The 144,179-nt window shown below is 35.2% G+C and overlaps 1 pseudogene across 1 annotated transcript; it reads left to right on the top strand.

Annotated features, from left to right (window-relative positions):
• Positions 1-68,105: 68,105 nt before the first annotated feature.
• Positions 68,106-111,101, top strand: LOC149536255 (disease resistance protein RPV1-like; annotated as a pseudogene). The gene is made up of 8 exons (XR_016358088.1): positions 68,106-68,834; positions 70,430-73,347; positions 73,463-73,510; positions 108,625-108,860; positions 108,949-109,215; positions 109,471-109,908; positions 110,051-110,155; positions 110,595-111,101. The product of XR_016358088.1 is annotated as a disease resistance protein RPV1-like (transcript).
• The last annotated feature ends 33,078 nt before the right edge of the window (positions 111,102-144,179 follow it).

Here is a 144,179-nt window from a genome sequence, read left to right as displayed (position 1 = left end):
ATGTAATGATGATGGAGGCAAGATTCCTCAAGTTTCATGCGACATGTGACATGTTAACTGGATATTGTAACTTCCTACATGACATGCATGTAGATGATTACTATGCTCTTGGTTGTGCTCCTAATATCAAAGTTGCATTTCAGAATTACCTCAATAATGTATAGTCTATACCATTTATACCTATGAATATAGTAAATATGATATTGTACAATAGTATACTTGATAGAGTGTTTGTCATTTTTTTACTTTTGTGATGAAGTGGCCACCTAGACATATTGTTGGCCAAGCATAGGTTTCTTATATGAGCCTTATTTTGTAGAAAACTCTGAACTATGATCAAGTGCATAGCTTTTCTTTTTTTTGGAAGAATTGACCACCTATAGCTATGTTCGGTTAGACAAGAGTACTGAAATGAAGCATATTTTGTAAACAACTTCGACCTTCGTTACTTACATGTATACCAAATTGTTGTACTTGTTGTATATTGTTTAATATAGTGGTGTCTAAATCATATATTCTATGTATTACACTTTGTGCATGCAAAAGCAATAAATCGAAATACCCAAAATTGGTATGCTTTGTGATATAGCTATTTGAAATGTAAATTCACAATCTACAATATCTAAAAATAAGCTCAATCATATCAAATAAATATCAAAATAAATCTTCATCAAAGGTGATACGAATTTTAATTTCACTGCAAAATATGTTTACCACAAATTGTACCAGTTTTGTGGCTTGAGAATTTCACTATTATAAGGAAACTATGGTTTAAAACTCAGATATCTTTTTGAATTTTTTTTTTTATGTTTTATATTTTAAGTTTTCTATTATAGATCTATATGTACTTCGAAAAAAGTTTTTTGTTATCCTATAATAAGGATAAGCATGCTTCTATTAATTCATGGAAAAGGTCTTAAAATTAAAAGCATAGTTTTAAATTATGTAATCTACATCACCTATATTCACATATCCACAGCTATAGAGCCACACTCCACTGAGAATTAAGAAAACTAAGATGATATACTGATATTGCCAACCCTACCATGCAAGATCTGAATTACTTTTCAAGTATCTTGAAGTCATTATAATAAACATTAAACGATATGAATAGGATAACAAAACACTACTCTTTTTGCCATTTATGTCACTGTGTATGCCTATAAACTGCTAATTTAAAAGAACATTAGTCTTCCAATCTAGCCACTTCCTACTTTTGTTCCTCAATGTTGGAGTTGCACTTTGAAACCAAATATTCCATCCCATTACCAAATCCATGGAAGTATTTGAAAGTACTAAGAAATTCAATAGTAGTTTTAACTATTATGCACTAGACAAGCCAGAAGATCCTTATGAACCAGATTGTCAAGATAATTATTGGATTCTTCATTCTGAGACGACACTATATGCCCATTATCCTCAAAAACCATGTGATCATCCACAAGAGAATTTGTGCATTGATGAACATTTGGAATGATTCCATGATATTCATATTTAACATGTTCACGTATTTTACCCTCTTCATACATACCTCTTCCATTTGACACTACTTCTAATTCCATTATATATTTGTTGGTATTCACACTTATATGAATGATGTGGAATAAAATATCTTACCCCAATTTCCTTAATATGTTAAGCATGTGATAAAATAAATTCACCACAGCCAAGAATATATCAATGCACCATATTGCAGAGAAGTTTGATTAACCCAAACAGACCCAATAATGGACTTAAGAATTATTATTATTATTATTATATTTTTTTATTTATTCATATTATCAAACAAACTTTTAGAATTCTATATTTATTTTCATTTTTTCAAGTTAGTATACTTTCATTATAGTGAACTTTAAATTGATCTTTTATTTACATATTTTTAATTATATATTTATATTTGGTAAGTCCAATAGTCTTATAGGGGGCTGACTAACCAATTCTAAAAGGCATTAAGAGATCGACAACACAATTAGAAGAAAGGGATTAACAATGTCAAAAATAAATAACTAGCAACCCATTAGCAACACAATTAGTAACCCACATCAAGAGTGGGAAGTCTTGTTCATAGTTGGGGAGGAGAATAAGAGGTAGCATGATTTACAAGGTCAACCATAATATAATCACATTGTTCTTTTCATGATTTAAGCCATCAACACCCTTTATTTTCGTGATATTATTTTTGTCAAAACTAATAAATAATTTTTATAATTTGGAGTCAATTGAATGGAAAGCCATATGTAAAAAAATTCAAGAAATATATATATTTTATTAATTAAATTAAACTCACATTTACAAGGTCAACCATAATATAATCACATTGTTCTTTTCCTGATTTAAGCCATCAACACCCTTTATTTTTGTGATATTACTTTTATCAAAACCAATAAACATTTTTTATAATTTGGGAACAATTGAATGGAAAGCCATATGTAAAAAATTAGTGCTACATAGAATATATATATATATATATATATATATATATATATATATATATATATATATATATATATATATATATATATATATATATATATATATATATATATATATATATATATATATATATATATATATATATATATATATATATATATAATTAGCCGATAGGCTTTCTTACTGAGGTTGCTTCCAACCTAAAATTGTCTCACATTGGAAATATGGAGCCGGTTAATGGTTTGAGACAGTATTAAATGGTTTCCCTTCTTCTACGATGGCAACCCACTCAACACTCAACAACTGAAATTTGACTCACATTGGAGTAAATGGAATCAGATTGCTAGAAAATGGTTAATCAAAATCATTGTCATGGGAAATAAATTCAACTCTGCTATAGAATCATTATAGAATCACATTGGTCATTCCCATGAATTAAGCCATCAATACTATTAATTTTCATGAAATGAATTTTATCATAACCCTCTTTTGGTTCCACATTGTCTTCCATTCTATAAATATCATTATTCACATTATCTTGATCTTGAGCTCTCTCTATGGGTATTGTTATTCAACAAAAGTATCTCTCTCTAATAGTAGACATTATACCTTTCAATTTATCATATGCCTTGGGTAATTAATCTTACATGTTTTTTTGCATGCTCAGGTGCATTCCAAATAAAATAATTATTGTTGAATCCTCAACAAACCAAAAGACTCATAATTAGGTATTTATCACACAATATTGTTGTTTTTAGGTTGTGTGGATTTATAGTATCATTGCTCCATGAAGAAGAATTTTTACATTCGTAATGAGATATACATAGGTATATCTAGTGTGCATTTGTGAACACAATAATGAATATAATATCAACTATAATAATTATTTTGTGTGAAACAAAGTAATATCATAAATGTATATTTGATTCATGTGATGTCTCATTTATAGATCTAATTTTCCTCCTACAACTAAAAATGGTTCCCTTGACTAAATCTACAATTACAATGATTAATGATGGGAACCTACAATTACAACCACACCTCCAAGTTGAAGACATTTTTGAGTTGGGGTTGAATTGTAAGGCAACACCTTGATATAGAATGGACCTCTCTAATGGAGTATCCAAACAAAAAGCAACAATTCTAAAGAAATATAATGATTATGTGGGCTTGAAAGAAATCATAAAGGGGTTTGTAGTGTTACTCAAAGGGTATAGTTACCCTACTATTTACAAGTCTAAGTAAGCTCTTTTATGAATTTATCCAATATAGTATATTTCTAAAAACATAAACACATTTGAATCAACTTTTTTTTGATATGTTACAATATATAATACTTTGACTCAATATGATCTTTTGTAGGTGGATTGTTGTATTTGAACTAGACATCACTTGCTTACATCATGTCATTATCGGTGAACCTATCTATGTATGCAAGGAACAATGCCCAGAATTACATGCAACAAACTTGGGTTCTCCATCAACATGTGTGCTTAATGTAAGAATTTTCCATAGCAAAAAATCACCCAAGATCAAGGAACTCAAGCACAAGCACAACAATAGACCAACAAGGTATGATCAAAATAACAATATCCAAAATTGATGTATTGTCATTGTATGTGTGTACATGCTTTTGAGATATTCATTCTCATATTGATCATACTCTTTTGGTCTACTATTGTGCTTGTGCTTAAGTTCCTTGATCTTGGGTGATCTTGCCCTAAGGAAAATTCTTTCATGGTATCAGAGCTAAGGGAATTTCTCTTCACATAGTCATTCGAGACCATTTTCTTGCTTCACCTCTTGGAGGACCTCAACCTAGATCTAAAGTATCATAGTCATTGAGAGTGTCTAGAGCCAAAGTGAAACTCGCCATTGCATCCAGAACATTGATTTGGTGAAATTTGACTATAAATTTGCCTACCCTAGGCTATAGTCAAAATTGTGGCAAAATGTTTTTTTGTAAACCGATCATTTCAGATCTGTATGTTTAATTTTTAGATCTGCATTTTTTTCCATCTACATCTCTACAAATTTTTTTGAATCTACATTATTTTCCATGAACATTTTGGCCATCAGGCTAGTAGGAGAGATTTTTTGCAAGTGAAGCTTGAAGCTTATTGTTGCAAATCAGATATTTGCATCACATTCAAAAGGTCAAAAACAACCCAAATCAGATTTTGTTTCATCCAAATTAGATATCTGAGGCCAAATCTAGAGTCATCTAATTTTTGGAGGCACGATAGCAGTGATTCGGGAAAAATAATTACAGCGGTGATTTTCAAACAGCGATATCTCCCTCATACAGACTCCTTTTTTCGAGCAATTTTTTTTGTTTTGGGGTAGAATTTTGTGATCTACACGGTGGTGTGGGTTGTTTTAGGTCTTTTTTCTTGAATTTTTTTGCAATTTGCAAATCCCAATTTTTTCCACTTCAAATGCTTAGTACAGGCTCATATGGACTCCAAATCAGGTTCTATATTTTTTTTTTTGAAAGTGCATAATTTTTTGTTTACTTTCCAAATCTACAATTAGATTATAGGCTTCTGTGGGCAGAAATACTACTTTTAGAAATAGGCCCTTGTTGGTGTAAATAAGTATTTATTATTTACAATTTACTTAAGTTTACTTAGGTTAATACATTAATTTATTATTTATTAGTTAGTCACCTAGGAGTATGTTTACTCTTGTGATTTGTCATGTTGACAACACAGAAGTTAGCACTCTAATTATACACATGGTGTCTACAACATCTCTACACGTGAGACACCTTGTCATACTTATCCTCTCATTGATGCATTTATATTCATGCACAATGGAGGATGTGTACTTAGTTGTCATGCTTATCTCCTAGTTCTTTCTAGAATGTATGTACACATGCTTTGAGATAATTGATTCTCATATTGATCATACTCTTTTGGTCTATTGTTGTGCTTATGCTTGAGTTCCTTGATCTTGGGTGAATTTTTCCCTAAGGCAAATTCTTACATGGTATTAGAGCTTGGGGAGATTCTCTTCACATAGTTGTTTGAGACCATTCTTGCTTTAGCACCTTGACCTAGATCCAAAGAATTTACAGATATTAAGAATGTCTAGAGCCAAAGTGGACTCCGCCATTGCATCTAGAACAACAATTCAGTGAAAATCAACTATAAATTCTCTTATATTGGGCCAAAGTCAATTTTGAGGCAAAAAAATTTTGCAAATCGGCACTCAAAGGCCCTATTCACAATTTGGGTATGGTCATTTATTAGATCTACTAATTTATGTTTTAGATCTAAATTTTATTCTTCTCTACAATTATTTTTGAATTTGATTATTTTTCAAAAAAAATAGGCCAATTGGCCCTACAAAGAAAAAAAATTGCAAGAACCGGGCAGTGACACCCCAACCCCTACAGGGAATATTTGCAGAATATTCCTTTAATATTTAGTAGTTTTAAAGTCTTCGACCGCACAGTCAGATTCCATCAGTGAGCATTATCAATATTTTTGGTCAAGCCACACTAGAGTCTGACCACACAGTAGAGATTGATGAATAGCCCAAAGCCATCACCAACCAGCAAGCACAACTTAACCGGTGGCTTTACTTCATTGTTATCACTTGGCAGGCTTTATTTTTAACCTTGCAACATTTCTCTATGGGTTACATGTGGGATATTTGACATATCCCACCCGTTGTAATATATTTTCCCAATAGCATTATAACCATCTCGACTTCGTTCATCTATTCTCTAGCAACACATATTCTAGAAGAATATTTTGTCCACCACTGCTCCTTCTTCCAACTGTCGATTTTTTCTAACCACTGATACTAACTTAGATCCATTGACCAACTCCTCACCACATGGGACCAACATGTCAACTGCAAACCTTGACACATAGGCATCTGACTCATTGCCTAGTCAGCAAGCAATGACCCCAACATGTAAGAGCCCAGTCATGCTGCATGGCCCAATGATCAAGCTCCACGTCACTTGACACATGTCTATATATGTCATTATCCTTACACACGTCAACAAATTTATATTGTATGACCCTGCCATGTTAGCAAGGAGTGTTTTTTTTCACTTACGTCAACTTTTTATGACATTAAAATTGATGATCATTTGACTATCATTTTTAGGCACTTTTGAACTATTGCAATGGTCATTTGATTGCCAAATTTAACCTCATAGTTTTTTGCCTAGACCCACTTCAAATTCATTTTTGATTTGACAGTCTGACTTTAGGAGGCCATATCTCAATCATCCGAGCTCCAAATTAGGTGCAATTTTTTTTTTTTTGGGTAGAATTTCCTAAACTTTTTAGTGGTGCACTTTTTTTTTGGTTTTGGTGCATAGATTTTTTAGAAATTGCATCTTTTCGCAACTATACTTGTCTAATCCTACATTTTGCAACTTCAATTTCTTTGTGCGGGCTCATTCTAGACTCAAAATTAGGTTCCATTTTTTTTAAAGCGTGTTATTTTTAATCTACTTTCTAGATCTGTATTCAAACTATAGGGGTTGTGTGGACAAAATATCACTTTCAGACTTAGGGCCTTCTCTGCATTGTATTGCTTTGATTACTTTTCAAAATCATTGTACATCCAAGCTATAGTGCTTAATATCATATTTGAGTCTCAAAAGGTAGTTGTAACAAGAAAAATTAGAAGTCCACATAAAGCACCGAATCATATATTAGGGGGGTTGATTGAGTATTTTTGCATTTTGGGGGTACATTTATTGATCTCATGGAGTTTTGTTTCACATGTCGGCATGGAGTTAGACCCTCGTTGACAAAAGGGAACTATCACAAATGGAGTTCTTTAATTATTGATCATCTAAGAAGTGAGCATAAGGAAGTATTTCCTTATTTATGTTCCATCGAATTGATCCCTGACACTCAAGAATAGCCACATGTTAACAGACTTTTGGATATGATTATATTTAGTATTGATTATGTTGGTTGTCTTGTCATTAAAAGCATCATTCACCCTTATGATATGTGGATGGCTCTTCGAAAAGAATATGGAGATCCCATAGTTCCTTCCTTTTCATAAGACATTATATCTTTGGTCACTTCAACTTTGGTTCCTCCAACTCCATATGAGATCACACCTCCTAATTCTCCTATTGCTACTATTGATCCAATACCAGCCTCATATGCATATGATTTAGTGTAGTAGGAAACATTATGTATTCATACTCTAGCTTCATGGGATGACCACCTTCCAGATATTGCAAGTCTATTCGTGGAGTCTCACATTGAAGATGTGGGAGACATCATCAATCACATCCATCTTCTCTTTTTTGAGGAGACTACTTCATGCATTGTGGAAATTGATCATGACACCAACAATAGTGCTTCAACTAATTTAGATATGTGAGGTCCTATTGAAAGATACAGGGAGAGGTCACATCATCAACAAATTCAACATGCACATATTGCCACAATGATGGGTCTAGCACAACAAGGTACTTCCAGCTCTAGCATTAGTGGATGACTTTTTATAGATATTTTAGGTTTGTTTGTGGGGTCACACATAGAATATGTGGGATACATCATTAATGATATACAACTTCTCTTTGATGAATTAGATCCTTCTTCAATTGTCACGAGGGATCACTTTGACCCTCCTGTCCATTCTCTACATGATTAATCTCCACACGTTGATATCATTGTGGATCCTTATGTAAAATAGTTGTAAGAGGTATATTTATTATTTGAGGAGACAATTTATTCTTTGGGACATGTTCTACATACATCCTTGGTAGATTTGCACTCATTCTTTTCAGCAGTATTGGAAGGGGTGACCATCAGCATTGACACAGGGATAGTTGAACAGGTTTCAAAGACACCATTTATCATTAGGATTCATTTTACACATACAGAAAGCATCTCACTTGTACCTCTACCATTGTTTCTTCCAAAGGGGAGATACATTATTCAACAACATTGGATCAGCTTCTACATTGGAGTAGCTATCACTAATCGGCACTCTACATTTTTCGAGGGGGGGAGGGGGACTACCTTGTCTCTTTTCCTCTTATTTCTTTTGGGGGGGACTTTTTCCCCTTATGGGGTTTTGTCCTTCTCATATTTCTCTTTTGTATATACTTGATGTATGTCATAATGGGGGGGTCTTGATTACTCAATTCATCCATGCATCTTGTTTTTTTATCTCTCTTTTTGGGGGAGGGTTTTTCCCATGATGTTTTCCTTCTTTCTTTTTTTTATGAGAGATTATATTTCATTATGTACATGAGTACCTAACATGGCCTAGTAGTCGAGACCCATTATGCATTTCATCCTAGCTTTTGTAAGCTTAAGTGCATTCCCCTAAGTTGCACTTAAAGGGGGGTGTTGGTGTAAATAAGTATTTACTATTTACACTTTACTTAAGTTTACTTAGGTTAATGCATTATTTTATTATTTATTAGTTAGTCACCTAGGAGTATGTGTATTCTTGTGAGTTGTCATGTTGACAACACAGGAGTTAGCACTTTATTTGAGCACATGGTATCCACAAAATCTCTACATATGAGACACCTTGTCATACTTATCCTCTCATTGATGCACTTATATTCATGCACAATAGAGGATGTGTGCTTAGTTGTCATGCTTATTTCCTAGTTCTTTCCAGAACCATTCTAGATGCATCTTAGAGGCCCTTATATACAAGTACTCCTAGTGTGTATGTACACATGCTTTGAGATAATTAATTCTCATATTGAGCATACTCTTTTGATCTATTGTTGTTCTTGTGCTTAAGTTCCTTGATCTTGGGTGAATTTTTCCCTAAGGAAAATTCTTACAGCCCTAAATTAGCAAGTGTTCCATTGTAAACGCACTACCTATAAAGTGTCAAATCATACATTATGGGGGGTTGATTGATTTTTTGCATTTTGGGAGGTTCATTAATTGATCTCATGGAATCTTGTCACACATGTCAGTTTGGTATTAGCCCGAAGTTGACAACATAGAACTATCACAAATGGAGTGATTTGATGCTTGATCATCTAAGGGAACATCAGGAATTCCTTCCTTATCTCTATTTGAAGATGTTACCATCAAATCCTAATTGGACATATATTACTAATCTTCTTTACTTTTTGTATAACAGTATGAGTAAGGAATGCCTTGCTCCTCTTAGAATGGCAACTTTTTCTCATGATTTTTGGATGGCTCTTTGGGAAGCATATGGAGATCCATGAGTTCCTCCATTTCTCAAGGACATTCTACAACCAGTCACTCTAGTTGTGGTACCTATACCTCTAGCTAAGATCACACCTCCTGATGCTCATGTTGCTAATATTGATCTAGTTCTAGCCATAGATGCTTTTGATTTAGTGTAGCAGGATTTACCATGTCTTCTTGCTTCAGCTTCATGGGATGACTTCCTTCTAGACATTGCAAGGTTTTTTGTGGAATCTCACATTGAAGATGTAGGAGACATCATCGATGACATTTTCCTTCTCTTTTTTGAGGCAACTACTTCATCCATTGCTATAGTGATAGGTTCATATACTTCAGCATAGTAGGGCACACCTTGTCTTCCAATTCCAGCATTAGCAGATGACTTCTTGATAGACATTGAAGGTTTGTTTGTGGAGTCCCATATAGTAGATTTGGAAGACATCATTAATGATATACATCTTCTCTTCAATGAAGAAGATCCTTCTTCAGTTGTCGTGAGGGCTTGCTCTGACTCTCTTATTCATTCTCTACATGATTGGCCTTCACATGTTGATATGATTGTGGATCCTTATGTATAGAAGTTGAAGGAAGTGTCTTTATCATTTGAGGAGACATATGGTTCTTTGGGATAGGTTCTACATCCATCCTTGCTAGATCTACACTCGTTCTTTTTAGTAGTATTGGAAGGGGCAACCATCAACATTGAAATAGGGATAGTTGAGCAAGTTTCAAATACACCATTCATCATCGAGATTCTTTCTACACAAAGGGGAAGCATCTCACCTATACCTATACCATTGTTTCTTCCCAAAGGGAGGAACATTATTCAGCATTCATGGATCAGCTTCTACATTGGAGCAGCTATCATTGATCGACACTCTACATTTAGAGGGTGGGGGGACTACCTTGTCTCTCTTCTTCTTCTCTTTTATGGGGGGGACTTTTTCCTCTAATGGGGTTTTTTCCTTCTCATACTTCTCTTTTGTATACACTAGATGCATGTCGTAATGGGGGGTCTTGATTACTCCATTCATCCATGCATCTTTTTTTTTCATCTCTCTTTTTGGAGGAGGTTTTTTCCCATAAGTTTTTCCCTCTTTCTCCACTTTATGAGAGATTGCATTGCATTTTGTACATGGGTACCTAACATGGCCTAGTAGCTGGGACCCATTATGCATTTCATCCTAGTTTATGTGAGCTTAAGTGCATTTCCCTAAGTTGCACTTAAGGGGGGGTGTTGGTGTAGATAAGTATTTACTATTTACACTTTACTTAAGTTTACTTAGGTTAATGCATTATTTATTTATTTATTTATTAGTCACCTAGGAGTATGCCTACTCTTGTGAGTTGTCATGTTGACAACAGAAGAGTTCATACCTTTTTTATACACATGGTGTCTACAACATAGGAGTTAGCACTCTAATTAAGCACATGGTGTCTACAACATCTCTACATGAGATACACCTTGTCATACTTATTCTCTCATCTATAATGAAGGATAAGATGTGTGCTTAGTTGTCATGCTTATCTTATCTCCTAGTTATTTCTAGAACCATTCTAGATGCATCTTAGAGGCCTTTATATAAAGGCACTCCTAGTGTGTATGTACATGCTTTTGAGATATTCATTTTCATATTGATCATACTCTATTGGTCTACTATTGTGCTTGTGCTTGAGTTCCTTGATCTTGGGTGATTTTTCCCTAAGTAAAATTCTTACACTTAAAATAAATGATGTCTTACAACTACCTTCTGAAAGAATGGTGCTTGGGATATCATCATCTTTGAAGAATAAGGAAATCAACCCTACTATTACTCCAATTAGAAACTTGAATCCATATCAAACAAGGTGGCTTATAAGGGGGCGTGTTACAATGAAAAAGGAAATTCACCACTTCAAGACCCAACATGGAGATGGAAAATTCTTCTCTTTTGACATTATAGATTGTGAGAAAACTAAAGTACCTATCACATGCTTCAACAAAATTGTAGATCTTCATTACATGAATATCCAAGTAGGATTTATACATACAATAGAGGGTGGTACTATGAAGACAATGAATAAGCTCTACAACGAACTTAATAGCTAGCTTGAAATATGTTTGCAAGACAACTCTAGGGTTTCACTCTTAGATGATGACCTGTCAATTCCAAAACATCAATTTTCCTTCATCCCCCTTGATGAAATTATCCACATGGCCAATAATTTCCTGGTTGATGTTATTGGAATAGTTATTTGTGTGGATCCATGTACCATAATAAGGAGGTTTAATGAGACAAAATTTCTTAGAAGAAGCGTCTAATTAATAGATTTGTCTTCATCTACCATAAATGTAACTTTATGGGGACCAACCACTCAAAAAGAGGGTTCACAACTTCGAGAAATGTACCATTTACACTAGGTTGTTGTTCTTGCAATTAAAACTAGAAAAGCCACTGAATACAATGGAAAGGTCATAAGAACTTTGGGTAGTACTCAACTCTTCATCAATCCAGACATAGAGGAGGCAAAAAAAACTGAGGATATGGTTTGATCATAATGGGAAGGATATTTTATCATCATCAACACACATTTTAGATGTGCCCCTACAAATTCTAATTTAAAAAATTGTGGAAATTGAGGAACAAACAATGAATGGCTCCCAAACTTTTCATTACATTGTAAAGGCAACAATTTAATTCATAAAAATGAATTCAGTTTACTATCCATCTTGTCCCCTTCACTTGAATGGTAAACAATGTAAGAAAAAGGTTGTTAAAAATGTTGATGAAATGTGGACTTGTGCAAAGTGCAAAGTGACATTTGTAGATTGTGTTTATAGGTACATACTTCAAATGAAGCTAGCGGATCATACAGGCACACTCAAGGTAGTTTATTTTGATGAACCTGCCACCTACCTTTTGAGTATGTCAACACAAGATTTATATATGCTCCAATTCAATCAAGAAGAAAAGATTGATGTTGATATAGTAATAAAACAAGGTTGTTTCAAATAGTATCTCTTTAGTACCTCAGTTCTATATGACTCAAGTGTTGGTCAAGGTCATTTGAAGTCAATAGTCACGAAAGTTGACGCTCTCAATCTTGAAGAAGAAAATGCTTCCTTGATCAGTAAAATCAATGATATGAAAGACAAGGGTGCTTAAATATCCTCTAATGCTTCTACTCTAATGGCACAAGTACGTAATTGTACTACCAACATTGATGCTACAATATGTTTGGTAAATTTAAATGTTTATGATTGTATTTATTACTACCAACTTTGATGCTACATAATAACATATGAAAATACCATGTATTTGGAGAATTTAATTATTTATAATTGTATTTATTACTACCAACATTGATGCTACATACTAACATATGAAAATACCATCTATTTGGAGAATTTAATTGTTTATACTTGTATTTAGTTAAGTTCTATCTTCAGAGAATGAAACTATTGATTATTGATTTTTAATTTTTATGATTGTTTTACTTCAATCAAAATATGATCTTATTTAATTGTTTATAATTTTATTTGTTACTAGAAACATTATTGCTACATGCTAACATATGAAAATACCATTTATTTGGAAAAATTAATTGCTTATAATTGTATTTAGTAAAGTTATATCTTTAGAGAATAAAACTATTGGTTGTTGATTTTTAATTTTTATGATTGCATTTACTTCAATCCAAATATGATTTTTACCAACAACATAATTGTTTATGACATTCTCTTTTGAATTAAAATATTGGTTCTTGAATCCAGAATTGATGTTTCTACTACCTTGCATTGAATTTTCAACTAGGTTATTACTTGTTTTGTTTCACATTGATATTATTGGCATCTTATTTCACAATTTATTACAAATATACTATTGACCATGAAGTATGATTATCTCTTTGCAAATAATGAGCTCCTCCCCTCAAACTTGTGAGACAAAGCTCTAAAAAATTAAAAACAAACAAAAGCAACATCAAAAAAGGGATCGTGATTATTATGCTTAGCACAAAGAAGAAATCAGTATTCATCATCATATGCAACATGAACAAAAAAATGTGGCATAGATATTGGGACACCCCAAATGAATACAAACTTTGTAGTAGTCTCTAAGAAGTTTCATACTAGGATAGATGCATTGGAAAACATTGGAACATGCAAAGTATACAATGAATGTTACCCTGGCATGCACACCTCTTCAATAGATTGTGTCCTAGTGTTCACTAGATGTGTTCATGAGAAAGGGAGAAAATGATTTGCAACATCTAATAATATGGACCCAAGAAAACAACCAAATGCGTTAAAAAATCTAACCCAAGTTGAAGAAATTCTCATAACATGAGTAAATCCAATAGTTCAAGGAACACGTGCTCGTGGTGGAAAATATAAATATTATGGTCATACAATTAGCTTTCCTCAAGACACTAAATCAATAGAAAAGTACCTCCCATATAGGATTTTAGAATTAGACATTTTAATAGTTTGAGGACTCCACACACCCATGGAACTTACTATGATTGCTATGCAAGTAGGGGTTGTGTTTGGGTTCTATTACAATATAAGATAAAATATGACCCATACTATAAGGATGTTCTAATAAACGATGAAGGTCTACAACAACTCCCAGATAGAATTATAGATATTTCAAGCATGCTTCATACTATTGATGTAGACAATGAACATGATCTCTCAACTAAATTTTAAGGTCCATGTGGTGAGGATGAAAATGAAAATGACATATCATACTCATTATCATTTATGGATAACTTACCAAATAGATAACATGAAATAGATATCATCAAAGAAATGATGCAAATTTCAAATGCCAAGGACACTATTATTCATTGGCCTGAGCTTGATCCTTCTCCATTAAATGAATACAACACTGAAGGACTTTTGGATATGGCTTTTCCCACACTTTTCCCAAGTGATATTGCATTACCAATGTAACCTCACTATTGAGAAGTCAAGATGCATGAATTTGTATTGCACTTAATGAGATACCATGATAGTGTATTCGGGAGCCATCCAAGGTTTTGCTATTTTGTATTAAATCTAATGATGTGGCATCGAACTCAAGGACTCTCTTCTATTTTTGTCAAGAAAAATCTAGAGGACTCCATCCCAACCACCATTGAAAACCCTCACCCGCACATACAAAAAATACTTGACACTCAATTGGCTGAAGAATTGATGCACTTTGGATCTTCCTTGAGGGGAACTCGTGTGTATTAGAATAAACATTGTGGTGAACTTTCCAATATGATCAACTAGTTAGGAACCCCTACTCTTTTATTCACCTTTAGTGTTGCAAATACTAAGTGGCCTGAATTACAACAACTATTTCCAAATGGCCTTTCATCAGTCCTACGAACAAATAAAGAATGCACAAATAACATTATCAATAACCCACACACCACTTCTTTATTCTTGCATGGAAGGTTCACAATATTTCGTGAAGAAGTATTAGAAAAATGCTTTCATGTGTCAGATTACTAGTATAGATATGAATGGCAACATTGAGGATCAAGACATATACATGGGTTCATTTAGATTTCAGGTTCACCCAACATGGATGGACTCGATTGGCATAATCAGGAGGAGGTAGAACAAGTGAGGATGTTCTTTGACAAATATGTCAAAGCATGGAATCCCTACACACAATCTTGTAGAAATAACACCCAACATCGATCTTTGTAAGAAGATCCTTATTTTTTGGATACAACTACTATCCTCTCTAGAGATATGTGTGTAGACTATGAGGAATTAATCAACCACATCTAATGATACACACACTATAGTGAAGCAACATGCTTATGCAAATAAGGTAGTATTATAAAGTGTCACTACAAAGCCCCATGGTTAGAAAGTGTTAGTTCATCTTTGGCTTGTGATGAGTTTGGGAAAAAACTGATATGCCAATACAGAATGATGACAAGATGAACATACACAACCCAACTATGATTTCAATATGGAGATCCAATATGGATTGCCAACCAATTGTATCAAAGATTCTTGTACTCAAATAAATAGCAAAATATGCATCAAAGGTAGAAAGGAAATTAGAGAGTTGTATTAATATGCTAACATGCATATGCAAACAAGTGGCTGGTGAAGACCATGCACTATAAGCATATCATAGATTTATGTCTAAGATTATTGCAGATCATGATATTGGTGCACAAGAGACATGTCATAGGCTACAAAAGTTACCACTTGTGATTAGTAGTTGCTCTTTTATAACATTAAATGTTGGACATAAACTTTTCCATTCGATTAACAAAAATCCAGGTGATAATACATTACTAGTGAATTATTTACACTCCTACATACAATGGTCCACCAAGTTGGAACTAATGTCATTAATGTGATAATTCTCATTTTTTACTGCTCGCAAAGGGTGCAAATGGAAAGTTAGAAAATAAAAGGCAATTGCCAATGTTTTCCCTCGTTTCTATAGTATTTCTGATGAGGAGTCTGAACAATTCGAGACATTTTGTTGGAGAGTGAGCTACTCTTGTACAAGCATTATTGTAGCATCTCTATAGATATTGTTCTCACTAAAGATGACATTGTTTTTTTCTATTGAAATTATAGAATCAACTAGTATAACAGAGATCGATCACCATATTTTACATCAGCATAAGCAGTATCTATGTATGATTTTACTCAGCATGTACAACATCTATGTATATTTTTTCATGACTATACATAAACTTTTTATACAGGCCTATACATAATTTTCAAAAATTTACAACAAAACTGGGAACAAAAAATCATAAAAAGAGCTTCTTTCAAAAATATTTTGTTTTTCAATGCTAGCTCCATCCATCTTCATCTCCTTGTTCTACATCTTCCCTGTGAGGGTTAGTATTCCAATGACCTTCAGTAGCCAAATCAGATGGATCTTCACTAGAAGTCTATGTTGTGTTTCCCTTCCATTCTATTATTTGTGGTTCCATTTTGTTATCTTCTTCAACATTAATTTTGTTCTAATCAATAGGTTCATTATATCTTGGGGCTTTAATTTAAGTCCCCTCAACTTCATTTATATTCTGAATGTCTTTGGAAAAAAGGATGGTTACACCTTCTTTCAACAAGCTATGGAATCTCTCCTTTGGAATTTGAATGGTGACTGAAACCTGAGACATAATAACAAATTGTGTGAGTTTATAATAAAAATCAGCAAGGACCCTTTTTTTCCTTGGAAAATCTCCTCATTTCTCTGCCTCCAAATAAACCAAAGAACTTCAGAAGAAAGAACAATCCAAAATTCATTGAGTTTGCAATCAAATTTGTCCACATAACCAGCCAAGATAAATAAGACCCATACAGACTCAAACCATTGACTCCAAATATAGTGGACCAAACTTTAATAGCCCATGGGCATTTTAAAAAAAAATGTTCATAAGATTCAACACAATTACAGACATCACATACAATGGTGACCTTAGAACTCTGAGACACATAATGACCAATTGCATGCTTTTTCAATAGAAAAATCCACTTAAAACAAACCTTTTTGGGCTCCACATGAGAATGCCATAATAGTTCAAAAATCAAATGCCACTTATTTTTAGACCAATTCAAACCCCAGACTCGGTTAACTTCATTAAAAAAATTAGCTCTATCATTCATCATATTATAAATTTGCTTGCAAGAAAAATTCATTATAGGAGTGCCATCCTTCCATTTAATGTATTTAGTATTATGACAAGAAGAGATACATTTACCAGGGAACCAATTACCCATAGCCTTAGCCAATAGAGTGTATGTTTTCTTCTGAGAAGTTGGAAGATCAAATTTGTCACTTAATTCAGCCCAAGAGTACCTCTTGTTATCAACAATAATATCTTCAATGTATGGTATTCCTTTTTTATTCCAACTTTTTGCTAAACAACATTGCGTGAGGGCCAATGGTTTATCATTTAGATAAACTCCCCACCATAAGGATCTGTCAATAACAACAACAAAAAGGATTCCTCCCTACAACACTTCTAAAATATAGTAGTAGTTTAATATCCTTCCAGGCTTTCCACAAAGTAGAGAAAACCCTAGAGCCAAAAACTTTAATGTCAAAGTCTCCTAACAATATGTCCAGAAAAGGAATATTAGCCCAATTTTTGCCCTTCTTAATGACTGATCTCACCACATTATTCCTGATGAGAACTTTCCATGGTTCATTTCCTTCTATAGCTTTTATTATCCATTTGGAGATAAGTGCCCTGCCCTATTTTTCCAAATCCTTAATTCGTAAACAACCCTATTTCCTTGGGGTAAAACACCACTCCCACTTGACATTATGCCTTTTCCTATTACCCAGTCCATCAGACCATAGAAAATCCCTCATCATCTTCTCCAATTTATTTGTTTGAGCACTAGAAAACAACCATGTAGAGGCATAATAAATTGCATGAGAAGATAGAACTTTCGGTACTAACTGAAGTCTACCAGCAAGAGAAAGCATGTGAGATTGTCATTTGATGTGTTTCCTTTCTACCTTTTTAAAAATCCAGTTCCACATTTCACTCAAATAGGGGTCAAGGGAAAATGGAATTCCCAAGTATCTAACAATAGTGCTTGGACTACACCATTGCCATCCTTTCCCCTCAAGCCAAGTGGGAGGGGTGTTGTCCCAACCAAGGATAATAAATTTAAGTGGAGCAATCTTGGCACCAAATGCTCTGCAGAACAACTCAATTCTAAATAAAAATCTATCAAAAATGTCCTCTTCCATGTTTACAAATAGTGTTGTATCATCAGCAAACTGGTCAACTAAGAGTTCATCATTGTTAGGCAAAGAAATACCTTTAATTGGGGGGCCAAACATAGTAGATTTAATAATATAGTTCATAGCATCCATAGCAATAACATACAAAGTAGGGGCCAAAGGGAATCCCTACCTAATAGATCTCCCCAATGGAATCAATTCAGATATTTCACCATTAATCTCTATACAAGTATTAGAATCCTTGAACAAGATATTGACCCACTGACTGAAATAATCAAGAAATCCAAATTTTTTAAGCATAGCTATAACAAAGTGCCACTCAATCCTGTCATATTGATTCTCAAAGTCTAACAGAATCTTTCTTAATTTTGGTTATCAGCTTTAGCCTAGTGCATTGCTTCCCAATTGGTAACAAAATTCTCTAGTATGAACCTGTCTTTGATAAATCCAGTCTAAGTTACCGAAATGATACTATCCAAGAATTTTGCAATTTTATTGACCAACAATTTAGCAATGATCTTATAAGATATGTTTAAAAGGGCAATTGGTCTCCAATTTTCAACTTGCAATTTGTCCCCATCTTTAGGTAAAAGTTTGATTAGTCCTTGATTAATCTTATCTCCAAGAGACCCATTATCAGCAACAAATTGATAGACCTCAAACAATTCACTAGAAATCCTATCCTTATTTACTTTATAAAATTTAGCTGGCAATCCATTAATACCAGGGGATTTTCCATTAGCCAAAGATGAAATAGCTTCTTCAATTTCTTGAATAGAAATTTCCTTTCCTAACATGTTACTTTGTTCTTTATTAATCTTGGAAGGTATAATACTAATGCATTGATCCATACATATTTGATTTCCTTCATCATGTTCTAAAGAGAATAAGTTTTTATAGAACTCATAAAAAGTGAGCATTATATCATTATTGCAAGTACTAATCCCCTTATCAGTTTGAATTTCAGTAATTGCTTCTCTACATTGTTTAGCCCTAATGATATTAAAGAAATATTTAGACCCCCTATCACCATCGTTCATCCAATTTTCTTTAGCCCTGATTTTCTGTCGCTGGATCTTGTATTGTTGGAGAACTCTTAATTTATTTTTGGTATCACATAATATTCTTTCTAGAATTTCATCATTACCCTTATTCTGCAACTTAATTTTAGTTTCTAGCAATTGAGAGTTAAGTCTTTTCTCTTCTTTATTTCTATCCTTAGCCTCTTTTGTACCAATAGTTTGGAGTAATTTCTTCCAAGCCTTAACAAGCTACTCCCACTTCTCAATGGGTGAACAACTACTACTTCTGAATTTAGATATGCAGTAGCCATTTGAAGGGCATCTAGATTATACTGATTATCTAGAAATGAGACATTAATCTTGAATAAGGTTTTCTTACATTGATGCTCATCTTATTGTCCCTCCTTATTAATATTAATCATTCCACAAATAGGAGAGTGGTCAAAAATACTAATAGGAATAACATTGATGGGGTATTGTCCAACCTTCTATATGGTACTCATTTCATGCTTGTTGATGTAAATTCTATCAAGTCTATAGTAAATTATGGCCTTATTTGCTTGATTATTACACCATGTATGCCATATCCCTTCATGACCACCTTTGAGACCCATCATTGGATCAGTTATGCCAAATGTTCTCTTAAAACTATTCCAAAAAAATATCTCATTATTTTTCCATTCAAATTTCCCACCACCAACTTTATCCGTTGGACACTCTATCATGTTAAAATCACCTACAAAAATCCATTTCACCTTGGGTAGATTATTTGCAAGCCATTCCCACAATTTAGACCTCTCCCTATAATCATTGGGAGCATAAATATTACAGATGCCAATTTCACCCTGATCACACGTAATGATGACCCAAAGTGCCCTATTATAGGGAGAGACGCCATTGATACTAATAATCTTCTCCAAATTGGGATTGATCAAGGTGGCTATGCCTCCCTTACCTCTGTCATGGTTTGAGCAAAAACATTTAGCATTCCCCCAAATGAACTTCAGTGTGTTAAATGCTTGATAACCATTAGCTTTTATTCCTTGTAAACAAACAATATCTTTCCCTTTAATATTGTTACACCATCTTCTAGAAATGTATTTCCTATCTGACATTTCTAACCCCCTAATATTCCAACTATGAATTTTCAACTTCATGGTTAACATCAAAAAGGGGGATTATTCTTATACAATCTGGAGAAACAATCTGGCATATCATTTCCCTTATCTTTATTTTTCTTTTCTTTATTCTTTAGGCTATTGCTTTTGTCATAGGTTTCCCTCTTCTTCCTTTTTAACTACAATGAACCCTTCACCACTACAAACATCTTCCTCCATATTCCTACCTTTTGGGGATATTTCACTACTCTATGGAAGAAGGTTATTCACTAGGGGAGGGCTACTATGTTTCAGAGGTGATGTAGGGAGGATATTATCATTACCATTTTGTGCCACAACTCTAATTTTTTCCAATGCTATCTGTTGAACATTTTTTTCCCACTATTATCATCATTTTTGGACCTTGGAACCAGTATATACAGAGAATTCTTATTATTATTATTCTAGTTCAGAGTGGAAGTAGAGGTAGGTCTCACCTCATACTCCCCTTTGAATAGGGGATTATTCAATGTTACAAACCCATCAACATGAGTGTCTATAGTACCAAAAGATGAAGATGAACCATCATTAGCCTTATTATTATCATTTTTAGGCTGACTCTTTTCATTACTGGAAGGATGAAATTCCTTAGAAATGTTTTTAAGCAATGGGCATTCCTTCTTACTATGACCATTGGATTTACAATGAAAATGAGAACCAATGTCACCTAACTTATTGATCTTCCAAATTAAAGGTTCATGTTCAAAATTAATCGAAATATTCTTGGGAAATGCAATGCCAGGGTTTGGGGCAAGGAGAACTATAGCATTAAGGTGAGGCAGAGTAATGTTGGTATGTTCAACCTATAGGACTGAACCTAGAGGCTTAAGAATTTGAGATGGGAAAGGCTAGAATTCTGAGTGGACACCCAAAATCTCCACCCAAAAAGGAGAGACTCGTTAGGATACATCTTCAATTTTACCTTTCAGAGACTAGGGAAAAGCCAAACATTGTCTTTCCTAAGTTCCAAAAACTTTTTTTAAAAACTTTTTCTTGCATAGCATGATTCTTGAAAAATATTACAAATAGTCCTTTTTGAATCATTCTACTAAAATTAAAAACAACATCAAGCTTCTTGCCCCAAACATTATTAATCCAGTCATCCAAATATTTACGAGTGGGAAGAAATTTGATATCCATGCAAACAAAGAAAAGGGTAATACTCTTCAACCTAGATTGCTCTCCTTTAATCACATTAACCATATCAACATTTGGAGTTAAGGAAAGAGTATTTTTAGGTAGAAGGGGAGCCTTACCTATTCCTCTCAAGATGTTAATGGGACTACCTGGACTAGTGGTGAAGGCTCGTCTATCTCCATTGGCATTGCTTCCTCTACGGCCATGATCCCCTTCACCAAAGGAGCATTCAAAGGCAGCCAAAGCAAGACATTTAATACCATTACCCTCGGCCACCACGTCTCTAAAAGAAGGCTTGTTGACTCCCACATTCGAAAACTCATTACTGCTATCATCACATCGCATTGCATCTCCTAGATTCACACAATAATCATTAATTTCATCATTTCCTTTACCGACAGAGTCTTCATCCATGAAGAAAAAACCTCACCCACAAGCTGAAAAGGAGAAAGCCTAAGCGACAAAAAACAAGAATAGAGACAACCACGAGAGCCCAAAAAGAAAACAAGAAACCCTACACACACTAACAAACAACAAAAGACACAGACCTCACAAAAAAAAAGGGGGGAAGAGATCATGCAGACAAGACTTCACATAGGGAGCACTTGCATGAAGGACATGAATCAACTTCAAAGGGTGTCCACTTGCAAAGCGCTCCCCTCTCTAGACCAACTAAGTTGGAACTAATGCCATTAATTAGCACTACTACAGTATTATCATTTTTGGCTACTCGCAAAGGGTGCAAATGAAAAGTTAGAAAACAAAATGCAATTGTCAATGTTTTTCCTCATTTCTATAGTATCTCAGATGAGGAGTCTGAACAATTTGAGACATTTTGTTGGAGTGAGCTACTCTTGTACAAGCATTATCATAGCATCTCTATAGATATTGGTCTCACTAAAGATGACATTGTTTCAAATTGGAAACAAATGAAATTAAATAACTACCATGTCTGGCATGTAGACTACCTAATAGCTATAGAGGTTGACCATGAACAAGAATTTGATGATACAATTGAGGTGGATCCAAGAAATACAAGTGAAATGAATGAATGGGATTTTCTATCACATATGGGAGTTGTTAGTGGTGAGAATGTGAACAGCCTTGAAATGCTAGGTCAACGTGACTTTGATAAAATAAACAATTGGGATGAATGTTCTATACCTTCCCATTTGCACAACACTTCAGAGCATTTCATATGTATGAACACGACATCCTAGAGAGACAACCACTCCATATTACAAAAACATGCTCCACTATATCCGTTATCTCCCAAACAAAACAAGCACTTGTCACTATTAAAGAGCATTACAATGAAATTTTCTCGAACCAACCCCTTTACATGATCATACTATAATCACCTAAAAATGGTTACCTAGACCATAAACCCCCTTCTAGCAATTTTTGCTAATGTTACCAAGTGTTTGATAACAACCTTTCAAAAAAGGTAAAATCAATTTATTGGATTTTAACCTATAGTTTGACCATCATATTCTAAACACATATTTGATTAAAGGAATTTTTTCCCTTTTAATTCAAATATAATTCTCAAAAATTCATCCACACATTTCTTATTTCATAAATAAAAGAAATACATTTTTTTCTACAAATGAGCCTTCTATTTTGACTAAATCATTTTGTCTACACATGAAGGTGTCATTTTCCATGTGTAGAGCCTCTTAATTTGACAAAATATTTTATCTACACATGAAGGTGTAATTTTCCATGTGTAGAGCCTTCTATTTTGACAAAAAATTTGTCTACACATGAAGGTGTAATTTTACATGTGTTGAGAGCCTCCCATTTTGACAAAACAAAATCATTTTCTACAAAAATGCATAATTTTTTATGAGTGGAGCCTTTTATTTTGACTAAGGACATTTTAATGTTAAAAATTAGGCAAGAATTATTCTCCACCCTTGATCAGGAATTTCTTGTTTTTTGATCTCAACCATCCAATTTTTCTTTAAAAAGAGGGCTCTCTCCTCATATGAAAACACACACTCTTGAATATTGTTATGTTGCTGCTCTATAATTTGAATTCTTAACAGCTTGTGGAGAATTTATATTCCTTGTCTCATTCTATCATCCATAAGAATTTTAGCATAGATCCATATAGTTTAGCTTCCATTTTGCAATAATTTAGATCACATAGTAATTAGTTGGATTTTTAATACTCTCATATTTTTTAATATAGTTGCATCTTTCATATTCATACTAATTTATTTTACATTATCCATTGCATCATTGAGGAGCTCCTTGTGGACATTTGCATACTTACATCTTGTCTTTGGAATCTCTCATTACATGGTTTAAAAGCAAGGGTTGCATTTCTAAAGCTCAACTGAGAGCCTATTTCATATTATTTTATGTATCTTTGCACTCCATGTATAGGGAGCTCTAAGTCGACATCTAAGCATTCCAATCTCATGGAATATCTTCGATAGAAGGGTTTAGAGTGTGACACACACTCTAAATTAGCTATGCATTTTTGTCTCCTCATTTTGATGAGCTAGTACTAGTGAGCTTCACATATGAGAAGATTATGTTGGATAAATAAAAATGTTGAACTAATCAAAGGGTTTAGGACTAATCGTGGCTCTCTTCTCATATGAAAACACACACTCTTGAATATTGTTATGTTGTTGGTCTATCATTTGAATTCTCAATGGCTTGTGGAGAATTTATATTCCTTGTCTCATTCTATCATCCATAAGAATTTTAGCATAGATCCATATAGTTTAACTTCTATTTTGCAATAATTTAGATCACATAGTAATTAGTTGGATTTGTAATACTCTCATATTGTTTAATATAATTGCATCTTTCATATTCATACTAATTTAGTTTACATTTTGCATTGCATCCTTGAGGAGCTTCTTGTGGACATTTGCATACTTGCATCTTGTCTTTGGAATCTCTCATTACATAGCTTACTAGCAAGGGTTTCATTTCTAAACCTCAACTGAGAGCCTATTTCATATTATTTTATGAATCCTTGCACTACATTTATAGGGAGCTCTAAGCCATCATCTAAGCATTCCAATCTCATGGGATACCTTGGATAGAAAGGTTTAGAGTGTGACACAAATATAGTGTACATTTTTTGCACTCACCGTGGGGTAGAAACTAAGTTTCTAGCTCCATTTTTTCTTGTTTAAATGTTAGTTGCAATCTCATTTATGATTTTTATAGCAACTCATTTTATCTAATCAATTGGTTTTTCACTTGATTCTCATTTTGTTATTAAGGCTAACTCTCATGCAAGTTGGTTGAGGATCAAAATAATAGAAATTTGAAAGATTTACTTATATCTTCCAAACCATTTGTGATACGAGTATGAATTTTTTTTAGAGTATTATGATAGTCTAGAGAGACTACAATCCAAGATTGAGACTTAATCACATTGATTTGCATGATTTGTAACGATTTCTTTGTTTTTCACAAAAATGCAATTTCAGGTGCAAATTAGTGAATTTTTCAGCAAACTCTACATTTTTTGATAGCTCTACAAATTATAGAGGAGGTTGTTTCTTTGAATTTTAAATTTCTATGTCATATCAATGCTCAAATAGTCGATTTACTAAAAATGGTCTATTTTGACAAAGTGGGTCCCACATGAGAAAATGAGCAGATACAACTAAAATTCTTACATTTTTAGAAACCTCTCTCATTTTTAGTATGGGTGTCTTATTTTTATTTTTATTTTTGAATCCAAAATCATAAGAAATAAATCAAATCTTGTTGACTAGTCAAAAACAAAGAGTGAAAAAAAATCATTTTGTGATTAGCTTGCAATTCCTTGCACACACTTGGTGAAAAGGGATAACTTGAATGTTTGAGGAAACTAACCACTTTGTGTTTCCAATATTATTTGGTAACTATGCCCTAACCCATGTTGTTTTGTAGGGATTTTCTCATTACTTGCTCGTTAAGCGCAAAGCAAATCAACAAAAAAAGGAACGCATGCCAAAGGAAAACTCTTAAACGAATTCACTAAATATTTCTTGTAGAATGCATGTCAAAGATGAAAATAATATTTAAAAAAGGTGAAGACTCTTAAAAATGCACCTAGTGTTTGCTAGCTTCGAACAAGGTAAGCCTAAACTTTTGTTCTTTGCTTAAATTGTGGCATTCATTTTCGAAATCTAGCCTAAGTTAGGAGGGTTAATTCACTTTCATGTGTGACACTCTACTAGTTGCTTATATTTCCTAGTCACATTAAACCTATGATTGAGGTTCTTTGGTGATAGGAGAGTAGGCTCTTCACCCTTGTGGTGAATCATAAATCTTGACCCACCTTTGAATTTTCAAAAGCAAGGGGATAATTGAATCTTTTTGATGTGTTTGAGAGAAACGATCAAGATAGGAGAGTATGCTCTTCACCCTTTAGGTGAATGAAAAATCTTAACCCTTGAAATTGGATCCAATCTATTATAGTTAAAATTCTTTAGCAGGCCTGCTTTTGGGCAACCAAGAGGAATGACCCAAGTGGGGACAAGTGAACCCAGCTATTCCAACCCACTATAAACTCAAGGCTATTAAGGACACAAAACCTTGGTAGACATAGCACTTGTCTGACCTAGTGTGATCGCTTGTGGGATTTCAACCATGAGGAGATCACTAGGGAGGAATGCTTAAGGTACTCTTGTGGTCGCGAGATCAGTTACTCATTGTAAGGTGAGGGGCCCTATATCAGGAACAAGAGGAGTGCTATGAACAAAAATCCTTTCTAAACACCCTAGGCTAGTAGCTACTCTATTTATCCACTCAACTTCTTGGTGCAAGGTTGATCCTAGTGGGTTGCCCAGATCTCTCCAAGATTTTACACTCACCATTTGTGTCCCTTTAGGGCACTTAGTATGGGCCAAGTTATTGAGTAATGAGCTATGGCTTTTAGGTAGATCTTCTTGGCATGTTTTTTTGATTGTGAATGACTCATGTAAACGTTCTTGAACATCAAACACAATGATAGCATTCATAGGCTTTCATTGTTTTCAAATATCACAACTGGGTGTTGGCAAGGTTGCTTTGTTCCTTCTTCAACTAATTGAGACATGTAATTACCCCTACTATTTTCAAACCAAATGCTTGTTGATTACTGCTTGATGTTACTTTACGTCTGGACACAAAAAAAAAAACAACCTGTTCAAAAAGTACCATTCACAATATCTTTCGACAATATCTAAAACTATTGCATGGCTACTAAGTGTAAGCCCTTCCATTGAGAAAAGTGTCATCTGCAACATTTTGTTGATAAATTGTCATCTTGATTCCTTACTATACTTGGTCTTGATTCTGTGAGAGGCTATCTTAGGGTATATCCTCTCACTCTAGTTCATAATCAGTGTTTTTTTAAGCCAATCTAAGCTAAAAGTACTTCCTTGATGCATAGATTACACACTTAAGTTGAAAAATTGTTCACTTGTTTTTCCACTTGTCTTCTTGGCTACATGACTATCTTGCTACTCCTTTGGCTTAAGTCCTTGGTGTCGTAACTTTTTTGGACATCATTCTCACTGCTATGCTTAATTTTTGCATTAAACAAACATTTTTCTCTTCTTGGTGTGGACTCTAGTGATCTTGTGTTTTCCTATTAGTTAAGCATTGTGCTTTTTACATGCTAGCTACAAATAGGTTCCAAATTAACAAAGGAAACCACCCTTCCTTTAGCTTTACAAAGTTACCCTTTCCTATTAGATGCTCGCGCAAACAAAACTTTGATTCTCAACCTATTTTTGATGTAGAGGAGGATAACCACTCTATGAACCAATTTGGCAGAACTCTAGACACTCCTCTCACTACTATTAGGTCAGAAAATAGTGTCTCTCACAATGAGTAGGGAGGAAAGGAATCAATGACTCAAAAAAATTTGCAAACAATGAAAGGTTACAACGATGAGAGAGAGAGAGAGAGACTTATATGGATGAACAAGCTTCTCTCTTTGCCACGAGATTTAATGCCAACATTTTTGGAGGGCTGAGTACTAGTGAGCCTTGAAATAATGACAATATAAATCCTTTTGGTAATCATGGGGATGATGGGGCAATTCTCCCCCTATAACTCCACAGTCATGTCATGGTGTTTTTGTATCACATCCTAAATCATCTCAACATGGGCATGAATCCCATAAGTCCCACCATGAGAGTGATATAGACATGGAGATAACCGATGAAGATCTCATAAAGTTTCAACAAGATGATTTCTTTCAAAAATTGATGCTCAAGTATTGGAACCAAATGGTGATCAATACTTCATGCATCTTGCTTCCAAAGGGGTCAAGCTACCACCTAACTTCAATGTGAAAAATCTAGTTCAAAAGAGGTAGCCCACTCCCCTCGAAATGGCTATGCAAAGAATACAAGACCTGGAAATACAAATGTCCAAATTAAAGAAAGAATAGGGGAAACCAAAGACCTCTTCAACTATAGAGTCTATATGTGCATTGCCATTTGAGATCCTCACGACCATATAAGACAATTCTATGCACTGAGTATGGACTTTATATATGATGATACATATCTCATGCGATTATTTCTAAGAAGCTTAAATGGTCAAGCCATGGAGTGGTTCACCAAGATCATGCCTCCTCTTAAATCTTTTGATGGGCTAGTGAAATGATTTATCCAACATTATTCCTATAATATCTCACATCCTATCACTATGCTAGACTTGTGCAACATGAAACAAAAGGTGGGAGAACCCTTTGTTACTTATTTACAAAGGTGGAGAAAGCTATATTCAAGTTACCCACAACAACTGCCTGAGAATGAGAAGATTGATATCTTTGTGTCTAGTCTCATTCCAAAATTGCATTATGACTTGAGAAAATAAATCTACCTTACTTTTAATGATATGGTTGAAAGTGTTTTTCATATATAAGATTTCATCATTAAGAAGGGGTAGATTACTATTACCAAAGATAAATCTAATGGTAATTGGAAAGATAGGAATAAACCTTGGAATAAGAACAAGTATGTAGTAAATAATGGTGTTCTGGATGTTTCACAGACAAAAGAACCCATTTTTCAACTTGGTTAGTGCTCTAATGGCAACAAAGGAACAAGGGGTATCTACAAAAAAGGCTTCTAACAAGGCCAAGCTTATAAAAAAACCCAAGCATGTCTTGACTCCTCTTGGAGATTCATATGAAATCATCTTTAAAACCTTACTTGCACATGGGATCATCTCATTACCGAACAACTCTAGACCATATGATCCCACTGTCAAACCTCTTTGGTGGAGAGATGACCATTATTGTAACTATCATAGAAACAAAGGCCATACGACTAATAATTTTTTTAAACTAAAAGACATTATTAAAGATCCCATTGAGGATGAGAAGGTTGGTGTGGATGGGCTCATTAAAAACTCAGATCATAAGGCTTTCAAGGAACCTTTACCTAAATATACTCAAGGAGAAAGTTCAAACACCAACACGAATGCAAGAAAAAAGAATCATGATGCTAAAATCAACTATACATATGCTAATACTGACAATCTCATTGCTATGATTGAACCTGTTTATGAAAATGTCAATATGATGAGGCCTAGATATGATGACTATGAGACTAGTGATGAAAGACCAAAACTTATCTTAAGAGGTGTTAGTTCTATTAAAATACAAGATTCTACTAGACGTAAACCTTTGATCATACTTAGAGGGGCTACTCCTTCATCTCATGGTGATAAACTAAATGTTGTTACTAGAAGCCATCCAAAAGTTGTCTTTAGAGGAGCAAATGTTTCTAAGCAACCAAGTACTAAACCAACTAGTTCATCAACTACCTCTAACTTGACTTATGACCTTTTCAATCAATTGCAGAAGACGCCCACACAAATTTCCATTTTTGAGTTGTTAGAGCTATCACCTCTCCATAAGGACATTGTAGAAAAGGCTTTACATACCACTAGTATCCCCAACAACATTGATGCAGATAAGTTCCAGACCATGGTCAACCATATCTCCACTCCACACTACCTTTCCTTTTTAGAGAAAGATGATAAGACTCTAAGCCACCCACATAACCTAGCATTGCACATTGAAGTTCAAATTTACCATACTCAAGTCAGGTGTGTATTGATTGATAATGGTGTAGGGTTAAACATATGCACTTTTAATGTTGTTAAACAATTGGGCATGTCAAAGTTTTCTATTGACCATAGGTGAAAGATCACTATAAAATCCTATGATGAGGTTGAAAGACCTTCCAAGGGTCCAATTGTGCTACCAATCAGAGTTGGTCTAGTAGAGAAGGATGTTGTTTTCCAAGTCCTAGATATACCCCTTGCATATAATTTGTTATTGGGATGACCATGGATTCATAACATGCAAGCAGTACCTTCTATGTATCATCAGTGCATCAAGTTCCATTTTAATGGTACTAAAGTAGTTGTCCTCGATGACAACTCAATGTCCATCAACACATTGTCTAATACTGAAATGCTAGTTCCACATAATCGCTCTTCTCATTAGCCAATATCATCTTTTACAGGGTGTGAACAAAAATGGAAATGATGAGTCTTGGTATGGGTGAATACACTTTAGACTCTATTGCTACTCTACCTGTTTCCGCTCGATCTTATGAAAAGCCATCTACAAAAAAGAAACCTTCAGTGTCTACCATGACTCTTTTTGGCACTTTTGTGTAGTCCTTAGTTCCCCTAGAAGCAAAAAAAGAAGAACAAGCTATTAAAGATTGGATATATAAGGGAGAGGAAGATGAGGAAGATATTAAGGTCACCACCCCTATTTCTCCTAAACAATATGGAAAAGGATATAAAATGCTTGTAGAAATGGGCTTTCAAGGTCATGGGTCCTTAACTAGTAACAAAAAAGCTCTAGCTGACCCTTTAAGCCATACTCAAGGTCGTAATGCTCGAGATACTACTAGCCTAGGATTTGGGCTAGAGGATAATATGCTAATGTTTACTCAAAATGCACCCATATCTAGTGAATTAGAGGATGATGATTCTTTCTTTGTTGTTGCCACTTCATAAGATGAAGACTTTATACCTATAACTTCTCTTCTTTGGGGGGAAGAAACATTCACTACCAATAATGATGATGAGGCTTCCACCTCTAGATAGCTAGGACAAGATGAAGCTAAGCCTAAATATTTAAATAGAGGATAGATTAGACAAAATATTGCCCATCTAATCACTAGAGATCAAAGTATAGACTCTCAAGAGTATGAATGAGAAAGTTTATCAAAGGCCTCTTGTGAACTTGAGGTTGATGTCATTCACACATATGCAATCCAATCAAATGTGGTAGACAAGTCTAGTGTAGATTTCGATGAGTTTGGCTTGCAAAATGCTTTAGTGGGCCACGTCGGTCCTTCTAGGACTATTCCTAATCTAGATATCTTTGAAACATTCACCATAGGCTCAAATTTTCTTGTCACCAGAGATAACTCTTTTTGCATTAATAACCTTGAAGCTTCTAACTCACTCTCATTGATTCATTTCAATCTCATAGACTCGTCCATTCAATATCAAAAGCTAGAGACACAATCTTTTCAAAATGACTATGAGATCTCCTATTACCTAAATTCCATTGAACCCATCACGTCTTCCACCAGTGAACCTACGATTCATATGATAGAATCAGATATCAAATACCTTAGTCATAAGATCAAAAGAAATAATAAATGGTCAGATGGTGAAAACCACATTGTGGCAGTATCTAAGCCTAAAAAGAGTAAAAATAAAGATGTATCTAATGGTGAAAACCTCTTTGAGGTACCTATAGATGAGGTACTTGGTAGTCTCCCTAGCTATTTTCAAAGAGATCATTAGTTCTTATTGAACCAACATAGCCTGTCAACCTTGGTACTAAGGAAGCTCCTAAAATCATATTTCTAACTTAGTCTTTGTCACAAGAGGAAAAGGAATAGTTTACTAAATTCTTTAAAGAGAAGAGGATCAATTTTGCCTGGACATATGCTGACATGCCTGGGTTAGACACTAATCTTATTATGCACCATCTCTCCATAGCTCCTAATGTCAAGCCTGTCAAACAAAAGTTGACATTGCACTATTGGTCAAGGCTGAGTTAGAAAAACTCTTGAGTGTAGGGTTTATCAGAGTTATAGACTATGCAGATTGGATATCATTGGACCCATCACTAAACATGAAAAATCTATTAAGGTTTGTACTGATTTTAGAGATCTCAACAAAGATTTTCCTAAGGATGACTTTCCACTTCCAAACATAGACATGATAGTGGATATGATTGTGGGGTATGAAATGTATTTACTAATGGATGGATTCTCTGGTTACAACCAAATTAAAATTGCCCCTAAAGACCAAGAGAAAATAGCTTTTACATGTGCATGGGGTACCTTCTATTGGAATGTCATGCCTTTTGGACTAAAAAATGATAGTGCAACATACCAAAGGGCAATGACTAATATTTTTCATGACATGATGCACTGTAACATGGAAGATTATGTAGATGATACCTTGGAAAAATCAAAACAAAGAGAAACCCACTTAGATGATTTGAGTTTGATATTGGATCGCATGGAACAATTTCAACTTAGATTAAATCCTCTGAAGTGTGCCTTTGGTGTCACATCAGGTAAGCTCCTAGGTAAATTGGCTAATAAAGCTCAGCCTTTTAACAAAAATTTGCACAAAGGTTCTACTCATATCTAAAATGATGAGTGTCAACAAAGTCTAGATCAAATCAAAAGATATTTGGCAAAGCCTCTAGTTTTGATGCCACCTATCCTAGGAAAACCTTTGATCTTGTATATCTTAGCTACAGCTTCTTCTCCAAGAGTGCTATTAGCCCAAAGTGATGAGATTGGTAAAGAATGGGCTATATATTATATCATTTAAACTTTGGTTTCTTATAAAATGAACTATACTAGCATCGAGAAAGCTTGTCTTGTAGTGGTCTTTGCTTCTGAAAAGCTTAAACATTACATGTTGGCACATATAGTTCACCTAGTTGCTAAAATTGATCCTTTAAAATAATTGTTGAGAAAATTTGTGCTTACTGGTCATCTAGCTAAATGGATGATGATTCTTTCAGAATTTGACATTCAGTATATCGAACATAAAGCCAGCAAAGGAGAAGCCATAGCTGACCAATTAGCTGATTTTCCACTAGAGGATACAACACCCATACAAGCTGAATTTCTAGATGCCTCAATTATGTACATCACTAAGAGAACTTGGAAAATGTTCTTTGATGGGTCTCATACAAAAAATGGAGATAGAGTAGATATCTTGTTTGTTTCCCCTCATGGATATACAATCCCCAAATCTTACAAACTCTTGTTCCCTTGTACAAACAACATGGCAGAATATGAAGCTTTAACAAATGGGATCAAGATGGCTCTTGAATGGAGAATAACTAAATTGCATATCTGTGGAGATTCTCAACTTTTTATTAACCAAGTGAATAGTGACTATCAAATGAAAGATGACAAGTTGATACCTTACAACAAGTTAATAGATGCTCTAAGGAACTACTTCACTTTTGTGACATTTCAACAAATTCCTAGAGCAAAAAATAAAGCTGTTGATGTTATGGCCACTCTAGCATCTATTCTCCAACTACAAGAACATGAATCTCGATTTGAGTTCCTAGTGGAAGAACTACATCATCATGCCTATGACTCCTCTGATAATCAAGTGATCTACACTATTATAGGTCATGATTCCTCCCATTATGCCAACATCTTCTCTTACCTATGTGATCAAATTGTTCCTAAGAATCTCATGCACAACCAAAAATGTCAACTCCTCTACAATGCTTCACATTACACTTTGGTCTCTGGTGACTTGTATAGGAAAAGTCTAGACGAAACATTTCTTAGGTGTTTAGAACTAGAAGATTCCAAAAAGGCACTCGCTGAAGTCCATGACAAAATTTGTGGGGCACATTCTAATGGCCTTGCACTTGCTCAAAAACTGCTTAGAATGGGTTATTACTAGCCAACAATGCAAGTTGATGCTATTCGTTATGCCAAGTCTTGTCAAAAATGTCAACTCCATGGTAACTTAAATCATGCTCCTGGATGTGAGTTGATTCCTTCTATGACATATTGGCCATTTCAATAATGGACCTTTCACTTGGTAGGCAAAATTCACCCAAGTTCGTCCAGTGGTCACAAGTTCATCATTATAGCAACTGAGTATTTCACTAAATGGGTCGAAGCTCTGCCATTATCTACTACTACAGGAAAACATGTTTCCCTATTCATACTAAATCACATCATTTTTTCATGCCCAAAATTTATGAGATAAAACACAACCAATTTTTTTTTATAACTTAAACAGATAAATTATTAATCTAATCATGTTCACTTAATAATTGAATTATGTATATGTCTTAGAAATTTCAAATTAGTTAGAGAATTTTCCAATATCCCCCTTTAAAAGTGTTTGTTGTCAATTTACCACTCTCCCAAGTGAATCCTTTCAAAACTTTTCATACTTGTTAACAATTACATTTGACTTCCTTCTACTTGATACATCTACTGACTACTTTGCTAACTAAATTTTCTTACCAATCTGCTACTTAGCTAAATCCTACCATTCTAAGTTGATTCCTTATTTTCATTGAATCTATATCTTCTTAAACATTAAATGTCTAATAATTGACTATATCCTACTAACTACTAAACACATTCATCTCCCTTTACTGATTCGCAAGTGCTAATTTTTTTAAAACCACACCTTAATTTTGACAATCTACATGAGGGATGAGGGGGAATCTAACATTGACATAAGCAATTTTCCAAATTGTTATGGTTACTATTTAATATATATAGTACATGTAACCTACTCCACCTCGATGCTATATTAAGTGAAATATAAAATGGCTACTAGGAAGTTATACATCGCTCAAGATAAATATATTCAAGGTGACTTCACCTATATGCTTGAGTATATGTGCCAAGACAATATAATTATCTTGCCAGTTTATCCCCCATATTAGTATATTTGTATAATGGTATCCTCTTAATGAACTACTTAGATATCCTTTCTATTTCTGGTATTGTTTGTTTAATTTTATTATTAATCTTACATGTACACATCTCTTTACTAGTATCTATATATAAGTTAGATTAGATCACTAAAATCTCCTTAAAATCAATTGTGTAGACAAAATAACATTTTACTTTAAAATTATTAAGATAAGCTTAGTAATCCTAATTATTAAAAATACTTTCCTACTTACTTAACAATGGCTGCATATTAACTTAATATACATTTCTAAACCAATATATTTACTCTCTATTAATTCACAATAATTTCTAAGAAGGACATGATTACATACTACTTTTATAGTATTATCACTAGCTAACCCTTGAAGATTATCCCAATCTTATTCACAAAACTAAATGGTGCTAAGACTAAACTTCATTAATTAATACCTACTCAAAACTTAAGCTCTAAAGACTAAGACAGCTGAGTTCTCCTCTTAAAAATATTTTTAAATAGAGAAGTGCTTTTCCTACCTTACTTTCCCATAGCTGACATCTGAATTAGCTTAAGGCTTTGATTTGAATTTTTCCTCACTTCCTTATTCTTCCTAGGTCCACGTGACTACCTAGGACACATAGTTGTAATCATATTTTTTTTGGTGGTTGGATGATGTAGGATAAACTTTATCCCTTAATTTCAAATCAGCACCCTGCTTGGATTTTCCCACTAAACTATGCTTGGTGCCTAGTTTCCACATGAGAGGGTGGGGATACATGATGGGGAGGCTCCCAAGTTGGTCGACCTTAGGGAGTCCCCTCCTTATTATGTTAGAACATAGGAACCCGATTCAATGTTGAGTCCAAGATAAGGGCACTTGGGATTGAGTCTGACAATATTGTCAGAATTGTTCCCTTCCCCAATCTCTTACCACATGTGCCAAGTATTCCAAAGCGAGGGAATAGCACTTGAGAGAGTTAGGGTTTATTTTATTTTATTTTCTTGTATTAATATAAAGATTAATGTATTAGTGAGTGGGTACATCCTAGTTTAAAACAGAACTCAGATGCCTAGGTTTTATTTAATCATTAACTTATGTTTTTGTTGTTTTATAAATGGGACGACCTAGGGTCACGGGATTTACATGGTCTTTTCTTACAAAGTTTTAGGAATAGATTTATTTATTTTTATTTTTCTATTGTCTAAGATATGATTCTAGGGAATATCTCCTTGATTATTTTATTGCTATGTATTTGGTAGGGCCTTTTATCTTCCTTCCCATACATTTTCCAGAGAAAATGTGCATGTTTAGGTCTAGCTTAGTGTAGAAGTTTCCCCATTTTCTTTATCTCCTAGATCAACTACTTTGCTAAGTGTATGGGTTGGGTGATAGGTTGACATTATTCCTATGTGCATTCTACTTAGAGTCATTTTAGAAATAAAATTCAAATTTATGAGTTACATTTAAGGTATATTTGAACTGAATATATTTTGGTAGTACTTATCTTTGATTTGTTCCTTGATTCAATCAACAGATTACAACACATATATACAGTTCTTAAATATCGGAATGGATGACTATTCTTGAAATGAAACCTTTCCATGACTCCATCAATGATTCAAACTCTCTCTTACCACTACTTCTAGATATATAATCTAAAATTTATAAACAACATCACATATGATAATGTCTCTAAATTTCTTTATTCATTAATGGATCCTTCCTTCACAAAAATGTACATAAGGTGACCAAATCACTTGTACAATACAATACACAATGGCAAGTTGTACACATTGGAAAGTTGAAGGTTTCACCTTTACAACGTAATATTTTACAACATGGAGGAAGAATTCCATTCTTGCAAATGCATTATTATTCCAACACAGCCCTTCCTTGCAATAATATGAAAATATGAAGAGAGAGATAATGTACAAAGACAAGTTTCCTTTCCCAAGCACATCTACAAGATGACCATTCCAAGATTGTTTCCATTGCTCCCATGAGCTCAAAATCTGCAAATAATCACAAAGAAATAACAAGGACCATAGGTGCTTTCCACCCAACCATAGGCCTCAAAGAGACCACCCCTGCACTAGGGGAACAAGGCTCAAACCGGGATTCACATACACACTTGAAAGAAACATATGCACCACATATCAAAACTTCAACAAATCCCATCCCAAGGATATTTCACAAAGGTTCACCATTGAGACCTTGAACATAGGGTGAAGGTGTGCTCACAAGGAGGTTTACCATTTCATATCATATCTACCATAAAATCATGCCCTTTTGGGGCTAAATCAACAAAATATAATGCCCTTTCGAGGCTTCATAATATCATGCCCTCTCGGGGGCTTCATAAACATCTTCCACCACACACTACCAACACAACATCCTCCACTACCCAAAATCAACAGCCCATACTTCATTTACTTCCTCTCTCACCATTTTTCCCTTATCACCCCCAAGACAGAATATGAATATGACAATGGCATACAATGGAGCCCATACTCCAAGGTCCTCAACTATGCAAGCCCAACTATTGTCTGTTCACCCTGGAATTCTCTTCCCTTCCCACAAGGGTGAGTGAAGTCCTCACACCCATGTTCACATTCACATTCCATTCCAACAAGGACAAAACCAAGAAGGTGAACCAAGAAATTTACAAGAACACCACACATTCTCACATTGTCACAACACAAAATCAATGCCCATAATGCAACAAGAACACCACACTTTCACACAATGCCCAAAATCTATATCACAAGATTTACAATGCAAATGCATACTCCATTAATGAACTCTCACACTTGCAGATTTGTTTAACCATGCTAAAAGCAAGAAATGAGAAAGAAAACAAGTTTTGAGACACCAACCTTGGTCCAAGCTATGGTAAGGATAGTTTTAGTAGAGCTCCCTTTATCTCCCTCCAAAACCTAACAATCTCTAAAATTAGAGAGTGGGTAGACACCCCACTAGTTTGGCCAAGACCCTCTAATAAGGCCTTCCCACTAACTATTTTTACCAAAAACACTAAACCACCTCCTCTTACAAACTTGTCTCCCCTAACTTTTTCTATTTTTGGCTTAGTGGAAAACATGAGAGAAGATAGATATGACAACTCCAAATTCGAATTGATGGAAGAATGCATGGGTAAAAGGGCCCTCTAGGCTATCTAGGCACTCACATGATCAAAATTAGGCCCCTAACTTGCTATACCATCATATGGGTAACTTATTCTCTCATAAAAGACACTTTGGGACCACCTAATGACCCCTAAAAACCCTACCCAAGTCCAAATTCGAATTTCCTTTGATTGAGACTCCTCATAGCATTTTTCTATGTGAGGTTAACTTGGCTTCTTCATCGAAGTTAGGTTTAGGTTAGGTTACTTCTTGAAAAACCCTGAATGACATAGCATCTCCACATTGATAACACAAGTGTCAAGTGACACACAAAAAATATCACATTACATTATAAATGACTTTTTTTACAATAATACATGAACTAGGCTACTACACACACATACAATAAAACACATTACAATGAGGTTTGAATCTTTTCCACTGATTCAACCTTGGCTATGTCATGTTTGTAGTAGTTTGAGCCTTAATTCCCCTTTAAACCCATGGTCGAATTCCTGCACACTAAATTTGAGTGTCAATAGTCCAAGAAAATCATATAAGCATATGTAAGATAAGTCATTATCTCATTCAATATTAGGCTTGCACATATTTCATCATCTCAAATTAACTTTCCCTTCTTAATCATTTCAAACATAACCTTCAAAATATTAAAATATCAAAACTTACATATCACATTCGATATTTGAGTTCCATACTTCATTCTTTTTATTAAATTACTTTTTCTAATAATTTCCATGTAAAATGCTCAAAATACTATAACATCAAACTTTACTTATCAACATATTCTGAATATCTTCATAGCCTATTTTTATCATTGTGACAAGATGTTGAATCCACAACTATTGAATCCCTAGGTATGTGGGTTAGGTCTCATTGCAAAAATTATCTTTTAACTCTAATTTCCACTTTAAACATTACATTCTTACATTACAAGCATTTCTACCATTCAATTTCTATTAAAGCAATGTCAGTAGCTTAAAACATGAACAGAATCATTAAATGCATCAATTAGGTCATAATATGCAGAAGTAATTGCGGGTCATCAAAATACAGTTATTAAAATGACATACCCTATAGTCTCAAAAGTGTATCAAAACATAGGATTAAAATCACCATAATGCAATTATCTCATTGGTACTATGATGGATCAGGTGAGGCCTCACACATTTGTTGATATGGTATTCCTTCCTTTATTGTCACTAATAATGGAGGACAATTCAAAAATAAGGACCTAAGATAGCTATGCAAGAAGTTTTGAATCAAAAAAAATTGGTCTTCTATTTATTACCTTCAAGGGAATGGCCAAGCAGAGGTCTCCAATAAAACATTGCTGAAAATCTTGCATCGCACAGTTCATAAGTCTGGGAGAGATTGGCATCTACAAATAAATCCAGTACTTAGGGCCTATAGAACTACCATCTGTACTCTTACAGGGGCCATACCTTTTTCTTTAGTCCATGGCTTTGAGGCCATTCTCCCATTAGAAGTAGAGATCCCCTCCTTGTGAGTCTCTTTACATGGGTTGATAACTGATGAAGACCATAGAGCTATGCAAATTCAGGAATTAGAGACTCTTGATGAGCGTTGTAAGGTAGCGTTTGATCACATGAGATTTTATCAGAAGCACATGTCTACTCAGTATAACAAGAAGGTTCATCCATGTGAATTTCAAGTTGGTGACCTCGTGTTTAGAGAAAATCCAAAAAATCAACAGCATAGAGAGCAGAAAGGAAAGTTTGAACCTAATTGGTCAGGCCCATACATTATTACAGTAGCATTTGGGTCTGGGGCTTATCAACTATCCACTCTCGAAGGTGAAGAACTAGTAGAACCTATCAATGTTCTCTACATAAAGAAGTTTTATGCTTAAAGGTTGCTCAACTATCTTGTACATATCTATGATCTTGAAAAAATCCTAAAAATTGCAAAAGGTCTTTTTTTTTTTTTTAAAGTGAGAACGCCACCTCTGATTTAAAAAGGGGTGAGAGACAACACTTTTGGACTTCCCTAAACAACACAAGGCCTTAAATGCTAAAAAGGGTTGCAGTTGAATGGTTGATTTTTCATCTTTGAGACAAATTTTGGTTCTTTGTGGCTTGTCATTGCAATTAATAGAAGATAGGAATAAGAGAAAAGGGTAGCATTTACAGTTGAATTATTTGGAGGTATTTGGTAGAAAATTATTTGTTTATCTGGGGTTGAGAAGCTTATAGCCTAGACTAGAGTAGTCTATCAGGCTGGTATTCAGTCTAGAATTAATTTCATAGATACCCGATTGACAAACATTTTGGGTTTTAAGTTCTACTCTGCCAATCAGTGGTTGCTCGGCATTAGAAATGGATGGAAGTAGGGGTAGCTGCAGAGAAGGAAGGTTGTGGCTTGGAGGAAACATGGAGTCTGATTATGTATGGAGATACCATAGACATGAATTACAGGAAAACCAATGCACATCTTCGATATCCACTTTGGCCAATGATCTCCAATATTTTAGCCCTCAGTCAACCCACTTGGCATCATAAACTCCCTTCATTGCCTCTTTAGGCACCTCACATGGTCCTGGTTACCCCCATATTCCACCAAATCTGGCTCACATCCTTCATTTCACCCCCATAGACCCAAAAATCATCCAAAATTACTAAAAAAATTCAAAAATTGTCCAAAAATATCCAAAAAAATTCAAAAATTATCCAAAAATATCAAAAAAATCAAAATTTGCCAAAAAAATTCAAAAAAAATTAAAATTTTCCAAATAATATCAAAAAATTTCAAAAACTACCTAAAAATATCAAAAAAATTTAAAAATTGTCAAAAAATATTTTTTAAAAATTAAAAATTGCCAAAAAAAATTAAAAATATTCAAAAACTGCCTGAAAATATCAAAAAAATTCAAAAACTGTCTAAAAATATAAAAAAATTCAAAATTTGTCTAAAAATATCAAAAAAATTCAAAAAATCATATAAAAATATTTTAAAATTCCACAAATAGCCCAATACATTCAAAAGGGGGTCATAATTGCCAAACATGGCTGTAAAAGCTCGAAATATTAACAACACCCCAAAATTCCTTTCAATTCTTGCCTCACTTCAGCCCAATTAGGCTATACAACAAGATATCAGATATTTGAATCCCACATGCCTCGCTGAAATTAAGAAGCAGCGTAGTAATGTGCTAAAATATTTTTCCAGACTTTGGAAAATTTGGCACAACTCGGATAGTGCAAGAGGTGCCCCCATTTCCTTCCTCTTGTCAAGAACAACAATTCCCAATAGATCATTACTCTTATTTAAGTTGCAGTGGCCATGATTAGTCCCCCCCCTCTTCAACAAATATATCAATGCTATCTTGAAAGCCCAGATATCCATTGGACTCTTTCATTCTCTTACAACTGGGGGCACAGAATAAGTAGGCATAAGCGTAAGAGCTTAGCTCCTCCTCTAGCACTTTTTTCAAGGACCAAGTGCCTTTTTTGGACCCCTTTAGTACCTTTTTAGACCCAAAGTGCCTTTTTAGGTCCCTCTAGTGCCTTTTTAGGCCCAAAGGGCATTTTTTGGACCCCTTTAGCACCTTTTTAGGCCCCTCTAGCACCTTTTCCAAGGCCCAAGTGTCCTTTTTGGACCCCTTTAGCGCCTTTTTAGGCCCAAAGTGCTTTTTTTTGGACCCCTCTAGTGCCTTTTTAGGCCCAAGCGCCTTTTTCAAGGCTCATCAAGTGCCTTTTTAGGCCCAAGCGCCTTTTTCAAGGCCCATCAAGTGCCTTTTTAGGCCCAAGCTCCTTTTTCAAGGCCCATCAAGTGCCTTTCTAGGCCCAAATGCCTTTTTCAAGGCCCATCACATGCCTTTTTAGGCCCAAGTGCCTTTTTCAAGGCCCATCAAGTGCCATTTTAGCCTAATCACCTTTTTCAAGGCCCATCAAGTGCTTTTGTTGACCCAAGTGCCTTTTTCAAGGCCCCCACAACACTCTTTTGGGTCAAAGTGCCTTTTTCAAGGCCCTATTTCATCTTTCTTGAGGCTCCAATGTCATTTTTGGGTCAAATCATCTTTTTCAAGACCTTATTTTGCCTTTTTCAAGGCCCCAAGTGTCATTTTTGGATCAAAGCACCTTTTTCAAGGCCTTATTTCATCTTTCTTGAGGCTCAAGCATCCTTTTTGGGTCAAAGTGTCTGTTTCAAGACCCTATTTTTCCTTTTTCAGGGCCCTAGGCATCCTTTTTGGATCAAAGCATCTTTTTCAAGACCTTATTTTGCCTTTTTCAAGGCCCTAAGTGACCCTTTCAGGCCCCCAAAACATCTTTTTTGGGTCAAAATACCTTTTCAAGGCCTATTTTGTCTTTCTTAAGGCCCAGGTGTCATTTTGGGCCCCCAAAACACCTTTTTATAGACCTTGAGAATGTTTGTCTCAACGCACACTTATAGAGACATCCCAATTTTGGCCTTGTAATCATTTGAAAGGGCTATTAGTACACACAGAATTATGCTTTACACACTATAGCTCTCCAAATGTTATGCACATTTGTAGACATTCAGTTTCCCGCATACTGATAAAGGTTTTCCTTACTCTATGGATTGTATTATTACCACTTTTATAGAAATTACCTTTTCCCATATTCTTCAAAAGTTCCAAAAACATTCACATATTCTTCAAAAAATTCCAAAAACATTCATATATTCTTCAAAAAATTCCAAAAACATTCACATATTCTTCAAAAATTCCAAAAACATTCACATATTCTTTAAAAATTCCAAAAAATCCATATATTCATTCAAAAAATTACAAAACATTTAAAACATTTTTCAATAAAATCACAAGAACATCCACCTATGACATGAGATCACCACAATTCACTTGAACCAATACTTCCTACCACACGATACACAAAGTCACACCATCAACAAAATGCTTGTTAGTGTCCTCCTCATGGAGGTGGGGAATTTGGGTTTCCAATTGGGGGTATTCTTGTTTGTGTAGTCCCAGATGATAAAGCTCCAGGCGTTAGGCTTGCACCTTCCCAGATTGTATCAATCAAAATCGAGATATGGCTGCGTCTCAACAAAGTATTCATCTGACTAATAGACATCCTATCTAAGAAAGATATTCCTCTCCTGTGCTCTAGAGGGACTGCCTAATGGTACAATCTCATGTAATATGCTGCCTCTCATGCCAGATTCTTTGACTTCTCCCTCACTTCATTCATATCTGCTTGCAATTTTCCTACCCTAGGTACTGGTGTTGCCTGTTGAGCAATGTCTCATTCTACCTTATATGTATTCGTAGTCATCTTCCACAATTCCCTCTCATGCTTTACTTCATGCATCTGGTTCATGAAGTGGGTGATCCTTGCATTGGCAGCATTTAATTGATCTTGTGATCAGTAATGCTATGGCATTAGTCTTTGCCATCACTTCTCTAAATGCTTCCACCTAAGCTTGTAACAACACTACCTCATTACGAATTCGTTCCACCACTGCCCACTCTATTGCTAGAGATGTCTCTATAATTTTTGCTCGTGCTCATTTTGTTGACAGCGCTACTTCCACTCGCTTTGCTTCCTCTCATGCTCCATCTTCTCGAGTTCTTTCAATCAAACCTTGGAAGAACTTAGCATCTTTCTCTGCATTATCAGTCTGCTTTGTCTCCGCTGCCAATGCTTTCTTTAGCTCCACTTTGATCACCTTGGTTGCATCATGAACTGGTGGCAAAACCATGCTAGGTTGTGCTTCCCTAAATGGATGAAATGAAGACTTGAGAACACCACTTGTGTTCTCCTCAGGGATGTTGATTATACCCCCTAGGATGCTTTTTTCTTGCCTCCACGGCGATGCAACAGGCTTTAGCACTAGTCCTTTCTCCATATCTTGGGAAGGCTCCTCCATCGATAGTTGCTCCTCTACTTGGCTATCTATGAAACTAATATGCACATCCCCAATCTCACTAAGTCTCTCCGAGCTTGGTGATCTTGTTTCCTCTGCTAGTTTCTCTTGCTCCATGAGCTATGTCGCACTCTCTGCTAATAATTAAAGCAAGGTAGGGTCCTCTACATTGTCCTTCGTTGGACCCTGGACTGGTAGCTCCACTTGACTTGCTCTAGTCACTTCTGGGTCAGATCTACAAACCCTTTGATGTGACAATGCTCCTCTTGGTTCTAACTACTTGCACTTTTCTCTTTTCTATCCCCTTCACCCCATTTCATCCACCAAGCTATCACTCCCCTCCATCCCCCCTTTCCAGTATCTACCATCTCTAGTTCTTGTTGTACTTTATCTTGAGCACTAGCCATGACTATAATAATTCACACACTTTTTTTTACTTCACTCCAATTTCTCAAGATTACTGATAATCTTGTAGACTTGTGAATTACTTCAATCAATGTAGTTGCTTATTTATAGAAAAACTTCAACATACATTGTTGTCTCTACATGTCATTTCATTTGTCTTGTTGTTGCAACATGTCAAAGTAATAATGGGAGTAGGTGAAGTTGTTTGTTGATTTGTCAATATTAACTTGGGTAGTCATGGACAGGTGTCTCACACGTCTTTTGTTATTACACTTTTTACTTGATTTGTTCATTGAATACCAAACTTTTCATGATATGACATGATTTTTTGATTTCCACTATCCTTTAATGGTCCAAACTGACTCCCACTTTTGCTTTATTCAATAGGATAAGAACAAACTACATGTTGTTAAAAACTATCACACATTATTATTCGATAAACAAAGAATATGTGATGTTTTCTTTTATTTAGTCCCATGTCTCTTGTTACTAGATGATGTTCAAAACTAGAGGAGGAAGGACTGTGGGACATGATCTTTTTTTGTTTTTCGCTTGATGGTGTCTACTATAAGAGCCTCTATCTCATGTTGGATGGTTGTGTATACCTCGACTCATTTTATATGGATGCTTTAGTGAGGTTGGTTCTTCTCCTTGTCTATTTGAGTGAGTTTTTATGCTATAGTACATATTGATACTCATCCTCTTAGTGAACGTATGGGTCACTGCAAGTATCATTCGCAAACTTCTTTCTTAGGTTATGAATGTAAGGGTCATTATAGACAGAAAACTTCCTCATTACTTAGCATGAGAAGGATCTCTCGCATGTCTGGTGTGCTTGTCTGCAAGAAACATTCTGGTCATCCTAGGTTTTATGCTTTCATGCTTATGTTCCCTTGCTAAATTAAAAGGGATAGGTGTTTTGGTCGTTCTAGCTTCTTGTGCCTTAATGCTTACACCTCATTCTGACATCCGGATAAGGTCATATTCATATCTTCATAACTCATGCTAGTGATGATTGTATGATCTTATAAATGCCTGATGATGAAATTAGAGTCTAAATGTTTTGTGTTGTTTGCTAGTAAACCACCTTGCATATTAGTTTGCATGGTCTTGCATTCCTACATATGGGGAGAGCTCTCTCTTTATCTTTTTTTTAGATATCTCAGCTAGCTACTTTCATCTCATCTTTTGCTTTCTTCTTGATCATGTCTTTTCACCCTCTTGATCTTTCACTTCACCTCTTCTATAATTTTTTCATCAAAAGGGTTAATCCTATCATCACATCTATCTGCCCTTTTGTATCTCTTATTATTTTTTACCCTAGCTAATTTGGACATCCTAGATACATTGTCTAGATCAAAATCAAAATTTGAGTTTATCTTTCGGGTCAAAATCACATTTTCACATTCTACCTTCTTCTCTGCAGTTAGCTGATTTTTGGAGGACTAGTCTTTGAATCTCCTCTAGGGCATCTTGATTCCTCCATGTCTTCACCATTACCATGCTTCATGTCTACTTCACTTCACAACTTTCACCTCTACATTATTCTTTTTGATTGATTTGACCTCATTTTCATATTTTATCATTCATGGTCAATTCTTATCAAATTAGGGGCATTCCATCACTTCTTTATGATCACCCTTTGGTTCTAATCACCTATTTGTCATTATGGACTTTGCTATATCTTGATTTGCTCATATCTTGCTAGTTTTTGCACTTCCTCTCTATCATTTAAATTTTGATCCCAAGGGGGCAAACATAATCTATCATTGCTATGCTTGACAACATTTTCTCTTTTAGGGGCATATGCTTGACTATCTCCATTTTCTCTTGATCTATCTACTAGTATTCTAGATTATCGCTATTAGTTTGATCACTCAATACTTGCTACATCCATTTCTATTATAGTCTCTTTATTCTTTGACTGCATGTGCTTTCATATCGATCACCACATTAGTTAGAGAATGGCTTCATTCTCTGAAGTTAGAACTATCTATCTATTTGCTATCATGGCTTCTTCATTTGATGTGTTCCCATATCGATCACATATTAGGTGAATAATTTTAAGTTTTTTCTATTCTTTGACCACATGTGTTCCCACATCAATCACACATTAGTCAAAGAGGGGCAAATGTAATCACCTAAAAATGGTTACCTAGACCATAAACCCCCTTCTAACATTTCTTGCTAATGTTACCAAGTGTTTGATCACAAACTCTCAAAAATAAGGTAAAATCAATTTATTGGATTTTAACCTATAGTTTGACCATCATATTCTAAACACATATTTGATTTAAAAAAAATTCTCCCTTTTAATTCAAATATAATTCTCAAAAATTTATCCACACATTTCTTATTTCATAAATAAAAGAAATGCATTTTTGTCTACAAATGAGCCTTCTATTTTGACTAAATCATTGTGTCTACACATGAAGGTGTCATTTTCCATGTGTAGAACCTCTTATTTTGACAAAATATTTTATCTACACATGAAGGTGTAATTTTCCATGTGTTGAGAGCCTCCCATTTTGACAAAACAAAATCATTTTCCACAAAAATGCATAATTTATTATAAGTGGAGCCTTTTATCTTGACTAAGGACATTTTAATGTCAAAAATTAGGTAAGGATTATCCTCCACCCTTGATCAGACATTTCTTGTCTTTTGATCTCAACCATCCAATTTTCTTTAAAAAGAGGGCTCTCTCCTCATATGAAAACACACACTCTTGAATATTGTTATGTTGCTGGTCTATCATTTGAATTCTCAATAGCTTGTGGAGAATTTCTATTCTTTGTCTCATTCTATCATCCATAAGAATTTTAGCATAGATCCATATAGTTTAGCTTCCATTTTGCAATAATTAGATCACATAGTAATTAGTTGGATTTGTAATACTCTCATATTGTTTAATATAATTGCATCTTTCATATTCATACTAATTTAGTTTACATTTTGCATTGCATCCTTGAGGAGCTCCTTGTGGACATTTTCATACTTGCATCTTGTCTTTGGAATCTCCCATTACATGGTTTACTAGTAGGGGTTGCATTTCTAAAGCTCAACTACGAGCCTATTTCATATTATTTTATGATCCTTGCACTGCATGTATAGGGAGCTCTAAGCTGGCATCTAAGCATTCCAATCTCATGGAATACCTTGGATAGAAATGTTTAGAGTGTGACACAAATATAGTGTACACATACAAGGAACAAGGGGCATAGGGAAATCATACTTCATACATTGCATCAGACATGCACTTGGGTTTTGGCATCTCAAAATAATAATCCACTCCTTATAGTTGCTCCTACAAGAATTGTGTCATTCAACTTACATGCCTCAATGGTACATGCTACCCTTAGAATACCAATAAGAGATATGTGCCCAGTATGTGGACAATCACTACTAGTCTTTCAAGAAGAGATGAGACATGTGAAATACCTCCTTATTGATGAATTTAGCTTCATAGGGCCAAAACTTCTTCTAAAAATAGATAGTTGATAGAGTGATACTTTCCCCATCAACAAAAAAAGTGCCTTGGTGGTGCTTCTATAATTATTGTGGGTGACTTAGCGCAACTACCCCCTATCATGGATAAACCAATTTATGCATCACACTCCAATGCGAAATACCTTTGGGATAAATTTACAAAGGTTATCACATTGATAACCATATTTCACCAACAAGGTGACAATCAGACTCAAATTGACTTTCATCACATGTTGTACAACTTGCAAAATGCAAAATCCATTGAACAAGATTGGGAATTACTTATGCAATGTACGAATAGAAAATTATCTTTTTTTGAAAAAAGTATGTTTGATCAGTCAATGTACCTTTACAAAAAATTTAGTTGGGCTACACAACCAAAAAATTCTTAAATTACTCAATCTTCCTATTGCACTTAGTATTGCAAAGAAAAACACACTTACAACCAAACCTTGTTAGTGATGTCGATCACCTTCCAAAAGAAATATTGCTATGTAAAGGCCAATGAACAATGTTGACAACAAACCTTTGGATTTAAATGGGCCTTGTAAATGGATCACTTGGGGAGGTGGTAGATATTGTGTACACACCTAGTTGTAAATCCCCAAAACTACCTCTATATGTGGTTGTACAATTTGATAATTACAATGGCTCTCCTTTGAACCAATTCAACCCAAAAAGTTTACCTATAACATCTGTCACCTTGAGAAGTTATAGAAAGATACCACTATCCATGTCATGGGCACTCACCATACATAAATCCCAGGTATTGATGCTTCAAAAAACAACAATTGATATTGGTACAACGAAATGACAAGGTTTGACTTGTATGGCTATATCAAGAGTTAAATCATTGGACAACCTTCATATAGAGCCACCATTCTCCTTTGAGCGATATTCAAGAATGGAAGATAATCCATATACCATTATCAAAAAATAAGAAGAATCGCGACTACAACAACTCTCCCTCTAGAGTGGTTAGGTATTATAACATCCTTTCCCTTAATTTATAGAACTTTGTATGTGTTAACTTATTAGTTTTAGAATTGGCTGCATTTATTCATTTCATGTCATATTTCCCTAATGTTTAAAGTTGTTGTGATATAGGCATGGTGAAAAGATACCTCGTGTGGTTATTTGGCTCCTCCCATTTGAATGTTCTCTTGTTTGACTGGTGTGCATGGACAGACCCTTTGTGTTCACATAGTGGTATGTTGATGGGGGGGAGGAGGTTTCCCTTTTGAGATTGATTGCATCAAAGTATTTTAGTTGAATAAGCTCCTCGGTTCAAAAAGGAGATCACATTTCAAAGTTCCAAACTTTATGGAAACTAAACATCTTTAATGCAAATTATTCAATATTGGAAATGACCTTGAATTAGAATTCTATCTTAAGATGTAAAGATTCATGTGTGATCATGTTTAAGGACACATTTTTATTTCTTTTGAGATGTGTTATTCTCTCAAATTCCACACAAGATTGTCTATGGTAAAATAAAAGAGAAAAATTTCATCCTCTTGATCTTGTGTCATATGATAAAAAAATTGAAGGCATGTATCTTACACATATTACCACATTTTGCACTATCGGCATACCCCTTGCTCCTTCGGGTGCAAGTGCTAGTTAATGTATAGATCTTAGCTTTAAAGAAAATGCATTAATGTACTATTTTGTAACCGTACCCACACATAGAAGTATGATCTCCAATATAAAAGAACAATGTACTGGAGCAAAGGATAATGGAGTTTGTAAATCCATGGGAAGATTTGTAGTATCGATCAAAAATTTGGGGGTGGATAATGTTTTTCCTTTCTTCAGTTTGAAAGGACATAATGTGATATGTAATGAACATTATTATGATTAATAAAATATAAATAATTATGGATACAAATATATATATATATATATATATATTTTAATAAATTAATATATTCACTTTTAAAATAGAAATTGCATTGTTTTGTTTCATAGCTTTACATATGTTCTATATTTTGTTGCATCAATTTCACCCAAAATTGCAACATCTTACCATTATTTTGTTTCTATGTTATATCTACAATTCCATATTCTAATTAATATATTTTATAGTGAAAAATAGAAACAAAAAAGCTATTTTAGTAATAGATGTTTGTCTTTACTTGGATATCTCTTGTCCTCTTCTTTTCCTTGGGCATGTAGAAGTATAACAAAAGCAATCAAAGAAGAAAAACATAAGAAAAATGATACTACAACAATGGGAATAGAGGATGCTTTGTTTATGTAGTGAGAATTTTTATTTTATTGCAGCACATGTCTAGATGCAAATTATTCATTACATCTCAGAAAATGTATTTTTTTGAACTTGCTAAGTATACTCCCTAATTCTAGAATTTACATAAAAATTTCTTTGAGTCTTAGGGTCATGCAAAGACAAGATAAACTACTTATAACAATAGTATTTTTATTCAAACATTACCTAATATGAGCATGTTGTTGTAGTTACAATATTACAACATGATTGCAGATTATAATTCAACCAAGGAACAAAAGCAAAGTGGCATTTAACTGTTGGGGACTATCAATATTTATATACCCATAGATTATATATTCATGAATAAAGTAAATCTGTGTATGCTCATCTCAAATCTAAACTACTCTCAATTGGATGGACAGTGGAACTGGTGTTTTGGAATTCATGCAAATCTTCAAAACAATATCAATCTTCATACTCCTTGATGTTGAAAGGACTCACAATCTAATTTCTAAGTGCAAAAAAAAGATCTTTGGAAATTGCCTTCATGAAGATATATGATAGTCTTTGTGTTGAAATACTTCAATTCAAGTGCTTTCTTCTACATAGGATCTCTAAAAATATAGTGTTTTAAATCAAAATGTTTGGTCCTATTGTGATGAAATGGAGGTGTTTCTTGGCTAATTTAATGGCACTAATATTGTCACAAAAAATTACTATAGGATGAACTTGTATCTCTCCAATATCCTCAAGAATTTTTCGAAGCCATAAAATTTGTGTGTCTGATGAAGTGACTGCAACATAATTTTTTCTTATGGAAGAGAGGGAAACAATACTTCGCTTCTTTGAACTTTATGTGATTAAACTAGAACCTAAAGAAAAATAATTACTAGATGTAGACTTTTGGTCATCCAAACTTCTTACCTTACAACTACTTACTATTATAAACTTTGTTCCTCTAATTAATCAAAATATTGAGCATTTTGCATGGAGGATAGCCATGTCTTTTGTAGTTGTGCCTCTTAATTTTGACTAGTGGATTTTTTTCGCTTTTTAGACTTTGCCCTTAAGTACCTTCTGTCAAAATTTAGAAATAATAATTACCTTTTAATTGAAAAATAGAAAGAAAAAAAAAAAAAAAAATTTAAAAAAAATAATTATTATATATATATATATATATATATATATATATATATATATATATATATATACAATTGAAAAAAATAATGTAAACTTAAAAAATCATAGAAGAAATTATAAAATGAGGGACAAAAAAACCTATAATAACATACATAACATAACTGGAAAAAATAAATGTAAACTTAAAAATCAGAATTGAAAGCATAAAATGAGTGACAAAAAAGCCCTAATAAGATCCCAAGACAATTATCCAATAAGTGTAAAGATAAATAGAAAATTTTAATTAATAAATTTAAAAAATATACATGTAGAACTTATTAAAAAAATTTGAATTTAATCAATATTAAAAACTACTTGTTTTCTTTTAATTGGTAAATGATCGAAGCCTTGTATTTTATGTTATTAATAAAAAATAAATTATAGAATTCTTCATTCAAATTGGCTTTGGTATGAAAGAACAAAGTAAGAAAACCTCTAGTCTAACTCGGGACCATAGTCCTATACAAATTACAATATTAAAAGGGGCATTTCCTAGTCTTAAATTCAAAATATATCCTCTAGTTTGTGTGAAAAGGCTTAGGCATGTGATGAAACATCCTAATTTGATGCTAACAAGAAAAGAATCAGAGCCCATCTCCTTAAAGTATTATGCATTGATCTATACTAGTGGGTAGTCTCTCTACGCACATGCATTTCAAACTTGTATTTGGGTTAGTTAACATATCGGGGAAGAAAAGAAACTAATCCATATTACAGAGCAATTTTAGTAACAAAATGAAAGAATATGGAAATCTAAGACATTTCTATTACGCTAACTAATTTTAGCTAGAGACCATAGACTAATAACATCATAAGACATTGTTTCTACTATGTTTTTTTTGAAATCAAATTAATTTAATTTTTTCTTTCTTGACTAGTAGTAGAAGTCTATTTGCTTTAAATATTAATTATTCATTACAGGATACTTAAGAAACCATTAATTGAGTCATCTACACTAACCTATGCTCCATGTGATAAGGAAAACGTGCATAATCCCTTGTCATAACCACAAATACTAATTTCTAGAATTAAATTACAGAGAGGATATCATGTTAACATCATAATAGCAAGGAATGCTTGCAAGACTAAAACTAGTTAATGGCTTACCATGCTATTTCCTCTGCCATATTGTTTATCGAAAAAATACATAATTTGAATTTTACATAAATCAAAGCTGAGTTAACTAAGATAATAAAGAGGTGAATGCTAAATATCAGCATAATAGTAAAACCATGAGCTCCATAAATCAAATTCTAATATTATCATATTATTACTATAAGTTTTCAAATTTACATTATAGATATCACGCTACATCCAAAGGTGACAACCTAGTAAGGAAACCGGAAGAAACAAAAAAGGGGCCACTACTAGGGCCTATGCTAGATCTATGAAATGATACAACCCCCATACCAAATATAAACTAAACCTAAACCTGAGAAATAGACTGACAAAAATTGAGCAAACCAGAAAAACTAAACCACCAGTATACAAGTTTTAATATTGAGCTTCCTTCACCTTCTTCCAGCAGACCATCAAGATATCTTTGGCTTTGTCCACATCATCTTCTCATGAACCCCATAGGAACACATAAGTTGAGAGTTCTTTGTTGGACTTAATGAAATTGGGCAATATGAATTCTAGCCTACCCAGATCTTGAAAATTGATATTTGGCTCAATGTAGGCTTCAAATGCTTGTAGAAAATTAACAAGCCACTCCTTGTTGGGATCCTCACTAATGCCTCTCCATCTTAGTAGGAAATTAATACAGGCCTCCATTTTAGGCCATGTATTGAAGAAATTTATATTGTCCCTAATATACATTAACAACCTCCTAGCAACATTAACATGTTGAACCTCTCCTAGTTCATATGCCATATAGACCTCAGGGAGCAGGAGTGCAACTTCTCATCCATGCTAATGACTACATTTTCTAGACCTACTAACCAGGTAAGATCAAAGATGTTATAACATAACCTGACTATTTCCCCCTTCTCAATATTTTCCCTAGCCAAGCAACCTATAAATGAGCCTATGATAGAGTTGTTGGTTTGCCATGTATAGTCATAATTAAACATGTTTTCCCTAATTGTCTAAGCAATGGAAAACCTAGACACATCATCTACTAGATTTAGGATCTAGTTCCACCTCTCCTATTTTATAGACTCTCTAAACACCATTATCCTTACTTCTAGAGCATAAAAGAAGGAAATTGAAGACTCTATACGAACTAATCCGCTACAAGGATTTCAAAGAAAGAAAGAAAGAACCATATAAATTTTTAGGGAGCTAAGCCTTAAATAACATATGTTTGTGCTCGGGGTACTTGAAAATGATTAATGCTAGATTCACTTGCTTGAAGATAATTATGAAGAGACACTATGTATACATGGTTAGACCTATTAATTAATGATTGATCACCTTATAACCTAAAGAGTAATAATAGAGCTTCTCCATATAAGAGTAATTCTAATAATTTCTCCTTTAAAAGATGAGAAAGGTGACACACATTTTTGCCTAAAATCTAGTCCTAGCTCTACTTATGTCGCATAGAGCTTATATGGTTTCTCTTAGATACTAAGTTGCTAAATGCATTAAATTTTCTCCCTCCACTCCTTGAGTAGCTAACTTATCAGCTTCTACATTACCTTCATGAAAAATGTGTTGAATTCTAATCTCCTCAAATTGATCTATTAAACTAAGAACACTTTCAAGTTTCATATTTAATACCCATTGGTTTGGTTCTTTTTATTATCCATTCTCCATTTTTTGTTTTCACTATTCATCCCAGACCTACTTTCCTTGGATTCCCTCTAGATGCTCCATCAAAGTTTAATTTCTTCCACCCTATTGAGGGTGCTATCTATTTGCACTCTTTTCTAGCTATTTTGTCCTTTTTAGGATAAACTAAAGGAGGATTAATCAAATGGTGCCAGTTCTTTCTCATAATCCCATCCCATTTTGAAAATGTCCGTTTGTTTTTAAATGAATTCCAAAGGTGAAAATTCATAACTTATGTGCTAAGTTCTGCATCTTGAATTATTCGTCTATTTATAGTGATTGTTAGTGTTATATTCCAGAGTTTATCATAAATACTAATCTTATTATTGATGGGCCATCTCCAGAGGAGGCCTTGGAGGTCTAGGGGAAGGGGGGTGTCCAATTAAGCTTGTTCTTAATCCAATACCAAAAATCTTGTGCAAAGGGGCATTTCAAGAATATATGCTCCATAGCATATAAATTAGCCTTACAGAGGCTACATCTAGAAGGACCTTCAAATCCCATTTTAGTAAATTTGTTAGCTATTAAGGTCCTATTTTGGATTTTTTCCCAAAGAAAGATACCTGCCTTAGGTAGACATGTCGTATCCTAACATAAACCCATGGGGATATTAACAATTTTCCCATCTTTGTAAATTGATGATGAGGTTGTATCCTAGTATAGTCCATCTTTGGATGCTCCCCATATGATTTTATCTTCTCAATTATTATGGTTCACCAATCTTTCCTTAAAGATGTTTTCAAGAATGGTTTTGTCAATTATCGGTATATTTATATTATCTAGTGATTTCCATGCCCATGTTTCAAACCCATCAATCCTAATTAAGGTTTAGCATCTGAGACCTTTGAGCCCCATAGATTGATTAAAGCATAAATGTTATTTCTAGATATACCTGAATTAATGATCAGAGACTAGCCATCCCATGAATTTTCCCAAAAAAGAGCGTCATTTCCTCTACCTAAATCCCAAGTTAGGTATTTACTAACCAGAGGCCTTCATCTCATCATAAAATTCCATCTTTCTGAACTTACTGGGGAATTTCTAATTCTAAACAGAGAACAAGGGTCAAGCGGGTTTAAATATTTGTTGTATAAAAATTTTTCCCATTTCTTGTCTTTCCCTTATACATACACCATACTAGTTTTGCTCCTAATGCCTCATTTTACTAGCTGAGATTTTTTATTCCCAAGCCACCTAAATTCTTTGATTGACATATCTTATCCTATTTTATTAGTGCTTCTTTCTTTTTTCTTATGTTCCATTCCTGAAGAAATTTCTAAGTTTTCCTTCCATTTTTTATTAATTGAATTAGGTAATGGAAGACAAGAGAGAGGACAAGTGGGGATAGCAGTAAGTATGGATTTAATGTTAGCTTCTCTCCTTGCCTTAGTTAACCATTTTCTCTTACAAGTCTCTATTTGTTTTTCAATTCTTTCTAGGATATTGTCCCATCCTTTTTTGTTCCTAACCTCTTTTTCTAAATATATCCCTAAACATTTACATGGAAAGTTACTTTTATTATATCTCTTTTTTAAAGTATATTCCTTGTACTATCTCAAGTCACACCAGATCTGTAAGATCCCACAGAAATCACACTTGGTAGTGACCTTCTAGAGTACCTAATTGCTCTAATGTCCACCTTTCCATTATGGACTACTTCTCACTTGTGAGGAGTTCTTAGTTTTTTTTATTCCTTCTTTTGGTTCTTTTGTTGTTTTGCTTTCAAATTTTTGTTACAAACACCATTTGGTGCTCCCCTTGCTGGCATTTGCCCTTTGTACTATTTCTAGTCCTTTAGACCCTTGTTGGTCTCCTATTGGACATTAATAAATTTATCTTTATCCCATTTGATTGTAAATGTATTCTTCCATATCACTTGTGTTGATAAAGAATTTTTTTAACTTTTCTACATTCACCTTTTGTCCCGATGCTGCAGTGTAATCCAATATAATTTATTTAAAGGCTTTAGTTCCTTCTTTTGGTACTAATTCCTAGAAGAATAGTATCATCAACAAACTGTTGGTGGGTAGTGTTTGATACATTTTCTACTACTATTATGCCTTTAATCAAGTCTTCTTCTTGGGCATTTTGGATTGATCTACCAAAGACTTCTGCCATTATAAAGAATAGAAAAGGTGAGATGGGGTCTCTTGTTGAATTCCCCTTGAAATCTTGAAGAATCCTTCAGGGGTATCATTTTATTAACAGAGATATTTTAGGAGTAGATATGCGATTAAAGATAATATATATCCATTGTCTAGAAAATCCAAATGTTTCTAGACATTTGCATAGAAACCTACATTCTACTACATCATAAGCTTTTTGTATATCTAGTTTTATAAACATACAAGCTTCCTTATTATTGGCAGTTGAATGTATAGTTTCCTGTATGATGGATGTCTCATCTAGGATTGATCTGCGTGGTACAAACCCTGTCTATTCTTCTTAGATAATCCTTGGAAGTAGAGTTTTGATCCTTTGCTATTGCTTTTGAATAAATTTTATATATTGTATTGCATAATGCTATGGGGCAAAAGTCAGAAGGAAAATCAGCTGCAGATTTTTTGGGTATTAAGGCTAGGAAAGTGTGATTAATTTTTGTTAAAATTGATCCTCCATTCCTAGCCACTTCAACTACCTTCCATAATTCTTCTCCTAATATTTCCTAGCATTTTTTAAAGAAAAAAGCTTGGAAACCATCTGGTCCCAGGGATTTATCTAGACTAAGATTGAAGAGGGTTGTTTTGATTTCTTTGTTGACATTCATATTATCAGTTACAGTGATTATTTTTAGTATATTTTTTAATATTTTTTCTTGTGTAGTTAAATTAGATGAGTCATAGTTATTTAATAAGTTTTCATAGTATGTAACAAATGTTTCAGCTATGTTTTTTGGGTTATCAATCATATTACCATCACTATCTTTTATTTGAGTTATAGTTTTGAGAACTATGTTATGGATAGTACTGTTATGAAAGAATTTCATTTTTTGTCTCCATCTGAGAGCCATTTCTCCCTAGCTTTTTGCCTCCAGAAAACCTCTTCTTTTGTTAAAATATCCTCTTCTTTGGCTAGTAATTCTTTTTCTTTGTTAAATTTTTCATTGTCCATACTATTTTTGATGCAGGAGCATCTAGAGGTATAAGGGCAATCCTGTGTCACCCAAAAAAAATGTACTTAGACTTAGTTTTTGTTTCATGTCTTTACATTTTTGGATACCCATTTGGCTCAAATAAAGGTTCCAACTCTCATAGTTCAACTATCAGTGCGTTTGAAAATCCTGAAAAAATAGGAGCATGTATTTGGGCCATCATTTCGGAAAACTAGAAGGTGTGAATTGGCCAAATGAATGTAATCATGATTTAGAGCATTCTAGAAAAAGAATCAGTTCAATAGGCCCTGCGGTTTGAAAGTTATTGTAGTTTTTCAGGTTTTGGAGACCTCCTAAGAATGCTTCAAAGTCAGGTTTGGGGCATTAAATGACCTTGAAAAGGGTCAAAAAATGGGGGACGAGCGAAGCTGGTCCATAGGGCTATAGAGCGCTTCGAGAGCTTTCCAAAAATGTAAACGGTTCGTCAATCGGAGCTACGGTTCAAAAGTTATGCCTCCCGGAAGTTCGGTTACCGTTTCTGGACTCTTCTAGATTTGCACCGACTTCTAACGCAGCTTCCGAAACCTTCTATTTCGTCAGTGGATGCCTACTAGCACTTTCTAGAATGTACCCCTAAGGAGATTTCTGGCATTGTAAAAGGCAGTTCGGAGTGGAGTTTGAGAGGAGGTGCTAAAAGGAGAAATATTCTCCAGATTTATGCTATTGTAAGCTCGTAGGGCATGTTCTGAAGTTTATTTTCTCTGTACTATTTGTACTAGTTTTTTTTCTCAGTTAATATAATTTCCCTTTTCTGTTGTTTCCATTATGTTCTTGGGTCTTGACCCCATCAATTTTTTATAATTTCATTATTTAGTTTTTTGAGTTCTTCTTCATTATTTGGCTTTTCTTTGAATATATTATTGAAATGTGTTTTGTTCCATTTTAATATTTTTTCTTTTAACATTTTAAGTTTAGATACAAAACAATACTTCTTCAATCCTATAAACTTGCCTTTGTCCCACCATTGCTTTATGTTTTTCATAAATGCTTTAATATCTAAGAACCACATTTTTTCAAATTTAGAAGGATTCTTATTGGGTTTTTTTGGTTCAATAAATTCAATTTTCACCGAATAATGATATGATCCTGCTATTGGATGTATAGAGTTTGTGATTAATACATCAAATTCTGCTAATTCTCCTTTGAAGGAGAATCTATCTAGTTTTTTTGCAATATAACTGAAATCTTTCCTTCTATTATTCCATGTAAATATATCTTGGCTAGTAGGTATTTCTAGCAGCTTATTAACTCTGACCCATTCCCTAAATTTATAGCTCTGGAAATAATCTGGGATCCTCCATATTTCTCTTTAAGGTCCAGAATGACATTGAAGTCACCTCCTATAACCATGTATGTCTTAGGACATAAATTCATAAATATAGTAATTTCATCCCAAACTTTCTACTTGTATGTTGTCTCTATTGGTTCATATACATTAATAAGAATGAATTGGATATTATGATTATTATTGGATACCTTGTTCCCCACCCAATTTATTTTTGATGCTATAATTTTGATATCTAATGTTCGTATATTCCAAATGATTCCTATACCTCCTGATGCTTTGTCTAATTCTTTCATTTCTACTTGTCATCTGCCTAATCTCTTCCCTAATTTGTCCCCTTCTTTAGTTTAGTTTCTTGTATCAATATTATGCCTAACTCAAATAAGTTTAGGTTGTGTTTTAGCAATCATTGTTTGTTAGGAGCATTCAGGCCCCTAGCGCTCCATGTAGTGATCCTTGTTGTGCTTTAGGAAGGCTCTTCTGCTTCCTTGTTTTGAGAACCTCAAATATCATTTTTGTTCCTTAGCTTGACCATCTACTTCTCTTAATTCCTTTCATGCCTTTCTTCCTCTTTTCATTTTAGGTTTGCCACATTTTGGAATTTTGAATCCTTCTTGATTAATAGAGATGCCCAAATTGTTTATGTTTGTTTGTTCATTGATTCTATTGTGATCTCTTCTTTTTCTACTTCATCATCTACTAAATATTTGAAAATATGCTCTACTACTTAATTTTCTTCTTTGTCTATGTCTAGCTCATTTTCTATGCTATCCTTTTCCTATGTTTTTGGTGTTTCATTTAATGTACTAAATTCTTCCCAATTTTGTATGTCATCGGCCTGCTCTATATCTATGTTTCCCTCTAGCTGTGTACTATGTTCTTGGGCTTCTAGAAAAGCTTCTACCTCTAGAGGTACCAAATATTTCTCAGTTTCATTTGCATCCTCAGTATTTTTATACCAAAGATATCTTTTCCATCTATTGGTGTCTGCCAAAACTTGTAGCTTTTCTTCTTTGCTTTCTTCTTGATTGTTAAATTACTCGACTGTTATGAATCTACGGCTGGGATTGTGCTTTGTCCTTCCTAGACTTCTGAATTTTTTGTTGGTATTATGATTTCCTCTTTTATGATCTCCATTGCCAAGTTTGCTTGATAGTTTATATTTCCATTATTTGTAATACTCTTTCCATCCCTAATATTCTGGCTATTGCTTTCTTTTTTTTCTATCTACCTCTAAACTATTAGTCATGCTATTGTCCATATTAATCCCAACATAGATTACTATATTATGCCTATCCTCCTCTTTTTTCTCTTGTTCTATATGTTGTTCTCTAGATTCATGTTCCTGGTGGTATTGTTTCCCTAGCATAGTTTGATCTACAATGTCCATGTGTAGGAGCATGATATCATGATTCATTTTATACCACTCTTGGATACTCCTTTCTATTTCTTTCAATATGTCATTCTCCTTTTGACATATTTTGCATTTTTTTAGGGTTGAAACTATTGTCATTTTCTTATGCATCTCTTTAGCTCTCTTTTCTGATTCGTTTGAGCATCCCTGATTCCCTTGATCTATTCTCTTCCTTTCTAGTGATATCCTTAGTATTTGAATACTCTAACCTATGATGTTCCTTTCCGTTGTTTCTCCTTCCTTCTTGCTTTTACCTTTATACAATTCCTTTTTCATTTGGTCCCTATTCTCCTTTATGTTGATGCTACCAAAGGGTTCCTTTATGTTTGAAATATTATGATCTATCCTCAAATTGGGTCTAATAATAACCCTTCATATTTCCTTCATATTTTGTGAATTCAAGTTCATAAATGGGTCTATTTGTTATAATCTTTTTTTTTCTCAAAATTCTTTGATCTGATTCTACACCTATTAAGAATATAACATTACTAGTTTTATCATAATTTGAGTCTATGCCTATAATTTTACCAAGTGATTTTCTTCTTTTGATTAAAGTATATAAATGTGTAATTTCTACTAGTATATTTTTGCATTCAAACCAAGTATGTATTAAATGTTCTTTCTCCTCATTCTAGTTAGGCACCCAAGCCTGAAATTTAACTGCATAACCTTTATAATAGAAACTTGATATTGAAATTATTTTATTCCTAATTTCTTTATTTTTTAATTGTAAATAAATCAATGACTTTAAAGAGTTATTAATACTTACCTGTTGTTTGCAGATCTTCTCTAATTTCTTTATCAAGTTTACTAGGTACTTACTTGATCCACTCCAACAAACATATACTCCAAGCTCTAAGCATTCCTTCCATTTTCCTTCTATGTACGTGTCACTGGTAATTAATGTATTAGAAAAATATTCCAGTTAGCTTTCTTTACCTTAACTAACAACAAAATTGTTTCAGTGTCCTTCCTCTTAAAGATAAGATAAAATATATTAATGTCCAATGAGAGACCACAATGCGGGTCTATGAGACTGGGAGCTTACAACAAAAAAGATAGCATTAAATGGAACACCAAAGGGTGTCGATAAAAGAGAAAACACAAAAGAAGAAGAAGAAGAGAGCATGAGTCACCCCAAATAGGGTTAGGGATCCTTCCTCGAAGGGAAGAAGGATAACAGTGAATGAGATGGGCAGGGGCAACCAGGGGCTCTGTTCTATCACTTAGTGCTGCAGAAGGAGTGTCACTGGCGAAGAGGAGCATTACGAGGTTTCACTAATCTTATAATTTTCTTTATGTGTAGGCAACTTTGCAGGCACTTTATTTATTGGATTGACTGTGTTTTCATTCTCTCTTTTATGTGGTAGAATTTTTACTTTATAATTTTGCTTACAAACCCTAACTTCATTTCCTAAATCTGCTTGTTGTTTTTGCCCTAATGGAATGTGATTAACTTCTGATATATTGATAGGCTTAGTTATCTCATGAGTATAATCTTTATCAAGTTTTGTTGTGAGTGTATTCAAATTTGGTTGTTGAACCTCTTCCTTTGCATATATGGTTTTTTTGAAGAGTTGTTTCTGCTTATTTTTGTGTACTTCTATCGTCATTATTTTGTTTGAGGTTTTCTGTGATGAATTTTTCCTCTGATTTTTGTTTGACATGACAGTTTGCCATCCATCTTCTTCTCTAGAGGTTACACATAGGTTTTTGTGCAATGTGATGTTCTTCATGTCTCTAGCTTCATGTAGTTTAACCAAGGTGTTGAAAGTGTTTGTCTTCATATTTTCCTTTGCCAACACTTTGAATCTATTACTGATACAAATACAAGGGATCACTTGTCATCCTCTCAGCCTTTCTTCTAGTAGATTCGAAGGGATTTGAATGGAAGTGTTTGCCCTATTAGGGCAAAAACTATTTGTCAAGGTTTTGTGGTTGAAGACTTGTTTAGTGTATGCATGCCTTTCACATCTTTGGAATTCTGCTTTATTCGCATTTTTTGATATTTCTGCTTTTCTTGCCATTTTTCTATAAAAATTTTGAGAAGATTTTTTTTTTTCTCATTCACATTGTTATTATCTACTATATAAAAACAAAAATTTTGATATCTATCTATATGGACATATTTGTATTAAAACAAAATCTATAACTAAAAGAATTTGTATCCTTAAAAATACTTGTTTTTAATTAGTGTAGATAAATTTAATTAATAACTAGTTAAGAAAAAATTATTACCATAGTATTTTCATAGTGACAAGTACTTATTAGGGTTAGTGTCAAATTTTGCATGGACCGATTCATGGTCAATTTGGAAACTTTTTGATAACCTTGAAGTTTTACGTAGGCAAACAAAGAATGAGGGGTTTTTAACTGATGGATAGATAATGATTTTCTAAAGTTGTATGTCATTGGATGTCATTTAGTCAACTTTTAGTTACAAACTAAGTTCTCAAGTGCACATTTGAGATTTTTAATATTTAAGATATTAAGCAAGGCATAAGTAGGTTAGTAGGGGGGGAAAGCCCAAGATAAAGATGAGTTGTAAGATTTAAAATGGGGCATTTATATTTTTGCACCTCATATCAATTGTATTTCACCAATGTTTATGAGGAGGGATTTCCCCAAAATTGGAAAACTAGTGTGGTGATTATACTCCATAAAAGTGGTGACATAAATAACCCTTCAAGCTATCTAACTATTATTATGGTTAATCCTCTCCTTGGAAAACTATTTGGAAATATGGTAGAATGGAAAATCAGCAAATGGGAAGAAATGGAGGCATAAAGAGCAAAGGGATAAGTTGGTTTTAGACTAAAATATTCCACCATCAATCATGGGGTCAATTTTAGATTATTGGTTCAAAAATTATGGAACATCCAAGAGGTTGAGGCCTTTTTCTATTTTGTGGAGTTTAAAAAGGTCTTTGACATAGTTTCATGCAACAAATGTTGGGAAAAAATGGAAGACCTAGAAATTTGTAAAGAGCTTATGGTTGTAGCACCTAGATTTTAGGTGTTGGTTAAGAATAAAATTAGAACTACAAAGGGGATGTCAAAATCCTTTGGCAAAAATATTGGAGCAAGGGTGTCTGCTCTCTCCAACTTTGTTTGGGCTTTATGTTGATAAGTTGGAAGAATGGTTAAATATGACCAATGAAACGGGGGTTCAACTAGCCAACTATGTGATATAACTCCTTTGGTATGCAAATGATCTCATTCTAATAGTCAAAATGTTCATTGGGTTGAAAGAACACTTGAAGGCATTGGAAATATTCTGTCAAGAGGTGTGAATACAAGTGAACACTAGTGAAACCAAGGTGATGATCTTGTCTTATCTCAAAACATATTTACCATTGTCTTTTATAGAGTTCAAGCATAACTCTAATACTACATTGAGTTCAAACCCCAACCAGGTGGAGTTGGATTGTAGAGGAGAGCGATTACTGAGTAGGGGAAATTTTGATCAGATGCACGAAAGTCATAACTACATGGGTAGCAGAAAGATGAAAAAATGCATTTACCAGGCATGGGGAATGCCAAAGAGTAGTTGCAGATGATCAAAGACTTGATTCTCCATTAATGAGTCTCTCTTGATTGCATTCTAACATGCCAGGTCGACCATGTCAACTAGTCAACTGAAATCAACTATCTGATTGGTTGGGGTTTGAACTCAATGTAGTATAAGAGTTATGCCTGAACTCTATAAAAGGTAGTCGTAAATATGTTTTGAGGATTCTCCTCTATTCTATCATGTCCACTTGCAGCAGCCTTCTGCTTTGCAGTTGTATTCCTTGCTTTCCATTAATGAAATAGTTCTTCTTTACCTCTTCTTTCCATTCATGCATGTATTTTGCCTTGTTTTTAAGGTTTCTTTCTAGTCTTTAAGGTTTGTATGTTGTGTTTAAATTGTTGATGATTTTTGTATTATGAATATGTCTTTCCGTTGATCAGTTCTAAACCTGCATGTGATTCTTTGGGAGTAGAATAGGGTTAAGATCTATGTATCTAGGCTTTCCATTAATGTGTTGTGCATCCCTGAGTAGAGTTGTAACCATTCCAATTAGGTGCATCAGCCCATTCAAATTAGATTAGGTAGTTCAATTTCATGCATCTCCTTCTCCCTTTTCCTCTCATGAAGTAGTTAGGTGCATCCTGATTGTAAGGAAGTCGACCTTCTCCAAAGATTCGACCTCAAAGTGCAAGTCCCACACTTGGAGGTCATTTCCATGTTACATGAGGTTTCTTGAGGGTCATACCTCAAGCAAGGGTGCATACTTTCATGTCAACAATTTTTGGCACACCCAGTGGGACATTCATTTTCAGCTACTCAAGTCCCACACTTGGAGATTGTTTCCATGTTACACGAGGTTGCTTGAGGGTTATACCTAAAACAAGGGTGTAGACTTTCGTGTCAACAATAGTGAATGAGTATAAATATTTATGGATTGATTTTCAAAACAAACTTTTTTTGGGAAACTTGTAAAGCAAAAGGAATTCAAGGGGGGTGGAAAGTGTAGTGCTTTTATAGAATAAGTATAGGAATGTTGAGTTGTGGGATTGGAAGACCTATAAAATGTTGTTTGGCCTATTAGTTACCTTCATGATCTTATTCAAGTGTGATATTTAGGGTAGTAGTGTGTTAGATCATAAACTTAGAAAAGTAGAAAGAATTTAGAAACATCTTACTATCAATGGCCTAAAAATTAAAATAGCAGTGGCTTATGAGATCTTATTGGAAAAATCAGTCACTTCCCCTTTGAAGCTTCGATAATGATTCAGTAGTTGAGCTACATAAAGAAAACTCAAAGTGTGAAAAGTCGCAACTAGCCTTAGTTAATCATAGATGATAGACTAGATAGAAGGAAGAGAACATGGATGGAGCAAGATGACAAATGGATGAAAAAGTGGGATGTTAACACTCATGAGTGTCATGTTAGTAATAAAGATATAAAGAATTTTGTTGGGGAAAAGTTTCAAAGAATCATATGGTCAAAAGCACAATGGGCATAAAAAATATGTTATGTCAAAGAATTTAACCCCCATGAAATAAAGGACATGCATATTCTGGAGATTGTTGACACAATGCATCATTTTATCATAGTGTCTGACTTACAATGACATCATATCTATTTACATGGAAAGTTTAGAGGAAGGTGGCTTAACCTACCTATTCGAGGAAAAATAGCTATGTAGAATCGCAAACCTAATTATAAAAATTCATGGTAGGGGAAGAAACTGAGTAACCAATAAAGGGGTCCAAAAATCATGATAGTTTTGTCATATAGCCCCCAATTAGTGCTCTTAAAAGAGCTCCAAAAATGAAAATACATGTAATAGTCAACCACACATTGATCATTTTATAGCTTTTTTGGTTGGTGATTGACCCATTTGTGCACCATTGTTACGACATTTCATAATGACTATTGGGGCATTTAACCACAAGTATTGGTATTTTTTGGGTGAGTGATTATTAGTGCGTGAAAATAACAAGTATCAAGGGAGTATTATGAAATGACTCTTTTAGACCACTTTGCATACGACGGTCCCTATAGAGAGCTCCATGAATACCTAAAAGCCAAACTTTAGCTTTAAACTCTTTATTTACCTACAGAAGTACATATATTGGCAAAATCCAACTTACACTTTAGAAGCTCTAGGCATGTCAATTAATATGAACAGCTACTCAATCTTTTCCTCTAAGAAGAAAGATTTAGCCAAAAGATTTCAACTTGTCTAAATTCTAGACCTTTTTTCAACAAGGGGCGCATGCGCCAAAGTTCCTAACTTCATGTTTTTATGGTTGACTGAAGTAGTATTGCATGAAGGGGAAATTAAATTAGTTATAATGTTTAGCAAAAACTTGTTGACGATACAATTTTCAACTACTTAAATAAAAATAAATAAATTGTTGATTACTTTTTTAAAAATATTTCATAATTCAATTTAATAATAGTTTTTAGTAGATACTTAACAATCTAATAAATACTATTATCTTTCATCTACATCTCCTTTCCATTTCTTGTTATTATTTTAAATAAATATCAAAAACACCATATGACAAAAATTATAGTATAAGTATTTTTTAAATATTTTCTTAAATTTCATTTTTAAATTTTTTTTTTTGGAGGGGTAAACACCTTGACTTGGAGCTATGAACCAATGAGGCCACAAACGAGGGACCTCATCCCCATTAGATTTGAATCTTGATGGAAAAGATAACAACTCAACAACTTAACCATCACAACATACCACTATTGGCAACCTTAAAATAATTTTAATAAGATTATAGTATATGAATAATAAATAATATTTTATTGAACAAATTCAAATGAATATATTAAATAAGTAAAATTTTAAATTTATTTTGGTGATTTGTGTTGTTTTAATCTTGATAAGAAGCATGTTTTAAACATTTATTTTACTACATTAATATCATTTAATATATTAAATTGTGTAGCAATAAAAATATTTTATCTCATTTAATTTAATAATAGTTTTTAATAGATATACTTAAATCATTTAATTTATATTTTTAAAAATATTATTTTTTATGTTACACCCTTGTAATTATAGTTTATATGCACATCCTATGTCATGACATTATGTACACCTTAGTGTTAGTTACTTCCCTTACTTCCTCACTTTCTAAAAAACTTATTCTCAATCTATCTTCATATTTTTCTATTGTAAAAGAATTTTGAGGACCCATATTTTATATTTCACTTTTTAGAAATTATCTTTTTGCTTATGATTATTATTTAACAATAGTAAGTCTTAATAGATATATTTAACATAGAATACTTCTCTCATTTAATTTCATAAAACCTTTCAAAATTTAAAAAATATATTACATAATGTCTTAAGATTATAACCTTAATGTACTATTATACATTAAAAAAATTATTTGACAATCATATAAAGATTACTTTTAATTCAAAAAGTATTTATAACTACATTTTTTTAAAGTAGAGTTACTTTTAAGCTTGATTAAAATTAGTTAAAAGAGTTTTTCTAAAATTAAAATAATTTATTATTTATTATTCATATACTATAATCAAGTATTTTAAGAAAATATTTTTAAAATAAAAAAATACTTATACTATAATCTTTGTCATATGGTGTCTTTGATATTTATTTAAAATAATAAGAAGAAATGGAAAGGAGATGTAGATGAAAGATAATAATATTTATTAAATTGAATTATGAAATAAATATTTTTTAAACGCTTATTAACAAAATTAAAACATCACAAATTATAAAAAATAAATTCAAAATTTTACTTATTAAATATATATATTTAAATTTGTTCAATAAATATTATATTATATATTAATAAACTTAATTAAAAATAAAACTAACTACCAAAAATTAATTTTATCTAAGTATTTAAGTAGTGTTTCCCATAACTTTTACTATGCAAAACCTTTACCAAGGCAAACCACTTTTAAGAATAAATTTTGCAGTAGTCAAATATTTCAATCGTGTTTGTTGAAGTATAGAGCATTTATTCATGCATGTTAGACGTAACATAGCATGACATGTATATATAAGCTCATTAATGGGCGCCCGGTGCAAATGTATGCGTAAGTTTGAGGGGGTAATATTAATAGTTTTAGAAAAATTGAGCAAAATTGTAAACTCATAGCTAGTAAAACATAATGTAAACTTTAGAAAAAATAACATTTTACAATTGTCAGAAATAAACATCAATGTAAAACTATATATATATATATATATATATATATATATATATATATATATATATATATATATATATATATAATAAGAAATAAAAAATATTTAACTCTATATTTGAACTTGGTAAGGTATCCTGTAAAATAGTGTAAATTTTAAAAAATAACATTTTACAAATTACAAAAATAAACATCAATGTAAAACTAATAATAAATATATTTAAAATAAGAAATATAAAATATTTAACTCTATATTTTATTCAAACATCTAAATTATACAACTTTAAAAACATTTAACTCTAATAAATTCATTTGACTTCTTCTTCATAAACTATCTTAAATAATAAATATATTTAAAATAAGAAATATAAAACTTTTAACTCTATATTTCAATTTGGTAAGTTAAATAGATAGGGATAAAAATGATTGTTTTTAAAAGTTAATCCACTTGTCACTGGAAAAGATAAAATTGTTAGAAAATATTTATATTAAAAAATATATATATATATTTTCATTTATCATGGGCCAATTAATATAACTTTTGTAAATATTAGTATATCTTCAAATTTTTAGATTTATGTAACTAATATGGAATTTCATGATTCCATTAGTTTCCTGCAATAAGACTACTAATTTACCCGTGCTGTCCCATTGACTAGTCTTATAAATGTTATTAAAATCTTCCATGCATTCAGCCAGCTTCTGTCAAATGTCTTATTATTTTGTAGTGATCTGTCAACTAAGTGGATCCACTAAATATATTGAAGGCCACTATGACCATGACCATGACTTAAGCTTGACATGACCGGGGGACAAAATAGTTAATAAAAGAGGGCCAGGTCGCAGTGACATAAAACTTACAAGTACAGAGCACTAGATTGGAAACAGCTATCAAGTGGGAACCTGTTATATAATTGAACTGCTCCTGGAATGTGTGATAGGAGCTCGAGTTCCTCATACAAACAAACCTCCCATTCTTTAATTGAGTTGCAACTCTTAACATGGAAGAGTTCCAGATGAAAGTATACACGCCTCCCACAACTAAAATTCCATTCCGAAGCGATAAGAAATATCACGTGTTTCTGAGTTTCCGGGGTAAAGATGTGAGACATTCTCTGATTGATCGTCTCTTTGAAGCTCTCACTGCTGCTGGATTGCATGTGTTTTTAGACAGCGACAAATTGGAAAAGGGAGAAATAATTGGGTTGAGCTTGGAATTAGCAATTGAGAGCAGTGTCATAAGAATTCCTGTGTTTTCAAGAGGCTATGCAGACTCTGCATGGTGTCTCAGGGAGGCTGCCGCCATGTTGGGAAGCACAGGCTTGATTATTCCTCTCTTTTATGACGTGAATCCAACTCAGGTCAGATATCCTCAAGGGAATTCCAGCCCGTTTAAGCGAGCATTCCAGAAATATTACAGCCATTCAGATCAGATTCAAAGAGGAGAGATTGAGTGGTGGAAGTATGCTCTTCAACAGATCTGTCCATGTCTAAGAATTTATGGGCATTCAGCTCGATACCCAAGAAAAGAGATCGACGGATGGAAGGATGCTCTTAAGCAGATCTGTGCGCGCTCAGGATGGTCCATGGATTCTACAGGAGGGTACGTCATGTACTAGCTTCCTTTCCCTCTGCTTGCTTTTCTATATATATATATATTTTTTTAAATTGTTTTCTCTCATTAAACTTTTAGCTCTTTTTTATTGTATGTTATAATCAAAATCAAAAGTTCCTTAATTATATTAATATTTGATTATAATAAAAATGAACTTAATTTTGTAATTGTCAATGTTTTTCTCATTTTATAGATAAAATTTTGATGTAAAGTTTGCATATGTATTGTATGTGTATATATATGTGTATATGTATGTATACATATACATGTATATGTACACGTGTGTGGATTAAAATGTTACACAATATCATATGAACAAAAAAAATCATAAACTTGTACTCAGCATTATCAAACCATCATAACATTATATACTTCAAGCTCAAAATCAAAATATTGAAATTATAACATCAAATTCAAGTATTATTGTTTCAACTTGCGACAATTGAAAACTAAATTTCAATTACCTAATGTCATCTTCTTGTTCTTCTTCTTCAATGACATTAGTTGATTCACAAATTGTGCCGAGACTAATGAGGTCAACTACGCCTATGACATTCTTGTTGTCCAACTCCTCTAATACAACAACTACAAGTTGAGAAGCGAAAGGATCCAAATATATATGCTTTGCATTTATATATCAGACGTTTGACTCCCCTTTTTCGTATTCACTCTAGTTGTATGGAAAGAGACACAAGTTGGAATGTGCGTGTTATTTTATCAACTCATTTGAAAATTCAAATTTTTTTATTATACAATGATCATTCAAGGTCTTTGAGAAATACATACTACAAGAACGCGATAGAGAGCTGTAAAGAACGTACAGAGAAAGCTGTGAATTTGTGCTTTGAGAATTACATATATGCGCATTTGTAAATGGATTCTATAAAATTTTCAGAGACTTTTTGCCTTTTGCTTCAAAACATAATATATGTATAATATAACAATATTTCATCTATTTTCCAAACTTTTTCTTGCAATTCTTCGTATAACTAGAACGAGATAATAATTAGTACTTTTGCTAATTATTTTTATCAACCTACATTGCACTGATAGATGGCAAACCAGAGACTTTTATCCTTTTGCTTCAAAACATAATATAGGTATAATATAACAATATTTCATCTATTTTCCAAACTTTTTCTTGCAATTCTTCTTATAACTAGAACGGGATAATAATTCGTACTTTTGCTACTTATTTCTATCAACCTACATTGCACTGATGGATGGTGAACCAGAGACTTTTTGCCTTTTGCCTCAAAACATAATATATTATAATATAACAATATATCATCTATTTTCCAAACTTTTTCTTGCAATTCTTCTTATAACTAGAACGGGATAATAATTAGTACTTTTGCTACTTATTTCTATCAACCTACATTGCCCTGATGGATGGCGAACCAGATACTTTTTGCCTTTTGCTTCAAAACATAATATATGTATAATATAACAATATTTCATCTATTTTCCAAACTTTTTCTTGCAATTCTTCTTATAACTAGAACAGGATAATAATTAGTACTTTTGCTACTTATTTCTGTCAACCTACATTGCACTGATAGATGGCAAACCATATTTTGCAGCTTCGAAGCTCAGCTAGTGAAGACCGTTGTGAATGACGTGATCAAGACATTGGCTAGAGTGCCTTTGGAAGTTGCCAAGCATCCAGTGGGAATGGAGAGCATCAGCAAGGAACTCATCTGCAAATTCAACCTAAATTCAGGGGAAGACATCGTTAGATTTGGAATATTGGGTATTGGTGGTAGTGGAAAGACCACACTTGCCAAGGCCCTCTACAACCAAGCTTATGCTCATTTTGACGCTGCTTCTTTTGTATTTAATGTCCGTGCCACTGCTGCTGCAGATTCTACGGGCCTCGTAAGATTGTAGAGAAAAATCCTTAAAGACTTGTGTATGTATGGTGGAAAAGTGAATAGTGTTGATGAGGGTATATCTTTGTTCAGAGATCGTTTGGGACGAAAAAGTGTGCTTCTCATTTTAGATGATGTGGATGCTATAGAACAATTAAATGCTTTGGTTGGGGATTGGCTGGCCTCTGGTAGCAGAGTTATTATTACTTCCAGAAACAGTCACATTCTCCATCTTGCAGGGATCTCAGCTGAATGTATCCATGAGATGACTGGATTGCAGATAAATGAAGGCCTCCAATTATTTAGTTGGCATGCTTTTCTCAGAGCATCTCCAAATACTACTAATGCAGATATGTCGAAAAGAATAGTGGAAGCTTGTAAGGGGCATCCTCTTTCACTAGAAGTAATTGGAGCATTTTTGTATGATAAGCAGAATGACCCAGGTTGCTGGCTGGAAGCCTTTCACAACATTACTCTCCATCCAGACATTCATGAAAGACTCAAAATCAGTTACAATGCTCTTAGTGAAGAGGAAAAGGAAATATTTTTGGACATCGCTTGCTTCTTCATTGGAGAACACAAAACATATCCCATTGTATTCTGGAAATCTTTGTACAAGATGGTACACACAGCTATATCTAACCTTTCCCTGAAGTTACTGATAAAGACTGACGAAGAAGGCGTTTTTGATATGCATGACCATTTAAGAGATATGGGGCGAGCCATTGCTGAAAAAGAGGGTACTCGGCTATGGGATGCAATTCAATTAAGCAGGGGATTATCCAATAACATCAGTTTCTCTCGTGTTCGACTGAACGGAGGTAATTTGCAAAGCCTTCAGACATTGTGCAGACCGGGCCTTCAATTCCTTCACTTGAAGAATCTGCTCATTGACGGCATTGCAGAAGACAGACCGACCATGCTTCCTTCAAGCTTGATATGGTTAAGGTTGGAAAAGTGTAGGTTTGCATTACATCGGCCATTTCACTTCAGACTTGTGGGTAACATTCTACAATTGAGGCTAATGCAAGTACACCTCAATATTTCCAACTTCTTCCAATATTCACTTTCTGATATTCTTCACAACATGCCACAGCTGCAGCATTTAGATTTGAGTAATTGTACAAGTTTAACCAGCCTCCCTGCTACTATTGGCAAACTGTCACAGCTGCTTCATCTAAATTTGAGATTGTGTACAAAATTAAATAGCATCTCTGAGGCTATTGGCAAACTATCACAGTTGCAACTTTTAGATTTGAGTGGGTGTATAAGTTTAAATAATCTTCCCAATACCATTGGTAACTTATCAGAGCTGCAACATTTGGACTTAAGTGGGTGTGATTTTTTAAGTAACCTCCCTGATACCATTGGTAATCTATCAGAACTACATCATTTAGACTTGAGTGGATGTGAATTTTTAAAAAGCCTTACTGATAACTTCGGCAACCTATCACAACTGTGGCAGTTAGACATGAGTGGGTGTATATATTTAAATAATCTCCCTGATACTATTGGCAACCTAACACAGCTGCAAAATTTAGACTTGAGTGGTTGTGAATGTTTAAATAATCTCTGTGATACCATAGGCAACCTGTCAAAGCTTCAACATTTAGATTTAAGTAGTTGTACAAAATTAACCTCCCTCCCTCATACCATTGGTAATCTGTTACAGCTGCAAAGTTTGGATTTGAGTAGCTGTACAAATTTAAATAAACTCCCTCATACTATTGGCAATGTATCACAACTGCAGCATTTAAACTTGAATAGGTGTATAAAATTAAATCACCTCCCTGATATTATTGGCAACCTATCACAATTGCAACATTTTGACTTGAGTATATGTAGAAAATTAAATAACATCCCAGATACTATCGGCAACCTATCACAGCTGCAACATTTAGATTTGAGTAGGTGTGAATACTTAAATACCCTTCCTGATACCATTGGCAACCTATCACAGCTGCCTCATTTAAACTTGGCATTGTGTAAAAATTTAAGAAGTCTCCCTGATACCATTGGCAACCTTACACTGCTGCAACATTTAGACTTGAACCAATGTAGAAATTTAAATAACCTCCCTGACAGTATTGGCAACCTACCACAGCTGCAACATTTAGATTTGCGAGGGTGTAGCAAATTAAATAATCTTCCTGATACCATTGGAAATCTATCAAAGCTGCAGCATTTAGATTTGATAGGGTGTACAAAATTAAACAACCTCCCTAATACCATTGGTAATCTGCTCCAACTGCGATATTTAAATTTGACTTGGTGTACAAATTTAAATAGTATTCCTAGTACCATTGGCAACCTATCACAACTGCAGCATTTAGACTTAAGTTATTGTGAAGGATTAAATGAGGTTCCTGATAGCATTGGCAACCTATCACAGCTGCGACATTTAGACTTGAGTTGGTGTACAAAACTAACCAACCTTCCTCGCACCATTCGCAACCTTCCCTGCTGCAATTATTCTATGGAGGGTGTACAAATTGAAATAAGAAATGCATTGTCATCGAGTATATGAATTGAGTATGGATTGGTGAAGAAGATCTGCAGCTGTTGTAGGCCCGAGTTAAATGAGCACGAGTAACTTCTTCTTCCTTCAATTGGTGGAAGAGAGACTGAAAGTGAGCTGTGGCCAGGATAAGTAGTGTTACTTTCTTGTTTAGAGTAGGACAATTAACATATGCTTTTTGTATTTTTTATGAATTTGACGTGTTTGTGTTTGGTATGACTTTTCAGGTTTAGAAGCTTGGAGACTAAACTTCTCCAGTTTTATGATGATCAATGGTAAGCTCTGTTTTCCTTTTATGGGTGCCATAAATTTAATATAAGAAAAAAAGTAGTATAATGTTATTAAATGGCTTTGGCATTCATTTTTATTAAACGTTTAGTAACAGATGTCCTTTAGATATGTATTTGCAGTGTTAAAAAAGAGGAGATAGAGGATTTCCACATGATAAACCCAGGTTTAAATTGATTTAAGAAAGAGTTTTTTTGTAATGAAGATAAGAAAGTTAGATACAGGGGTCATGGTTATGATAATACATAGAAAATCGACCTCTATGGATTGCCATGGGAATGCATTGAGGTAAGGTCAAGTGTAGCCATATTAAAGAATTGTACTTATCCCAATGTCCTCTACAAGATGCCCCCACTAGCTTGGTTTGGTGTAAAATTTCTCAATATATTACCTCAAAGTTTTTAAGTTCTTGAACATTACCTAGATATTTAACCTGTTTGAAGATATAAACAATGAGTAAACTCACTTTAAACAATAAGCTAAGCATGGAGAAATTCAAACACAACCATAGTTTGTAAGAGAAAACCACTACTTCATGTTAATATCAAAAAATATTAAGAATGCACACAAGGGGTAGTAGTACAAATTTGTGTCACACATTTAACCAACAAAATTGTTCTTCTCTAAATGATTTCAGTAAAACAAGTCCACCCAAACCACGTATCTGTGGTATACACAATTTCAACTAAAATCTTTTACCTAAATTATAAGGAGGATAAAGGGCCTAAAGGAGATACTAATAAGGATTGGTTAAAAGGGTATTTGAAGACCCTGAGAAAGAATAAAGAAGTGCTTGAATTGTGGCAAAAGAGAGCATGTGAAGGCTCATGAAGGAACAATAAAAAGAGCTTGAAATCCTCTAAGGCAAGCATAGAAAATTATGTAGTAGAGGAATGTAATTATTGAATAAACATAGCATGGGTGTCAAATGGATGATTATATTTCAGTCGATTGATACAATTTCAACATTACGCTCGGTTATATTTCTTTGTCTGTACTATTATGTTTTTGGATTTCCTATGATTTCTTTGCAGTTGAAATCTCACAATTTTGATGCAAACAATAGAAAATTACAAGTCTAATATCTTTTATTTTTTCTGAAGATCTTTTAGTTGAATGCTACAAATCACCATTCGGAATACTCCAAAATTTTCATAGTATTTTTCCATTTTCCAAGATATGCTTTAAAAAGATTCATAAAGACTCAGAGAAATTTCATATGAAATCTCTTAATGTCTATAGATATTCTAAATTGATCTTCAAGGTAGAGATGCTTATTATAAAAGATGAATACAATGATCAAGATAAGTCTCCCAATAATTATGATTAACAGTCTTGATTTAATTTTGACATGTTATTTTTATTTAGATTCTGTATTTTTTATTAATTCTACTATTTAATTGTTTAATTATTATTATCATATAGACACTTCAAGTACAATATAGCATTCTTCACTCACTTGACATGCTATAAGTATGCAAACTTAACCAGAGTAGTTTTGACATTCTTAAAGGTTGCATACCAATACAGCAACCCCTCTTATTATGAGATCAAAAAAATTGTTGAACCCAAGACTCGATAAGATCCGAGTTGATTTTTTTTTGCTAAGGCAAAAATAGCCATCACGAAGAACAATGTACTGTAGATCCTCCATGAACTTACTCAATTAACAGTAGGCTCAAACTGCTACTTAAGAGAGATGTAAGTTATACCTTTACAAATGATGCAGTAGAAATAATTTGTCACCTTTATTATGGGAGCATCTTTTGATGTCAAGAGCAGCAATCTGGATACAATCTGGAGGATTTTTCAGCACTAGATTGTCCAGAGCTGTCGGGAACCATCAAGAGCCGTCAGGAGTGATCCATAGAAATCAGGAGCTATCTGGCTAGTCTGCAATATTTCTTTCTTTACTATCCTGCTCTCTCATCCTGATGATGGATCACGGAGTGTGATCCGAAATGTTGATGCTAAAAACACATACACAATCGAATCTAGAAACAAGATTTGTCATTGGAAATGGATTGTGGAAATCTGATATTATTAATTAATATCAGGAGCTATCAAGAGTTATCCAACACAGCCATATATATATATATATATAATTTGAATTCAACTTAGAAAGACCATTCACTTTCTTCCTCTTGATTATTTATTTCCCTTGTCATTGTTATATGTGTGAAGTAAATGAAGTAAACAAAATATGTTATCGGGACAGGATAACACATAATGTTAACTTATGCCATGTGGCAGCATTCCAAGTTCTGTGACTTCACATGACATTTTTCCTCATATTTCTCCCAAAATAAGATATGAATCGTTGATGTTAAAAGAGACGCACAGATCTCAATGTGTCGTGTTGACCGTTCGAGTAAGGTTTGCTTGTGAGTAGTTGAAGCAATTGTTACTAAGTTTGACTTTGTGAAGCTTCTAGATGTTGGCGTCCAAAACTTAACCAGTTCTTCAAGTGGGTTTTGTGTATTCTCAGATTGTTGCATGTTTATTATATATGCTTTGTTTCTTCTTGCTCTGTTTATTTAGTTTGTCATTATTTCCTAGCAATTGGTATTAGAGCTCTGTCATTATTTCCTAACAACTGGTATCAAAGTTTTGACATTTTTTTCTAACTCCTGATATCAGAGCCGTAGAGTTGGAGGTCTTGGAAAGCCAAGGGTTTGCAACAGTGAGAGATTTGTTGCAAGCAAAGTGAGGAGAGCAGAAGGTTGGTTGTGACTGAAGGAGATTGAAAGTCTTAGGTGAACTAGTCGTATTCATGTTTGTGTCCGTATCATGCAGAGACAAAAGGAGAACTAGTTGTGTTCATGTCCTACAAAGACGGGGTTAACCAGTCGTGTCTAACCTGCAGAGGCAAAGAAAGCAAGAGTGAAGTGCTGCTATGGAGCAATTCAAGCTCTAGTTACCCAAGAACTTGTGAAGAGTTTGTTGAAGGGTTTTATTGGAGTGAAATGCAGTCAACAACAGTCAGTGATACGAAGAAGTTAAATGGGGCTAACTTTGCAGTTTGCCTTATGGAAATCCCAAATGGAGGATATTTTGATTTTGAAGGATCAGTATTTGCCAATTGAAGGAGTGTCAAAGAAATCCACAACAATGACAGATGAAGATTGGAAGAAGCTGGATAGAAAGACTATAGCAACCATCCATTAATACCTAGCCAAGAATGTGTATTTTAATGTTGCTAGAGAGAATCCAACAAAAGAGTGATGGGAAAAGTTACAAGATTTGTATAAGAAGAACACAACCTCCAATAAGGTTTTCTTGATGAAGAAATTATACAACCTTAAGATGAAGTAGGATGCTTTAGTAGAAGAGCCCTTAAATGAGTTCAATATAATCACCAGCCAACTTGCCTCTATTAAAATTGCTTTGGATGATGAGATTAGAACCATCCTACTAATGTGCTCCATGCCCAACAGCTGGCACAATCTGATTGTAGCCATCAACACTTTTGCACCAGCAAGAACGTTGAAGTTTGATGATGTTTGCAGCAGGTTAATGAATGAGGAGCTGAGAAGAAAATCTATCGTAGAAAGTCAAGGAGGAGAAGCATTGACTTTAACTGATAGTGGTAGAAAAATGGAAGGAAGCCATCAAGGGTGTTCAAGGTCAAGAGGCATATCAAAATCAAGAAGGCGCAAGCTGATTTGTTTTCATTGTGGAAAGCCCAGCCACGTGAAAAAGGAATGTCAAATTTTGAAGCAGGAACAAAAGCATCAAAAATTGGGCAATGCAAATAAGAAATCAGCCAACACAAATGAAGGTGAGACCACGGCTATAGTTTTCGATAATGAGATTTTATTTACTATTACAATGGAACATGCATGTTTGTATGCCTCTAGCTGTAGTATTGATTGGATTCTTGATTCTAGGGCATCTCATCATGTAACCCCAAATAAGGATAACTTTATTGTGTATGATCCTGGTAATTATGGTAGAGTGCATTTGGGAGATAATCATTTTTGTAATATCGTTGGAGTGGGAGATGTCCAAATCAAGACAATAGATGGACAAAATATTTTGTTGAGACAGGTTAGGCATGTTCTAGAGATGTGTATGAGTTTAGTCTCTATGGGACTGTTGGATGATGAAGGCTACTCCACAAGTTTTGGATAGAGTGGTTGGAAGATTAGTAAAGGGCCATTTCTTGTGGCTAGAAGATCCAAGACAGGAATGTTGGATACGTTGAATGCATTAGCAGAGAAATCAGATGTTGCTGCTGCTACAAAAGTAGAAATTTCAGCAGTTTTGTGGCATAAGCACTTAGGTCATATGAGTGAGAAGAGCCTTAAAATCCTCATGGACAAGAATTTGCTATCAAGTTTGAAATCTTATAACCTCGATCTTTGTGAGCATTGTATTTATGGTAGGCAGCGAAGAGTCTTTACTCAATTTGAGCCATAACTAAACACCATACCCTATTTGGACCCTCCAAACTCTAATGGCTGTTGAATCCAAATTAATTACTAGACTAGGTCTCTATAATGGTGAAATTTTTTGAATTTGAAAGTACAAAAGAAGATAAAAGGTGAAGTATACACATACATAGTTGAATGGCCATGCATCCTTTTGGTGGGATCATTTGCAAACTGATGGACAATAAAGAGGCAAAGATAAAATAAATTCATGGGATAGAATGGTAACAAAGTTGTAGGCAAAATTTCTGCCAGCAGAATACCATATAAGTTTGTTTCAAAAGTTACATTGTCATGTCCCCTATTTTGCCCCTTAGAGTTTAAATATAAAGAACAAAATAAGGAGTTGATTTAATAATAAATTATTAATTGTAGTGTTAATATAATAAAATAAGAGGACATGATAATATATTAGTATAATAATATGATTATATTATAAGAGGATATGATAGGAATAAATAATATATTAATATAATAATATGATATATTGTTATATTATTATATTATTATATTTATGTCCCTGTTCTCAAATAAGATTCTATGATAATAATAATAATAATATAATAGAAACAAGTATTAAATCACTATCAAATAATGAATATAAATATAATTCCATAACACATTTATTTATTTATTTTTAATTTTTAATTTTTTTTTTTTGTAGAATGAAAAATTTAGTTTTACAAAAATAGGAGAATGTGGAGAAGCGTTGGTTGCCGGCTGGGCTAGGGTTCTTCCCCTAGCCTATTCTTGTTGTTTGATCTTTACTATTTTTTCTGTTCTGTTTGGATTGCTAGCTGCTGGACATAGTTTGTGTGGGTTTTTGGAAATCTTCTGCAGTCAATTTTGGATTGGGGTTTTTTATTGTTTGCATGGCAGGGCTTGGGATTTCTTCTGCGTTGGTGGGAACAGATGGTTCTTCTCCAACTATGCATGCAATGCGATCCGAATCGTTTTATTCAGGGGAGAGCTCCAAGTTGGAAAAAGTTAATGGTTGTTTTCCGCGTAGCCATGATCGCCCTGTTCTGGTTATTCCTCCAACAGCTATAATGGAGGACATTGAATATTGGACTAAGCATGCTTTGATATGCAAATTTCTTGGAATCCGGATTTCCCTATCCGCTCTTGAGGCATGGATCCGCCACTCATGGCAGGTGGAAGGCGATATGGAGATTATGTTGGCAGGGAATAGTTTTTTTTTTGTTGTATTCTCTTGCATGTCTGATCGTGATCGTGTTTTTGAAGGAGGCCCTTATTTTTACAACCATGTGGGGTTATTTGTCAAACCCTAGCATTCAGGATTTAATTCTGCTCAGGATCTCCCTTCAACAGTGCCAGTTTGGGTTCGCTTGCCTCGCCTTCCCTTGGAATTTTGGCGTGAAGACATCCTTCGACAAATTGCTGCTTTGTTGGGGAAGCCGGCTACGATCGCACATCAATCCCTCGATAAAAAGGTTATTTCTTATGCTAGAATTTGTGTTGAAATTAATTTGAATAACCCATTACCAGATTCTTTGGAAATTTGTCTTGGGGCTTCTTCTTGGGTGCAGCAGTTAGATTATGAATCCCTCCCTTTCCGCTGTCGGATTTGTCATGAGTATGGTCATTTACAACGTCAGTGCCCCCGTATCTCAACTTTCAAAGGAGTGGATGGCTCTACAGCTGCCAATGCTGGTGGTTTGGCAAATACTACGGGGAAGGACAATCTCAGATGGCTAATACTACCAAGGGGATGAATCCTCAAGATGCTACAGGTAAGGGTAAGGCTCAAATGCAGGATAAGGATGGATTTACCCCTGTTCGCCCTCGAGCTAAGGGACGTGGTCAAAAGAGGCCTTTGAAAGAAAGATTATCTGATTCAGGTTTTAATCGCTTTGAGGTGCTGGATAGTATGGTTCTAGAGGAGGGTATTCCTCCTCCTATCTCTTCTGATCCAGTTTGCCCAGATAAGGGATCTGTTCCTAATGACGCTTGTAGGGCATCCCAAGTTGTAGTATATCAGAACTGTGAGGTCCCTATAGCTCCTGTGACAAAGGCTCTGGTGACTCCTGCGGTGTTGGAGGATAATGATGTTGTTCTGGCTGACTTGGTTAAGGATGTGCTACCATCAGGTAAGGGCAAGGGATTTCCTCTCCCCTTGGGGTTGATGCCTTGACCCTTTAAGCGGGTTTCTTTTACTCCTCCTCTAAGGAGTGGGCGCAAAACAGACCAAGAGAAGATTAAACTCACAGGATATATATTGATTGAGTCTAGTTCAGTGAAACCTTTGGATTCTCATTTTCCCAATTCTACCCAATGATGATTATTCTCTCATGGAATGTTAGGGTGTTGAATAGCATCCCTAGACAAAAGGCTATTCATAACTTGGTGGTTGATCATAGTCCTGATGTTTTTTGTATCCAAGAGACTAAGCTCTTTGTGGAGTCTATGGTCCAACATGCCTCTAGTATTTGGTCTCGTGGCCAATGCCAGTGTGTTGGGGCAACAGGCAGTGCTGGTGGTTTAGCTATATTTTGGGATCCTCAAAAAATTTCTCCCCTTGGCTGGGTGTCTTCTCGCTCAGCTCTCTCTATGGTTGCTTCTGCTCTAGACTCAGGAGAGGTAATCATGGTTACTAATGTGTATGCACCTGTTGATCTTGCGGGAAAGGAGGAACTTTGGAAACATATTCAATATGTTAGAAATTGTCATCCTTATCATCCTTGGGTGTTAGCAGGGGACTTCAATTCAGTTTTAAGTCTGGAGGAGAAGCATGGTGGTTTGGCTAGATTGGGGCCTTCTTCTGCTCTTCTTTGGCAACACATCTCTTTTGCATCTCTCTGATGTTAAGCCTTCTAATGGTCTCTATACTTGGAATAATCGCTGGACTGGTGTTGCTGCTATCTCAGAACGTTTGGATAGATTTCTTGTTTCTTGCTTTTGGGTTAGTGGCACCCTTACTATCTCTTCGGAAATCCTTGATTGGAGGGGTTTAGATCATTGGCCAATCAAATTTTCTGCTATAGGGGCTTGTGTTCCGAAGCATCTTCCTTTTAAGTTCCAGTTGATGTGGCTTCGTGACTCCTCTCTTCGTGATTTTGTTTTCTGTTGATGGAAAGATGGTGCTCCTACATATGGTACTGCAATGTTCTCATTTTCTAAAAGGCTTCAATATGTTAAAAGGCAACTCAGGATATGGAATAGGCAATGCTTTGGGAACCTTCACTTTATGAAGAGGCTTGCTCAAGAAGATCTTGATGTCATCACAAGGGAGATTAGAGATCGAGGTTTCTCAGAGGATCTTGGCAAGGCTAAATCCCTTGCTTCTAGAGCTCTAGAAGAATGGGAAATTCGAGAGGAAATTTTTTAGAAGCAAAAGGCTAGAGTTGATTGGCTCCAGGAAGGTGATCGAAACATTGCCTTTTTCCATAAAACAGTGCAATCTCGCCGGAATCAGAGCATTATCTCTTCTTTGGTTAATTCTCAAGGTATCCAACTGAATTCCTTGCCAGCTTTGTTCCAGGAGGCTACTTGGTACTTCTCTACCCTCTTCTCTGAGGACTCTCCTCCTACTGATAATGAAGAAAATATTATTTTGTCCTGTATTCCTTCCCTTATCACTCAGGAAATGAATGATTATCTCATGCGTCCAATCTCTTTGGAAGAGCTGGAGGAGGTGGTCTTTGGCATGCCTAAGGGGAAGGCTCCTGGTCCTGATGGCTTTCCAGTTGAATTCTTTCAGGAATTTTGGGACATCATTAATCATGATTTGTTGGAGGTGGTTAAGGAATCCTATGCTAGCATGCAGATGCTTCGAGCTTTGAATTCTACATTCTTGACTCTTATTCCTCAGAGAGAGGGTGCTAATCAATTGGAGTTTTTTAGACCAATTGCCTTATGTAATGTGGTTTACAAAGTTATTACTAAGTTGATTGCTAAGAGACTGAAAAGGTGGCTTCCCATTATTATCTCAGAAGAACAAGGTGGTTTTGTTGCTGGCAGACAAATTTTGGATGAGGTGGTTATTGCTACTGAGGCTATTCACTCTATGGCTACTGCAAGGGAGAGAGCAATGTTTGTTAAGCTGGATATGGCTAAGGCCTATGATAGAGTTAAATGGAGTTTCCTAAGGAGTATTCCTCTTTCTTTTGGATTTAGCTCTGACTGGGTGAGTTGGACTATGAGTTGTGTTACTTCGGCCTCTTTTTCTGTTCTTATTAATGGTCAACCTTCTCAACTATTTGGTGCTTCTAGAGGCCTCCGCCAGGGTGAGCCTCTCTCCCCATATCTATTCATCATCATGGCTGAAGGCTTGGGCAGATTCATTAAGTATTAGGTGTCTCAGAATTCTATTCAAGGCTAGCGGTGGAGTAATGGCTTACCTTCTCTTTCCCATCTTCAATTTGTTGATGATTCTGCTCTTGTGGGTCTTGCTAGGATCAAGGAAGTTGAAGTCTTTCAACATGCTTTGGACGTTTATTTGGCAACTTCAGGCCAGAAAGTTAACGAGCACAAATTTTCCATTTACTTTTTTAACACTCCCAATTCTATTCAACACAAGATTGTTGGTATCCTACGGTTTTAGATTGGGTCACTTTCTTTGACTTATCTTGGCATTCCTATTGCTGTTTCTAGGCAGCCATGTCTCTTCTGGCAAAATCTGATTACCAAGCTTCAGGATAAGGTAAATCATTGGACTCATAGATGGCTTTCTACTGCTGCTTGGGTTACTCTTCTTCAAGCTGTTATCCAAGCTCTTCCTACTTATAGAAGCATGGTTCAGGCTGCTCCTGTTTACTTTCTCAAGGAGTTTGATGCTCTTTCCCGACAATTCCTTTGGAGTGGTAATTTGCGTAGTACTAAATGAAGCTTGGTTAATTGGGCAACTGTTTGTAGGCCTAAAAAGGAGGGTGGTCTTGGTCTTCGATCTGCTCTCTTGAGTACTCAAGCTTTGGCTGCTAAACTTTATTGGCGATGGTGCTCTGGACAACATCAACTTTGGGCTCATATTATCACTCATAAATATTTTCATGGTGCTGATCCTTGCTCTGTTTCTGCACTAACTCTTGAAGGTCATGGCTCAGTGTTTTGGCATACTTTGAAGACAGGTGCGATGTTGGTGAAGAGGGGTCTGTTCTGGATATGCAAAGGAGGTTCTCAGGCTTTGTTTTGGTCTGATGCTTGGGATGGATTCCCTTCCATTTTATCCGTGTACCCTCATCTTCAGTCTCTTTGTGACTCTTTTCTTGCTGCTGGATGGGATAAAGTGGCTCATTACAAGACTCCTTATCAATTGGGACCTGTTGTTGGTTACAGATGGAAGCATTCTTCTGATTGGCCTCCTGGAGGTACAGACAGGGATCGTTAGGAGCTTTCTCAAATTCTTGCCTCTAGAGAGTGTTCCTCTTTGCTTGGTCCAGATGTTTTGGCTTGGGGTGGTACCTTGTCTAGTAAATATCATGTCTCTGCTAGGTATCAGGAGATAACTAGACAATTATTTGGAGATGCTGAGGTCCCTTGGTGGAAGCAAGTTTGGAATAAGGTTTCTTGGTCCAAGTGCAATTTTTTCATGTGGCTAGTGGCTCACAACCGTTGTCTTACCTGGGATAATCTTTGTAAACGGGGATTTCAAGGCCCCTCTTATTGTGTTTTGCGTGGTAATGGAGAGGAGTCTGTCTCCCATCTGTTTTTCCATTGCTCCTATTCTACTCAGATATGGCACCTTTGGTGGAGCGCTTGGGGTTGCTCTTGTAGGCATGCTTCCTCTTTGCCTGAGTTCTGGGCCCGTTTGGGCAGTGCTCCCTCCAAGTCTTCTTCTCTCCATGCTGCTTGGATTGTTGGCCCATCTTTCATGCTTTGGCATATCTGGTTGGAGAGGAATCGTCGTATATTCCAAAATGTTCGGCTTGGTGTTTTGCATCTTTGGTGGAAGATATCACATTCTCTTCAGGAAACTATTCATGTGAAATGTGAGCTTGATGGGGGTATGGATCCGGTTGATTTTTCTATCTGTAATCGCCTCAATTTTCATCTTCAGGATGGGGCTGCAGCTCAAAGGTTTCCTTCTGTGTCCAGGCAGCTTTACCATCAGAGGAAGGGTCAGGTTAACCGGGATGGGCATTGGACTCCTCCTCCCTGTGGAGTTCTGAAAATTAACATTGATGGTTCTTCCCATGGGAATCCTGGCCCTGCTGGTATTGGGGGAGTGGTTCGTTGTAGTTCTGGGGATGTTAAATTTTTCTTCTCAGTTCATGAGGGTGATTACACTAACAATCTCATGGAAGCTCAAGCTATTTTATATGCTGTGGAACAGTGTTGCTTGCGAGGATGGAGTAAGATTATCTGTGAGTCTGATTCCCAGGTGGTGGTGAAAAAGCTTTCTTCGCAGGAGCTTGAGGATGTTAGTTGGCAGCTGGCCACTGTTGTTAAGCAGATTATTCTCTTCTCTACCTCTTTTCAGTTCATTAATTTCACGTATATTCTTCGTGAATGGAACAGAGCTGCTGATTGTTTAGCCAAATGGGCTTCTAGTCATGATCCGGGTTGGAATATTAGGGATAGGAGGCAACTATCCTTTGAGATGGTGCAAGAATTTGATGATCTTGTTGCTCAGGATCGAGCTCCTTGTTGAGCTCTCCTTGTTGTATTCCTTTCTGTCTTAATAAATTTTTACCCCTCTTTTCTCTCTCATAACACATATTTTTTAGAATGTATAGTGATCAAATTCATAAATCAATTAAATTTAATCATTAGTAATATTTGGAGAGGGACTTGACTATTCCAAACGAGACAATTTAATAAAGGAAGAAACTAGATATAATAAAGGAGGAATCGGGGGGGGTAAAAGTAAGGGAGAAAGGACAGATGAAATATCGAATGGGATCAAAAAGTGATATGAAAGAAGAAAAGAATTTCTTTTCTAACTCGAACGGCGAAGTTAATTACACCCGAAGGTTTCCAAGAGACTGAATGTCATTACCATCCGCATCCACATCAGACGTCGTACAGAGGCTTCAGACTAAGTGGAATTCATCTATCACGCAGTTATCAGTATCGTTGGGAGAAGGAACTAATCTGGTGTTTTCATATGCATTCAGAGCCAAGGTTGAGATACAGCCATATCCCCGTAGAAGGAATCCTTAAGAGGATCGAGCACATTATTTTTGGAAGATTAAGCAATACTAGACGTTACGTAAGCCAACACAATCCTAACAGATACATCGGAAGATAAGCAGGGAAGGAAAAGGGATACTCAAACTGGTGTATGCTCGAATCTGTAGAGATAAGGAATTCAGAAGTAGAATTCATAAGAAAGGAGGAAGCATAGCGAACAAGGCAGAAAAGGGGACACATGACATATAGTCCAGTTACAAGTATTGAGTATCTATTAGAGATTAGTTAGAGATCAGAGAAAGGGACTTAACATTTAAAATATCACGATCTCCTTCACATACATAGATTATAACATTCATATAGAAACTCACAGAGATTGTCAAACCTATCAATATATCCTCCATGTCCCTAAACTGACATTCACAGTAAATAGATTATAAACCAGAATTGGAAAGAGTTTATTACACAGTTGTAATCGACTTTTCCCAGAAGGGGCCTTAGGTGTTTAACTGTGTATCTGCATTCAACAGTGACTCTTATAACATTCAGAGATTGTAAATTATAGTATTGACTAATATCTACACAAACACTCATACATAATCTTCTCGTGTATTTTACTTGACATATCAGAAATAGAAGCAATTTACCCAGTTGAAGTATTCATTCAAGGAATATTTTTCCATCGAACCTTTTTGTCATACATTATAGAATCATAAGTCATCATTTTTTATTAAAGACCCAATGGTCATCAAATAAATAATTTGATACAAATTTGGGTAGAAAGGCACTCCGTCTAATCAAAACATTTCCAAATCTTGTGATCGGGACAGAGGGTCATTACATACATCTGAAACAAAGAGAAACAAGTATCAAGGAGTACACAAAATAATTCTATTGATTGAGCATATGAGTTGACCATGCTGAAAATGATCAAGAGAAAGTTTCAAGGTATTTGAATAGTTCGGTACAAGTTGAAATAAGTTTACTAAAGATGCATAATATAGAAGAGGCTTATCAATATGCTTTGAAGGCTTAAGAGAAGTTGAATAGAAAACAACAAAATAGTAACAGACAAAGAGGTAGAAATACAACTGGTAGAGGTCAAAATAGTGGTGGAAAAGAAATTCTGCCAAACAAGAAGGAGCTGGTAACTCTTACACGAGTTCATACACTCAACGAATGAGAGGTGGAGAAAATTTCAGAGTAAGAGGAGAGTCCTCTAGAGGATGTAAAAATTTTGGAAGAGGAAGAGGAAGAGACCTCACTAGTATAAGCTACCTATTTGAAGAAATTGGTCATAGAACCTTTGAATGTCTATGGATACAACAAGGTGTAGGTAAAGTTAAAGAGGTCAAAGTTTACGTCGTCCAAGTAGAGGATAAAGCTGAAGCAACTTCAAGACAAGTAGAGAATCCAGAGGATGGAGAATCTTTAATGCTAAGATGGATTTTGCTAAATCCAGAGAAGGTAGAAGATGAAGTAGTTCTGGTGGAAATTACTATGAAGTGATTGTAGATAGTCATAGAACAGACAATATTGTGTCTGAAGAGATGGTAAGGAAGTTGAAGCTGAAATACTTAAAACATTCCCACCCCTACAAGGTTTTGTGGGTGCAAAAGGAGTTTAAGTTGTTGGTAATAGAAAAATGTTTGGTTAGTTTTCAAATAGATGCAAGGATGAAATATTATGTGCTATAATACCCATAGATGCGTTTCACATCTTGTTGGGTAGGCCATGACAATATGGCAGGCAGGTTATTCCTGATGCGAAAAATAATACATATACTACCACGAAAGATGGACAACAATTTATTTTGAATCCCATGAAGGGTAAAGAAGAAGATATTGAAGGAAGTTCAAGATTTAGTTTTATTTTTTAAAACAAAATTCTTGAAGGACTTGAAGAAAGAGGGAGTGTGTTTTTCTTTTGTTTCCCAACCAATGCAAAATGGGGAAGCAAGCAAAGAAACTTTTCCCATGGAAATTCAAGAGTTGATTGATGAATATATAGAGATAATGATGAAAAATTGTTGGATGTATTTCCACTAGTAAGAGAATCAGTCATTGTATGAATTTAGTTATAGGCTCAAGTTTTCCTAATTAGGCACCATATAAAATGACACCTCAGCAAAATGAGGAGATAAATAGACAAGTCCAAGAGTTGTTGATATAGGGCTGATTAGAAAAAAGATAGTCAATATATTTTATCAATAATATTGGCACCAAAGAAGGGAGGAGTGTGGAGGTTGTACACAAATTCCAAAGCAATTAATATGATACACCATCAAATAAAAATTTCCAATACCCAAAATGGATGGTTTAATGGATTTTTTGATTGGTGCAGGATAGTTAACAAAAAATGATTTGAAAATTTGATACCATCAAATTCGAATTTGTGAAGGGGATTAAGGAAAAACATTCAAGATGTTAGTTACCTGGGTTCGTTGTTTTGCCCCAAGAAACTTGCTTGGGTTCAAACCAGTTCGAAATACTGGTCCAGTTCAGCCCAGGTTTGAACAGGGTTCAATTTTCTTGGGGCTGGTTCGAACCCATAGTCCAGGAATTCGAAGCCGAGCAAATTTCAGCTGCCCAGATCAAATTTGGTGCAAACCTAGAAAAATTTTCGGTGACAGACGACTTTCAAGGCACTTTTAATAACAAATTTGATATTGTTTTGAGTTCCGCAGCCCTAAAAAGTGAATGTAAATAGTTTATTTTGGCTTCTAACATCATTTGTGATGTGCAAATAGGTGATTTTGTGAGCAAATATGTGATTGAGTGAAAGTAAGTTTGTGCAAGGTGGAGTTGGAAGATTGGATTGTTAGCTATATTGAACTTGCTGTTATGATTCATGGATTATGATTTAATTTTCATGTTTTGAATCTTTGATGTTGAATTTGAAAAATGAAATATATGATGGTATGATCTTGATTCATGATGTTATGATTACAACTCACACATTTAAAGTTTATGCCTATGGTGTTTTTGTTATTTAGATGATTAAATCATATGATTTTATGATACTCTATACCTCTAAGATTCATATATATATTTTATATGTTTTTGTACAAACGAACCCAAAACCCTTTCCAAAATTTCGCCGTACCGGCAAACCAGTTCTTCAAACTCGTATTTCAAATCGAACTCAAACTGGTAACTAAGTTCAAGACAAAAGATGAATTCTATGAGCAATTGTCCAAGCTATTATCTAACACGTTCATGTGATTGATGAATCACATGTTGAAACCTTATCTTGGTAAGTTTGTTATTGTATTTCTTGATGATAAATATTAATTTTCAACAAAACCTAGGAAGAGCATTTGGAGCATTTTAGGACGGTATTGCAAAAATTAAAAGAGGAAAAACTAATGGTGAATCTGAAAAAGTGTACTTTCACGAGAAAAGAATTAGTAGTTTCAGAAGAACTGAAAATGGGTCTGGAAAGACTGAAGGACATTGTTGATTGGACATCTCCAAAAAATATGTTTGAAGCACAAAGTTTTCATACATTAGCGAGTTTCTTTAGGAAGTTCATAAGTTTCAATGGGATATATGCTCCTATAACAAAACAATGGAGGGAGTAATGAAAGAATTCAAGTGAACAACAATAGCAGTAGAGAATAGTTTTCATTTGTTGAAGAAGAAGGTGACACATAAGCCATTATCGGCACTATCATATTTGGGAAGATAGTGATGCAAGTGGAAAAACAATAGGAGCTCTCAGTCAAGAGGACAAACCAATAGCATGTTTCAGCAAGAAGTTGAATGAAGTAGAAAGAAAATATTCTATATAAGATGAAGAATTCTATAGAATTGTGTAAGTACTCAAGAAGTGGAGACATCATTTGTTACCAAAAGAGTTTTTGTTGTACACGGATCACCATGCATTGCAATTCATTAACAATTAAGGTAAGCTAAACCAGAGACATTTGAAATGGGTTGAATTTCTGCAAAGCTATTCTTTTGTAAATCCCATTACGTTGCTCATGCACTAAGTAGAAGTTTTAGTTGTTAAATGAGTTGAAAGTGAAAGTAATTGGATTTGATTCTTTGAGTAAGTTGTATGAACAAGACCCAACTTTTAAACAAGCGTAGGCAGCATGTAAGAGTCCAATTGAAGTGGATCAAGTCCATGGCTAGAGTATTCTATTCAAGAGAATTTGTTGTTCAAAAGTAAGAGACGGTGCATACCTCAAACCTCCATGAGGGATAATTTGATTAAAACACAATGGTGGATTCAGTGGACATTTTGCATAGATAAAACCATAGCTCTGTTTAGTGATAGTTATTACTGGCCCCAGATGTGCATTGATTTGAAGTTGGTTCAAGGGTGTAGAATATGCCAGTATGCCAAGGGGGCAAAACAAAATACTGGGTTGTATCAGCCACTTCCAGTACCAAAGAGGTCATGTGAACATATTAATATGGATTTTGTTTTTGGGTTGTATCAAACACAAAGAGTTAATAATTCAGTTTTTGTTGTAGTTGATATATTTTCTAATATGGCTCATTTTATTCCATGTGAAAAGGCTAATGATGCTTACCATATTGCAAATTTATTTTTCAAAGAAGTAGTTAGGTTGCATGGTTTGCCAAAAAGCATTGTTTCAAATCAGGATACAAAGTTTGTTGGCCATTTTTGGCATACAGTGTGGAAGAAATTAGGCACATAGTTGGATTTCAGTTTAGCATAACATGCACAAACGAATAGCCAGACTAAAGTCTGGGTAATTATTTGTGATGTTTAGTTGGTGAAAAAACAAATCTGTGGGATTTGACATGTCACAGGCTAAGTTTTCCTATAGTATCTTAGTTCATCGAAGTGAGGGAAGAGTCAATTCAATGTTGTTTATGGATATAGCCCAAGGGGCATAGATGAACTCAAAGATAGTGCATATCTAGTGAGGAAGAGAGTTATAGTTGAAGATTTGCACAAAGAAGTGAAGGAGAAATTAGAGAAGAGTATTGCCAAGTACAAAAACTATGTTGCTATGCATAGAAGAAAGAAATAATTTCCTGTCAGTGAGCTGGTATGGGTTCATCTAAGAAAAGAAAGGTTTCCACAAGGGATCTATAATAAATTAAAACGGAAGAAGATAGGTCCATATCTGATCTTGAAGAATTTTTTGTGAATGCCTATGAAGTTGACCTTCCAAAGGACATTGATATCTCACCTATATTCAATGTTAGTGATTTATATAGACATTATGATGGGGAGACTAATACAACAATGCATCTACCAACACAAATAGGTCATAAACCAGCATGGATTGATCAGTTGCTTGTAAAGAAAGTAGAGCATGTAGATGTTATTGTTGATTCTAGAGTTGCAAAGAAAACTCGAAGGAAGGACATGGAGTATTTGGTTCAATAGAAAGATAACCTAGCTAGGGAAGCATCATGGTTGATGGTAGCTAAGTATGGAATTCTAATTCCAAATTGGCCAAAAAGATCATGAGACCACTCTCATGAATCATTTCTCTACCCAAGGTCATTGGTGCAAGAGCATCCAGGTGTATATGCAATCCTCAACATTAAAAAAAAATTGAGCTAGTTATAGCTTTGGTTTTGTTTGAAATTGGTTGTTGGGAGAAATTAGGAGCCATCCAGAGGTTTCATGTGCTATAAAGAGTCATCAGAGCAGCAATCCAGATACAATTTGGAGGTTTTTTCAAAGCTATATTGTTTGGAGTTGTTGGGAGCCATCAAGAGCCATTAGGCATGATCCAAAGAAATTAGGAGTTGTTAGAAATTGTCCAACACACCAAGATAGTCCAATGTGTTAAATTTTGAGCCCAGAAATCAATGATGATAAACAACAATAAGAAAGAGACAAAACTGAAACAATGAACACCAAAAATATCCTAGGTTCCTTCTAGAATGAAGGGAAAAACTCAGCCACACAACAAAATATATTATTTTATTGATCATAAAAGAAATGTACAATGCTTATGCTTATCGCTTGAAGCGATATATATATAACTCATAAAGAGACCCTTCACATAACAATTGAAAGTCTCTTCAATTTCCTATAACTCCTATAATTAATTTCAACTCTTCGAATATGCATGCCTCAACGTATGTGAATGGCACATGTCATTTATAGTTAATATTACAATAAATGTCATTTAGCTGAAGGTGAACATAATAGTAATAACATCTAGATTTTGAGAGATAAAGATCTCTATCACAGCTACAATCTTTAACACTCCCTCATAGCAAGAGAGAGTTCTTAGTCTGAACAGTCACACAAGGCTACAACCAAAAATGTCAATGATAAATTCTGATCATACAGATCCAAAACATAATTCATAGAATCACTCAACATGAAAGAATTGTAACAATTACTCATAATCATGGAATCACTCAACATAACAAATTAGTAAGGTTTACAACTAGCATTTTATCACGGACTCTCTCAACGTGATACAGTCATGGACTCTCTGAACATGACTTCCAACTCCCATCACAGAATCTCTCAACGTGATGTCATTGTTGCCCCACTTTTCGTTCTCTACCGATTAGCAAAAGTGAATACTTGTGTTTTAATGAGAGGAGTCAATTCTTAGTTGTAATTGAGTCTAGGTCTAAGCCCTCTTAGTTTGGACAAGTCTCCATTGGATTTTCCCTTTTCTCCCTCTCCTCATTCATAATCAAGTGGTTCTTGATTTTGTCGAGCGATCTTACGGGTAGGTTAGTGCCTAGTCCGATGGAGATTCATGTTACTCATTCAATGATCAATTATAAGTTATATCCGCTTACAGCCTACCACTATTTCCAAAAACAAAAGTTTGCGAAAAATCGAAAATCGTCTTCTCCTCAGCGGGTTTTCTACCCATGAAGATGATTTCCAGTGAAAGGCACTAAATGATGCACACAGATCAAAAACACGAAAATAACAAGGCATTCTGTAGCAAATCAATGCTCACTTTGCGATTATGAGTTCAGAAAATGTTTCAGATTCGTCATGGCTCTCATAATCGTCCCCGGCAGAAAACTCAGAACTAACTTCTTCTCGGCGGGTTTTCAACCCATGAAGTTGGTTTTCCAAAAAGGTAGTTTAGGATGGAAAGGAACGATAAGTGGTCTTCGACAAGGTCTTCGCACCTCACTTAGACATTTCCGATTCCAAGAGGGATAATGGTCTAAAGTTCAACAAAGGAAACATCGGCGGAGAAACATAAATTGTCTTCTCCTCGGCAGGTTTTCAACCCATGAAGACAGTTTCCCAAATTCCAAAGAAGATCAAGTCGATGATCAGGTTAGATTCGCAATTTGTGCATAAAACATCTCAGAATGATAATAGAGAGAACCTAACCATTACGAAAAAGAGATAATGATCAAAATCTGACTTAGCGGACATTCTCCCACGGAGTACTCTAATGGTAACTTCCTAACTTCCCAAAACTTAAAGGAAAACAGGAAAGTAAGTTATGGGTTATAGAAAGTTACCATTGAACCCAATGGAACAGTGAAAAGACCCCTAGATGCCCATTAAACTATTGCATTTACTATTTCAACGGATCTCTCCTTCAATTCATTCGTGTGGCACAAATTCTAAAGATCAATGGATGAATCGAGGCTCCCATATAAATGGAAACATAAACAGTTGAACAAACTACCGCTCTTTCTTTGAACTGCTATTCTGTTAATGTGCATAACTTTTGAGAAGTTAGTAATTGTTGCATTAGCTATTCCTTTCACTTTTTCATTTCAAATCTCGCTCTCAAAGTCATGGCAACCAAGTTTGTGGGTTTTGACTAGTTGACTGGAATCAAATCCCAATTGCAGAATTTCACAAACACCTCTCTTCGTTTCTACGACATGGAGGATTTTCAAAAGAGAGTGAGGTTTAAACGGATTCACCCCATCACTAAGAAACTCCAAGGATGTGGGTTGATCGAGGCTGCTGGTATTCCGATTGCAGTTCAGGCCCCAGAGTTAATCTATGAATGAATACATCATTACAACTCGGAGATGAGGCAGATTGTGCTACCGAATGACACAGTGTTGATCTCAATCAATAAGAAAACTGTGGTGAATTGCCTTCGAGTACTGGAACGGAAAGAATTCTCAAACTTGACCTTCAGAGGAGCCATTTCCGAGTTCTCCGCAAAGAAGATGGTTTGGAGGAAAGAAATCATGGAGACATGGTTCCAGAAACTACGGAGTGCTAAGACTAAGGTTCCTAAGACCTTGTTTGGGACCAACCTCAAACCAGAGATTATTGATATCCAGGTTCTCCTACATAGGTTGAAAGGTGAGGTAGAAGCTTTGAATTTCGTTGAGTAGTATTTCTTTTTAGTACAAGTCATTTGCTCTAACACCCAATATATTGATTGGGCCCATGAGGTAAGTGAAATTCTGTACAATGCTCTCCATGCTGCAAAATTTTACAATATATTATATATGTCCTCTTTCCTTATCTATATGTAAGCCTCATTGCAACTATGGCTAGGCCTCCCGAGGGTGGAAAATTTTCCTGATGATGTGAAGTCTTTATGTGTTTTATCCATGTTTACAGTTGGAAAATAGTTATGCGGAGTATGTGTAAGTTAATGATGCATTTACTATGAGGATTTGTAGGGAGCTACAGGGATGTCTAGAAAGGAGATTCAGTCCTGAAGCCATGGAAGCCATCAACCAATTTGGAAGTTATTCCATCTAATTCTCATCCTTTTCTTATTTTTGTCTTGCAGCTTTCAATGGTTTCCCCTTGAAGCTACCAAGATATCCCAGTGACATGCTCGTGCTGATCGAGATCATGCGGCAGGCCATTCAAGTGAACGTGTTGAGTGGGAGCTTGAAGAAGGGGTGCAAATTCCCCATGAAGGTGGGGGCTTTCAGCTGTGACACCCGCTCTAATGCCAAGAACATGTTGAAAGTGTTTGAGATGAAGTATAAGTTGGACATGTATGAAGTCCCGAGACTCATGTTCGACCCAAATGGGTATGCAAGGGATGTTTTGCAAATCGGAAGTGTAATTAAGCATATTACCACTAGTGAGGATTACTAGGCTGATTACAAGAATGAGTTTGAGAGTTGTGATCGAGCCTTCACCAAATTAACAGTCGATCAGGTGAAAATGTACAAAGTCAACATTGATGTAGGAGTAGAGGATTATGGCTAGAACATGTATAGCAATACTTACCTAACCAATCTTAGAGGCTCTCCAATAAGCTCGGAACCTTATGAAGACATTGAGGAAGAACTAGATATAATGATGGCTCAAATCTACAAGAGGATCGAAAAATGGGTCGAATGGATCACAACTAAGTCAGAGCAAAGGTACATCCACTCAAGCTTCCCCAAAAGTTGCAGCGGCTTCCTCCTTCTAGGGTGGCACATCAGGTGCAACCTTGGCTATTACCCAAGGGCTAGTGCAACCATCAAATGGAGGTGATCAACCTCTCGACAAAAGCATTCCCCTAGCTAGAACTTGTCAGGATGGCTCTCTACCGGTGATCAAAACTCCAACAAAAGCTGAGAAGAAGGCAAAGGAATTAAAAGATGGCGCAGTAACACTTGCTCTCTCTCCACATAGCAGTCTGATCCCATCTATGAGTGCAACACTACTCCTTCCAAGTAGTCCCTAAGTAGAAGTAGTAGATCTTGGAGATGGTGGAAGCAATGAGAGTGAGTCTACTGAGTCCAATGAAGCAACAAAGAAGACTACAAAGGCAGAAAAGGGCCCAAAATCTTCAAAGCTCATCTCACAAGCCCTGAAGAATACTTTCTCTTCAGCCACAAAAACACTAACCCAGGTCAAGAGAAAGATGTTTAGTATAGACACACTTGGGACTGCATCCAAGGTGATTGGCGCAGTCATGGCTAGAGGACACCTTAGACAGAAAAAGGAAGAGGAGAGAGGAAGGAGTTCCTAATAAAGAGACTTCATCTCTGGCTATTTGCTCTAGATCAGCACTGAGCAAAGTCAAAAAGCAGAAGACCTTGTCAATTCTTGGACAAGATCCTGACACAAGGCATCTGACGATGGAAATTGCCAAACCCACTAGAGAGGGAAGAATCAAAGATATGTTTGTGGATGCTTTTGCCCTGCATTCTATGGATCTCGGGGAGGTCCAACATAACACCAAGGTTGGCCTATGGAAGTCAACAAACAATGTGATAGAAGGACAACTTGAAAGCCTTAAATTATCAAAAGTTAGAATGAAGGTGGAAATTCATGAACTCAATGGCTTTATCAAGGAGTTAGTCACTCCATTGGCAAGCATCTCCGGGATGTCAATTACCAGTGATCCTACTGCTACTGATGTTCAAGCTCTCATCTCCCAGCTACAAGAAGACAAACATTTTGGGCAGATTGGTAGAGAATGGAGTGGGAAACTCAAGTTAGAAGGACTTGCTATTATAGAGCAGATCGACAATGCAATACTAAGGTTCAAAACAGAGAAGGACAATATTTCAGCCAATAAAGTCACCTTGGCAGCAAAGAAAGTTAAGAGCGAAGATTGTATTTCTTTATTGAAGATGATTATCCATATGAAGGCTAAAGAAGTTGTGGAAGTAAAGATTCTATCTAAGGGAGACAAGCCTCTATTTGAGTGGCTCCAGAGCATGCAATTCAAGTCTAAGATGATCCTGGCAGCAGAGGAAGGACTTAAAGAAACAGAAGCCAAAGTGAAAAAGGATCAAGACAAAGACTATGAACTCTTAAGAGGTCTACATATAGATTCCCAGACTAGTGGACAAGGAAGGGGGATCATTGGAGTGGTCGTCATGCAGAAGAACTTCTCCAATTATATAGATGGCTTGACAGAGATATATTCCAATCACCGGAACAGAGTTTTTGAGCTCCAAAAACTTAGTGGGTATGTACATGTGGCTATGGAGGAGATACAGGAGCGGTTAAATGTCATCAAAGATTTAGCCAGAGAGCATTCGAAGTGGCTCTTGAGATACACAAATGTACATGTTCATAGACATGAAGAATTGATCCCAATCATTGTCACTGCCAAGGCCTATAAGGAAAAGTCAAAAAAGGGAAGGAAGGCGAAGTGATTCATATCCCACCCTTTCATATTTTGATGTAATAATTGGAATAGACAAATTGGCTCCTTGCCATTTGTCAATTTTGAGATGAACCAAATTGAGTCTCATTTTGTAACAATCATCTCGGAATCTATATGTATTGAATCGAAAGATTAATAAAAGGTGGCTAATTTTTGGTGTGAAATACTTGATGTTGCAAAGACAATTGGATGGTATTTTGTGTCAATTATTTTCGGTTCCATTCTGTTTATGTTAGTTTTATGTTTTCTCTTTCGTCTGAATTGAATCAAGGAATGAACGGAGTTTTATTTCCCTGTTTTGAAATAGTAAACTGAAGATAACAATATTGTATCATAGGTTCAAGAGAAATCCCTTTTTGTGTTCTCTTTCAATCTTTGTAGTTAGTTTCTTGCTGATATCAATTTAATTTTTAGTTAGCATGCATTGCTGAATCGTTAAGCTTTGCGGGTTCATAAGATGTGTGAATCCATAGACTTAACTAATCTTAAAATACCAACGCTTGCCTAAGTTAGTCCCTATTTAGGCCTAGCTTGGTTTACCTTTCTTGTTCTCGGGTTAAGAATACACCCCATTTTAGATGTAGAAGCAAACATAATTCATTGCAAATCACTATGCAATAGGGAGTTGTAGCTAAGAATTCAGAGGGAAGTTAGTCATTTCATAAGAACTTTCCAACTGTTGTAATCAAATGTTGTTCACAAATTTGGGCGTTCAAGAGTTAAATCAAAAGGACAATCTATTTACCAACAGTCATCATGGACTCTCTCAACATGATGTTCACTCCCAGAGTGTAGGAGTTATTAGGTTGTCCTTAGAATTCATTACGAATAAGAGCTCACAATCAACAAGCAATGCAATCACAACTAAGACTCATATCCATCAAGAGTCTCAAAAAAAAAACCTACCATACCAAAACAAGACTTAGTTTAGTTAAGTCTCAAACTTTACAAATACCACAAGCATTACAAGCATCTATGAGAGTGAAGGGGATTCCATAAGCACTCACTCTTAATTATGAAGCCTCCCTCTAAAGTTCAACATCTCCCTCTTAATTAAAGGAACATCCTCTTCTGATTGCTTTCCTTGTTGCATCCTGCAACAAAGAAAGATTAATGAATCATTCTATAATATGTGGAGTTAAATACTGAAAAGAAAAAAATATAAGCAAAACTTATCTTCTTTTTCAAAATTGTGAATTTTGGTGGAGGAGTTGATTGAGCCGAAATCTCCAGATTATAATGGTATTGACGCAAGGAAGGGCACTCAAGAGGAATAAATCCAACTTAAACCCATGAACAACCCTCGCTTAGAGTTACACACGGAAGCAAATTACAAATTAAATGAACAACAAAGAACCAGAGACTAGATTCCACACAACCATACTGATGTAATCATTTAACTTTCATAAACGAGATCCAAACATGCCCGGCTGTGAGGCCTTCCGAGTTACAGCCATATACAAAGAATTATGAAATCAAGCCCAAAACTTGCATCCTATCTTCTGCTCAAGGATCTACCAATGATCTAACTTCTAATGATGTCCCATGTCTCCTAGAATTATGATTTCAACATCAACCCAAGCTCCTTTTATAGGCAACTAAGCCACAAGTCTACTAGTCAAGCATTTAATTACATTATAGGTCCACCTTGGGGAGTAAACCAAAACTATCGCAAATCTAAACACAAAACAATGCGCTCATAGAGGTGGATTGAAACATGTGCAAGGAGTCGGTTGCTAACTACACAACACGTCATATTAACATATGTGATCGCACCAATCGAGATAACACGCTATGTAGGAAGGAAAAACCATAGGAATAGGAACCTTGAAGAACAACACACAACTCCAAAAATATGCAACATCAAAGCTTGCGCAATTAGGAGAATGATCAAGGATAGGTTCTCTACGTGGTGTTAATCGTGCATAACATGAAATGACATGTAGCAATGGCTACAATGCAAACAACAGACTACAATAGAAAACAAGAAATGTTTTTGGTTGATGCAAGATTGCTCAAAGACTGCAGAGTGGAAATATCACTCAAGTTCACAAAGATATGCTAATCATACAGAATAACACAATTCAGATACACATAAGTGAAACATAGAATGAACCATTAATACCACAATACTAGTAGGCGAGGAAATGGTTTCTTTATTAATACCAAAAACAACATGAGTACATCAACAATAATCCAAGTACTTTATAGAAGGGTCAGGTTGAAAACCAACTAACGCATTCCTTCACCTCCTAACTGCCCAACCCGACTAGTTTTAACAAGTACTAAATATAATAGTTACTTTATTCTGACTACATCTATCCCCCCCAAAAAAAGTCATCTTCCAAACGACTACTGAACATGATAACAACAAAAAGAACATTGTCTTCAAGAAGAAGGATGGGAGGACATCCCTGTGCTCGGACCTCCCCGTAGCTGTTGCAGGTCCCATTCCGCTGTCTTTTGTTTTGTCCAAACACCTTGCAGTGCCCTCAAAGCATCCATCTTCTTGGCTTCTGCTATGGTGATCTTGCTCTCCAATTCAACTTTCTCTATTTTCCAGGCTTCCTCCATGGAAACTTTTTTTGCTTCTCACTGATGTTGAAGATCTTGTCTTTCCAGCCCCAACGCCTTAGCCAATTTTTTTTGCTGCTGAAGTTCCAAGAAGGTTCCCTAAAAGCCAACTTCCATAGCTGTCAGGGCCTCTATGAGGGGCGGCAATAGTTCTCGTCCACTAGAAATGATAGAACTGCTTGTCCATGTAGTGGCCATATCCTCCTCTGAATATCTACCTTGCTCTAACAGTCCCCAATCTGAATGGCAGCCAATCTGCATAAACACGACCAATGCTTCCGCTGTTATTATGACAGGTTCCAAATTTCGAGAGCTAGCCTGCTACATGAGCTCCCTGGTAGAATGTTCCATGGCATGCAACTCGATGAGAAACAACTCTGCCTTGGCTGCAAAAGAAACTGTGTCTGGAGATTCCCCATGCTTGCTTTGTATCTCTACCTGTTCCTCAGCAACTGCCCGTAGAGGGGAAGACCCCATGCCTTCTTCCTAGAGTACCCTGTTTGTTTCTTCCAAGATAATATCCACCATAACCATAGCCGTCACACTCTCTTGAGGGTGTATTTCTCCCTGTTGGTTATCTACTGCTCCTATCAAATGCACTACAAGGGCAACTGGATGTACAGTTTCTAGGCCTAGAGGTGTTTGCAACCTCACCTTATATGCACACTTTGTCCAGCATCTCAAATCTATTACTTTAGTATGGGAGTGTTGGAGAGATTAGTGGCGCCATCCTTGGAAGTGATATTCTGAAAGCCTTCCATGTCGGAATGTGTTGCCTATCGCTTGCTCCTTTCTCAACTCTTTCCTGGTTTGGGTCGGAAATGTTTGTTGTAGCATTTTTTTCGGGATCACCAGTCATGTTATGGTAAATCTTCAGGATTTTGATACTCTTGTTGGAAGTGGCCCCTCCGCAAGTGGTAAGAAAGTAACTTCCCGTGGAGTCCCCTATAGATGACTTAGGAGGATTTCTGCCTCCTATGAGGCTAAGGAAGATGAATATGTATTGTTGGCCCCCTCTTCTAAACTCTCTTCGTCCTCTTTGAGTGTCTCAGCGACAACTGCCTATTTCAGTTTCTTTTTTCTTTAGTTCGCCTCCATTGTGAGACCCTACACTCATGGTATCTATATGGAGCCAATATGTCATAGCAAGCTTGTAGGGTTCCACCCTATTCGCCAGTATCAATGTCCCTTAGTGCTCGTTGCTCACCTGAATTTGTACTGCTTCGAAGAATAAGACCATGGCATGATGGGGCATGTAAAAGCTTTGTGTTTCAACTCTATGAATTCCCGAAGTCTGTCAAAAAGAAATTGAGCCCAGTTATACACTTGTCCTTTATACAGATCATCCACTACAGGCAACATCCAAAGGGCAATGTCTGAAGTGTGGCTACCAACTATGAGCTTGCTTTTCACCAAATCTACAATACATTGCCATCCCTCATTTACAATGAAAATTCTCTTGAGACCCCTACCGTTCTTCAAGATTCCTTCCCATTCTAGACTTGTAAGATCTTTTCGGCACATTAGTTTCAACCACTTTTTGTCTTCTACTGTCATAAGAATTTTTTCCAGTTCTTGCCCTTTATTGGGAATTTTGTACTTATTTCTTTCGTTGAATAAGAAACTGTTACCTGCTGCTTGAAATACTGCACTATAGATCTATGACATGATTTCTCATAACCTATGATTATATTTCATAATATAGGTTCAAACTCTTTTAATTCACAAATTGGCATAAAAATTATTTTGTCTACCTCTGTTGTGCACAATGCCTTCTTCAAAGGATGATTTGCTTCTGCCTTCTCCCACCAGGTCCTGCACTCACTTCCCATCACACTTTCAAACGTAATATTCTCAGCCATGATTTTCTGTGTCATTTTCCCTTTGCTTTTTTCATCTTCCTTATCTCCTTCTTTGTTTTCAGTACCCCAGGTTTCTTATTTTTGAAATCAATAATGTTTCCTCTGCTTAATTTCACCATTGTGTTAGTGAGTCAATTCCAAAATTTCTTTAACTGTTTGTCTATGCCACCTGTACGAACCGTTCTTATGATGTGACTATTTGTAACAAACTTCCACGTGTGGGAATGTGGTACGGACTAAGCGTGTGTAGTACGGCCCTAAACTTCCTCCTGTCTTGGAATTGATAGGTACAACTATTTGTAATACCTCATGTCATTGTACAAACTCCACACGTACAAATGAACTCTCCGATACGGGATTCCGTACGGATGCTACTTCCACGAGCTTTTCCTCATGTACAGATGATATCTTAGATGTTTCTTCCCTTGCCTCTAGTACGGATGTCTCCTGTACTCCCTCTGTTGCCTATTGTACGGATGCCTCATGTACTGATAATGCCCGTCTAGAAATGTCCTCTCGTACTTCTCCTTTTTCCTTTGGTACAGATGCTTGGCATACTTCCTCTATTGCCCACCGTACAGAAACCCCATGTACTAGCCTCTGTCATACGAATGCCTACCGTACTAGTGATTGTTGTACAAGTGTTTGTCATACTAGTGTTTGCCATACTAGTTGTTGCCATACGGATGCCTATCATACGGGTGTCATTCGTACCTTCGCCTGTACTATCTTCTTCCTCCGTACAATGCCCTTCTTGAAAAGTTCTCACGCTTTCCTCCTAATGTACGGATGTTCGTGTGGCTGTTCCCTCTTCTTTAGGATGTACAACTGGTGCTTCCTCCACTACTATGTTAAATATGGTAATAGTTTGTGGCTTAGTCTCTTTATATTGGCTAGGTTTAACATTTTCTCCTTCGTCTCTTTTTGCTTTTTTGATTTGGTCCTTTTTTCCTTCCGTACTTATAAAATAGTTGTTTGCCCATTTATTCCTTTCTTCGTATGCTTTTAACTTAGAGCCATTAACTAGGTCTCTAATAGGTTTATTATCTAGAGTAGATAACCTTATTGCCCTATTCTCTTTATACTCCGTGCATCCCTCCGGGTAGCTTTCTTCCGATTGAGATTTTTGTATTTGCAACATATTACATTCTGCATGGAAAACTTCATAGTCTCCTATTTGCGAGTGGAATAATCCATTAAGGGAATTTGTGTCTTCATCTGAGCATTCTCCTAGTCTAAGTACTCCTTCCTCATCTGGTTGCATCCCTTCATAGTCTTCTCCTTCGAAGTCTAATGCCAAGTCCTGACTTACTGGTTGGTTCTTGAGATCTATGATGTACTTTCTTCCTTCAAACTCAATAGATAGAGTGTTCTGTTTCCAGTTATGGGTAGCTTTTACTACGACCAACCATCCTCTACCTCATAAAGCATCTACGACCAACCATCCTCTACCTAATAAAGCATTGTACCTTTTCCTCTCTGAAGTGATAATCACAAAATCCAGAAAAAAAATTTTATGTAACAACTATGACTTTTTGTCCCATCAAGGTTCCTATACTCTTGATTCCATGTTGGTCGGCTCCCACTAGTTGAAATGTCGATGGTCAAAGTGTAGGTTTCCCTATTTCCTTCCATGCTTCTTCTGATAAATCATTTACGCTGGAACCTCCATCAACAATGGTATTTGAAAATTTGCACCCTAATATCTCCATCTCTACTACCACTGGTGTTCTCCCCATTCCTATAGTGGATAGGGTATTGTCTTCTGTCCGTACTTCTCCTTCTCTTTCTTTGAGGTTGTCCCTTTCAAGTTTGCCCCCTAAGTTAGCACTACTTGCAATTGCGATAATGTTTCTAATAAACCAAAGATTTTTACTGGAAATAGTGGTTTCCAGTACTTGCCTCACAATATTTGGTACACCCTTATTGGAAGTGGATTTTTCTGGCTTGTCTTTTCTTCCTCTCCAATGCTATCTTGAATGTCCTTCTTTGCTTCCTAAAATCTTTCGTCTCCATAGTAGCATCTAGATAGGTTGTTAGTGTTGTTGCTATTATTATTCTTTTAGAGCCATATAGATAGCATGAGTCAAATGAACCCAACGGGTCCAACAGATTGCTTTAGCTTTTAAATGACGTCATAGCAAGCACAGATTTGATGCCATAACATCATTGAATATGTGTGAGATCCCCTTAAATTTTAATTTGAACCTTGAGACTTGTGCTCAGTTGGCCAATACTACAAATGATGCTCCTGTCAGATTATAGCTAAGACCTGCAAGATTTTCTAATTTAGTCATACCAAAGATTACAATTCTCGGAGTTTGAAAATTCAAGACACACACTACTGGATTGATCAAGAACATCAAATCTTGTCCATATATGCTCAAAATATGAACATAAATACAACCAGCATGAACAAATGTCCTTTCGTTTCAATCTCACATCAAGAAGGCATGTGACCGGAATCAAAACACGCCAAAATGTTCAAGACTTGAAGTGGACTAACGCAAGCGGTATGATTGCCACCAAAAATGATTCTCATGATGACGGTAATAAATACCAAATCAAATTCATGTCACAATATCACCAATGGGCAAGACAGATATGCAAGAGATGCGCAATGTAAAAGATGAAAACCAATGAGACACATGAGGACTTTTCCCCCTTACAGTCCTAGAAATATATAAAGATCACTAAGACTAGGAAATCATACAACTTGCAATAAATTAAATAAAATGCATATCAAAATGATACACAAACTTATACTGCACATGTGATACACTGCATTGAATAACATAACACCAAATGGGAAATACCACTACATGAGAACAATCATCGTTGCATGATGCTAATAGAATGGTCCATCTAAACATTTTTTATTGTTATAGTTCAAGGTTGTCTTGGAATACTCATCACTTGTGAAGAGTTGTCAAAAAATGAATACTCCCGAACAATAGTGCCACGTGAACATTATGGAGGGAGATGAAACGGAGGCTTCTACTTGAGCATGCTAAAGGAAGCGTCTATCAAACCACAACATTGAGACAGGTAGGAAATACTCATGAAATAAAGAAGCAGATGAGAAGTTCATGTGAGCCAATAAAAATGTTGAGTTGAGGTATCGCACATGATCAGCAACTTGAAGATAACAAGCATTACACTAAATCTCTCCACAATGCAATTTCTAGAGCACAAAGAAGTTCCCCAACATATAAGAGATTCTCCAACCATTAATGAGAGCATACTCTTGTTTACCGTTGTTACCAATAATATCCAATGATTTTACTACAATGCTTGCTCCCTCTCAATCTTTCGTTATAGATGCTCCTATCATTTTCCAGACAATGTTGTCTGTCTTCTCAGAACGACAGAGCACTTAATGATTATTGGCGGGAATGTGAACAATCAAACTTGCTCGAAGGTGGGATCACTTTGAAGCCTGAACTTGACAGTCTGCAACCTTCCTAAAACAAAGAGACCAAGAATGAGAGTTGAACCATCACCATCCATTGAAGAACCGTTAGACGATGGTTATACGAAGGACTCCAACCTTAACTGAAAGACAGAATAAGACAAAGGAAGAGGAAAATACACCTATAAAGAAGATGAGAGGAAAATCTCTCCTACAAAAGACACGAACGGAGAAGTCATTCTTGTTGATATCACAATAGCTAGGGACAAAGCCAAAGTAGCGACTATAATGAATACAATACAACCAATCAAGAGTAGAACCACCACGGTAACAGCTGAATAAGAATATTTAATTTTGATTTCTCATCACACAACTCCTGTCTACAAGATTAAAGAAAATGCCTCAAATTCAGGGCCAAAATTGTGCATGACAGAGAGTCAATGAGGGAGAACTTTGAAAGTAAATCAAACAATCACACTACTACCAATCTGCATCACATAAGTTGCACAAGGAGAAAAACTCCCTTGTTGTAGAGATCAAACCTAGCTCTGATACCATGTTAAATTTTCAGCCCAGAAATCAATGATGATAAACAACAATAAGAAAGAGACAAAACTGAAACAATGAACACCAGAAATATCTTGAGAAAACCCTTCTAGAATGAAGGAAAACCCAGCCACACAACAAAAAATATCATTTTATTGATCATAAAAGTTGAAATGTACAATGTCTATCACTTGACGTGATATATATCTCATAAATAGACCCTTCACATAACAATCAAAAGTCTCTTCAGTTTCCCATAACTCCTATAATTAATTACAACTCTTTGAATATACATCGGTCAACGCATGTGAATGACACGTCATTTATAGTTAATATTACAATAAATGTCATTTTCAGCTGAAGGTGACCATGACAGTAATAACATCTAGATTTTGAAAGATAAAGATCTCTATCGCGATGCAATCTTTAACGCAATGTCTCCCACAAGGATAGTCCACAATACTACATCTGACACAATTTTTTATTCTTTTATGCTCTCACAGATATTCATACCCTATTTCAATGCTTCCATTTTTGTATAGACTAAGTGCACATTTGAATTATAGCTTTTCTAAGTCCAATTTTAAACCTGCAAGTTGCATTTCTGAGGCAATAAATAAGAAACCAAGAGTACATTATATCTCGCATTCATTGTTATGCATCTATTTTTGGGACTCCACTGTTTTAAACCTCATTCTCTCACTATCTTGCTTAAATCATGGAGTTAATGAAGACTGATAGGATGATGTGAAAATCAAACCAAAACAATGAAAACTTAAAAAGATAATAAGAAAATATTTTTGGGTGGTGCTGATCACCAGTTCGCCAAATGTTGTTGCACCAAATATCCTCCTCTTTGATGCAGGAGCATCAAAAAAGAATTATGATTTTCCATGTGGCCATTAGCAATTGTCTGAAGCTGTTTTGGGGCAGTTTTTTATGGATTGTAACAGAATTGAGTAGTTTGGGAAGAAAAAGACAAATAAAATCAAGGGGTAAGGTCTGCGACTAGGAGGTACAGAGTAAAAAGAAACAAGAAAAACCATTTTTTGAATGACTTGGAGAACTGGTGAAGAAACTAATGAATTAAAGCCCATGGATGTAAGGCAGCAGAGAGGTTGCATTGTTATTTGGCAGCATAAAAGATAGAAGGAAGGACAGAAACAAGAAAAACCATTTTTTGGATGACTTGGAGAACTGCTGAAGAAACTAATGAATTAAAGCCCATGGATGTAAGACGGCAGAGAGGTTGCATTGCTATTTGGCAGCATAAAAGATAGAAGGAAGGACATGGATGACAGGAAGAGAGGGGCAACCAATGAGGGTGTGTACAGAGAATTAGAAGAACAGTCAAATAGAGTATGAGATGAGTGGAACAGTCAAATAGAGTATGAGATGAGTGGAAGGTTACGATTTCGTAGAAATGCTAAATACAGAAGAAAATGATCCATTTGAAGCACAGATTCATTGGAAGGTAGAGAATGGTGGTAGAAGACTTGCATTGGGGCAACACGAAAAAGGAAGATCGCAACCTCAAGGTTCATGGCATGTAATTCTATTTACAGAAATTAAAGAATGTTCAAATTCTTGTTTCTGAGTGATGGAATGTCTATATTTATCATTGTAATCAGATGAGCTCTATTTGTCTGTATGTGAGCCATGTTCTCAATGTTGCTGTGTAAGTCTGTTGGAATCAAGCAAATAAATTCGTTTCGTTTTATTTTAATGTTGCAGTTTGAGTTCCTGGTATCATTTTACTCTGTTGATAATCTGAGTTCCTGTCACATTGAAAGGTAGAACTAATTAATGGTTGTCATGATCATGCAAATCGATGCTATCATTTGTCATCAGAGTATTGTCACTGTTGGGTTCCTGTCACCTTAGAAGGCAGAGTAATGACTTTGTTTTGGGGGTTATGGATTTTGTCGTCATTGCTATTTTATGATTATTATTATCCTATGCATAGAGTGAAAGTTGTGGATCAAATTTGTCTTTATATGAAAGGCTATGGTTTCAAGCTCAGTTACCGGGCTCCTCTATTTAGGCCCGGGTCCTGGTACTGGTTCTTTCAGGGTACTCCATGGGTTCTCTGTAGATCCTTCTGTGAAGGACCCACAACGAACTTGGGCACCCAGGAAGTGCCCCAGGGAGATAGGTCACTTTATGTATGTATTTCTGGTTTGTTCAAAAACATGCTCTTTGTATCAGATTTATTAGATAGTGTTTTAAACAGCTTGGTAATATTATTCAAGATAAAATTGGTCTCTGTAATGCACTTAGTTTATGACAGCTGTTAACAGAAATCTACTTCAATTCATTTGATGATCAGGGATTAATTTTTTTCATTTGTAGATCTGAGTACATTGCTGTTGATAGATTTGTAAAGTCAGCCCATGGTTATGCTTGTTGATCATGTTCGGATTGATGTCAATTTGTAATGCATGTAATCTGAAACTATATCAGTAATGCAATTATTTCATTTATAATTTTATTGGCCATTATGGATTTATGAGTATCACTCTTTTTTTAATGTTCGTAACTTTGATTTTTTAACATACATACATGGATGTGCCCAAACCTGCAAGGGGGAAAAATTGTCGTACCCACGTACCCGAACCCTATATCCATACCTGGACCAATACCCGAATCGGCAAATTAGGTTTCAAGAAATTAGGAAACTGTCTCATTCAATTTTATCATAAATGCATTTTTTTCTTAGGGCTGTCTTTATAAAATGGTGTGCAACTGCTTTGCAAAGATTTTTAGCAATATGAATCCCATTAATTCTTATAGTTTGTTTTAAGCTTTACTCTGACTATATGAGATTTTCACTCATTCGCATTCTAACTTTGGCGTTCATTATTCTCACATAACATATTCAATCTCTTCTTTCATCTCTATATCTTTCTGATTCTCAAATCTCATTTGAATGTCTTTGTAGGATAGGTCACTGGGCTTATCTTATTTTTTTGAATTTCATAAAGCCTTGAAATGCAATTATGTTTTGTTAACTTGTTGGTTACATTTTTTGATAATTCTATCATTAGGAGACCATAATTTCTCATAAACTGGATGCACTTTAAAACAGATTTATTTTCTTAAGATGAACTGCTTCATGGATGAAAGTTTTACTTTTCCTGTAACTAAGCTGTGTATACACTGCATGCATATATTATTTGGAAGGTATAATAATTTGATTTTTGCATGCACTACTTAGGGCATAGATTGCTCTTGTGCTACATGATATGTCTTTCCCAACACCAGGATGAGCGGGTGGAAACTCTTGCAGGATGATATTTATTATTATTACTTATTCAACTGTTTCAACAAAATCTTCTGTCTGTCAGTCATTTTCTACTGTGTGTCTGCAAGTGCATATTATATAAATAAAAATGACTTTTATCCTGAAGCTGAGAAAATAATTTTGTTGCAGTGATGAGTGTGGTTTTCCAAGATACGATATTGTAATTGCTTGTTCATTACGAAAAGATGAGGCTTTCTTATTAGGTAAAACCTGAGGTTAAACCTGCATCCTTATTCTTCATTTTGTCAAATATCTAATCTGTAACTCTAATGAGTGTAGGACTTTGAGGTTCGAAGCAAAACAGCTTCCAGAAGCTTCTCTCTTAAAATTACTTTGTTTCTTAGATCACATGCAGCCATACACTCGGAACTGAATGATAATCTAGTTACTATGCTTGGAATCTAGAATTGCACGATCTCATTTTAGGCTTGACCTGCTTACTCTTCCTCCATAGAAGCAGACACAACTGGCATCAACCCTTTTCTAATAAATATGTTCTTCTACCTCCAGCAAGACCACCTATCTCCATGATTGCTCCATTTATTGAAGACATTACAGTTCTAATGACAACACAGTGTATCAATTGGTAAGAGATCCTCTTGTTAACAATATTTGCTTCCATGAGTTTGGAATTTGGTCTAGCTAAATCTTCAATGCAACAATGTCTTATTTTTCCAACCATAAGTTTATAGACTGATATAAGCCATATGATTTCCTTGCTGTTGGAAAGCATTAGTTATCAGTTCTATGGTTAAATGGTTATCTATCTCTGAGCAGATATTATGATAGAATGTTTTACCTTCCCAGTTGCTTTTACCTAAATGTTTTTTCTTTACCTTTTTGTAGGTAAAGATGAAATTTGCTTGTATAAAAATAGCAGGGATTATACAGAAACTCTCTGAGGGTCTTTGGGGCAAACCATTCTACAAGCTTATCAGCATAACATTGAAAAAAATCATGTTTATGAAACTAGTGAATTGTCTAGGGACCTCTGATAAATCCACTCTCTTGTCTGGAATAATGATAAGTTTGAAGTATTCTGCAACTTTCCATCAGTTGTCTTCATGAATGCCAAAGTGCAGGTATGTTTTGGATTGCTCTGCATTCTCAAAAGACATAATACATAATTCAGAAGTTGACAGGGATTACTAATATTATTACTTTTTTAAGGTTGAAATGACTGGATTGCATGCGTTGCGAATGCAACCATATACTTGGAACTGAATGATAATATAGATACTATGCTTGGAATCTAGAATTGCACGATCTCGTTTTAAGCTTGACCTGCTTACTCTTCCTCCATAGAAGCAGACACAAGTGGCATCAACCCTTTTCTAATAAATATGTTCTTCTACCTCCAGCAAGACCATCCATCTCCATGATTGCTCCATTTATTGAAGACATTACAGTTCTAATGACAACACAGTGTATCGATTGGTAAGAGATCCTCTTGTTAACAATATTTGCTTCCATGAGTTTGGAATTTAGTCTAGCTAAATCTTCAATGCAACAATGTCTTATTTTTCCAACCATAAGTTTATAGACTGATATAAGCCATATGATTTCCTTGCTGTTGGAAAGCATTAGTTATCAGTTCTATGGTTAAATGGTTATCTCTGAGCAGATATTATGATAGAATGTTTTACCTTCCCAGTTGCTTTTACCTAAATGTTTTTTCTTTACTTTTTGTAGGTAAAGATGAAATTTGCTTGTATAAAAATAGCAGGGATTATACAGAAACTCTTTGAGGGTCTTTGGGGCAGACCATTCCACAAGCTTATTAGCATAACATTTAAAAAAATCATGTTTATGAAACTAGTGAAGTGTCTAGGGACCTCTGATAAATCCACTCTCTTGTCTGGAATAATGATAAGTTTGACAAAATTATTTGTAGCTGTTAAGTATTCTGCAACTTTCCATCAGTTGTCTTCATGAATGCCAAAGTGCAGGTATGTTTTGGATTGCTCTGCATTCTCAAAAGACATAATACATAATTCAGAAGTTGACAGGGATTACTAATATTATTACTTTTTTAAGGTTGAAATGACTGGATTGCATGCGTTGAGAATGATACTGCAAAAAGCATGCTTTTGTGGGAGACTATGCTTCTGATGTTTTCTTTTAGCACAGGTATTGATGAAGCAATGTATTTCTTTCAGATTTACGATCGAGATGTTACAATAAAGAAACCTAATTACACTTATTTCGTCCTCTTTGAACTTGTTCTTCCTTCAATTTAAGTTCTTCTAATGTATGTTAGTTATAGCTGCAGAAATTTTGGACAAATGTGCTAGCTTTGTTAGAAGCCATGAGTCCCAACAAGACTAAATATACAATATATCTGTCTGCCTCTGTAGAGACTGAAGAAAATTCAAGGGTATCGTCAAGCATGTCTCTCATTTCATATATATTCTCTTAGGATGTAGTTTTTTTTTTCTTAGCTTGAATTAATGCAGACTGTTCAATTTAATATTGAAGAGGATAAGCAATGGAATACCAGTTTTTTTTTAGCCAACTCCAGCATTCACATTGCGGTAGACCATCTGTGGAAAGAAGCTTCAATATCCAATATAACTACTGCTTTTTTTCCTTTTTCTTATTTGAATATCAGTGAGTAAGTTCAAGTATAGAAAGAGTTAATTCTAAATTATACGAGCACTCAGAAATTGTATCGCAATCTTTAAACTTGGAGAGACCGTCAACAAAATGTTTCCAATTATTCTTAATATTGCAAGCAAATACCATAAGATCAGTTACATGCTAAACCTTCCATTGGCAGCCACAAAATGCATATAAAAGTTGTTCTTCTTTTACAGGATAGAGACCTCACCAACTTTGGCAACTCCTCGGCCTGCTCCAAATGGCTATGCAGCCATCAGCAACTAAACTAGATATGTCTTCAACGTCTTACTCTATCATGTCCACCTCCCAAATAACAAAATCTGATGAAGGTCTGGAGAATGTAAAATATAAAGATTGGCACAATGTCAAGCATTTTCCAGTCTCCACCAAAGTGATTTCGGAAGACATGTATTGGCATGAATAAATTTCAGAAGATTCATCCAAAGAGGCAATTAATCGCCCAGCTGAAGAATGGTGATTTTCAGTCATTTTATGCATCTGAATTGGTTGCAGATTCAACTAGGATGGAGAACTTAGATATGTAATTTCACTTTTCATAGCTTTTTCAAGAACATATTGTAGATGATGTATTATCAATGCAGTCATCAATGATATGTACAACTTTAGCCTTGCAATCATCAACAGCGTGCAACTTCAACTTTCCTGTATGTATATGCAAATATAATTAGTTTTTCTGCATCTACAGTTTGCGTATTGCACAATTGTTCTCTCTTTGTCTAACAAAAATGATAAATGTTTGTCTTCTTATAATAAACAAGTCATTTCTAAACCATGTAGGCAGCATTTATGGAGACCTGTTATGCATGTTTTTATTATTATGTACTACAGCAAGAAAATACTGGTATTATTTTTATAAAAAAAATACTTCGTTGAACTTAAAAATCTACCTACATATGTTGTTCAATTGTTTTATTTTTCTATGCATTTTTAAACTTTAGTTTTCAACTTATATGGCATTAGGTTGCAGAATTTCTTATTGCATAGGAAGTAAGATCATGGCAACAGTACGTTATTTATAACAGCTAGTATGAATTATCAAAATGAAAACCTTAGATTCAAAAATCGGTGGGAATTAGTGGAAGTCAGATATAATGAACTTGCAGATCCAAATGTTTTGAATAATTGTATAAGTTAATGACTCAATTGAAGAAGATTCAAAGAAAGACAATGAAACTCTATTCGCTATGTAATGTGCAATGAGTATCTTAAGTAATTTTATACTTTAATATTTCATTGGTAAGACTTCAAACTTAAGAAATTTTGAATCTATTGAGACTTTATTACAAGGAGTAAAGGTATTGTAAACCAGAGCGGATGCTGTAACAAAACAAACTTTGTAGGAAAAAAATGAGATATGATCTTCCTAAGTTTCATCCATTGAAGATAGAGAAGTTCTATTCACGTACAATGTGAGAGAGTTTGTGTGTTCTTTGCAATTCAGGAGCATATGCAACAATTTATAAGAGCTTGGTGCAAGCTTTCAAGCCTAACAAAGAAAAATATACAATCCCTGATTTTCTCTCACATAAATCACCAGAGGGGTCTTATAAAAATATAGGACATGAAAAAGAAAGGATGAAAAAATAAATCTAACTTGAATAAGTGAAAAATCAACTACACCGAAGAGTCTTTTAAAGATACAAAGCAAAATGAAAATAGTCTCAAGAATAATAATATGTGTGATTCTTAGATAAGGTTTGTTAAAATCATATGATGGTAAATCTAATCTCTGTTTTTAACTAAATCAAGCTATGAGAAGTCAAGTATAATTTGGTAATCATAAAAAGGATAAAAAATAATGAACAAGCCAGGAAGCTCAAATGTTGGTAGAGGTGAATTGTGAATAGTGAAATAAGTTATAACAGTTCAAGATAAATGTAAAAACTTTAACCTTGATCATCATGCTGATCTGATTGTATAGATCACACAGATCTGATCTAGCATTAAATATATATATCTTCCTTTATAGGCATTATTGGCATCTCTTTAGGGATATTGATTATTAAGGATAACCTTAACAAGTTAGTTAATGTCTTTACAAATCATATTCTTCATTAAGCACCAATTAAGGGAGTTATATTATAGGGCCAACCTAGATAGGGTCATGTCACTTTAAGGGACATGCCCTTTGGTTACCTTATATATATGAGATAGAAATGTGGATAACGAACACACAAGTACAAAGAAGTTTGTTCATTAGCATTCTCTGCCTCATTCGAATTAGTAACAGAAACCACAGAAACTTAACATGGTATCAAAGCTTAGTTCCTTCATGGGAAAGCTTAACCGCTTGAAGGTAGATCCATTCAGATTCATGAGCAGAAATGAACAGTTGTGGTATAACAAGTTGCAAGAATCTCCTACTATTTCTACTGTGCCTGGAGATTGATTTGATGAGTATTACTTGCATTGCGAGGGTGGATATTGGAGTCTGAATACATTGGTGAGATTGCTTAAATACGAATTGCTTGGGAAGCCATCGGTTTACATATTGGTGAATCAAATTGTGTTGGGAGGACTGTTTGGACAAATTCTAGAATTATCCTAGAGGCACAATTTCTAGCAATTACTAATCACCGATTGGTGGTAATCTTCATAGAGGTCTGAAGTCTGATTTCGGAATTGGAAAGACTGACATCACTACACCTAGCATTAGTAACCTATGAATTGGGAGTTTGGTGATCCAAGGTCGATAGCAGACAGCTGGGACAGAACTAGCTATCTGCTATTTAGTATTCAGACTGTGATTGTGGCTACCAGATCTTTCAAGAGTTACAATTCAGGCTGGGCTTTGGCTGGCGAACAGAGGAAAGCCATTAGTTTGAGGCTGAGTCGACAGTCTGGGAGCATTATCTGAGATAGAAAGACGATAATTGCAGACCAACAATCTGAATATTACACCTGTGATTGTTGGAAGTGATCTGCGTTTTAATTAGGAGGCCTGCCAATGTACTTAACTGCCTGCGGTCAGCATTTGGGGAATAAGTAATCAATTGCAGATCTATACATTCATTCCTTCGGCTCGAATTGGATCATAGACAGCTAGGGCATTCACAAGGGGGTTGGTTCTCATTCCAGTTTGGCGTCTACAATACAATTCTGATGATTTCGCTATCTGACAAGGCAGTGCTGATGTTATATGTTCAGGAGACTTCGATTTGGAGAGAGAAAATTACAAACATAGTTTTTGAGAAGAGAAGTATTTCAGGTGCAGTTTCAGTATTTTTTATGCGACTCTGCCTTGGTTTTGATATGTAACCAATCATTTATGCACAGGTCCTTGTCCTTGGTGTCGGGGTTCATTAGCATTGAATCTGTAGAGTTACAACTAATAATAAAAGCGTGGAGGTCTACAAAGTAAATAACAGAGATTCCACTAGAAGTCAAATTGTTGCCTGGAAGCTGAATTTGGTATGCTCTTTGAATGTCTTTTCACTATTGAGAATGGAGGAGCTTAATCACATTATTACACGAAGTGGGACTCTATTAACAATAAAGCATTGGGGTAGACGCGAAGGCAAATGTAGATGTATACATAATATATAATTACTAGAGTGTTATGCACTGGTTTGGAGAATGGCAATGACAATTGAAAGAAAAGAATGCAACAAATTATGAGACGAGGATGTTGCTTTGATGTTACATTTTCAGAGAGAGATGTTTAGCCTCAAAGGGTTGTTATATCAACTATCTTATTGTGTAGACCAAAGCCATCTCTACTGGGAGGGAGTATTTCAATCATTTTACGCTTGTTAATAAGTATATTCTCTGTGATATGACTCTTGTCAGAAATGAGTCTTAGGTGTGATTGCATTTCTTTCTAAGTATGAGTTAAAGAATTAAAACTGGTTAAACCATTAATTCTGAGATAAATCTGGACTAAGTGACATAAACAGAAATTCTCATGGTTTGATAATGACACATAACCCCTTGAGAAATTATCCGTAAACTTTGGCTAGATAACAGGAGGGGATCTTACAATGTATACATTGAGAGGGAGTCCTACCAAAAGTAGTTAAACCTAAACTTTAGAGGAAGAAGATAGGAAACTTGTAAACTCTTCACTAAGAGAGTAGATCACATTAAGTGTCATGGACTTCAGTTACTTCAATTTGGTTTAAATGCAGTCGTGGATAAATTGAGAACTTGCATACGTGGATTGAATCCACCTTAGAGATGCTCGAACTTAAGAGGGAGTTTATATATGGGCCTACTTTCACCTAGTTTTGCATTATAAACTCTTCCTTTGAAATAAAGGAGGGCTGAAAATTCATTCAAGCTGAAAGAGAAACAAGTACAAACAAAAAAAGGGCATCAGACAGCCCTGTTAAGATCAACCAAGTGATCAAGTTGATGGGACAAGCCCATCGGAAGTTGAGTCTTATCAACAATGTTCCAATTACACATATGGTTAGAAGCCCACTTCGCCAAACAATCAGCAACACTATTCCATTCCCTGAGAATATAAGTGAAAGTAATAGACTCTAAAGAAGTAGACAAATTATAAACTCTTCCTTTGGGGATTCATATGTATTAGCATTTATTTTCAAGACTATATTTAGCATAGGCTACATTATTGGTTGTGTTTGTTATAATCATTATGTTATAGCAAAGACTAAACCTCTTTTATATACTTGTGTCTATAATTGGATATTTTGCATGATCATGTATTTGATATGTGAATATAGCATAGACCATATTGGTTGCATAGCTGGATAAATTTATCTATGTGATTATATATATTTTGATTTGTGGATAGTAGCAATCCATGGTTTGAGTCTTCTCAAGAATTGAGTACTTGGTGGACTTAATGTTCGGATACTAGTACTTGGAGCACTTGGTGAATATCATGTATTCGATATTCGGATACCAGTGCAGGTGACATCATGGACTTGATATCCAATTTAGTACTTGGTGGACTTAATGTCATGAGACTAGTACAAGTGACATCATGGATTTGATGTTGGATTTATTACTGTCTACCCAGAACCAAAATAAGTGATTTATCTAAATCAGAACAACCAATGTTTCAAATGCTTTTAAACTTACAACTTGGAAGGTTGCTATGACAGAAGGATACCATTCCATTATTGAGAATGATGTTTGAGAAATTGTTCCAAGGCCTGAAAGGAAATTTGTTGTTTCTTCTAAATAGATATTTAAAATTAAGCATGTTGTTGACGGTAGCATTAACCCAAATTCATAGCTAGAGGATTTTCTTAGAAGGGAATTGTTTATGAAGAAACCTTTGCTCCAAGTTGCCAGATACACCTCTGTAAGAACAGTCTTAGCTATTGCAACATCGAAGGGATGGAAAGTACATCAGATGGAAAGATTACAGAAGAGGTATATTTGGAACAACCTAAAGGATTTGAAACTCGTAATTCTAAAATCTTTGTTTGTAGGCTCAAGTATGAGAGAATTGACTTGGACCTTCATGGGTACACAAACTCAGATTGGGCTGGAAGCATTACTGATAGGAAAAGCACTTTAGGATGTTGTTTCAACAATGATATCTTGGATATGCAGAAAGTAGGCATCAGTAGCACAGAGTTCCATAGAAGTTGAATACATTGCTGCAGCAATGGCCTCTCAGGAGGCAGTTTGGCTTAGAAAGTTCTTGTGGGATTATTTGGTCAACCCATGAATCCTACTATTATTCACTGTGATAATCAGAGTTCCATTAAGCTTTCTGTGAATCCAATTTTCATGACAGGTCCAAGCATATTGAAATTTCTTACCGTCATGTAAGAGATATGGTAGACAGGAATTCTATAAAATTAGAATACATTTGCACTGTAGATCAGACAATAGATATTCTTACTAAACCTTGCTCTAGAGTGAAAATAGATCACTTCAGGAAAAGACTTGGTATGGTCGAATTATTATACATTTGTATTCTTTAATTCTTAATGAACTAATTCTTAAAATTATTATTGTTAGGCTATTGACTGTTATGGGCTTCACCATTTGTGTTCATTATCTAAAAGGTGACGATCTCTGAGATAATGAACACTTGTATAAAAGGCATTATGAGAGATGACAATCTCTTAGATAATATGCTAAACATTAGAGATCTACTGTCAGATCTAGATGAGTTCAAGATCACATTGTGATGTAAACATTGTTATGCTTGAGTCACAATTTGGATAAAGGAAGAATTTTATTATTCTCCGGAGTTTATCCTGTGTTCTGGTAGATCTTAACTCAGGATCATTTTGTGATATAGGAATGTCAGTACCTATGAGGCAAAACTTGGATAAATGAAGAATTTAATTATTCTCTGGATTTTATCCTATATATTGTATTCTTTGCAATATTGTTATCACTAGTATAAGTGAATAGTAATATGACATAGTATCATGTGTTCAATGATACCACGTGCTAAGAAGATTCAAATAGATATAAAGTATCATTCTATGCTTATTCATCATAATTGATGATGCTAGATATGCGCTCTCTCAGTATGATTATCAAGTTAATAGAGTGTTAAAATTGTAACTTCGATTACCATGCTGATCTGATTGTACAGATCACATAGATTTGATCTGGCATTATATATATATATATATATATATATATCACACAGATTTGATCTAGCATTATATATATATATCTTCCTTTATAGGCATTATCAGCATCTCTTTAGGGATATTGATTATTAAGGATAACCTTAACTATCGTTAGTTAATGTCTTTACAAATCATATTCTTCATTGAGCACCGATTAAGGGAATTATCTTATAGGGCCAACCTAGGTAGGGTCATGTCCCTTCAAGGGACATGCCCTGGTTACCTTATATCTATGAGATAGAAATGTGGATAATGAACACACAAGTACAAAGAAGTCTGTTCATTAGCATTCTTTTCCTCATTCGAATTAGTAGCAGAAACCACAGAAACTTAACAAATAATATATTTTGTAACTGTCACAAAAATCTTCATACAAGAGCAGGTGAGCAATGACAGCAAGTCCTTTTCAAGGTGGATTTTGAATTACAGAGGATATTGCTCATGCCAAGCACAATCTAAGTTTTGAAATTAGATTATTATCACATGAATAAACTGTTATTGAATTTCTGAGTTCGATTATGTAAAGATTTTTTCCATCAACACTTCAAATCACACTATGTGATTCATCATCAGAATAAAAGAGAGCCGAAGAGGAGATGGATTGCAGACTAAGAGGCCACTCTAGAAAGGAAAATTCCCTTTCTAGAAATCTTTACATCTTGATCATGGCTGGGATTGAAAACGTTGATGGAAAAAAATTACACAATTGAACCTAGAAATTCAACAGCAGTCTAATGGATTGCAGAAATCTTATTGCTCTCGCATGAATAAAGCAATGGCATGAATGGATATAGCTATTAAAAAAATCAGGATGTCAACAATACAATTTAATTAACAGGCCACATCTATAGTAAGCAGAGAAAGGGAAATCTGAATGTCAGAAAAGACAACAGATTCTTCAGACTCTCAATAAGACAGCAAGATAGTGATAACTGCATATCCGACAAACTAGGGGGTCAATACTGTAGTCTAGCGATTATTGAAAAAATCATTAAATAGAGATAAAGTTGATTTGACAGAGTATAGCAACTTGGCAAATTCTGCATTTAAATCATTAATAAGAAGTGATGGGGTAGCTACGAGTTGGTATTTACAAGCAAGGGACTGCAAGTATTATTTGATCATGCATCACCTAGATCCCATGATTATTCTCATGAGAGGTGGATTCGTGTGAATCACTACTCATGAAACATGAGTCAATGAGTTCGACTCAAAAACTATACAGTTGATTCCCGATAATTCCTGATAGCAATATCATAATTTGACTTGCTGGACAAAAATATGTCCTACCTATCGATTGATGAGCTTAAAGGGCTTTCTAATGAATGGTTCATAATGCTTGGTGAAGGGTTTTGCAAACGGGGTTGCAAACAGTGTGGGATTAACCATGGAGGAAACTTTGTAGTTAAGCATGTTCAAGCTAGAGTAGTACTGGGATTGGTGACCTCCCGAGAAGTCCGAGAGCTTCCCCTGTGTGAGAATCACTACTCATGAAACATGAGCAAATGAGTTTGACTCAAAAACTACACAGTTGAATCATGATAGCAATATCATAATTTGACTTGCTGTGTAAAAATATGTCCTACTTATCAATTGATGAGCTTAAAGGACTTTCCAATGAATGGTTCATAAGGCACAACACTTGGAGAAGGTTTTACGAATGGAGTTGCAAGCAAAGTAGGGTTTAGCCATGGAGGAAACTCTGTAGTTAGAGTCTGTTTGGTTCCTGGAAGATGACAGGAATTGACTCTTTCAAAGTCCGGATTTGAAAATTTTTGCATTTGTTTCAAATTGGCAAAATAGAATTAGCCTACCGAACTTCCAATTTTGCCTCAAAACCAAGTTTTCCAACTTCCTACTAGCAAGTAGGAATTGAAAATCAAAACCTAGTCATGTTTTTCAAAGAGTGTAAAAACAATAGATTGGACTACTTTTTGAAATTTGCCTTCAACTCCAAACTTAAACATAAAAATGTGTCTTCACACGCATCTTCCGAGTGAAACAAATAGTTCAAGTAAAATCCCCAAAATTGGAATGAAGATTTGCACAGCCTTGATTTGGCTAAACCAAGGTTTGTAGAAATCCCGATTTTTTAAATTCCACGAACCAAACGGACCCTAAGAGCACTCAAGTTGGAGTAGTACTAGGATGGGTGACCTCTTGGGAGGTCCCAGTGATTCACCTTTGTGAGCATCACTTAAATCCGATTAGTGTTGAGTGTTTTGTTTATTCTCATGAGAGATGGATTCGTGTGAATCACTACTCATGGAACATGAGTCAATGAGTTTAACTCATAATTTATATAGTTGAATCTTGATAGCAATATCAAAATTTGACTTGATGTGGAAACACATGTCTTACTTATCAATTGATTAGCTTAAGGGGCTCTCTAATGGATGGTTCACAAGGCACAACACTTGTTGAAGGTTTTGTGAATGGGGTTGCAAGTAAAGTAGTTTTAGCCATGGAGTAAAATTTGTAGTTAAGCACGCTCAAGCTGGAGTAGTATTAGGATGGGTGACCTTTCACCTTTGTAAGCGTCACCTAGATCTAATAGTGCTAAGTGTTCTATTTATTCTCTTGAAACATGAGTCAATTTATTTGACTAAAAAATAATGCAGTTGAATCCTGATAACAAATAACAATACCATAACTTGATCACGCCAGCTTGTCCTTGGTTTTCGAACCCCACAAATCCATCAAATCTTCGTGACGTAAGGAAGAAGATATATCTTATTTTTAGACTAACGTTTTCGCAGACATATCATTTTTTCCTTCTGCTGGTAGAGAAACGTGAATGGACAGAGCCAAATACCATGGATACTTTGATCAAGTCGAATTCCCCAAACCGGCAAACAACGTGTGACACCCCCATCACAATTCAAAGACTGAAGGCAGTTTCCAAGTACAAGCATTGCCTAATCATCCATGACATCAGAAGAATCCGCGGCGTTAACTTCATCAACTCAAACCGCCGTGGCAGAGTAGACTCTGATAATTGCTCAGGCTTCTTGGCGTCTATCTTGGTGGTAGGGGAGCCAAAAATGTTAGCACAAGAGGACCTGTATTCGACTCTTCATGGAAAAATACTTTCTGGGCCTACATGATGACATTCTGAAAGTAGATGAAAATCTCACTATACCGTTTCCTCTTGGTTATTTTATCATCCTGCAGGCATGTGACAGATTTCAGGAGCGTTGATGGCAGAAGGTAAGATTTCTTTGATGTTCTAATTTTGCTGGAATTGTTTCCAAGGAAACCCTGTTTATAGCGACATTTGGTAGCAGCATTTTTAGGGCAGCTTATTTTTCTTTCCTTATTAGTTCCTGCCAAGGCAGGATACTATAGCATCCATGTGGATGTTATTTGTCAAATCATTTTGACCAATGAGAAAGCTGTATTTATTTTCTAGCATTAAATTCTGTAATGTATAATATTTATCTTGCAATTCAGTAATTTTTCAAATCACTATATTTCCAATTTCTAAGTGGTTCGTACCACGTACAGTAGGGCTTTCACCTTTTATTGCACTCAAAAATTGATCAGGTATAATTTTTTTTCAAAAGTTTAGGAGATCCCAAGTGTTTCCATAGTCTTGAACTCAGCGGTGTAGATTGGACAGTATTCATTACAACAACTGTCAATATTGAATGCTTTCCTTTTCCAATAATTATGTACAGTGTAATTGCCACTTGTTTTGCTGATATTTTCTGAATTGTCTCCTCAGCTACAGTGCATCGATCAACTTAACAGGAGAAAATCTATCCAACAAATCTATCCAACATTTTTTCCTCTGTGGATTGCATTTATATTTTGCACTGTTATTGTTCCAGATGACAGTACATTTTGGCGAAAAATAAGATCCACATGCATTTGGTTGTCAAATCCTTCATTTCTGGAAACATCTAATTTTAGTTCAAAAATCTGGAATATTCATGTTCCAGTTTTTACTCTGAACTAGTTCTCTTCCGTTGTTGTAATGTTTTCGTTCAATTTTTTTAACTAGAATTCTAACGAATTACTTGCACGGTGAACTGCACTTTTCTACTTTGTTGTTTTTCTGGAACAATGAATTTGACACAAAAGTGGAGTAGATTGAATGCTGTGATGACCCATTTTCATTGCTGGCTCTATCATTTTTTTTACAATTTTTGTCCTCCAGTAGTTCTTTATTTCAATTATGAAAGTATCTGCTTTACATGAGCTGAGCTTTCAAGGTTTTCCTTTCTGATCCTCATGGTTGTTTTAAAATCTCTCATTTCACTGCGCCTGGTTTTTTTTAGGGTTGGGGTTGCTTTTCTTTTCTCTTTTCGTTCAGCCCACGTAACTAGAATCTCATCATACACACAACTAGGCCTTGGAGAATTTAAATTTCATTTCGGCATCTTTCTTTGTTGTTCTTCTTTCAATTGCGGACTGTATCATGGCCTTTATGCGTTGGGACTGTTACCTTGCATATTTGGTCAAGACTCTGAACACAGCTGGCAACAACACTACCATCTGTTGGTATTAAGAAATTTGGATATAAAATTTCGGTGGCTGATAGTTTTTAAGGTTATGCAAAAACCATTTGCTGGTGCCATTGTCAGCGATCTAATCATAAAAATTAGCAACTGATAATTATATTTTGAAATGACAAAACAGTCATCCATCCTTTCAATATGTTTTTCTTGTCTACGAAATAGAGAGGGAGTTTTAGCTACAAGCGTCTTATTAAACGAGAGTTTCAGAGTATGCTGATCAACAATAGAGAACTTATGGCAGGAACTCGACGCAACGCGTCCTTGTTACAATTTTTGTTACTGGCGAAGGTTTTCAATTTTTTGCTTCGGAACTCTCTTCGTGAAGCCCTCCGTTTTCTTTGAATCTTTTGAAGGTAATGTTAGTTAAACTTCGTAAATTTTATTTTAATTATAAACCTAAAAGTGATGGCTTGGCCCTTTATTATAATATTAAGAGGAGGAGATGTAAGTTTCTCATATAGATTTATAAAGTGATGTTTCTATTGATTAATTAAAGATGACAATAGAAATTGTCTAATAAACTAAAGACTAACTAAAATGACTATTTAAGAAACTTTGTCATATTCTAATACCCTTCCTTAGTGGTCATTGTCTAACTATCCTACCAAATATTGTGCATGTCCTATGCTTATAATTTTTTCAAAATATTCTAATGTTGTTGAGACCCTCCTTGGATCTCCACAATGTCAATATGACCAAAAGTAGCCAAAATCCATCTTAAAAAAATAGATGGTTGTCCCCTTCTTCTGAATGCTTTGCAATAAGAGACAAGAGCTTCCCACTGACTTTGCTATTGATATGCATATGTCACCAACCCTCCCAAAAAGCCTAAGACTTCTAACTAAAAATCATCACAAAATGTCTAACCTGATGTTGGATAATAGAGTTGTCCTTCCCTACAAACAACAACACACAATGAGAACTTCCACGATTTTGAAAAAAAAATGGCAAACCCTTGAAACTATTGTAGATGAGCAAGATGTTGCAAAGCAGGCTACAAGATACCATGATTTGAAGCTAACAAAGCTTTATTTTTTTAGGAAAAATTGTTTAAAAACAACCAAAACTCATTGAAGAAAAATAATCCCATGCGAACTTCACAAAATATAGGAACCAAAAAAAAAATTAGGTGAAAATTCAATCAAAAGCACACATGATTTTTTAGGTAAAAAAATTGATCAAAACTAGAAAACAAGATTCAAGACACAGATTAGAGAATATAGAACTCTAGTTTTTAGGGAAAAATAGTAAAACCGCATAGATAATTTTTTAGGGAAAAAATAGTAAAATATAATAGGTAATTTTTGAGCAAATTTTTTTTTTTTTTTGGTAAGTGGATGAGCCATTATATATATATAAACTAGTTCAAGAGCTCAACTGGGAAAGAACCAAAAAAGAAAACCCAACATCGTCGCAATATGTACAAGTGACTAACATAGATATTTACAATCTTATTATATCGATGAACAAGAGTAATATCGTCAAAATTTGAAATTTGTCGAATTTTACATTTTCATGCGTATCAAACAGCAGGCATGGAGGACTCAAATTCAACCAAGATTGTTAACATTTTACATAACATGCTTGAAGTTTGGAAAAATAACCCAAAAAACAGAGGGAAGCCTTTGTGCTATCTTTCTTCCATATCCTTGCACGAGGCACCTTCAACAGCAGTGGATACCAAACCGAGATGTACAAAGAAGCTCCATCCAAAATTTGAACATGTTTCAAGGGCAACCTCCCATCCCGAACTCGAGCCTTCAGCTACGACATCTGATATGCCAATGGAAGAAAGTGAACCCCAAACATTTTCTTTGGGGTAATCTGAGTGAAGAGGCCAAGTAGTTTCTTGTGAGACATAGTGGACTAAGCTAGGAGCACTAATAGTTGGAACCAACCAGACACTTGGTTCACGAACCACCTGAGTTGGGGGAGCCAAAGGTATCTTCATGTGGGTTGATTTTGCTCATGCTTTAGAAATTGGTAGACCCAAAATATCAAGCAATGCAAATCTTGTTTTCTTCACCTCCTTGGTCAGCTGATAACCTAGAGCTTGTGCAGAGACTTGCAAGGTCTTAGTAAGGAACCAAGGATTGTGCTTTTCAAAGGACTTTTGTCGCGCTTCGAATGTCATCATAGCTTCATGATTCTTCATGAGTGTGGTTCTTGGAAATAGTCCACCCACCAAGGCATTTCCAGACCACAGATCATAACTTTGCATCGCCTATTTCAACTTATTTTCAACCCAATATTCCAATCGGACCACCTTGATAGCGATAATTTCCAACCTCGATGTTGACTGTAGAAGGTCCATGGCATTAGACAAGAATATAGAGAACAAATTTGAAGGAAATAACACATGTCTTGAGGATATAGAAAAGAAGTCCTCCCCAATGACAGTTCAAATCACATGGCGAGTGTTGTAGGAATGTGCAATGAACATAATATCCAGGACCGCGTCATCTAAGGGATGGGATAGTGCATCTTCATCCAACGTCGGTTGGAGCTTGATTCTGAAGTTTTTGGGGAGGATACTTTGATGAAATTGGTGATCGAAATCACATTTTACGCATGTATCATATGGGAGCGACATCCTGGAAGCAATTGAGATGACAAGCACATACGGATGAGAGGATGAAATCATAAAAAAAGGTCCATTCTTCACATATAAATAAATCCCCCATCATATGGACAAAGGAAATGGAGTACATGCTCTCATGTGAGTAATAAAGAAAATGTCATTAAATTAGAACCCAATTGCAACTATGAAGGGCAAAGTACAGATCTAATGACCCCAAAATTGATGAAGGAGCAAATTGTTCTGCTACCGTATGTACTGAATTTGATCTTGCCATGTGCAAAGAACCACACATCCAAAATGAAGCAAAATCGTACTCAAGTGACGTCAGCGAACATGATTTTGAGTAGTGAGGAAAGATTTAGCATGATTTTACCATAAACTCGTACATGAGAGCTTGATTTATAAAAGCACTAATAAATGTTCGGTACTAAGTTTTGGCCCATACTGAAAATGCCAATTTGGTTAAAGCTCAGTGACTTTTTGAGCAAAAAATTATTAAAACCCAAAAGATAATTTTTGATAAATTTTTGATGGAATTTTTTTTATAACTCATCTAAAATATTTTCAAGGGAAAATATTATGAAAACCTTTTAGAGAAAATTACATGTGACAAAACATGAACCTTGGTGTGTAAACAACATTTGTAAGCAATGTGTAACTTACAAAAAGCACAAATAAGCAATATAAAACTCACAAAATGCACATGCAAGAACATTCAACCTTTGAAAACAAGAGACATTTGCTCCAACCAAGAAATCATGCGATCCAAACCCTCAACTATTTTCTTTAAAAAAATATTAAAATTTATGAAATTCCGTCAACCCACTCTCATACCATGTTATGGTAAATTGATGTTATATTAAACAGAGGAAATGAAAGCTCCTTATATAGATTTACAAAGATGATGTTTCTAAAAGAAACTATCTTAAAACTAAAAATGACAATGGAAACTATCTAATAAACTAAAGACTAACTAAGATTACCATTAAAGAGATATTGCCATATTCTAATATAAATGTCATGAATTTTTAGGATCAGGTATCACCACTAAGATTAAAATCATGTTCATCCCTTTCTTCTCTAGGAATCCTCTCATGACACAATGAAATGATTTTACTTAGAAAATCTAGATGCCAATTACAAACATCTTTTAAATCATAAATTGGTAAATTATTTGTAATTGATTTTTTCTAGGAAAATGGTTGCAGTCGAAGGTTATTTTGTCCAAAAGAAGACTAAAATGTTAACTAAAAAGTACATGGCAAAACCTACATTAACTCATTGTTCTACAAAACTTTCAAAGACCCATAATAAAGTTGCAATAAAGTCTATACTTAAGAAAACGTCAAGGCAAACTTTTTTTTGTTTTTTTGATCGGTAAACAGCCAGGGCCTTGATAATTTTATTAATAAAAAAATTTAATTACAATAGCGTGCCACCGTTCAAACAGGCACTGGTAGGAAAGAACGGGGAAGAAAACCTCCAGTCTAGCTCAAGACCACGATCCTTTATTTTTACATCATAAAAGGGGCATACCCAAGTCAGATTATCATTATTGATATTATTACAATAGCCGAATCTTATTGCAAATGAGTACATATGATCAAATAATTCAAAAAACAGTTGAAACCTATAAAAAACCATTCCATCCACTTCTCTTGGCACCCCATTGCTGAAAGATACGCTCATCCCTACCTAGCTATCTTGACAATTCAAATGGTTAATAATACTGCTGAATAATCTTAAAACCATAAAAGCTACCTTAAACCAAATAAATTGTTACTTATACCTTTGCATAAACATTACACTTACCAATTCATCAATATAAATATAATCCCTTTTTTAATAGTTAAAGACTTATCACCAAAATTGTTAGAATTTAATCCCTATCAGAAATAAAATAATAATTGTAGTTGGGAAAGCACTACCCAAATACTAACCTTATATAATAGGCAATAGTGAATACTAAATGCAGAATTCCAATTAGGGAAGCACTTCTCAAATACTAACCTAATATAATAGGCAATATTGAATACTAAATGCAGATACAATTCCTGAAGAGACAAAATGGATAAACTAAATCCTAAATACCACCAATGATACCCAAAATTTGTATAATGTCCATGCCTAACTTAGATACAATAATGAGACTGTTTTAAACTTTAAGACTCACAAATGCAACTAATTAATCCTCAAGTTGCAATGATCTCTACATCTAGCCAAGGACAGAATTGCACCCAACTAAATAATTAAAAACATCAAATGCTCAAAACCATCCAAACTGCCAAACAGACGGCCATAAAATCTTTAGATGAATCAACAAACAACTAAACCAAACTACCAACCTGAGCATACCATGACAAGATCTGGTAGTAGGGAAACAAAGTAAAACTATTGAAGATAATCTTAAAGTTCCATAATCTCTGAGATTAATTTGAGTATTGCCCCATTCACACTATGGAGATTACCATCCTTTATATTTTGCATATACAAATCAATTAACTTGCAAATCTCAACAAAGGGAACCACATGTCAGTTAGGAATGGAACAAATTACCTAGCTGAAACCAACCATGTAAACTAAAAGAGATGAGCCATGAATGTAGAGAAATTTAACATAATAAACTATTTTGCTAAGATGCCTAGTGTTGCTCATAGGATGTAATAGCAATATCGTTCAAACATAATTAAACATATACTAAAGCAAAGATGAATTAAGACCATTATAAAGAGGACTGTGCAACAAATAGTTAACTCAGGATAGCCATAAAAACTATAAAAATCTTTAATATATTCATAATTGGGGTAAATACATAAAACAAAATTGCTTTATATCAAAAGACCATTACTTAGATCCTCCTTTTACAAAGGGCCTAATATAGACCAACCTATTGCATCTAATCCCTCGAGGAGTCGGGATCTGTCTAGTCTAAGCTATAGAGCTACTATCCACACAGTACTAAAAGTATGAAACCAAAATAACTAATAAAGGTGGCATACCAGCGAGATTTCCTACCAAAAAAGGATTCGTAAGACCCAAGTACGTCCAGCACCATAAACCAAAATATACAATGGTATAAGGCAAAAACAGAGCTGTTGAACTTAAATCGAGACCACCTTATTATTGGTCTTAGAATGGTTTTGACATTTGAGTGTCAACACACTTAACCAATTCTACCATATATGTCGAGCACACTATGTATGCCGAGTTATAGTAAGTGCCAAGTCAGAATCTCAATAGGTGTTGAGTGACTTTAGGTTCCAAGTGAGTGGATGCCAAGCAGTATATAGGTGCCAAGTCACAATTCATGCTAAGCAAGATAGAACATAGTATGTGCCGAGTGATCCAGAAACATTCATGTGCCGAGAAACACAGAGTGTAATAAGTGCCGAGCAATCCAGGAATATACATGTGTCGAGCACCAGTAAAGTAATATGTGTCGAGTAACACAGAATCAACATAGTAGTTTGTGCCTTGAAAAACTAAGGTGCAAAATCGTTTTTGCATGATTCACGAAGGGATAAGAAGATAAGATCAAACCTTTACATTTACCTATGATATCAACATGCAGCCAATCAGAAAATTGGAGACAACATGCAACCAATAGGCAAAATCTAAGGGCTTGAGTAGGAATTTTAAGTTTGTGATTTCATTGTAAACCCTAAGTTCACAATGCCTTTATAAGGAGACTTGGACACCATAGTGTCGAGGTTGTTGGAGTTATTAAGTTGCTAAGAGATTGTTGTAGAATAGAGCAATCAGTAGGGGTGTCAAGGACTTAGTGAAATGAGTAGCAATTACACATCCAGTTGATCAAAATAGAACAAGGGTCACACATAGAGATCAGATCAAGCAAGGATCAGAACACAAAGAGTAGATCAAAAGCCTAAATCCAATAATTGAAGACTGCATTTTATCAGGTCAATTGTTCTAATACTTTCTTGCCATTGTATTAGATGTTAAAAATCCTATGTTGATAGGTCAGGTTAACAGCTAGGTGGGAGGACCTTTGGAGAAGGTGATGAAAATTCTATTGAATTAGGTGGGTCTAACAACCTATTGTAAATCCTTTAACAGGGTGACACTTCTTGTAAAGTGTCTGTAAATCCTTTAACCAAGTCACTATTGACACAATGTAATGCCTTTAATAGGGCAGGCCTTTAATAGGGTAGACCATCAGAAATGGTTGAATGAATATTGTTGTAGTAATTTTTTAGGTGTCATCCCCACCCCAGTTTTAGCTTCTTATTCCTAGAGGGTTTTTGGGTAACCAAAATCCTGGTGTTATGTGTTGATGCATGCTTTATTTCATATTTTCTTATATGTTTACATGCATGCATTTTACTTTCAATTATGTGTTAAAGAGGATTAAAAGGATACAAACTAGTTACTTCCGATTCACCCCCCCCAGAAGTACTCTTTCCATTTGAATATTCCAACAATTGGTATCAGAGCTCTAGTTCTCACAAGGAGAAGCCTAACAGCTTAGAGAAAAAGATTAGAAGATGGAAGTCTTCAAACTTGGGAAGATCATAGACAATCAGGTGATTGATGTGCACCTTGCCCTACACAAGTTGGAGGAAGCCAGAGAGGAATTGAGAAAATTCTTGAAAAGAAGGAAGGACATAGCCATAGCTGAGAATGACATACACTACAAGGAGATTGACACCACACAAGTGTTTTCTAATGGAGACTCCAAGGAATTTGATGCAACAATAGCGTAATTGATGGAGAGAAATAGAGCCCAAGTCGAAGAGATAAGATCTCTTAAAATAGAACAAGAATCACAAGCCATGATGCTATGCGAGATAATTGAACAAAAGAAAAGAACAATTGAGGATAAACCATGTTTGAGGATGACAAAAGAAACCTTGCAAATAGACTTGAGGAGAAGTCCATAGAACTTACAAGGATTTCCAACATGCAGTTGGATATACTTAGCTAGATGATGAGTGCTCATCATGAGCTAAACATGAAGGACATTGAGATCTCCACTCTGAAAATACAAAATGATCAATTGCAGAATGAGTTGAAGAGAGAAAAAGAGATAGAAGAGAGCTTAAACAAATCAAGTGAAGCCATTAAGCACTTTGAGAATGTCATGCCCAAACTACATGGGCAAAACACAATTTTTTTTTTGAATAGATTTAATTGGAATAATTCGACCTTTGCCAATAATTTCTTTTTACATGAAAATCCATAAAGCCTAATTACAACCTTACATACAAGAATATGAATTATCCATTTTAAATCAATAATGCAAGAATTGTTTGATTCAAATAATCATGCAACCTGAATCTACATCCATGATCACAATTTTCATTTTCAACATGAAAGAAAACTTGAAATTTTACCAAATTGAACATCATCAATTCCATCCTATTTTGAGATACATCCATCTAAATTTAAATCACGATTTAATCACATGATAACCAATTATACTCAACCACCAATTTTATTGGCAAACCTGATTCAAAGGCTCAGCCGGGAAAGAACCAGGAAGAAAACCTGGCTTCGTTGCCATTTACAACAAAGTTTAAAATACAATTTACAATAGGATATCAATCCCAAATTTCAACAATATAATTGAATTTTCTTCATGTCCCTCATCAAGGGATTCATTTCAAATTTTGCAACACATTTATACGAACCGAGGAGGAAACAAATATCTAATCGGGTGACAACCAAGCATAACCAAGAAACAATCAAACAAGCATAATCATACATGGTTTACACAATAGGATTCACAATGAATCAAAACTAGGGAAAGGTGGATTCTTCCAACCAGGAGAAGTCAAGCACAACACCAAACAGATGCCCAATCGGGGCTATATACCAAGAACTTCCATTCTTCCATTTCAACATACCAGAATCATACAAGGTATGTGCTGACAGGTAGGGGCCCATAATACCCTACCCTTTCTCCCTCTTCTCATCCTGAGAAGAGACTCTATACTGGATGGAGTCCGACTAAACAGACCTTTCCCAAAATTGGTCACTTCTACCCTCTCTAAGGGTGAGTAATACCAAAACACCCATGCAAGAAAAATCTCAAAATTGCAACATAAACATGAAAGGAAATCAACCAAAAATAACATGGTTTCCAAAGCTTCCCAACATACCCACAAACATACAAACATTGAAACAATAGCAAGGTAGCATACACATGAAACAAGAATAAAATCTGAACAAGGGAGATGAGAATTCCAACCTTCACAAAGAGGTAATGGCAATGAACAAGTTTGAGTAGAGTTTCCACTTCCTTTCTTCAACCTTCAAAAGCTTCTCTCTAAATGTAGAGATTGGGTAACAACCTCAACTAGTCCAACAAAGGCCTCTAAATAAGCCTCAAACTCAACCACCAAAGGGGATCAATAACTTCTCCCACCCACTTGCAATTCTAGAAACTCCTAACTCTACCCTCACTATGGTTAGACACTAAAAAGGAGGTGGGGTGAGGCATCTCATGGAACCATGGTTAATTTTCACACAAAGGCAAAAAGAGACTTTTTGAGTGACCTCAAAAGTCAATAAAAGGGCCTTAGGAAAGAGGTTTAGAGCCAAATAAAAATCTAAGAATAAAATAGCACCTTCTAACTACTATAACATACAAATAAGCACTAATCCGGATTAGGGATGACTAACCCCAATTAAGAACCCACTTAGCAAACTCACACTATCTTAACCCAACTTGGTCCAAAGGATACACAACTAACCCTAAACAGCACACTGAAGAACATAAACAATTTACGACTATCAAGCGACACTAAAAGAACATAGTTACGAACACTAACATTTATTGAACACAGAAAGATACATTCATACATCTCACAGTACAATACGTGAATTACGAACAACAAGGTTTCCAAAATTAGCACATAAAGATCAGTTCTGTTCCTCTTTTGGTTTCCTCAACTAAAATATCTGCACACTCATCGCACACATCAGTAGTCCCAAAAATCACATGTACATATATACATATCAGAAATTCACATAAATTGAACCATACATCAATCAGGGTTCCTCTCATCCTATTCAATTCTTTAACCATTTAAAATATCTTAAACCAAACTGTTAATCCTATCTCTTACTTAATTCATCGACATACATAAAACATTAAATGACAACATCAAATATCTAAAAGTGACATCACACAACATGAAATAATAAAATATGTTCTAAGCATCAGATAATGTCTCGACATCTCGAGTCGTGAGTATCCAAATAATAGTAATGTATCACTATGCTACGATGGATCGGGGTGAACTCAGAACATAATGCTTCAATTATTTAACTATTTAATTCATTTCTACTCATATTTAATCATTAGTCATTACATACTTGATATGACATCTAACTTATTCATTAATTCAGATTAAATACAAGAATAATCATTGTTAGGCATGCATGTACCTAAACATCACCAATAGTGAGTATTGAACTATCTAAATGCATAGAATCCAAATTACTGAGGTAACAAAATCAATAACATCATCATTAAGTGAAAAACCTTGTATTATTGTTAGTGCAAATTAATGTTTAAATAGTCGAGACAACATAGGTATTCTTTAATCTTTAAGTATTAAAGCATGGATGTATCTGTTGTTCTCAGTTTTCATTAGGACATCTAAAAACCTATAACATTACTTCATATCCATTCAAATCTCCTACAATAGATTTGACAGAAAAAAGAAAAAAAATCATATTTAATAGGTACATGCGAGGAGGGACCTTACAGAGAAGCTACTGAAATCACCTAGATCTAGCAATGACACTTTAGGACTAGGATTCATCAGTACTGAAGAAGGTGAGACATCTAAGAGTGCAGAGCAAAGGAGTGAAAAAGGTAAGAACTCTAAACCCACTTGTCATTTCTGTAGTAAAAAGGGGCACACTACTAATGTGTGCAGGAGTAGGAAGACCAATCAATAGGACATACCTAGGAATAAAGGTTATTGTCACAAGTGTAACATGCAAGGACACCTAACACAAGATTGCAGAACCAAAACCATGAGGACACCAAAATTTGATGGTCACTACTACAACTGCAAAAAGTATGGACATAGAGCTTTTGAGTGTAGATCAAAACCTATGTGGACACCTAATTAGCCTACAAGGAGAAACAACCATGCACACCACTACAATTGGGACTACAACACCAGGCAAATCTATCATTACTGTCAGGAATATGGTCATGTTCCTGAGAACTACATAAGAACACATTTCAGAGGGAATTACAGCAGGTGGTTAAGCCAAACCACATGTTTTAGTTGCTTGAAAACTGGACATATCAGCAGGTATTGCCCAACAAGGGCCAAGGCACCAAAGTCATAAGTCAATAAGGGTAAAGAAAAAGTTGATGTGGAACACATCAAGGCAGAAATGAAAAGGACATGGCAAAGAAGGGATGGGTCAAGCACATCCAATGGAAGGATCACTTCACTCAAAAGGTCAAGTGATCACACTTTATCCAACTAAGCTAAAGATAGGTATATGGGGCTGATATATATATATATGTGTATCATACATCAACCCAAAGAATAAAGAAGTACTACAAAGAAGAAATCAGCATGAGAAAAGATGCCAAGTCAAAACTTGAAGATTTTATAGAAGCTACTGAGTTACCCTTGGATGCCAAGTAAAACTCTAGTATATGCAGACTAAGAAAAGTTAGTTAGTGCCAAGTTGGAAATACTAGTGGTTGCTGAGACAATAGAAATTAGTGGATGTCGAGTTATGATGAAACCTTTAATTGCCAAGTTTACAGTTGTAAGCATTATGCAATAAATGCTAGGTTTTGAACCATATAAGGTCAAATTTCACTCATTTTCACGTCATTCAAACATAGAGCAAAGACAAGAAGAGCGAAGAGGTGATCAAGTAACAATTTAACAACGATTTGCATGGATCTCAATAGCAATTCAGCACAAACTCTTCAATTCAAAGGTATTTTATCAAGTGCTGAGCTACATAATATTTAAAAGTTCATTTGAAAATTAAACCCTAATTCGGTTAAGATGGCATCTAGCTCTAAAACCACCAAAGGGAAAGAGACTCATGAAGTCCAATTGGTTAGTAATGAGTTTAAGCAACCTGAATTCAAACCTATCCCTGAGGTTGCGTATAAGAACGACCCAGTCGGTGCTTTGTCAGTTATCCTAGCCAAAGTAGTTATGGTCCAAGATGTCAAAAAGTGTTACAACTATAAAATTGGTGCCATAGGTGACTTAGAAATTTTATAAGCCTTTGACAAGCTATGTGACAACAATGTACTGAAGGACAAGTTTTTAGTGGTTGAAAAGAAGGGTTTAACAAATGCCCTAGTTTTCCCCATAGTATTCAAGACATAATGGATTCGTATTGTGTTAAGCCAGACTCATGATGGATATTGTGGTTAGAAACCTAGCCAGTCAAGATCACAAAGAAGATAGTTCATAAGGTTACTAGATTCCCAACCCTAGATTGGCCAAAGACCCTGAGAAGTGGCAAAAGGGAGGCAATTGAGAAAAATATAGGTGCCAAATGGAATAACAAGGGAATGACTATTGACACCATCACTGAACCCCTACTTGATTTTGTTGTTAGAGTTTTATCAATCAAGTAGAATAAATAGTGTACCATGCATAAATTTTGATGTTGCCTATAAGCTAGTGAAGAAGGATCATAGCTATGATTTGGCAGAGCTCATGCTTCAACAAATTAATGAAAATTTGGGAGCCATAAGGAGATCAAAGGGAGCTCAATGCAAATTCGGATCAATATTGGTCTGTATATTCTTCTATGTGATGGGAGAATTTCCTTCATTTGGAAAGGTGAATTGGGATCTTGAGAAGACTCTAGTCACACAAATTAATGAGTATATTGAGCAAATGGGTGACAATTTTGAGGCTCAAATGACAAGTTACTTTGAGGACTTCAAGAAGTCAATGAAGCAGAGAATGAGGATACCAGTATCACTGGTTGAACAACATGTCTATGACATTTCCTTCTTGGTTGACATTGATTATACCTACATTCATGTTGTTGTACCAAGAGTAAGATGGCTTAGGCCACTTGGATATGAGTTAGATGTAGAGCAAGCCTCAACTGCAATTATTGCCTTACTTGCAGAAGAGATAGACAAAGCCACCAAACCTTTTGGCACATATGATGTGGTCAAGTCCAGAGTTGAGACAAACTTGAAGACAACTTCTGTGGTGAAAAGAAAAGAAAAATTGGTAAGGAGAATCAAGAAGAAGTTTGGAGCTAACATAGAAGCAGCAGGGACAATAGTAGAAGAAGAAGATGAGAGTGAAGAAGAAGAAGAACCAAGGCAAGGGGCAATGGAGTTGACACAAGGCCTAGGAGAAGATAGGGAGGAAGGTGTTGAGGAAGAAGAAGCTGAGGAAGCACCTACCCAAGCCAAGAAAAGAAAGGCCAAAACACAGCCTGCAGCTCAGGCAAAGGCAAAGAAGGTGACAAAGCCTATTGAAGTTAAACCAAAGAAACCTACTACAAGGGCTACCACTAGGGCTACAACTCAAAAGGAAAAAGAGGAGGCAAAAGAGAAAAAGAAGGGCACAAAATAGATTGGTGAAGTGCAAAGGAAGAGAAGAAAATACGTTGCACAACCAGATTCTGATGAAGAAAGGACAGAGTCAAAGAACAATAGCTAGTTTAGAGTGGCAAGTCACCCTCCTAAGTCTGCATTTGATAAGTTATGTGAAAATATTAGAAATGTAGACTTAAATGATTTAAAGACTCTAGATTTTAACAAGCTCAATAAAGAAGAGCAGAATAAAATAGAGGAATCAGTGTATGCTATGATGGCTAAATACAAAAAAACTCCTCTAGAACTTGATAATACAATGCTTAAGGAACTATATGAGATAGTGGAGAATAAATGGCATTATTGTCTACAAATGGAAAAGGAGGTAAGATAATCTACCTTAGCAAGAGTAATGCCTGACCTAACTAAAGGTCAAATAACAAAGGAAAACAAGAGACGTAATAGCAAGTTTTCACCTAAATAAAGAGCATTTTGCATCCTTCAAAATAAGATTGAGGATGTAGTAAATGAATCCACACTAATGTGGAAGTCAATCTATAAGGCAATTGATGATGTATATGAAGAGGAATATCAAGTAGAGGCCAACACCAAGAGAGAAGAAGCAAAAGAAATAGAAGAGAAAGAGGAAGAAGAGAAAGGTGAAGAGGAGAAGAAAGATGAGGAAGAAAAAGTAGAAGAAGAGAATAAAAGGAAAGAAGAGGAAGAATTGGCTAAAGGAGAGGAAAATGCAACGACTGAATAGGAAGAGCAACAAGAGGAACAAAGTGTGCAAGACACACAAATGCCACCTCCTAGCCCTCCTCATGCCACCATCACAACTGTAGAGATTATAATAGTGAAGGATGTCATTGACACATCATGTCAAAACATCAATCCCTTAACTATAGAGGATCTCTCAAAGATCCTTGACCAATCCACACAACAAGCTCGATTATGCACAAACCCAATGTTGGTCAGTGTTGATGAGATACATAAGGTAGTGGCTGACCCAAGTAGAGTCAAGGTGAAAACACAAGAACTACCTTCGATCTCTAAGGCTACCACACTTCTACTTCTTACACCTCCACCTCCACCAAGTGCAACAAATGATATAGTGCAGATGCTGAGTGCAGAAATAGGGGAAGGTACAAGGAAACTAGAACAGATAACAGGTACACCCCCAACAATTGTGACTGATGAAGGGAAATCAGAAGAAGAAAAGGAGGAAACAAAAGATGAGGAGAAAGCTACAATTCAGACCTTGATTGAATTACCAAAAATTGGCTCTCTTACACAAACTCTTCAGAAGCCGAGCACTGACATGATATTACTGCAAGTTCAAACATGGCTTAAGCTCCACAAAGGTAGCCAAGATACTTCCCTATGGAGATCCTAAGCTTGATGAAGAAATTGTTATTGCCTCTTATGAATCCAACACCCTCACAATTGAAAAGATAACTGAAATGCAAGATGCACTAGATAGAAGAAAGAGGTAGGAGGTACTGAGAAAAGAGTTTAAACACAAGCAAGCACTAAATGACATCAAAGACATCTTCATGGATGCTTTCAACTTGTAGTCACTAGATGAATCAAAGCCCATAATGGAGCAACTATCAAACATAGTTGACCAAGTAACTAATGAAGACCATGATACTAATGTTAAACTAATGGAATGGTCAGAAAGAAAGTTTCAAGGCAAAGTGAATGAAAAGATATCTGGTGATATAGCACTATCACAAGTAGAGTTGGCTAAGAAACTTGAAAGAGTGAAAATTGTACTTGAGAACATTTTCTCACTGTACAATAAACTATGTGATTTTTCCAACTTCACACAAGAGACTAGCTAACGCATAATGAGCTTGGAGAGAAATCTTAAGATTTCCAACATGCAACTTCCTAATAATCTAGCTCAAAGTGAGAAGCATTTTGCATAGTCACTTCACACACAAAGGGAGTTAGCTGTACTAATAGCAAAAGAGGCCAACATAAAGGAAAAATTGATGCAAATCCAATCCTCAATAACCCCACACCTAGAGGTCCTTCACAAGGAGCAAGTTTATGCAGAGACAATCCTAAAGAAAGATCCAAATCTTTCTACACTTGATGGACTGGTACACCTTGCTACAGAGACTACCATCCAACACAAGTCACTTGACATTGCTTTAGAGAATTGGAATGTAGCTCTGAAGGTACTTTTGGAGGTAAACAACAATTTTTTGGCTAAATCTGGTATTACTCCTTGGCACCCTTTAACATCAATGTCAAAAATGGGGAGATATATATTAGAGAACATATGGAGATATATGTTTTGGGAGAGAATACCAAATTTTGATTACATTATTTCATTCATATTGAGAATAAAGGGGAAAGTCTGTAGATAGCCAAAAGGGGGAGAAGCAAAGCTTTGACAACCATATGGAAAATAGCTCTGAAACAGGGATTGCATATAGATCATATACAACATACAGGCACAGGATGCAGGAACAAGGGAAAAAGACAGAGAGAATCAAGCACATTAACATAAAATTTTGGTTTCAAGAATGATTAAGGCACAATCAACTTAGGGGGAGTCATAAGGTATATTGTTACTCACAAAATTTTGAACAATTTTTGAAATTTTGCATTTATGCCAAGCAGAATAAAGAATGTACTCAATAAGGTCAGTTCATTAAGACATAGTTAAGTGTTTCTGACACTTATGTCAAAGGGGGAGATTGTTGGTCTTAGAATGGTTTTGACATTCAAGTGTCAACACACTTAACTAATTCTACCATATATGTCGAGTAAACTATGTATGCCGAGTTATAGTATGTGTTGAGTCAGAATCTCAATAGGTGTTGAGTGACTTTAGGTGTCAAGTGAGTAATGGGTGTTGAGTAGTATATAGGTGTTGAGTTACAGTTCATGCTAAGCAAGATAGAACATAGTATGTGCCGAGTGATCCAGAAACATTCATGTGCTAAGGAACACAAAGTCTAATAGGTGTCGAGCACCAATAAAGTAATATGTGTTGAGTAACACAGAATCAACATAGTAGTTTGTGCCTTGAAAAATTAAGATGCAAAACCATTTTTGCATGATTCACGAAGGTATAAGAAGATAAGATAAAACTTTTACATTTACCTATGATATCAGGATGCAACCAATCAGAAAATTGGAGACAACATGCAACCAAAAGGCAAAATCTAAGGATTTGAGTGGGAATTTAAAGTTCATGATTTCATTGTAAACCCTAAGTCCACAATGCCTTTATAAGGAGACTTGGACACCATAATGTTGAGGTTGTTGGATTTATTAAGTTGCTAAAAGATTGTTGTAGAATAGAGCAATTAGCAAGGGTGTCAAGGACTTAGTGAAATGAGCAGCAATTACACATCCAGTTGATCAGAATAAAACAAGGGTCACACACAAAGATCAGATCAACCAAGGATCATAAAACAAAGAGTAGATCAAAAGCCTGAATCCAACAATTGAAGATTGCATTTTATTAGGTCAATTGTTCTAATACTTTCTTGCCATTGTATTAGATGTCAAAAATCCTATGTTGATAGGTTAGCTTAACAGCTAGGTGGGAGAACCTTTTGAGAAGGTGATGAAAATCCTATTGAATTAGGTGGGTCTAACAACCTATTGTAAATCCTTTAACATGGTGACACTTCTTGTAAAGTGTTTGTAAATCCTTTAACCAGGTCACTATTGACACAGTGTAACACCTTTAATAGGGTAGACCATCAGAAGTGGTTGAATGAATATTGTTCTAGTAATTTTGTGGGTGTCATCCCCACCCCAGTTTTACCTTTTTATTCCTAGAGGGTTTCTGGGTAACCACAATTCTGGTGTTATGTGTTGATGCATGCCTTTATTTCATGTTTGCTTATATGTTTACATGCATGCATTTTACTTTCAATTATGTGTTAAAGAGGATGAAAAGGATAAAATCTAGTTACTTCTGATTCACACTGCCCCACCCCCCTTAGAAGTACTCTTCCCATTTGAACATTCCAACACTTATTTCTTCCAAAATACCATGATAACTTCTGCAATGTCATTAGGGTTTTCAGACTCGAAAAGGGGGAGAATTCAAAGAAAAACTTCTCCCTACTTGACTTCTCAAAATTAGGTGTGCAGACATCAAGTGCCTCCAAATTACCAAATCCAACCCCTGGATGAATATATGCATTAAATAGACCCAGGTAATTGTAGAGCCAACTAGTTCCATAATCCTCCTTAATTTTATGCCATCTAAGAAGAAATTGGAAGCATGATTCCATCTTCAGCCTTACCTTATTGAAAGCTACCTGGTCTCTTATCACCAATGCGGTCTGCCTCAGAATGTTTCCAACAACAAGACTCCTTGGAGGGTGCTCCATATACATCTTTGGAAGGGGCACCCTAAGGTCCTCATCCAAGCTCATGACCACTTCAACCAGACCTTGACACCAGGTAGAATCAAAGATATTCAAACACAATCTTATCGTGTCCCATTTACTTATCTTGGCTCTCATCATGCAACCAATGAAAATACCTATAATGCCGCTATTTGTCCTCCAAGTAAAGCAATATTTGAAGACACCTTCTCCTATTGCTCTGCTAACATCGATGCACATCATTGCATTAATCGACCTCAACACCCTGTTCCACCTTTTAGGTTTGATATTGCCTTGGAAGGCCATAGTGTGAGTCTTTGATGTGTGAAAGACACAGATGAAAGAATCCATGTCTGCAATATCAAGCAAGGAGAAAAATCATGACAATGCCTCTACAAAAAGGGATGAAATAGATACTCATGAAGACTCTAGAAACTCCATGAACCTTCCTCTACTTTCTTAGGGTTTGATGTCACTTAATAGACTATAATGCAATGGATAGTCCTCGAAAAAGCCTACCAGTAGGCATATGACGCATCAAAACCACACTTGTTAATGATGTGGTAGGTCATATTAAAACCTATCATAAAATGCATAAAGAAGTCATAATCTAATAAGACAACCAAAGATATGTACCAAAGAAAATAATCTATACCTATATCCGCTAGTCAAGCTTATATACCATCAATAGGGGACATATTATATACAATATACTAAGCATACATTCTTTTTCTTTTTTAGGTAGAGATTTACCCCAAACTATACATAATAATTAATTAAATTTAAATGGGCAGGCCCACTAGGATAACCTAAGAATTAAATAATAACTCTGATAGAAGTATTTAAGATACATCTTTGATAACCAAGGAGTTAACACCATCAACTCCCTTGTTTGCTAAATAATCCGCCTTTTAGTTACTTTCTTAGAAAATATGATAGATTCGAGTTTCTGCAAACCGATCTAAAAGTCCAACAACTTCTTCTAGCTTAGAGTTAAGGACCCAGTTGGGTGTTGCATGTTTCCTAATCGCATTTAAAATAATTTGTGAATCACCCTCAATGATGATTCTTGATAAACCTAACTTATGACAATTTGAAGACCATTATCAAATGCTTCTAATTATGCCAAGTTGTTGGAAGTTGGCTGAATAGACATGGATTTTTTGGCAATCCATTTGTCCATATCATCATTAATGATACAACCAATACTTGCCATTCTTGGGTTGCCTCTACCTGCATCATCAAAATTAAGTTTAGCCCATCTTTTTAAAGGGGGAGACCATTTACAACTTTTCGTAGCCTCCTTGCTTTTCTTGAAATAGACAAGTGGAGGATTAATCAAGTTTTTCCAGTTCTTTTTCATTTGACCATCCCAAATAGAGAAGGAGCCTTCTTCTTTCCTAGAGTTTCTGAGATGGGAATTGGTTGTTTCAACTATGCTATCTTCAATTTTTAATATTAACTCTTTTGGCTTCAATTTTGAGTCATAGAAAATACATCTATTCCTTTCTTTTCAAATTTCCCACACCAACATGGAAGGACAAATGTTCCAGAGTTTATTATAAATGACCTTAACTAGGTTGGTGGGCCATCCTTTAAGGAGGTCAATAAATGATTTCAATAAAGGCGCAAACGACCCTAACATATATTTGAGCCATTCCCAACATACTTGGGAAAATGGACATCTATATAATAGATGATCTGAATCCTCGTTGTTCTATTTACATAACACATACCTAGATGGACCTTCAAGGCCTAATTTATGAAATCTGTCTACCGTCAAGATCCTATTTTGGAATGCTAGCCATAAAAAAATCCTACCTTTTGTAGACAAGCAGAGTCCCAACAAAGTTTAAGTGGAATTTCCAATTTATCCCATTTTTGTGAATGTATCAGAGCTTTCTATCCATTTTTCACGCTATAATTTCTATCATTCAATGCCACCCAGATAAGTTTGTCATTTCTCTCTAGTTGCTTAACTTTCCTATCTAGCATTATCTCTTCATAAGACTTAATAGCAGTTGGATCCACTTCTATACCCTCCAAAGGTTTCCAAATCCATTTAGATATACCTTCTGAAGTGATCTTTGTCTTGTAGTTATTGACTTTACTTCCCCACAGATTGACTTATTTTCCTTTGAGATCCATGGGGATGGAACTAGAATCTATTGGAGGATGCCCATCCCAAGAATCCTCCCAAAATAGAGCCTCATCACCCTTACTGACATCCTAGGTTAGATACTTGCTAATGAGGTGACGACACTTAATCATAAAATTTGAACTTTCTGACCCTCTAGGAAGGGCCTTCATTCTAAAAATTGATAGAGGATCATCCACATTAAGATACTTATTATACAAAATCTTAGCCCACTTATGATCTCTTTCCTTAAAGAGACACCATATTAATTTAGCACCTAAAGCTTCATTTTGTCATTGTAAATTTTTAATTCCTAATCGACCCATATCCTTAGGTTTACAAATGTTCTCCCATTTTATAAGAGCCAACTTTTTATCTTTCTCACAATCATTCCAAAGAAAATTCTTGAGTTTGGCCTCAAATTTGAGGAGAAGACACTTGAATAGAGGAAGACAAGAAAGAGGGAAGGTTGGAATGGTGGACAAAACAATTCTAATCTTGAGACTCTTTCCAGCCTTTGTAAGCTATTTATCTTTCCAACTACCTAACCTAGCATCCAATTTCTCTAGAGTGTTGTTCCAAACCTTACTGGACTTCAAGCCTTTCTCTAGAGCAATGCCCAAATATTTACAAGGAAACAAATCTTTTCTATATCCCATGATATTACATATCTGATTTTCCACTTTAGGTTTTGTGTTCATAAAATAAATCTCATATTTAAGATCATTGAAAAGCTTTCATATATGATTCTATGATGGATTTTGGGCCAAGTGCCTATTTTACTATGCTTTTGCCAGGAAAAATAGTATCATTTGCATATTGCTGATGTGTGATGTTGGGCATGTTCCTTGTGATAGTAATGCCTGAAATCTTATGATTATTATAAGCATCAGTAAAAGCTCTCCAAAGGCCTTAGCCATAATAATATAAAGGGAAGGAGATAGCGGATCTCCTTGTCCAATACCTCTAGACGTTTCAAAAAAACCTTCTGGCATCCCATTAATAAGTATTGAAATTTTGGAAGAAGATATGAATTTAAAAATAAGGTTAATCCATTGATTAGAGTGTAAGAATTTGGTATAGCTCTGATACCATGTAAGAAGGTGCCTTAAGGCAAGATTCACCCAAGATCAAGAAGCACAACCACAAGCACTCAGTAGACCAAAGAGTATGATCAATATGATAATGCTTACTATTCAGAAGCATGTAGAAGTATGTACATACACACTAGGAGAGCCTATATATAAAGGCCTCTAAGATGCACCTAGAATGTGTCTAGAATGTACTAGGAGATAAGCATGACAACTAAGCACATATCTTCCACAATAAGAAGATAAGCATGATGAGGTGTCTAGAATGTTGTAGACACCATGTGCTCAAATAATATGGTAACTCCTAAGTATAGACAACATGTGCATAATTAGAGTACAAACTCTTGTGTTGTCAACATGACAACTCACAAGCGTATGCATACTCCTAGGTGAGTAATAAATAAATAATAAAATATGCATTAACCTAAGTAAACGTTGTCAAGAGTACGCATACTCCTAGGTGAGTAATAAATCAATAATAAAATATGCATTAACCTAAGTAAACTTAAGTAAGTGTAAATAGTAAATACTTATTTACACCAACACCCCCCCTTAAGTTCAACTTAGGGGAATGCCCTTAAGCTTACATGATCTAGGATGAAATGCATGATGGTTCCTGGCTACTAGGCCATGTTAGGTACCCATGTACATAATGAAAATGAAATCTCTCATAAAGCGGAGAAAGAGGGAAAACTTCATGGGAAAAACCCTCCCCCAAAAGAGAGATGAAAACACACATGATGTATGGATGGATGGAGTAATCAAGACCCCCCCATTATGACATACATCTAGTATATACATAGAGAATTACGAGAAGGACAAAACCTTGAAGAAGAAAAAGTCCCCCCCCCCCCCCTGCCTAAAAAAAGGAGAAGAAGGAGACAAGGTAGTTGTGTCGATCAGTGAGAAATGCTGCAATGTAGAAGTTGATCCATGACTGCTGGATGATGTTCCTCCCCTTTGGAAGAAACAAAGGCAAGGGTAAAAAGGAGATGTGTCCCCTGTATGAAGAAGGAATCTCTATGATAAACATTGTCTCTAAAACCTATTAAAGTGTCCCTATTTCAATGTTGATGATGGCTTCCTCCAAAACTACTGAGAAGAAGTGAAAATCGAACAAGGAGTGATGTAGAACCTGTTTCAAAGAACCAACAGTCTTCTCAAATGACATAGAGACCTCCTGTAGATGATGTACATAATTATCCACAATCACATCAACCCATAAAGATTGATCATGTAGAGAATGGACATGAGGGTCAGAGTGGGTCCTTGCAACAACTGTAGAAGGATCATCCTCAACAAAGAGAAGTGGTAGATGATAAAAAAAGTCCTCCAAATCTAATGTATGTAATTCCACGAACAAAGCTGAAATGACAGTCAAGTAGTCATCACTTAAGGCTAGAAGACCACGTGTATGTTGATGTGCTAAAGTATATGAATCCGTCACTACAGAAATGAATGAATTATTCACCTCAAAGAGAAGACGAATATCATCAATAGGGTCTCCCACATCTTCAATGTGAGACTCCACAAATAGGCCTATAATGGCAGGAAGGAAGTCATTGCATGAAGGTAAAGTAGGAAGACATGAAGGGTCCTACTGCACTGAATCTGAAGCATCTATGGCTAGAATTGAATCAGTTGAAGCAACAAGAGCATCAGGAGGTGAGATCTCAATTAGAGGTTGAGGAACCATGACTGAAGCCACAAAAGATAGAATGTCATCTAGAAAAGGAGGAACTGTGGCATCTCCATATTTTTTCCAAAGAACCATCCACATATCATGTGGGTGAATGAGCTTGTTAATGGCATGCTTAGTATCAGAACACATATTTAGGATAATAATATTCCACAGTCTGTAAATAGGTGGCTGTATTTTAGTGTCAGAGATCAATTCATTGGAACATAAATAAGGAAATACTTCCTTATGCTCACTTGTTAGATGATCAATGACTAAAG

The sequence above is a fragment of the Cupressus sempervirens genome, chromosome 10 (genome assembly GCF_028749045.1).
Source record: "Cupressus sempervirens isolate cs-2001-9-10 chromosome 10, ASM2874904v1, whole genome shotgun sequence".
Classification (NCBI taxonomy): domain Eukaryota; kingdom Viridiplantae; phylum Streptophyta; class Pinopsida; order Cupressales; family Cupressaceae; genus Cupressus; species Cupressus sempervirens.
Note: the sequence above shows the minus strand (reverse complement) of the source record. Positions and strands in the feature narration are given on the sequence as shown.